Source organism: Molothrus aeneus, chromosome 2, assembly GCF_037042795.1.
Source record: "Molothrus aeneus isolate 106 chromosome 2, BPBGC_Maene_1.0, whole genome shotgun sequence".
Classification (NCBI taxonomy): Eukaryota; Metazoa; Chordata; class Aves; order Passeriformes; family Icteridae; genus Molothrus; species Molothrus aeneus.
This window is the reverse complement of record NC_089647.1, coordinates 58,932,860-59,077,038: the sequence shown is the minus strand read 5'-3', so window position 1 is coordinate 59,077,038 and position 144,179 is coordinate 58,932,860. Positions and strand designations below refer to the sequence as shown.

The 144,179-nt window shown below is 36.3% G+C and overlaps 1 protein-coding gene across 6 annotated transcripts; it reads right to left on the bottom strand.

Moving 5' to 3' along the window:
• Positions 1-51,221: 51,221 nt before the first annotated feature.
• Positions 51,222-141,010, bottom strand: PCDH17 (protocadherin 17). 6 transcript variants are annotated; one of them, XM_066545045.1, is made up of 6 exons: positions 140,423-141,010; positions 135,648-139,153; positions 111,620-111,678; positions 111,293-111,465; positions 63,712-63,786; positions 51,222-55,809 (listed from the first exon to the last, which is right to left on the bottom strand). In XM_066545045.1, the coding sequence occupies exons 2-6, from the start codon at positions 138,273-138,275 to the stop codon at positions 55,127-55,129; spliced, it is 3,618 nt and encodes a 1,205-aa protein (XP_066401142.1). In that variant the 5' UTR covers positions 138,276-139,153; positions 140,423-141,010; the 3' UTR covers positions 51,222-55,126. The 6 variants fall into 6 exon arrangements, with proteins under 6 accessions (XP_066401142.1, XP_066401143.1, XP_066401145.1 ...); XM_066545046.1 differs by having other exon boundaries at positions 135,648-139,146; XM_066545048.1 differs by having other exon boundaries at positions 135,648-138,708.
• Between the last annotated feature and the right edge of the window lie 3,169 nt (positions 141,011-144,179).

Below are 144,179 nucleotides of genomic sequence, written 5' to 3'. Positions count from 1 at the left end.
ATAAATAAAAAATTCTCCAGAGAATCAGCAATGATAAAACTGAAGTCTTAATACATGATGGAAACCCCTGAAGCTATTCCCAAACTTTCAGAAAATTCTAGCATACTACTCGTTCCATCCTGTAATAAAATACAAGCATGACATGCAGGTATAAAAACCACAATTTATAACTTAATTTCCATTTTCCCAAGTATTCTTGCAGGTCATCTAGCAAATGGTTGAAAGCTAAGTTAACAATTCCTGCAGTTTAGCAAGGAGAGGATAAGACAGAAGTCAAACAAGTAAAACTTTTGTAATCACTGATTTCTCACCTTAAGGGAAGGATGCTAGTGGCCAGAAGCACTGCTCAGAGAAAAAGTGATCTGCTACACAATATTCTGTGCACTCTTTCTTTGCAGCGAGTGGGAAAAATTAGGAATTGTTCCTATAAATCAACAACTGTGAATCAGAAGTTGAAGCAACCTTGCAGACTGATGCCTTCTAGGATTTTAGCTCAGTCCTCCAAGAGTAGGCATTGGCATTTCAATGAAATGCTAGATAAAGTCTTGCTCTCTGTAGAAAGATCACCACAAGCCAAAGACAGATAGAATGTGAACAAGCACTGTGCAAGTTCCCAGTGCAGCTTGTCAATGTGATTTATTCCTGATTAGCAAAATTTTGCATTTCAGTTCTTCTCATCAATGCAAAATGCTAGATATCCTCTGTTACTCCAAAGAAAAGCAATATTTAATGCATTAACTCTGTATCTGCTTTCTTTCTGGTCATCTCCCAAAGTTCCATCAAAGTCTTAGTACTGACGTTGAACAAATCTTCACATGGAAGCACATGGATATCAAATATAGCAAATATGTTCTAAGTTGGGTTGTATTTGAAAGATTAATAAAGGTACAACTTTTTCTTTTGAAGGCTTCTGTTGTCTCTGAACAAAACAACACATAGCAAAAAGACTGTTTTTCACTTGATAAAATAAATATTTAAATATCTAATGTATTTAAGATAATACTAGCCATCTAAACTGCCTGAACAAGAGTTTTAACAATACAAGAAGATAATGTTGTGGCTTTTTTCTTTCCCTGGTGCAAAACCTAGCGAGGTTATTGGCCATTTCTGGCATGACCTGTCATACCAATTGCAGATTAACTTAATGGGTTTATCTGCTTTCATGTGAAAGCAAACTTTAATAGAATTTAGGTATTTCAATCTTCCAACACCAAAGTTACTGTGATTGTTTTAGTGTCTTGCCAATTAGTCAGAATTTTATCTGCTTTTGTAAAACAAAGATGCCTCTTACACATTTTTTCACTGGCTCATACCTGCTGAATTCTTTACTTTTATCCTTACTTACCTGTGTGCAGTTACTAATTGTTTCTTATGACTTCATTGGTGTACTTCAGCTGAGAAGGAAATTCAATACTTTTTGTGATTGAAATATTCTATAGATTTATTTGCCCCATATTTTCTGTTCTTTTCCTAATAACTGATTTTAGAACAGTCACTGCTGACCTAAATGCTTATAGCTTTTTTTCTGCCCCATTTCTTTTATCAATGCCCACTCCATCAATTTATAGTGCTTCATAAGGGTGTTTTTATAAAAGTTTTTTACAATTTATTACATTTATTTTAATCTTTATTTTAAATAATTAATTACAATAATTTTTCATTATTATTACATTTTTTCAAATATATATATTGCAGTTCCTTTAAGCAGATGTACCAGGAAAGGTCACATTTTATGAAAACTACTTGTACTGCCAATGATTGTTTACGTTATTCCCACTATTATGTACATAACTTGCTAGAGATGTTAAAAAGGCACTGATACTTTCTGCCATACATGGGAAGATTTTATATATATATATATATATATATACACATACACACATATACACATAAAATATGTGAAAAAAATATTCTACCTCATGTGAAGTAGAAAGCATCCGTGCTTGGTATTTCTCAACCAGTTTGCACAGTTTTCCTGTATGTAAAAATATGTATGTTGCATGATATCTGGCTCACCACCTCCAAGAAAAATACATTGCACATCAAATAGTCTGCAACAAAAATACAGTAGTTTACAACCCGTGTCAACAAATAATGCCTTCCTTGGGGCATGAATGTCTGAGCTAGAGCATAGGCAGTTCTTTTATTCTGTAAAGCAAATGCTTTTAAGCATGTCTCACATCCATTTCTATATAATTACGAGAAACAAAGCAACACAAAATTGTGAACATTATGAAATGCTAATTAAAAGTAATAGACACAAGATAACAAATCAGCAATTCAACACCATTTTTGCTTTGAACTAGTTGGTGTTGTCCCTCTAATTAATACCATGTCATGTTTTCATGCTTCATGTATCCAATTGCTGTGCCAAGTCTTCATCCATTCAACCACTTCCCTCAGGGGTTAACAATTTTAGTCTCTGTGTATTTTGAACGATAATGTTTGTATTCTAAATTCAAAGGGCATTTTCATCATTATTTTGAGTTCTATATGAGCTAGCTCTCTTTTTGTTTTTAACAAGATAAAAGTATACCTGTGGTTTTACTGAAACTATATAAATTCCTGATATCTTATTTTGCTAAATCCTTGAGCTAATTTTATTCACATACTAGCAAGTGCTTTGGTCAGAGACACAAATATTTGCAGACATACATGCAAAGCTGTTCCAACACTGTTTCAACAGCTAGTAAAATATTTCATTTCTTACATGGAAAACATAAACATTCTAGTCTTACATAAAGTGGTGGAATCTTTGTCCATGAACCTGCATAAGAAGGTAAGTGTTTGAAGGTTTATGCACTCTATGAGATAAAAATGTAACAATATAAAACACCACAAGATGATAAAAAGAGACATTTAAGCAGACAAATTACAGAGGGCAATGAGGACATAAGATTATATAATTCTAGTACCAAATTGGATGTAATCTTAATAAGGGCATATGAATATAATGCCCACCATAAGAGAAAATTCTGATCCTCATACTCAAAGCAAAAGCATGTTCAGTGTGATGTTTCCCCATGGGCAGGCAGGTGTTCAGCCATCCCCAGGAAAGCAGGGCTTCATCTTGTGTAAAGGTAACTTGGAAAAAAAAATGCCATCACTTTGGAAGGACTCTCCTTCTTCCTCCACCTTTATATGCTGAGCATGGTGCCATATGGCCTGGAATATACATCCTTTTTGTCAGTGGGGGTCAGCTGCCTCAAATAAGTCCCCTTCCAACTTTTTGCACACCCCTAATCTACTCACTTGGTCAGGTGGGGTAAGATGCAGAAAAGACCTTGACTCCAGCACAAATTCAAAATATAGTCCCATGCTGGCTACTATGAAAATAATTATCTCAGCCAAAATCATCATATGATTCAAAAGCAGAAGGGAGTGCATGATTTAGTGAGCAGTATCCAGCTGAGTAGCAACGTATTTTGTCTTGTTGTGCTTTAGAAAGTTCAAAATAAAAGAAAAAGGCACCTAGAGGAAAGGGACAGGTAGATGTAAAAGAGGAGGAAAGACAGTTGAGGGGAAAGAATCAGTAGAACTAGGACACCCAGAGGGAGAGTCTGGTCCACACAATTCTAGGTATCACCCCAATGAGAAATATCAGAGTAGACTTCCTTTTATACCCTGCTACAGCAAGTCACCCAGTATTGCTGGCTTTTAAGGTAGTTCTGTCAGATTGGGAAAAATGTTAGGATGTATATGTCACTGTATACTCTACATCATGAATTCATGTGAACGTGTAGAAAAATCTCTGTCTTTTTCTAAAGGCATACATGTATTTATACCTGTATATATACATTTATATGCATGGACGTATAAAAAAACTGCATAATCAGTTTTCTCTCAGCTTCTGTAGAGAACAATTCCATTTATGAAAGACATCTAAGATTAGAAAGGCACCTCTCTCTTCCATTAACTGTGGTGAAGAAAAATTACTAGTTTTACTAGATACCTAAAAATTTCATAGTTCAACTTAATTGTAAGCATATAAACTGAGTTCTGACTCTTAATTAGGCAAATTTGTACATCTGTATTTTTACTTAAATAGTTATGAAATAACAGCTTTAATTTCTGCTCAGTAGCTAGGAATAATTGTACAGGATTAATGAATTTGCACTGGTGTAAAAGAAGAACCAGAATTCAGAAGCATAAGTTATCATTTCTGTTCTTATGCTGTTGTTCACAAATAGATTTCTTCTGTTTCATTAAAGTTGTTCTTGTATTAAAAGTGCAAAAAATCAGCTATAGTGTTTTGTGGAATGTTTTAGTGGAAATCCGATTAATTACTTGTATAGCTATTTTTTCCACTTATATGTCTTTGCAATAAAAATTTGCTGTTTTTCTTTCTTTTCTATTTCTGAATATAATCCAGAAGTCTAAGTGCATATCAGCTATCATACACATTAAGAAACAAACCTACAAAGAAGTCATCATAGCATAGGAGGAAGCACAGGCTAAATACAGTTGAAACTGGACCATGATAATACTGAGATAAACTCTTCTGTACAATTCATCAAATTTTGTGATGATAGCTATATTAGAAATCAGTTGTCAACCACTATAGGTTTTCCAATGAGTACATGTTTAAATCAGAGTTAAAATGAAAAGCTAAATGGAAAGTGAGCAGAAATAACAAGACAAAACTTACTGCTTGAACTGATCATTGCTACTACACTTCAAAAAATAAATGGCTTATAGCAAGGATTCTGCCTCCTGTTCTTACACCTTTATTTGGGAGCCCTACAGAGAGATGTACTGTTTTCTGAGCACTGAGAGGGATAAGGAAAGGATAATTTTATAGTGCCTTGACACAGAAAACCTCAAAGAAAAAAGGAAACAAAAAAACCCCAACAAATAATGCACATGCAGAACCTAAAGAGCTCTCCTGAAGGCACTGGAAAGACCAAATCTCACAGACACATTACCTCGATGCTGAGCAGACAACACTGTCCAACTGTTGATGGCATAATGCAATGGGAAAACAGTGCATTTCTATTTAGGATTCACACATCTGCCTCAGAGGGAAACCTTGTGCTACTGTACTACTTTTGTATCAATATCTGGCATTTGCAACTGGGTGCAATGCAGATAATTCCTAAACAGCTTTCAGAGTGTCCCATAGTCCACAGAGTGCAGAGTTGCAGCTGACAGTAATGCCAAATTGGGTCCCTAAAGCAGAAGAGTGACTGTATCTGCAGTAACCAGCCTGGCCTCTTATAACTCAGATGTAACACCAGAAATGTGCTAAATTAAATATGGAGCTGAAAACATTTCTTTTTATAATAAAACAATACAAATATTTTACCTGTAAAGAAAATAAAGTGTTTCACAGATTGAAGTACTTCATTTCAAAGATGTTTTAAACTGAGCCAGAGTTTTGAGCCAATGATATAAATCCATTTTGTCTTGCCTATACTGTCCTATTGTATTGCCATCACCACTTTATCACATATAGATGCAGTAGCAAAAGCTGAAGACCAGATGAAGCTAAACTGAAGATGCAATAAAAATAGGAACTAATGATTGGTTGAGATCCCTGCATTTCAACTGGTGGTAGCTTGTCAGAAAAGTGAATGCTACACCCTGACAGAAACAAAGTTTTTCTTTAGATTTGATTGTACTGCTTTTATCTTAGTTTATTTTTTAATAGCTTGCCATAAAAACCCAAGCTAAAATAAATGTGTTATGCAAAGCCACAGAGACATCAAAACAAAATGGAAGTTGTTTATATAACAACTGCAGCAAAATTGAGAATGCATGTTGAGTCAAATGTACCAGAGCAGGAGACAATTCTTTTTTGTGTTCAGAGAGGCTTGAAAAATTTTTTGAGTTAAATGTTCAAGCATTTGCACAACAACAAATCATTCTAGATTTTAGAAATGTCTGAAGCTATTATTCTCAGTTCTGCCCCTCAAATTACCCCAAATTCTCTGTTTCATATATTGCACATCAGTGCTCTGCAAACTAAAAGGGACAAAACCAGCTTCATTTCCTACTATTTTTTTAGTCTTTATTCTTTTCAGCCCCATTGCAACCAGATGGCCTAAACTTAAATACAGTGGAAACCAAGAATAGAAGTTTCTGTAGAAACTCTTAACTCTAACCATTCATGCTGTTGACTTGGTTTTCTCTTACCTGGTTACCAACTCTTAGACAACCATAAATTAATTTCGAGGATTTGGGTGTATGCTTATCTTTACAGACTGTCATAATCACCACTAACTTCTGAAATTTTTTTCTCATTATCTTAGCTTTTTGTAGGTGGAGAAACAGTTTAACAGGGTCAATACTATATTCACAGTCACAATGGCTTAGGTAGAGGATCACTGCTAGAACTTGCAAATACTTATTTTACAAATGGGAATTCACAATATAACAGCTGAAAAATGTAATCTGTTGCAAATTTCTTATATATACTTCCCTTCAATAGGCAAATTGTCATGAGCACTTCCCAAAAAGCTACGAAGATACAGAACTGAAAATGCTTTTCTTAACACTTACACCCTCTTCTCATTTAAAGCTGCTTTTGCCTAGAGTTTGATTTATATTCTACATTTAAAAATTTCTGGGAAGAGATTTCATCCCATCAGCACCACTTACATGCTGGTAATTTGACTAGCAAAAAAAAAAGGAAATCAGTCATCAAGCCATACCAGTAAATATTTTGAAAATAAAGGATAGATGATTCTGACAAAGATAAAAATAATAGGTTTTCATAGCAGTAAAATAAAAATCCTGAAATATCATCATGTGGAATGAGGTGTTAAATTCAGTTGGGTAATTTGACCTTTGTTTTTGATGGTAGACTTGGCAGTCCATGGTCCCACTGTGAACTCCTTCTCAATGTTATGGTTTAGAAAGAATAACCAGGAGCTTACTTCTGATGTCAAAGGGTTCCCTTACTCAAAGAGAGATTCACCAATTATCCCCCATCAGATTCTGATTTTTTTTCCTTCATATAAGAGCTGCAGGTCACAGAGAATCTGCATTTCTAATAAGAATTTAATCATTGTAAACCGTACTGTTTTCTTCAATCTAATTTGGTTTTTAAATACTTTGGAAAATTTTTATATTTTAGTTAATGCAATTGGCCTTAAGCTTAGCCTTGCAGACATCTTCCATATACACATGCTTCCCTTCTTATCTCTCCAAGGAAAGATCCTCTAACTGCAACAAATTATTTGCCATTGAAATATGGGTATTCACAATGAACCAGCTAAGTTCAAAAAGGTTATGACTTCTGACACATAAACTAAACCTGTCGATTGGGAAAGGATGGAGGTGTTGAGAAAACTGTGATAGAGAAAAAATGCAACTTGCTCATCCTTGTGACAGACTCATTTTGTGGGCATCCCCATCTGCAGCACAGCTATCTGTGCTTTTTATTTACAGGTATTTCCTTTTTGGTCATTGTAGTGTAGTTTCCAAGTGCATTATTTTATCACCAACAAGGGTCTTCAACTTTTTCCAACATGTGAACCATATTTTCAGAAAGTGATTTTCTAATGGATGCTTTTCTTATCTGTGATCAATTGCAGACTTAGGACAACAAGTTTTTTACAGGGATAAAGAGGTTAACCAAGCTCATATGCAATTGAGGTATACATGTTTAATCCTTATAAAACCAGTGGGCCATACTGTCTGATTCTGTTCATTATTTAATCTCTCACTCCTGTCTGCTCTACTTCCTCCTCTTTCCTTGCTCCCTATATCCTGAATTTGCACCATCTAATCTCTGTCTCCCTTTCATTCTTAGTGTCTTTTGGTTTTTTTCTCTCCAGTTGCAGAAATGGAATAAAAACACCTTTTTTTTCTCCCTTCTGTTATTTCATCTGTGTGCCAGAGCTTTTGATAAATAAAATACCTGAATACATGGAGGAAAAAAGGTTTAAAGGAGGCCTTCTCGCTGTGCAGTTCTCTGGATAAATATGCTTTAGAAAGCTTTTTTCTCTGAGTGTTTATTCAAAGATAATTTATTATGTTATTAAGGAAACAAAGCCATCAAACCTGCATTTTCATTACTCTCAGTGATTTTATCTGAGTCTTCAGACTATCGGTAAGTACTATGGTAACTCCAAGTATATAACTAAGTAATTCAAGGTAAATAAAGTAATGATTCTCTCACAGTTCAAAATGAGATTCCCCTGAGTTCAAATCAGAGCAGGAGTCTATCTCAGCAGCTTTGGAGGAAATAATCTCTCCTCACTGGTACTCTGGGGAGCCACGTCAGAGTAGCTCTCTAAGCTAGGCACTAGGTTCACAGAACAGGTTCTGCCCAAGGCATGAACAAGCTCATGGGTCAGGCCCTGGAGCTATGAGTTGTGCACAGTATGAAAGAAGGACGTACCACATGTTAGTTTTTCTATCCTAAGGAAAGGGTTATTATATAGACTGACAGACTACTAAAATGAGGTGAGCACAAAGGATTTCATAACACAGTACAGAGTTCTGCTTCAGAAGAAATCCCCAATGGTTTTGCTATGGATTTGTCAGAGGGTGATCATGGCTAAAAAAGGTCTAAATCAAGCAGAAAAGGTATCTGGCAAAGGCATGGCAGAGGAATAGTAAGCAACAGGCAGAGCACTGAAACAATTGCAGTGGGAATGATGTAGAATTTCTTGATGCACGCCCAACCCAGGTGTGTGATAGCTGTAGCGCCTGATGTGTTTTCATCACTGCACCCTCTTCACACTGGCTCTGCAAACTCTAGCCTCAGGGCCTGCCCCTGTGAGCTCAAGCACTGAGCTGCACCCTTTCTGTGAACAAAAAGACTTGAAAAACTGTAAAGGAAGTATCAAGTATATCTCATGGTCAATAAAAGATCAAAAATTAAAGTATGTTAAACTAGTTACTATGTATAGATTGATATTTACAGAATCATTTTAATTAATAATTAGGCTGCATTTGTGACTATTAAAACCTCTATTAAATTATTATATTTTTATATAAAATCATGCTTTTTCATCTAATTTAATTTTATGTGAGTAAACAAGGAAAAATAAATTGTTGGCAATTTTAATTCAAAGAAAACTACCTTTCCATAGCCACTGCATGCCAGCTCATTTGTAACTCTTCCCACTCATTCATAAGACAGTGTGATACCATGTTCTGGGAATTAGTTGTATGCAACATGATACAGCAAATATATTCAATAACAGTATTGGACAAAATTTTGTTGTCATCACTTCAGTCATGGGTAAATAAGAGAATAATTTCATCTGGTGTATTTGTCATTGTGATCAATGCCATTATTAATCACATCTAGAGCATTATACTTAATTTGGCTTCTACCCTAAAGGGCTTTCCTTTCCCTTTTCCTTTTGTTAGTTGGGTGGTTGCTGGTCAGAGAGTATTCCTACTTCTTGCTGTCTTTGATTTGTGTGGAAGAAAAGGCTCTGATGCGGGTCTGAAATCTGCCATATGCATTGTGATTGCATCCAACAGAGCTGTGACTCCACGGACTTGTCCATCAAGCACGGGCTGCAGTACCTACAAAGGGATGCTAATTAAAGACCCATTATAGGTACACCCCTTGATGTACAGGGAGCCAAGACAAGAAAATTCACATCTGTAGTCTCCCACTGAAACAATACTTTATATAATACTGGCAACAAAAAAATTACTATATAAAGTGGAGAGAATGTGTAGAAAGTGTGATTTAAAACTAGATAAGCAGAGAAATATTTTGGTTGAAAAAGACCCTTAAGGTCTTCAAGTCCAGCCACTAACAACACTTTCAAGCCCTAAGCACCATGTCTACACATCTTTTTAATACTTGCGGGGTTGGTGATTCAACCACTTCCCTGGGAAGCCTGTTCTGATGCTTGACAACCCTTTCAGTGAAGAAATTTTTCCTAGAATCAAATCTAAAACCCTCCTGGCACAAGTTGAGGATGTTTTTTCTTGTCCCATCACTTCTTACTTGTGAGAAACAGAGACATTCACCTCACTCTAACCTCCTTTCAGGTAGTTGTAGAGAGAGATAAGGTCTCCTGTCAGCCTCCTTTTCTCCAGACTAATTTACAGACTGTCATGAATGAAAAGAATTTTGTCCAGAATATTTAGCTTCTCATCCTTATAAAACACAGAGAATTTAATATATTAACTATTGTACACATAACAAAAATTACATTTGTCTACTCTTTTTCAGAAAGGAATTGGGTTTTTTGATCCAGAACTAAAGGAGTAGGAGAACTCCCTTTTGAGTTTATTCTGTGCGAGCCTCTTCAAAAGCAGTCTCTTAACAGGCCTTGGGAGAATTCTCTACAGGGATAAGAGCAATTCAAAACTCTCTGAGAACTCCAGGAAGACAGACGTGTTCCTAAGGAAAGTCTATTAGCATCTTTTGACAAGTGAGGGAAACTAAGCTGTCCTAGGCCATATCTACCTAAATGTTGTACAGTGCTTTCTAATTTGGGACATTTTGGTCAAAATATTCATCCTGAAATATTGGAGTGATGTTCTTTCTCAGAATATGGTGACCAATGTCATTACAACGTCCATAGATGAGGAAAAGCAAAGATAAGATGTATCTCCATTCAGGAATAAAGGCATAAAGCTTTAGTGATGTGGACTCATTTCTGCCCCCGTATATATGGTTCCTCTCTTGAGTGTACTTTGGAAACTTCTTTCAGATAAACACAGGAATGAAAGGGCTATGTGTTGAAGTGCAGTAATGACAAGAAATAGTGTTGAAAAATATGTTTGTTACCCGATAAAGAATGAATGCAGCATGAAGGCAGTTAGGACAATGAATATTTGAGAGAAAACAAAAAACAGGAGCCTAGACCAGGCCCTATATCAACAGCATCTACATAAAACATCAGATCTCTTCATACATCCACAGACACTTCCCTTCCTAGGAGAGGGAGCCAAACCTCTGGGTGGTGCTCTCATAGAGAGAATAGATGAGCACACACAGTAGTTGAACAATATCCTCATAACCTGAATACTCAAGAAAGCAAGATCTCACCAGCAAGAAAGATCAGCAATGGAGTACCTTTTTCTTGCCATTAAATTGGCAAGATAGATCACAAGTGATACTTTTTACTACTATTAATTTCTATTAATATTTTATAAATTTACTTTTGCTTTACTATATGACCCTCTCTTCCTATAAAAGATTGGGGTTTTTTGAATGGCTAAAGAAATATTTTCCCTCTTGAAAAAACAAATAAAACAAAACAATACAAAAAACAACCAACCAACCAACCAAAAAACTCTAAAAAAAACAACAACTAAAAACAACAACAAAAACCAAAACCAAACCAAACTAAAAAAAACCAAAACCAAAAACAAAAAAAACAAACAAACCAAAAAACCCCAAAAAACAAGCCATCAAACCAAACCAAAGAGCCACACACTCAGACCAAAAAGCAAGAGCTACTCTATCTTCTTACTTCTCCTGATGAGAAGAGAGGCTTCTATTACTGAAGTTTTTCTCTTTTTTCTTATATAAAACTTTTCTCTAAGTTTTTCTCTTATAGACTCCCTGAAAGAGGCATTTTAGAATTTAAAAACCTCTGTTGTAATTGTCAAAAAGATTAGATTTTAAATTTTTTCCCATTATTTTGTGTAGCATTACCTTCAGGCTTTGGATCTGGTTAAGAATTTATCTTCTACTCTAAAGAACCCCTTGACATTTCATGTTGTCTATTTGTGTAACAATTTATAAAGAAGGATGCCACTGCTTTTAAGCAAGAAGGCATCTATTTCACACACAAGATTAACTTCCAGGTTGGCGGGCTGAGGAGAGATTTTATGTTCATTTTAAACTTAAACTACACAGAAATCAGTTACAGAGTCCACCTGCAATAATTAGATGAGGGAGCTTGAAGCTGCCACACAGATCTCTGTCCTGTTGCACATTAATTTGCTGTTGTCATAAAGGTAGACTTGAGATTTCCCCACTTCCAGCAGCTTGTTCCTGTTTTCTCACTGCTATTTGCCATTCTTTCAGTAATATCAGTACCACTTGTTATGGTACTGAAATATAATTGGAACCATTTTAGTACTCTTTGTTTAAAAAACAGAAGAAAACAAAAACAAACAAACAAACAAACATACAAAACCTCAGAGATTAGCACAAATATAAAATGAGCACTTGGGAACAGGCATAAATCTCATGAACTAAGTCAAATTCCAAAAGCAGTATTATATTTGGTGACATCCTAGAATGTATATTCATGTTCCAGCAGCTCTGAAGATTCCAGTATCACATTGTCACCTCAACCCTTCAAATTTTCTGGTCATACATATTTAGCATTGAAGGTGCAAAAAGAAAAAGAAAAGTACATTATTGCAGGTTGCATGTTGTCCTTTTGTGGTGGGTTGACATGGGCCGCCCTTTCTTCAATGTGCTCCCCCCCAAAGTGCCACCTTCTTGGCTGAAGGGCTTAGACATGCCCTGTGATAGCTCTGCTGGTCTTGGCTGGACTTGCCCATGTCTGGCACCAGAGAGCTCCAGCCTGTCTTCACAAAGGCCACCCCTGCAGCCCATTTTCTGCCAAAATTTTGTCACCAACAGAAAATACAGTTACCCATAAGCTAGCAGGAGAAAAAATAAACAAAAAAGGAATAAAAGAAAATACAAATATATGGAAAAATTGGTTGGGGGAATTTTCTTTGTTGTTGCAAATTGATACTTAGCACTATATTGTCAAAAATATTTAAAATAGTGAATTGAGTGCAAAGATTTGACAGGTCCGGAGGTTTGGCGTTGTTTCACGTATTTTTTCACTCCATTTTGTTAGTAGTGCCATTTCTTTTGTCCCTTGTGCAGTGCAAATACACCATTGATTCCTCATAAAAAGGAGTCCTTTCCTTATTACAAGCTTTACTGGGCTTTAGGCAGAATTGTACTCCCTGTCCCTTGTAATTCTGGCTTGTGTTAACTGATGGGTATGGGTCCCTGAGAGCCACTGCATGGTCCGTGCTCTAACAGTCATCAGCAACTCATCAGCAAGAAGAGTAAATTTGGCTTTTGCAAGTAAATTCTGCCTCCTGATTGTAATAGGCACTGTTACTTTAATGCAATCACAAGACCAGAGTAATAAGGATTAGGACAATTTCTCTGGATTTTGTAAAGGAAGTTGCATATTAATTATTTGCACTAGAATATAATTACTTCTTTCACTTACTAAACTCCAGATATTATAACTCTTCAAATCACTTGAGGTAGGTTGAAGACTTTACCTAAGGTAAAAGGCCTTATGAAGGCCAGCCTGGATGGGCCTTTGAGTAGCCTGATCCAGTGGTCATATCATGGCCCATGGCAATGGGCATGGGGTGTTGGAGCTAAATGATCTTTAGGGTCCCTTCCACCTCAAATCATTCTCTGATTATATGATTCAATGACATCAGGAAAGTGTCTGTCACCTATAATTTGGAATTTTTTTCCTCATTTTCTAGACTTCAAATATAAGCCTTAGCTTTGCAAAAACATCTTTCTCCTACTTTTAAGTGTTTTGCATTTCCAATTCCTTTTACCATAAAAATATATTTTGCGTTACACAGCTCTTCTTTTCACCTTTATGGATCAATTAGGTTATGCCTCTTCTGTGTTCCCAGACAAGTGCCAGTGAAGCAATTTCCAAGCAAACACAGTAGTTAAGAGCTCTTGGCATTTTCCCCAAGTATTGCTAAAAAGATAGATACAGAGGACCTTAAGAAAGATGAAGCTGGGTTAAATATGATCTGCCTACAATTAAATATTTTTAAGATAATGAGGGGAGACAACTGGTGTTAGAAATTTGCTATTCATTATTTTAGTGATGAGTTAAGTAAAAAATAATAAAAATACAAAGACTTCCTGTACTGTAGAACAAATCAAGTAATCAGAAAAATCCCAGAGGTGATAAAAAGATAATAATTGATTCCAATCTACTCCAGTATTTTCTAGGACCAACCAAAAACAGGCTTCAGCCTGGCCAATATTGAACTACAAGAGTTTGCCAATTTAATACACTTAAGACTATTTATTAAAGCCGTATGGAATTTTTCAGTGAAATTTCTGAAATATCTGTATTGCCCAAACTGTAGTTCCATTCCAATGGTTATTTAATTATCCATACAGAAAGGAACAAGCTAGTATAAATGAAGAGAGGATACTTACCCCCACAGCAAATAAAATTCTGCTATGGTGTTCACTAGGCTATGGAAAAAATTCCAAAAAAGTGTCTTTAACTTTTATTTCTCACATTGTAGAAAAATAATCAGATCCTTTGATTACTGGAAATGTCAAGGTGAGTTTCTCTTTCACCATAAAATCCAGCCTGCATTGGAAGAGTTTCATGAATTTGCATTTCCTAATGGAAGCCTTTTTCACTGTGAAACTGGTAGTGTATTTTAGTTCAGAGCATTAAGCAAGAACATGTGACTTGCAGCATCAAGGACTATTCATAAAGAATACATCAGTTGTTTGTAGAATACGTCAGCATTTACAGAACTAGCTTGGGTTTTGGATTCCTACTACATATATCACCGGCACTGAGTTTCTCAGAAAAGCTCTTAAGAAGTATTTATGTGCCTGACTCCTAAATACAACCTTTCTGGATCCATTTACTATACGATTCAGAGCTTTTCAGGGCAACTTCAAGAGCAAAATAACATCATGTTTTAACTTGTCAGTGGCAGAGTGCCCTCCAGCCTAGTGTGAGTTAATTCCCTCTGGAAGGTCTCGCTTAGCTGGTACCCCTGGGAGCAAGTTCCTTACAACCCAATCCCTCTGGATTTATTGGAGATTGACAATACTCTCTAAACCTCCAGAAATTATGTAGTAACAGATCTTTTCAACTCATGCACTTCTTAGTGGGCACTAGTGATCTATACCTCCCTTTCTCAGTGGGTGGATTTATGTTCAATATTGAAAAGAAAAGAACCAGTGTAAAAGGGCTTCTTTCAGAGCAGCTTCAGAGCATCAAGTGGGTAGAAACAGCCTGAACACAATCACAGGGAGACCACAGGCTGGGTTTGATGAAAGTTGTAGCAGCTGTTGCCAGTCAGGAGTTTGGAAGGATTGCATCAGGTGGATTGTCCTCAGTTTTGGGGGTATTGTAAGACTGCTTGGGGGAAAGCGTGGCCTGGAACGATTATGCTTAATGCTAAGCCAGAGAAATCCTCTCTTCACGCCACTGCACTGGAGTGTCCTTAGGGGCTGCATTAAGAACTGACTGTGCCTGGGTAATTTATAGATGTAGTTTGGTGTGACCTTAATACCAACAGAGAACTAGAATATGCAATCTAATTTAATTTTGAGTCTTGTAAGACTTTGCAGTAGACAAAGAAGTGTAGTATTTAGCTGGCAAATGAGGCCTAAACCTGTGGAAAATCAAGTCAGTGAATTTCTTAATGACATTTTCCACTTCCCCAGCGACCTTTATCTGATGGCCTAAAAGCACTTTACAAAAACATAACATTTCTTACAACCAAAATTAGTCAGAAGATTATGTTATTTTGTTTCTTTCCCCATGGAAAATGTTGGCTTCTTGCTGAAAAATTAAAACTCAGAAACCTCCTGACTAAAAACTTTTGACTTGAAACAAAAACTCTAGGTTCAAAGACTTTGTTGAAGATTTTTTGTGAAGTCATATCTGCAACCCCTAATTCTCCACTTCTGTTGTGTGGACTGTGCTTGGTGTTAAAACTGTACCTTCTGTTTTGTTCCATGTTCTCCACTTCCTCAGAATAAAGCTCTAGCAGGCTCTTGGCCATCTCTGACTATGCTGCATAAGAACAGAAGTGATAAATCATGAGAAGGTGCTATTTCATACTCAGAATCACTTTGCACTTTCACATGAGCACAGCTTCAAGATAGTTATTTAAGATATTAGAAAAATTCCTTATATAGTTGGATGCCAGTGGTAGTAGTCAACAGGATTATAGTGACTCACCCTAAATACCTCCAGAGCATCCTTGAGAAAACTGAGGCAGTCTTATAAAACATGCTATGTAGGTTTCTTGGCTGATTATTATAGCACTTAATCCTTTGGCTCTGAGGGAATGAGGTGCAATGACTGCCATGAACTATCTTTTTATGTGACAAAGGTCTGCCAGCCCAATCTCTCACTTTTACCACTTTGCCACTTATGGATGTATAGTCTGGCTTATGTCTGGCCCGTGGGATTTTTGTCCAAGATCACTGCAGCTCAGTGGTGAAGAAAGAAATAGCCTCACTGCACTTATCAGATACCCACATTCCACCATGCACATTTTAAGATTGCTTATGTATTTTGTGTAGTCAAATGAAATAAAACAATAAAAAACCAATGCAGAATTGGAAAATGCTGATGAATAAATTAAAGAATAGAACTGAATGGGATGCTTCAGTCAGAAGGAATATACATTATCTAGTCTAGTCATCATGGTCAGTCTGACTGACCAATTCAGGGCTGAGCAAAAATTAAAGTATTTTGTTAAAGGTGTTGTTCAAATGTCACTTAAAGGCTTGACTGTCTTGGGGCATTGACCACCTCTCTAGGAACCATGTTACCGTGTTACCGTGTGTGACGACTCTCTTGGTAAAGAAATGCTTCCTAATGTTCCATCTGAACCTCTCTTAGTGCAGCTTCAAACCAGTCCCATGTATTTTATCACTGGATAGCAGGGAGAAAGGATCAGCTCTGCCTCTCCACTTCCCCTCCTCAGAAAGCTGTAAGAGGAGATAACCCTCAGCCTAGCCTCCTTTTCCCAAATGAGACAAGCCCAAAGTTTTCAGCTGCTCCTCATAGAACACTCCTTCCAGTCATTTCACTTGCCTTGTTGCACTTCTCTGGACATATTCAAGGACCTTTACAGCCTTCTGAAGTTATGGGACCCAGAATTGCACAGAGTATTCAAACTGTGGGCTCTGACATTGCCAGAATTAGCTAGTATCTGGAAAAAAAAAACCCCAACAACAAAATTGAAGGAATCTGTACAAAAGTTATTCAAAGACCACAAAGAGGCTGATGAAAGGTATTAAGAGAATGAGCATAACTGAAGAGATGATGTAACACAGTAGAAAACACAGTGATCTGCTAGGAGTAGCAAAGATGTGAAATGAAAGGAAAATTGCAGAAGAGGTTAAGATAAGTAACAATGGGTTTTTTTTCTCTTCAAGAACATATTGAACGAGAGGTCATTGGAAGAATTCTAAGAGCCAGCCTGGATAATTCACTGACTGAAGAGACAGACATAACTAAAGCACAATCAAATGAATTCTTTGTCTCTGTGTTCACACATAAGGTTTTGGGATGGCTGTCAGAAACAGACATAAATTTCCCAGGAGAGGAAGAAAAAATATCGAAGGAGGTACCATTCAACCAGAACAGGTGATCAAGGAATTAGAACATCTGAAGCATAACAGATCTCCAAGACCTGGAAATATTCCCTAGACATTTCTAAAGAGAGTTGCAAAATAATGGGAGAAACATTTCCAGACGGAGATGAAACCTTTTTGAAAACAAGGACAACATGACTAGACTATATGAACAAATACAATTTGGACTAAATAAGGACAAAACCTGCTTCATTCTGCTCCAGTGGGTGTGGAAAGTGCAATCACAGCTAAATCAGCACGGTATTCCCACAGCATAAGCTCAGTGAAACCACTGTAGAAAGGAATTTACTCACTCAGAATATAAAAATCATTTGAATTTTTTTAGAGTTTTTTATTTCTTTGTGTTTAGGAGGAGTTATACATTCCAAATCAGTAAGACTTACTGAGCATAGAATTCAACTGACCAAAGGGAGATTTTTTCACTTGCACTAGTTTCTTGCTTGTCAGTAAATCTTTTGTTCAAACATGAAGGCAGAGGGTGTTAATCAGAATGTGCTTTTGCTATATCTGTCTCTTCAATCAGTAAATTGCATCTTAGCTGGCTGCTGTGTCTGAAATAGTCTACAGACAGTGAAAAAAAAGCAGGTACTTCTAGGGCTTGTGTCCAGTCAGCCTGGAGCAGACCGCTAAAATTGACCAGTTGGAGCACACCTGATGAGTGTGTCTAGTTCTCTCATTTGTCACCGAATACATTTGCAAATAGTAGCTCACATGTACATATCTACATTATAGATGTCAGAAGGTGGGTAAGATAATTCCTGCTGCAAAAATTTTGAAGCTATAAAGAGTTTCATGGGCAAATGTTAATTCAGCCAAAAGCTATTCCTCTATTCTTAGATCTTGCTGATGTGGTTCCTCATCCTATACTATCTAGGCTGTGAAAAATCATAAATTTCATACTTAAAATGATACTAGCATGTAAGAAAATATTATTCTAGTGAAGCAACTTCTCATCACAGATCAGAACTGTTAGCAGGGGAATCAGTCACAATGTCTATTTCAGCCATTTTGTGCCTGTCTGGTAACATGTTTGGGTGCTGGTCATTATCATCTATGGTACTAAATTTTAGAATATCCTCTGGCATGAGTTTGGTCTTCTCCCTCTAGCAGCTTTTGGGAAGAATTCACAATTTATTTACCTACAATGTCTACAAATGCCCCTGAATTCCTGTGTACAGATAGCCAGAAATATCAGACTACAGGATACATTATGGAAAATTACACTTTAAAACAAACAGTGACAATATTATTTCATTTGGAAGAGGCATTGGTGAAGACTATGTTTGGTTCTCATTTTATTTGAACCAGCTTGAGCAGTGTCTTTGGAACGCAACAATGAGAACATCCCCTTTTATTATGCAGCACAAGCTGGCATCTGCTGTGCTTGTGAACTCCAGAAGGGTCACTGTTATTGGGTCACTCCAAAGGGCATATTCAATGACAAGAACAAAGGCAAAATCCAGATTATAGTGGACAAAGTTGGGAGAGTGAAGACAAAGCAGTGGGAGTCAGCAGCCAGTGTCTCTTTTTTTTGCCCCCTCCTGCAGTTTCCTTTATTATGTTTTCTGAGTTGTGTATTCACCCTGATGGCTTTTCACTTCAGCCACTCTATTAAAATGTTCTCCATTGTTCATCTTCTGTATGGAAGTGAGTGGAAAAGGATTTCCATGCTCTGTAGCTCCAACTGCATCACTTCTGTGTGTGCCCCAAACAAAGATCAATGTACCACGGAATCTGCATAATTATATCCTCTCTGACAGTGGATTAGGGAGACAAGGCAGGCTCTCCTTGTCTCAGAGGAGCAGCTTGAGTGCAGCACACCACAAAGGAGACAACTGCAGGTTGTGTATGTATTTTTCATGTACACAAAATAAAATATGCAAATTAGATTTTACCTGAAGTGTCACCAAAGGAAAGAGGAAAAACTTCAGAGACAAAAAAATCACAGTCATGTTTTTTTGCAAAATCATATACTTCCCTCCTGTGTTGTTTCAGAAATTTAAGAAAACACAACTGTAGTTTTTACTTTTGTGAAAGCTGTCGTCTTTCTTTTCTGTATTTAAAACTTTCTCTAACAGATTCACAATTAGAAGGGAAATGGAACAGATATATAGAGAAACTATTGTTTTTCTTCAATACCTCTTTTCAAAAATACAGATAAAGGAAGGATTTCACTCTAAACTGTCACAATAAAATGCTACAAAAAGCTCAGAAACAGGATATCCATATTGATAGGAAGGCTAGTACAGCCAAGAAGTACATCTCCATAGAATCCTGCAAGTACAGCTTCCATGTTGTTGCTAGCATTTTCTTCCAAAATAAATTTTCAAAAAAAGTATGTTTGTTGGATTACCTTCAAATAGAAGCTGAAAGGTAAATGCTTACCCTAAGCATAGTCAATCTTGTAAGGCAGAAAAATGATGCAATAAATGAGAGTTTAAAATACTCAGATTCCTTCAAGATAATTGTTCAAGTACTTGCAGGGTCAATTCATCCATTATCCCTCTCAAGTATAGCTGAGTTTCGTGTAGCATAGGGTTATAGAACTCTGATATGGAACCCCAACAGCTCATGGCTTCTGTTCATGTACACTGGGGAAACAAGGGGGTTTATTTCATAAGCAAAATATTTTCACTTTGCTGAAATTTGCTATCTTACCCATCTTCTCTCATAGACTGTATGTAATTTCCTCTTTAGTCAGGAATCAGTCTTCACCTTTTGCATGTGAAGAAAAAAAGTTTTGTGGATTCTACAACTGCAGAGAGTTCAAATAAAATGCAACTGAAAGTCTGCATCTTCATCCTTTTTCCTACATCTCTCCTTATGAAGCAAAAGTATCCTATCCTCACCTAAGTCAATAACAAAAGTCCTTCTTGACATCACAGTGGTATGGTTTTGCCCACTGAAAATACAAAAGTGCATGAAACTCACTTTACATTTCTACTATTTATCTGTCATTGTATAAAAATAGATACTAATAAATATTTCTTAGCATTGACTTAGAGAATAATTTCATGTTAGCTTTTGCAGGCTTTAGTTGGTAGCACTAGAGTGTTGATCTTTTTCCAGCTGTTGCAGCTATTCACGATTTTGGGTACTGGAAATCAAAGAGGAAATGTTTCTGGTAAATGTAATAAATAAAGGTAATGGTGCAAAGCTGTGAGAGGGCACTAACATAAGTCTTGAGGAATGCACACCAGCAAAAAAACACTTGAAAAATCAATAGAAAGGTCTCACCTTTCTTCAGACATCTAAGTGAGCAATACTTTGAAGGGAAAGAACATAATTTGAAAAAGTCACTATGATGGTCCTGTGGCTTTTTCAAGTGGGGATATAAAATAATATACCTTATTCTGAGCAAAGTTTTCAAAATGCAAAAGCCTTCTCCTATTTTCTGCTGCTTGCAGAGTCATGTTGAAGCACTTACAGCAAATTTCCGATGGATTTTGCAGTCAGAGTCTGCCATCAGTTCATGTATTTTTAGCAAAATACACTGGTGATAGCAGACTGCGCATAAACTATTACAAAGGAATTTGCTGCTCTCTGAGAGTGACTCTTCTCTCTATGCCTCACAATACTTTTCTTCTGGCTTAGTTGCAACAACAATAATGAGACAAGTATGCACATCAATTTAGCCTATATAGTAAAGAATTTTATTTTAGTTTTTTATCATTTTGGTTGTAATTGATTTTTCCTTGTCCCTGAAATTTACACATTTGTTGAAACATATTGGTGAGACTAGGACTGATGCTACACCACTGAGCACTGAAGAGAAATGAGACAACTCACAGTAAATCTTATCTTCAATGGTAAAGTGTTATGCAAAATGTTTTACAAATGCAAGTTCAGAACATCTAAATTTTGAATTTTAGCCACTTATGGAAGAAAAAAAATTAAAAGGGTTTAGGCATCTGATTTCCTAAGAAATCAAGTGGAATGGAAATATTGGTGTTGAAATACCTTTAAATCTTTGTGCAGAAGATTTTAAGAAAAATCAGTGAACAAGAGGACCATAAAGCACTGTGAAAATATTTTTACTGGCTTTTTATCTCCCAGTTAATATGTCCTGGTTTTTCCATCTTCTAGATTTTTTCCCTTTTTCTTTCATAATGTAACTTATAATCCTCAAATTCTTATATCAAACTGAAAGTATTCAATAGGGATGCTATCAAATAGACTCCTGTAGGATTTGAGATTTCAATAATCTTTAAATTATTTTCTCTCACAGCATTCTGTTGTGGGAGAAAGATGTATTTTGCACTTCACACATGGAATACTACAGCATTGAGAATCTAATGATATCGTGGGAGGAGTGGGAGCTTCGGACAAGCCCTGCCTTAGCCTCGGATTTTGGCAACAGCTTAAATTTTAAAAAATCACTCTGGCCTGCAGGTTCCTATGATGGCAAATCAGGAATATTTATAAAAATGAATTTGTAATAAACTATGAAGAAATAACAGATGAAAGACCTTAATCAGAATTTCTCACTACACAGTATAAAACTTAAGGAACTACTATTTGATTACAGCCCAACATAAAACAGTGCACGACACTGAGGTACCAATATTAAAGCCAGCGAAAGAAATTTTATTGATTAGGAGTCAAATGTAACTTACCACCAAAACCACAATAACATACACAGAGCCCTTTCACTTCAACCCTGGGCAGTAACCACAAAGCAGGTATCCCTACCCACAGGAGAAACTCCACATATTTCCAGGGAAGGTGTAGAAGATTTCTGCTCTCTGGAAGTTTGGTGTTGTTTCTACAGTCTTAAAGTGAGGTGTCTGTTGGTCAGAAATCCAGCTTATCTTTCCAGATCTCACTTCAGCTGTGAGATATTTATTGGCAGTTGGGAGATGCCAGACCTGTGTTAACCCCATGGCACCAAAATCACTCACTGTAAGACAGCTTGTCCTGTTTGAGTTATCTCACCGGTCAGCAAGCAATCAATAAGCTCTTGGTGGGGCCTGAGATGCCCTGCTACAAATTAATGGAGCAAAAACATAATTCAGGCATCTAACATCAAATACACATGCAGTTTAGAAATCATCATCCCCATGTCTTTATCCTTAAGACTCCCCCTCAGAATATCTTAGAAATTCCCAAATTTCAATGATTCTTTACTTTGTGACCTTTAACAAAATCTTTGTAGGCAACTGAAGCTGAATTGTAACACATGTACTTTAGACACTCAAATTATAACATTTTTGAGCAACACAGCACCTAGACATTAAATAAAGCCATTCAGAGGCACCAGCCATTCTTTCCCTTAAATTCCATGGGGAATTTGATCTTACAGATGCTCTAGGAGCAAGACAAATGTGCATATTAAGCGTCTTGTACAGAGGACAGAACTTGAAATCAAACCTAACTGGAAGAACAAAGATTAATTTTTAACACTGGCATGGTCAGTTTTGTGATTGGGTTTGTTCAGGTTTTTTTCAGAGCTGGCTCTCAGATCTTGCTTTCTGACTTTATTAGTTCATCTAGTTAGGGAATAAATAAATGCAAATTATGAAGTGTATAGTTAGGCTCATGAAGTTTAAGCACTTATATTAGCCAGGCCTTTTGTCAGTTAGAACGAAATGTACCTCAGTATATTTCCAGTTATTTTTTAACTGCAATTTTAATTAACTCACAATAACTTTTATTATTTTAAAGGAATATGTCATGAGGTATAAATGAATGATGGAGGTAGATGGAAAATATTATAGTGGAAGATCAGTGGGATTTCAGAGGCCTTTTTCCCCAGTGAGGTGGCATCTATGCATTAGTTTCACAATTTTATTCCTCTCTCTCTCTCTCTCCCTTTCTCAGATGATCCTAAAGTCCCACATGCTATTACACATTAATTCCCACTTTGCCAATTATGCCTTCAGAATGTGAACATACTGTTCTGAGAAGTTCATTGTTTTTTTTCCTAGTAATAATAATTTACAATTACATAGGCAATAATAATGTTTCTTAAATTCCTCCACGCTTTACATATTTTAACAGCCTTTCTGAGTTAGAAAGCCTGCATACTTATACCTCATAAAATCTGAATCAGAGCTAGAGCATGTGCCTGCTTTTGCTTTACTGAAATTTGGAGTTTTTCTGCTGGTTTCCACAAGAAAACAGTTTGAGGCCCAACTGTGGATAAAAGAAATCTTTCTTTAGCCAGTACATCTCAACCAGTCCATAATAACCTGTTGGGGTGAGAAAAGTTCAAGCCAAAAGCTGTTGATTTCCCTGGAGCCAATCAAAATGATAGATGCAGTGGTGGAAGATCACAGCTGACTGGGTTTAGTCCTCTCATCACTAGCTGCAGATGGCATGCAATTTAGGGATGCCCATTTGGTAAAATTTACCAGTTTCTCTGGAGATCACACATATGGGTTTGCATTTAAAAAAACAATTGTATCAGGAATAGCATTTTAAACAGCAGATGTAAGTATTAACAGTGAAAGAATGCCCAAAAAGCCAAATATATCCACACCAGAGAATGAAAAGAACATGTGTTATGTTTTACAGAACTCCATTTGACATTTTAACTTTTTTAAAAAAAAGGACAGAAAATGACCATAAAAATGGTCAACTTGCCAAATTTCATAAATTAGATACAAGCCTTTTTCTTTACAGTTTATGGCCTTTGGGCATTTGACATAATCTTTTTTTCCAACTTTGTATTTCAAAAGCACAATCTCAAATCTTCACAGAGCAAAGAGGAATTCAAGAGAATCTTGAAGAGAATTATGAGTTGGGCTGATATTTTTGTTTGCTTTGAATTCTGGATTTAGCTAAAAGGAAACACACAAACAGATTATTTACTGTAATCTTTCCTTAATTCAGAGCAGATCTTTTTTAGCGTTTAGACTTTGACCAAATGACTGGTGCAGAATTTCAGACACTTGCATGAATAAAATAAAGTCAAATATTAATCATTAATCCTACAAAGTTATCTTATCAGTAAAACAGCTGTCAAGGTAAATCATAATACTGAACAAAGATAGTTAAAGAAACAGTTATGTTCATTATAAAAATCCACCAAAAAAAAATCTCAATTTATATAACAGCATCAAAATCACTTTTGAACGTAATCTGTTTTCCTTTTTTCTGTTTAAGTGTAGATATGGATATTTCCTAATGAGAAGCAGCTGTGTCTTCAACAACGTAGGCTATTAAGTCTCTCTAAGCTAACACTACAAATGAGAAGATAACATAACTGAGAGGCTGGGTTTGAACATGTACACTTCGCTGCAAGTAGTCCTTCACTGGACACTACTGTATGTATTCTTTTTCTCAGTCTCCTGATTTAAATAACCTGGGCTACAAGAAGACGTGGTAATTATGACATCAGAAAGCAATATTCATAAGTTACATAACTTTTGAAAATGATAGGATTTGGTTTGGTTTTATTTGTGAGGTAGAAAGATGGGAAATTAATGTACTACAGATTCAGTGAATGTGAAATTGGTTTTTACAAAGGAGAAAAAAATTATCACAGTAATGAAATATTTATAGCACCATTATGAAAGGAAAACCACGAACAAGCAGCAATAGGACCTTTAGTATTCCATAATATGTAGGCAAATCAGTTGCTGTCATCCATTTCTGCTATGTTGATATGTATATTTCTACCTAAAGCATTTTCACCTTAACCTATTGCATTGAAAAACTGCTAACAACTTTTGAGCATGCTAAATCCTGTAAGTAGTCATCATGTGCCTAGGCAGAGATAAAAGCATTTCTGTGGCAAGAAAAAAAAAAAGAAAAAAAAGTGTAAAAGTCTAAAGACATTAAAAAAAGCTATTTACAACTTTTACTGTTTTTGTTGAACCAAAGAAAAAAATAAGTGTTAGAAAAGATTATTTTTAAAGAGGATAACTCAAGTGGCAAAAACATACAGGCTTCTCAATTTAATACAAACCAGATTCTGAGGACCATTACAGATACTACAATATAATCTGTACAATCAAGTTAAAAAAAGATAATGTTTTGAGAGAACAACTAAATTAATTTAATATCTGATTTCAGTTAGCTTCTTCTGTTGACAATAAATAAATAAGATTAGAACATACTGTGTTGTTCTTTTTTCTCTTTTTTTTTATTTTTCAGGTTTGGCTTTTTTTTCCCTTCTTAAATACTTTTGGCCAGATATGCAGCTGGCAAGGACTGGAGGAGACAATGCAGCCTGAGCCTGGGGCTGGGTCACTTAATGTTAAGTCACTCTCAGACTGAGATAAAACCAAATGTGTAAGGCTATGAATAAGTCAGGGATAAGAAAGACAAATAGTGACACACATTACAGTTAGTCAAAACTGTTAATAAATAAAGATTGCACATTTGAATTTACACAAAAATAATAGCTTTTTATTAATTCAGAACTTTGTAATATAGACAGCCTCATAATGATTAATCTATAATATTATTACTTTTTTAATAAGCTGTTTAGGATCTTTTGCAAAATATGAAAAGAACTGATGTGACAGTGAACTTCAGAGCCTTTTGTTAATGAAGAATGATATAATCAAGGGAAACAAACTCATTGTCTTGAAGGCACCAAGCAGTCTGGGAGTACCTCATAGGTCACAACAAACAGAGCATACGACAGACAAGGAAGTAGGATTCCTAGGCTTTAGAATCTTGCTAAAAATGCTTTTAAGATTTGTTAGAATGTATTCAGTTATGTCCTCAAATGCATAATTTCCATGTCAGAAAGGGAGGTAATTCGCAAATCAATATTGGAGGGAGACCTTGTGGGATAATTGAAGGAGCTGAAGGGAAAGGAAGCAGAGCAACAGTGAGAGCCTCTGTAAGCATCCCTCACTACACCAAGGACAACATGAACTGTGCCTGTCAATACCTAGGATGTTTTTGGTGTGCAGCTGTTTGTGAAGGGGATATCTTGAGCTTTTATTTGCTGAAAGAACTGGGACTACCAGTGGGATTATCCATTACAGTTGTACCATTGACTTCAGCTGAAGTTTTGTTCTACACTCTCAACTGGCCATATACAAATGAGAATCTAAGTGCTTAAAATGGAATGTCAACAAAATTTAGATACTAAAAATGCAATCACAGTTTAGCTTGCATCTGATCTCATAGGTGACCCAACATCCACAGATATCTCCCTGTTAGATTATCAACTCTCCTATTTGTCTAGGCACAGGTTCATCCTCCCTACATCAACATGAAAATTAGGCACTTAACCACCTTAGTTATCCTCTTTAAAAAACTGGTGACATATAGATATGTACAGAAAACAAGTCAGAATCCTAAGCTTTAGATTTTCTGTGTTCTAGAACAGCTCAGTTTTAAAGTGGCTGGAAAATTTATCACACCTCAGAGCTGGTATTCAGATGTTAATCTTTCCTGCTATAGTCTTTCCTACTATAGTCTTTCCTACTATGTTCATATTAATGGTTCAATTCAGAAGCTTTCTACAGAGCATGTGTAACACATCCCATTAGGATTTGTTTCATCCCAAAAGATAGAGCCGGAGCTTCATCCTTAGTTTATAATGGGCTAAACCCTCTTTTCCCTATAAAGCAGGACACATGAGCTGAAATTCTATCAAGTCTGGTAACTTTCTATCACAATTCAGTCATGACCCAACCCGAGGTCCCTAACTAATGGGATATAGTCTTTCTGAAATATTGGTACAGACATTCTTACTGTCGACACTGATCGGGAAGAAATTCAAGGTTCATTGGCACTGACAGTATTTATTATATGTCACTTACACTTACACCACCTCTTTTCATACAATTTTTTCCAACATGAGGCACCAGTAATATGAGGCTGCTTAGCATCTTTTCATCGATTAGATCAATATCAACATCCAGACTATTGTAGACTGTTAAACCAGATGAGAGATGTTTTAAAGAGAAAAAAAGGAGCAGATTTGAAAATTGTTGGTGATAGGTACAGCACAAATTTTTTTTACTATTAAATATAGACTGAGGGAGATAAAACTGAGAGAACTGGTTAATAAATAGAAAACATGAGGATTAAAAAAATGCCAACACATTAACAGAGAGGGGCTCCAAGGTTTCACATTAAACTCCATGTTTTTTAATAAATTTTATTAATGATCTGAAAGAGAAGATTGTGCAGTGAGGTAAAAAAAATGACACAAAGTTGGCAGTCAAGACTAGAAGGTATTGCAAAAATCATTAGCAAAGGAAATGCACCTGATATTCAGTTTTAGGCTTCCTAGCTTCACAGATGATAATTGCTTCAAAACTACCTAAATCAATTGCCTATACTGGATGAAGTAGGAAGAATGTGCTGCAGTGCATTTCCATGACTTCGGATTTGTTTTTGTCCCAGCTGGAACACGGGAACTTTGCAGACCCAGGAAAGTCTGTAAATAAGTCAATGAAACACTTGCATCAAAAATGTCACCAAGTTATTTGGATGAATAGCATGATACTAATTCATGTGGTAAAAGCTAAGAAATCTTTCCATAAATCAGTAGTGTGGTCTTCCAGCAAGTGTTGTACAAATTATCATCCATCAGAAAGATTATTTGGGAATTAAAGTGTGTAGAAGAAAGGCAGCAATAACCAGAATTCAGAAAAAAAACCAAACCAAAACAAAACAAAAAAACCCAAAAAGGTAAGTTTGGCAGAGGAAGGGCAATACCAAAAACGAGCAGAGAATTAGCTTGCATATTAAATTTGTGTCATCGGTGCATTAATAGGTTTTAATATCCTGGAGCAGTCTCACCTGGCTGCTCCACTGCCACTTTGACCACATGCCCAGAAGCCAAATTTGACCTCTGTCTTGGACCTCCAAACACTGTCTGGGCTATGTTATAGGGGTTCCTGTCTCTAGCCTGGCCACCAGGATTGATCCCATTCTCATGAATGTCTCATGGATGAATCCCGTAGATGTACTCTCTGTCTTAACTCAGAGGCTGTCTCTGTCCCATGTCTTGCTGCCTCTGGTGGGAGCCTGTGGATGTATGCTGGAGCTGATGGATTGATTGCCATATTGGGAGCTAATGATGGACATTACAGAGCCTGTAACTCTGCCCACTGTGCTCCAGCCCTGTAGGACTGCATCCCATAGAGAGAGCTCTACTTGCTCTAGGGTCTCCATGGCTGCCTTCTGGGCTCCCGTTACTTCAGGAAGCAGCCATTCCTTATTCATCTGGGAAGTGAATTTTTAGATGTCTATCTTTAAAACAGCAAAATTAGTCTGAAACCCCTTGTTTAGTCTACAAAATAACCTTGTTCACAGTAGTCCTGTAATGGAAAACATCTGGAACTGACACTGTCTTGGCTGACCTGAGCATCTAGATACTGCTCACCTAAACCCATTTGTTCTGCTGGACTTCACTTGTAAACCAGCACCACAGTAACACAGTCTGGCAGGGGTGAAGACTTGGTTGGCTAGCATTTGAGATGCTAGAGAAGAAAGAGTCTCTGGTAAAATGAATAACTCGGTCTCCAGAGCAGGGTCTGAAAAGTGTGTGCTAAACTAGGCTTTATATCAGTCATTTTGAATAATGATAATAGTCAATGAACATCATCCCCAGCTTTGCATTAAATGAGTGAGAGGGTTGATTATGTCAATGAAGACAGTGCCACAGGAGGAGTTCCGGTTGCTGTAAATGATAGATATAGATTGTGCCTTAGCTTTGGGTGTTTAGTGATTCTGTTCTCTTGAAATGAGTGTTTTTTAAATGGATAAATTGAGTGTCCTTGAGAACAGTCAGGGAAAGATTGGTTCCACCTATGTGTGGACATCTAAACATAAAACTGATTTAAAGCAACCTTATTACTGTCATTTTGCAACTTTGTATTGTTTGATTTTTGCATCCTTTACGATTATCTTTCAGATACAATTTTTTCCTACAACATATTCAATATGCAGACGAACCATTATCTGTTAACATCCTGAATTGTATTCTAAAATGTGAAACAGATTTCCTCTTCCTATTATTGTACAGTAAGGAAGAATCCCAGCCATTGCTAATATCCATCACATAATGCATTATATACTCTTTTCTTTTCTGTCTTCATATGCTTATCTCTTGATGAAATGTAACACTTCTTGTAAATATGATCCTCCATGGTCTCTTTTTCTGAATCGCTCACATTTATAGCAAAACATTAAGGTCATATGAGGAGTTACAGTGCAGAAAACAATTCATATCTTGTTTACTCCTAGCTTTTTCTTTTACTTTCAGGCAACTTTATGTATCTGACACTCTTCAACTTGTTTATTTTGCAACACCATTGCATCTTTCACAGCTGTCTCTGTGGAAATCTTAATTGCAGGTTTTAAGGTTAAGTTTTTGCTTTTAAAAGCTGCCTCTTTGAGTGCTCATTACCATGCAGAGTGGGCAACAAATCTCTTTGGGTATCACTCCAGTTATCAACAGACTGGCAGGATTCAACCACTCACCTCAGCTTTACTATGCTGACTACAGTACACTCACTTTTTGACTGAAATTAGTTGGGAAAAACAAGGCATTACAAACAACAAGGTGTATGCTTTAACTCATAAAGAAAGACAAATTATTTTCTTACTTTTTCTGTCAAAAATCTTTCATTTATTTTAAACTCTTTCTGAGTGCCTGAATCAGTTTACCTTATCCAAAAAATCAAATTGGGGTTGGGCACAACCCTCTCTCATAATGTGGTGCAGATAATACTGAACTAGTCAGAGTTCCCATCCCAATCCTTCAAAATCTCACCAATCCCAACATCTGAAAATGAAGCTACTCACCAGACTTGTATCCTTAGTTTCACCCGCACACTGGAGGCAATGCTCCACACTCACCCGTGGAGCCCCAACCCAACCCCAAAGTGGCCACCAGAGAGGAAGTCCCACCTGGGGGAAGGTCCCAGGAGGGCCAAAGGCTACTTGAACTGAAGCATGAGACAAGTGTAAGTCTTCACACTGCCTCCTCTTGGAAGTTATGTCAGCTGAACACCACTGGAACCAGCAGTGATAGCTATGTTTGTTCTTTCCATATCTTTTCTGTCTTATTCTCTTTCTCTTTCTATTAATTCCCTCTTTGCAGAGTTTTGAGTAACTGAAAATTGGGCAGGCTTGGAGTTTGCTAAGTTGAATGGGCTGAGTGAATGGTTTCAGATGTGTTCTATGTTGATTGAATGCTTTATGTTGATTTAAGCTTTTGTCAAAGTTGTCTGATTTTCTGAAGTTACCAATAAAATTTCTGGTTGTTTTGACCCCTTGAGAATATCTTGTTGGTATTTCTTCCATGAAGCTAATTCAGAATACATAAAAACCACACAAGCCCTTTTAAGAGGCTCTTTAAGTGACTTTTATGAGGGTCTTACACAAGGATAAGGAAAATAATATGTAGAAATGACTAACTCTGAACAGTCTGGACACAAATCACTGTACTTGGCCCTGGAGAACAAGGATGACTCCCTTGCAGTGTGTAACTACTGCTGTCTTAATATCATCTAAGCTAGGCTGATAGAAATCAACAAAGTCAAATTTAAGTCATTATGTTCAGTGAAAAAAATACAGAAACGTTCATTGTAATTTACTTAAGATAGAACAATGGTTGAGTTTTACGCAGAAAGAAATATGCAACATAAACATAAATCTGTATATATTTATTTGTACAAAACCAGTTTCTCACACCATCAGTAGAGGTAGTTTTCATTCAAGCAACTTGCATGGGCACTCTGGGAGCATATATAGTTTATTGGTTTATATTTCTTCAATGAATGAATCCATCTCAAGTGGGAGATAAATAGGTTTAGTATTGAATACAGTCTGCAAGGTGGCATATGTGAAAATCCTACAGGTCTTCCAAGAACATTAGTGTTCTCATAGCAGAAAAAAAGAGATGACTCATTTAGACCAATATCCCGTAGACTGCAGTGAATGATTAGAGGAAGATGTCGAAGATGACAAGGATAAGTGACATTTTTTCTGGTCTTGCTTTCCTGCTAAGGCATCAACTGTCTAGGGCTTCTAGAATTTTATCCAGACCTTTGTCTTTAGCAAGTACAGAAAGAACTTCAATTTCTCAACATTTTTGGCACTTTATGAAATTTCTCAAGTTTCTATGAAAATAAAAATAATTTTTGAGTACACACTATATGAAAAAATACTTCTTTTTGACCTTTATAGCACTACTCTTTATCTGCTGAGGTGCTTGTTAGATCTTGAGTTATGAACAATTACAAATAAAGTTCCCTATTCATTTACTATATATTTTTTATTATTTTAGCATATTCTTTATGTATGTGTGTTTGACTGTTTGCCTTCTTTTCCTAAATCAGTTTTTCTGGATACCCATTAATTTACAATTGTTGTAGATTACATTTTCCCCATTCTTTTTTAGAGGGGCAATTACGAACCTTAAATTTCAAAATCTGAGGGATATATCCTACAACAGGTATCTACAGGAGCTGAACTTTGATCTGATCTGAACTACCTCTCTCAAGACAGCTGCTTGCTGTCTTGAGACAGCATAGCATAACAACCACAGGAACTCAGGGGATCAGTTTCCCATCACTTCTCTGACCCTGAAGAATTTGGGCACTGGTTCTCTTTTCAGATCACTGCACACACTTGAGGCTGCAGTTCTCATTTCCAGGCTTTCTTCTGAGACTCAGTAAATGCAGCTGCGCTGGAGCTTGCAGCTTCCATAGGTTTTCTGGTTTCAGAGTTTTTCCCAGTCTTCTGGGTATCCTGAAATACAGGTCTTTAAGAACTTTCTGGCTTAAAGGAAAAGATAAATATTTTACAGAAATGAACTTTATAAAATAAAAATAGTTATCTATAACTTCTTCCATTATGACAGGAAAGAGATGATGGTCAGGTTTCTTGTAAACCCATGTCCATCATCACTAATGATCACTTTTAACAGACAGGTCAAAGACTTCCATGAAGTAGGGATGAAGAATATCTTCTCTCAAATCTCCAGAAAAGAACCCCTTTGATAAGTTTTGTCATGACTGGTCAAGACAAGGAGAAACATTTTCTGTCAGTATTGCTTAAGAAGAGTAACCTGACTGGCAGGAAGACCGCTGCAGGTAGCATTAGGCATAAGACTATTCACAAGGTGAAATGTAGCATAGTAGCTTGAAATGATTTAGTATAATCCTTAACAAATACACCTTTGAAATACTAAAGGTTTTTGTTCTATAAATCGTGTTCCTTCTGGTTTCTGTGAAGTATCTTTTCCTCATGATCCTCTTACTCCTTATCAGCCTGGATTCAAAAATACTGTTCTTGAACTTCCAGCATGGGGTATCTGCTGAAGATATTACTTCAAGTATTTTGCACTAAGACATTCTTCTCCCATCTACCCCACACACCCCTCTTTCACAGGCAAAGACTTGTTAGCAGCATTGTGGGATCCAAAGGGCATCACAGAGATTGTAGAAGACACCTGAGGCTGAGGGATTTGTGTCCCATGAGACCAGTAAATTCTTGAAGGACATATCTAGCTGTGAAAAAAGCAAATGTGAGCCAACCTGTCCCTTAGGGTGCTGGACTGGCCTCAATCCTATCTTATCTAGCAATATTGACATAGGGTACATTATGTGGGTTAGAGAAATATAGACAAGTGAACTTAGAGAAGAATGAGTTTTCTGTAATACTGGATGGCAGTAGCCTCAAATGGAATCCTTTAGTCCCCATATGATACTATGCCCTACCACATAATGAAAGATTATTTCTTTTTAAGATAATTTTGAAATGGAATGAATGGGAAAAAATGAAACACCCACAAAATGCCTAAACATTTTCTTTGACATCTGTGTGTTTATGTACTCTTTGTACAGGCTTAAACTGCTGGTGATAACAGACGTTCAAAACCTAAATTATACAAAGAGCAGGGTACTATAAAAAGCACAACTAAAAAAGAATCCCTAAGGATTAGTATAAATAATGATGTACTTGTGTTGCATAAGCAAATATACTGGTCAAATATTTATGAACAGAGTAAATAAGCCCATCCAGAATCTTTGTTTAAAAGAAAAAAAGTGTCAAGAAGCTTTCCATGTAGCACTCCGATTATCTGAATCTGTGAACCTCCTGATTTTCTGGATCAGAGCAGAAATCTGTTTAACATGGTGTTTTATTCTGACATGTCCAGTGCCAAATGTTTCAGTGGAAGTAGCAGTAGTTCCCTAGAGTGAAAAGTTACTGAATAAGCCGCTCATTAAAGAGTTTTCCTCCTGCCTTTTATAATTTGGAAATAGCAGCATGTTCCAAGGTATGAGTGTACCATAGATTCATCAGAGCTGAGGCTGGAAAATATTCGTGTATGCGATCTAGTCTGACCTTTTGCATATTGCAAAGACTTCTTCTTTAATCTTTCTATCAAGTCAATAAATAGCATAACAAAATCACCAGATTTTTGTACTTTTGATCCTATTTTGTAGAAAGGAAAATGTTCTTTATCTAAGTAAATGAGTTAAACTCTTCTGTTGGAGTAGACTGTAGTTTCTTTTTATTATGATTATTTTGTTTTTAAGGAACATTGGTTGGTATGGTTGAGTAATCATGTCATTATTATTTTAAATTATAATTTCAATGTTGTCTGCTTAATGTTCACTGATTGTTCCCACTGAATGCACATGATGAACAAAATTTTTCAAAAGTGACTGATTATTTTGCAAGACTAGAAGCTATTTATTTAGGGAAATCTCTGTCATTTACATTTCTGCACAGAAAATTTCCAGAAGCTAATTCATCTTCCCAAAATTGTTTTAAAAGACCTTATTCCAGAAGTCTACAATGCCATCTGCCAGAAATAAAGATTGTTTCCTGAAATAAGGTGAAAAAATCCTATATGGCTCTAAGAGTTGTGTCAGAAGTCTGAAAAGAAAGGCCAAAAGGCAGTCTGTTTCTGATAAAGCCAACGGTGAAAAATCGTTCTTCATTTGCAGACAGAATATGCTCTGAAAGCTTTATACAAAATGAAAATGCACCTTGTGTTGTTGAGTAATAAATTTATTTTGTTCACAGTCCATTTCTTTCTGTAGTACAATGTTAAAGGAAATAAGTGCACGGTTCATCCCATGTGGCATGCTAGGGCCCATATTGTTCCAGACAAAGGATGTATTTGCATCAGGATCAAATATTACCAGCAAAAACCTCTGACATGCATTTTTATCCACATTCTAGATCTAATGCTAGCCTGGAAATAATTTGATATACAGGAAAGGTACTAAGGAAAGGAAGAAGCTGCCTGCTTTTATGACCAAAAAACAAACCACAGGTGGATGGAAGAAGAGTAAGGAAAAAATTGATAAACATCTGAAAGTTTGATAAAAAGTTCCTGAAGGTTTTTCAGTTTTTGTCTACAGAAGAAAGAAATTTGATGTAGTATGTAAGGCAGAGAGCAGCTGTAAAATTTCTAAGCACTTGAACCCCTTCTTTGGGTGCTAGATGGAAATGTAATTGCATGACTAAAGAGGGCCTTTTACATAATTAATACAAATAACACATATGCACTTATGTTAATTTATCCTTTTCTGTCTTGCAGTCTTTTGTTGTTATTGTTGTTTTTTGGGTTTTTTTTTTGTTTAAGAAATTGTTTATTCTCAGGGTGAAAAAATGTTGTATTTCTGAAGTATTTTTTCACCATAATATTAACACATCTTTTGGACAGTTCATTAAAGTTTCAAGAAGTAGTCATGCAAATTAGCCTAAATATCTTATTTTGCCTTGCCACCATATTCCTGTTAAAATAGATCACATCATTACATTAATTCATCACTCTGTGGCTGTAAGGTTCCATGATTCCGGAAATAGTAAACACTTGTGGAATCTACAATAATTGAGAGCAACAATAAATTACATTTTAAGTGCTCACAAGGTGAGAACAAGGCACTTCATGACTCTTCATACACCCTTGTTAGGAATGTTGCCAAACTGGAAGAATGCACAGGTTGATATAGAAGGTGCTATGAGTGCTTTTGTGCTGGAGGAACCCAGTGATTTTTTTAGAGACACCTCTCCTATATTTTTTAAACAAACAAACAAACAAAAGAAGAAAGTGAAAATAGATTTCCTTGGGTAGAGATTTGGGCTAAAACCTCTAATATACGATGCATTTGTATTCCAATTTGATAATTTAAAAGGTGGCCTGGATAGATGCTTCATTTCTTTTGGGGTCCAGGCAGGACGAAATCCTGCATTTAGCTGCAGCTTCCTACAGAAAAATGTCTCGCAGCAAGGCACAGCATCAATAACTTAACATTGAATATTGCAAATAAAGCAGCTGTTGCCTAATTTATCAACATACACCTATTATATAGAGCTGGTAGAAAAAACATTATAGAACAACTGTCTGCTTTTAACAATTTTTTTTCACAGTTCCACCCTTATGCGATGCAATTCAAGGAGTTGAAAAAGTTTGCCTTTGGCTTTAACAGAACATATTAGCAACACACAATTTTTGGAGTATACTCTAGCTGGAAATTCCATGACTTGGTCTTGAAAAATTCAATTTGCAAAACCTACTCGATCTTCTCTTGCCATAATAAAGATATCAACTTAATCACATGCTAAATGAATTTTGTGTTGCTCCTTTGGGTTAGCTTTGCTAGTGTTCCACTATGCCTGGAACCAGATAATTTTGACCGGCAAAGTCCCAGGGGATCATAGGTACCTCTTACCTGTGTAGTAACCAAGATGGGAAGAACTTGATCACTCATTCTAGGAGATGATGACAGGAGGCCCAGGACTGGCAGGGCCTCATCTTTGCTTTCCCACCCTTGCTCCTTCATCTACTTTCCATGGGTTTGTCCAAATCCAGTGCCTCAGGCAGCACTGACCACAGCAGCTTGTCTTCCTCAAGGATACTCTTGGCATGTTGGGGTTCAGGTCACTTTGGGAACGAGAGGGACAAAAGACTGCCACCACCTTTCATCCTCCTTCCAGACCATGGAGGCCACGAAGAGCCCCCATTTCCTTCTTTATCACCCGTGGAGCATTAAGAATGAAAAAGATATATCCTGTATCTAAAAAGTCTTGTTCTTATAGAAAGATTTGGGGTGGATTTTTGCCTTCTGATGGTTCTTCTCTCTAACTGTACTGCTGTAGGTGGCTCTAGCTGAGTGGGCTAAGAAGCAGATAGCAATAATTATTGAAGACATTATACAGGAAGCATTACAATAAAATTATATTTTAAAAATGTGAATGCTAGACTGAATGCAAATTACATTTCTAAGGTGCACAGGTCCATCTAGAGTATGGTCATATATTATCAGGTGACTAAGCTACACCTTGAGAAAACATAATAGACACAGAGATCCACTTTGAGATATTCTGAGTGGAAATTGCTTCCCCTTTTATTCTCTCAGCAAAGAAGACAAACGGCTTTGGAAGAAATTTTGAAAGGTTTTGTCCTATAAAGATAAAGGCCTCCCACAATCCAAGGCCTCCCACATATCTTGTTTCTTCTCTTTGCAGCTGACATGATTTGGTAAATTATTAAGTTCGCTAAATTCTGAAGCTATTGAAACAAACTATCAGGCAGAAATATTACCACAACATGGTTTTCGGTAAGGAAGTCTGTTATTGTCTCTCCCTGGATCTTCCTATCACTCTTCCTCTTGTCTTAAAAAACTAATTCATGTTGTGCGGTGAGAAAAAAAAGACAGAGAAAAAGTTAACCATGAGGTGATGGTACAGGAAATCTGAGATTCTGGATACCCAGAAAATGCATGGTTCTGGATATCCATTTGTATTTAATTAAATTCAGTTTTCCAGATGTTAACTGCATTCAGTGAGACCTATTAGCAGAAACTGGACTGTATGCTCAGAGTTCTGACTTAACAAAAGTACCTTTGATTTCCTGAAAAATACAGTTTAGTGAGAAAAAAAATTAAATTTAGACATGCTGAGCTTATACTTGGTCTAATGAAGAAATCCTTGAAAGCGATGACTGAATATAAAGCAGAAATAGCTTGTTTAGTCATTTCAGGTTTAGAATAAAGCTTTGTCTAATTTTTGTCTGAGTTTGATTTTGGTGAGGAATTGGAAAGTTCAGGAAGTTTCTGCTATCAGTTATTCTCTCTCTTTCCTTGTTGACAATGAGACTTAAATGCTGTTGTGCCCAGTTGTGGTGGTTTGATCTGGCTAAATGCTGGGTGCCCAAGAAAGCTGCTCTACCACTTCTCAACTGGACAGGGGAGAGAAAAAAATAAAAGGCTCCTGTTAGAAGATAAGGACAGGGAGAGATCATTCACAATTACCATCAGGGTCAAAACAGAGCCAAATTTGAGAAATTAATTGAATTTAATACCAATCAAAATCAGTGTACGACAATGAGAAGTAAAACAGGACTTAAAAGCACCTTCTCAGACTCAACTTTATTCCTGAATCTCTATTTCCTTCCCCTCAGCTCCCTTCATCGCCCCTGAGATGGGCAATGGGGGTTGCAATCAATTCATCACATGCTGCTTTTGCTGCTGCTTTGCCCTCTAGGAGAAGAGTCCTTCCCCCTTCTCAAGCATGTCATTCCTCTCATGAGAGACAGTCCTCCACAAACTTCTCCGACGGGAATTCTTCCTATGGGCTATAGCTCACCCCTCCATTAGATCCTCCTGAATTCCATTTTTATCTCTCTTAAACTGAGTAGTCCTAAACTGGATGTAGTATTTTATATGCAGCTCACTGGTGCTAAGTAGAAGGGAAGAATAACTTCTGTGGATCTTGTGGCCAGTTTGTTATCAGTACATATTGTATATAACAGTTGCATACTCAGTATGTAGTTTGTCTTATTCAGAAAGAAAGAGAGTTGTGGAATTGCTTCCAACCTTGTGTACACCATAATCCTCAAGCTCTCTTTAGAAGGGCTTGAACTCACCTAGTCCCTTCCTAACCTCTGTTAATGTGTGGTATCCTTTCTCCCTTGGTTCAGATAATTTTGCTTGTTCTTATGGAACCTCAAGAGTTTTCTTTTCTCTGTTACTGAAGTTTATTGCAATCTCTTTGGGAGAGTTACAACATTTTTCATGGCCACAGTTACTCTTTCCAATTTATTTCAGCTGCAGATGTTCTAAGTGCAGTTTGTGTTACTACCAAGGTCACTGAAAATGTTGAACTCTACATGTCCTACCATGGACTTCTATGGTTCTGAACATCTCTCTGATCTCCAGAAAGACATTTAACCATTGGTCATTGCTGTGGCTGAGTCCAGTTAATATTCAAACCTCGAAACAAACCCACCTAACTATTTTCTCAACACATACTTCTTCATCTGTGGAGAATGACAAAAAACTCACTAAAGTCAAGAAATTTCATATACCATATTGTCTTGTCCTATACCCATCATTAAAGTGCATAGTGATAAAAGATTTTTTATGCACACTTTACTCTTGAAAAATCCGTGTTGAGTATTCCTGATTACTGTTCTTGTTTTTCCCTTACTTGGATGTGGATATGAATTCCAAGAGCATGTGTTTCTTGATATTCCCAGGGACTGAGACCAGCCAAAGTTTCTTTGATTCTATGATTAACTCCTGAGCTGTCTTTAGGCTCTCCTTAAAAATCACCTAGCTTTCCTTGACATCCTTGTTCTTCATGGAAGCTACCCAAAGAATTCCCAAGCAACATCCTGAATTAGAAGAAATATACAATTGTAAAGTTCAGAGTCCAAAATGTGCTGCTTGCCTTCCCATTTCACCTCCAGGTCCTTAACTTAATCATTTTGGAGATGCTGCAATTCAAGCCAGATCTAAGACTGCCAGCAGATCTTTTCTATTTGGGAGTAGAACACTATCCCATGTCATCCCAGCCAACACTTGCATTAGAAGATATGCTAGAAGTATAAATACACCATTCCTGGAGAGCTTTAACTTTTCCCCAAGGATATGAAATCCTTTCCTGGCTAGTATAATTACATTGCCTGTAATAAGGATGCGTGGTTAATAAGAGACAGAATTTTACATGGTTATAAACTACTGTTATTCTCTCTCACCAGTGTTCCAAGAGATACATTTCATGGCTAAATGCAAAGAAGTTTTTTACCTATTAATTACATCCACACAGGGCAGCGTGGTCACACAGGGCAGTGTGTGCAGTACAGCTATTTGTGTGTTTGCTTTCTAATATTCTGTAAATAATTTTCATTCACATAGTAACTGTACAAACATTTATTATAATGAATATACCTGAATGAACAGAAAAAGTAATTTTCTCAAAGAGCTTCAACTTATTCCTGAAGATAGGAAATATTTTTTTGGCTAATATAATAATTCAAATTGAAATCTGGTCCAAAAATCCACAGAAGTAAATATAGTTTGTCTACAAAAACTGCCTTTGAGCCATTAATAATCAGTGACATATTGTTTTACTTGCAATCCAAAAAGAAGCAGCTCAAGGCAAGACAAGCTCTCCATTCTTTCCCAAACCAGGATGGCAGTAGAAATGTGGCTTTGGATGAACCCACTTGGAGCAGCAGTAACAGTTTCTTCCACTTCTGGTAGCAATGTAATAGATGCTCAAGGCTGCAGAAAACCACAGTTGACATAACATTTGGAAGGAGTCCATATAAACTTAGAACATAATGTTTAATTTTTCTTAGTACAAGAAGAAGGAGAATGAGGGGTTCCACTACAAGCTCTGAAAAGGCAAGGAACTTATTGAGTGGAATAGTTTTTACTAATATTGATTAATTTAATGTTGACATGGAAGAAAAGGACAGTATCCCTGGTAAACTATCTAGTTTAGTTAGCAGGGTTTTACTTAGTACTGTTTTCCTTGGAGATGTCCCAAGAATTGGTTGGGGTGAGCTCCACTTAGTTGATTGGATCTGGCACAACTATATCATGTAGTAAAATATTTTTTATGTACACTGAAAATTCAGACTGTAGCTAAAATGTAAATCTCTCACAATCATATATACTCTAAAAAATCTCAGTGTCTGTCATCATAGAAATTATAGTGCCTTAAAGAAGCTATAAAAATATAATGTGTGAGAAAAATTTGCAAAATAATTCGGATTAGTAATGTGGACAGAAGCAAATAGATCTCTTATACCGAAATGCTAAATATAATCCAGACTTTTTATTGTGGTAAAACAAGGGCATTTTAAATATTTATCTATATTTCAAAAATATTTCTTCATTATGGAAATACAAGCAAAAACCATTCACAGGGAAATAGATGATGTCTAGATGCCATTTCAATATTTGTAATTTAATGGATGCTCCAAAATGTGAATAAAGATGCCCAGATAAGAATGATGAACTTTTGATTAGCTAACCATGTAGTAATATAAAATTTTTCCCTTGTTATACATGAATACATCTATGAAAAAGGTTTGACTCAGAATGTAGTTTAGCTGAATCTGTGCAACTCGGTTTTAAATCTTTTACCTTCCTGTGGTTCTTCTCCTTGAGTGCATGTGTGTTGCTAGATTTTAAATTTTAATTTTCACATTCCATTAAAGGATAGGCACCTTTTTCATGATGCCAGTTTCCTTAGTTACTTAGAAAGTCAGAAGAGAACATATTTCCTAATATTATTTAAAACAAAAACCTTGGTTCATAATAGGGACTTTACTGTCACACTCATTCATGTTCTACTGTGAGTGTCAGATGCTAGTTTTTATATGTATCCTGAGATAGAAATCAAGCATAATCAAATGGTTTTATACAGATTTTTGTGTGCAACAAAATTATGAATGATCTTGAATATTGTACACAGAAGTCAATTAATTATCTTAAATAAAAACAAGTAGTTACAGTGATATACTACCTATTTATCTAAAATTCTATTAAAACAATCTTCTTCCTGCCAGAAAATTTGACTTTGAAAAATCCATAGTTTAAGCAACTATCTGAATCATATAACAAGACTCAATTACACCAGTTGGTATTGACTGATATATTTGGTAATGTAATAGAGATGCCAACCCTGACAAAATTTGTTAGTTTGAAAATAGGGCAAAATGCCATTTTATTGCAAAGCTAATGAAAAATATTGCTTACAGAATGATGAGACCCATCAAGTAGATTTATAGCATACGAAATTTGTAAGATCTCAAATATTTCAGAGAGATTGGAAGGGCAATATGACTATTGTCTACTCAGTATAATGAACCAAAGAAAATGGAGCTTTGACATTCAGACTTGTATGATAGAGGACTAGAAACTTTCTGAATAGTAGAACTCTTAAAGAGAGCAGGTTGTTTCTTGAGCTTACACAGATGCTGCCGTAGTTGGGCCACCACCTGGATGTTTTGCAAGCTCCACAATTCAAAAAGATACTGCTTGGGGGGATTAAAGACTGTGAGTTGGATTCAGTGAACCCAAATCCCAGCAGAAGTTTGGCAGAGGAATGAGTCAGTTCCTGGGATGCCAGCATTAATGGCTGAGGTCCAGACACTAATCTCAGATGCACGGCACGTGTCGCCTCCTATCTCGATTAAGCCACGTCTGTGGCTTGCACACACAGTGCATAACAGCAGATTTTCTAGGGCATATGCTGCTTCCAGTGCCATACGTTTTAGTTTAAAATCTGGTCCATAAGGTATGAGTATTTTGTTGGTTTTTTTTTTCCTTCAGTTGTTTGATGAAGAAATAAAAACAAAAGAAAAAGAAAGCAAAAATTTATTAACAGCACTCACCCTTGATTTACCCCTCTGATTTCTTCATCTTCTAATCCCCTCCTTCAAAAGGATTCAATCAGAACCACACCAAAGATGCAAAGAAATTAAAGTAATAATAGAAGCAGCACAGAAAGATTATTTTCCTTCATTTGTTCTTCTGTATATGTGAGACATGACAGGATTCGATAAACTCACAAGTATTTACTCTTTAAGCTAATTCTGCAGTGTTGTAAAACATGCAAACTGCAGGCTAGAGAGAAATAAGAGAGTCAGCATAGCAAAACTCGATTAGAAAGTTTGATTTGATTATCTGTTCCTTATTTGCATCACACTGCTGTTTCATTCCGAGCTACCTGACTGGAATATTTTCACTGCAATCTGAGTGTGGAAACCAAAGCTATCAGCAGAATAACAGGCTGCAGGAAGCACAGTGTTTTATGCTGGAACATTCCAGCACACTAATTGCTGCTTTGACAATTATACTCCAAACATTTTCTTGCTTCATTTAATCTCTTGGTTTCCAGTTGAAAATGTCCAGAAACAATGCAGTTGAGCTTGAAGATGAGAAATGGGAGACTGAGTGGCTGAAAGGTACCGTATGAGTGGATTGATGCAGTGCCTTATTGTACTGGCCTTGAACTGTACAAACTTCATGGTGAATTCAGCCCGATTAAGGAGAGTGAGAATCAATCAGTTTCAGATGGCTCTAAAAATTGCAGTAAAAGGGAAGATGGTGGTCTATTCATTGTCTAAGACCTACATGGAAGACCCTCTTGTGTAATAATAATTAAAAAGACTCAACTAGAAGGGTTAGTTTGAAAAACAAGGAAGAAAACCACCTGACCCTTCAGTTCTTAGAAGAAAGCACATTAACTAAATGATTGATTTTTGCTTAAATTTTTTCTTCTTTTTTTTCTTTTCCTTATTTCTCAGCAAGTATTGATCTCATTCTCTGTATTGCATTAAACACCCCAAAGTATTATCAATTGCATACTTAGCCCAGATTGGGAGAGCTAAGTGTGAGACACATTTTAAAAAGTCCAATCATATCAATTTTCACTTTTTGATAAGCTATTTTTAAGCTTTCACATTAAATCAGGACAGGCACGAGAAAACAAGCTACTTTTGGCTACTTTTAAATGAAAGTTTGTACAGGTTACATGCCAATTTTTAAAAACATGTGCATGTTTTGCTTGTGTATAACCACCATAAAAGAAATAAAAAGTTAAAAGGAAAAGGACACAACTCTGCTTCTGAGATGACGTAACAAAGAATGATCTTTACTGTCACTGTCCCTGATTTACAGAAATTTCTCTTTTGCACACTGGAATCGTATATAATCTAGATGAGATTGGTAGGGCCAGAAATCTTAATTTATTTATTGTATATGCATAATGCCAGCCACCTCCTGTTTTCATTACACCAATCTAATGCCAGCCATTTCCTGTTTTCATTAGACCATTGTAATACTAGACTCCTACTGTTCTCATTAGTGCAGGACTGTGTAATGGCAACCACCTCATGTTTTCATTATAACAGAACTGTATGGTGCCAGCTGCCACATATTTTACTTTACAGAAGAGCATTTGAATAGTCCATATCTTTTTCAAGAGAATATATACAGAGATGTCAAGGACCCTAGGGGTCTAAGGCCCCTGAGAAAATGATGGGAAACACCCTTCCTGACAATTTTGTTGCTGGAAGAATAGCAGTGTTAACACAGTATGGAGAGAGAAGAGGTTAAAGGCTGGGGTTAAACTGTTGTGGAACAGGTTTAAATTCTAGGAACTGCCTTTCTGATCCATAACGTATCTGATCTTCCTGAAGAAAATAAAAAGGTGGTTGCAATAGTTCAAGGTCTGGATTAGAATAATAGGGAAATGCAAGTCAAATTCCTGGCTCCAGTACACATTGCCTGTGCAGACCATAACCTATAAATTCTGTCATATTACTCCAGTTGTGACTGGTCTAGAGATAATAAGATTTTCATTATCTGAAATATTGTTTTGTTTAGTTTTGCTTTGCTTTGCTTCTGTAATACTTTTTCAGTATGAAACATTTCCCTGCTTATCAGTAGTGCTTAAAAAGAAGCTGTAACTCCTTCTCTAGGGTCATCCAATGCTATTGTGATGATATTAAATAGTACTAAGTTCTGCCTGATGACACAAAATTTTTCAATTGAGACTTCTTAAAAATACAGTCTGAAAGCTGAAAGGGTTCTGTTACTAAGGTACAGTTAAGTTGTTCTTACACTGCAGAACATTAGGGCTATACTTATTTTTGTAATAGGTATCAGCATAAAATTTCCTCTAAATAAAAAAAAATATATATAAGACACTGTCAAAGTTTTTTTCTGAAAGAGTTTTCTGTATTATTATAAAAGGTTTATACCTAGATGCTCAGGTTTCTGTTCATATTGAATGTAATATAGATGTCAAAAAAACCCTTCAAAATATCCCAGAGTCATTGCTCTGTAAAAGCTATGTAACTTCTGTGTGGATACCTTGTAACATCACTGCAAAAACACACCTGGTTTACATAAGGGGACTGCAGCCTCAGTCCTATAACGAATGAATGAACTGCATATTAGTCATGAGGTAGAGCTACCACATCTACTGGTACACACACATCTGCTGCCTCTACTCTGAAGCCTTGGGAGCTTCAAATGCTTGGTATCACAACCAGAAAAAGCACTACAGTGAAGGCTATTACTCTGTACCTGACCAAAATTATCACTTCTGCACAGTGACTTTGATTTTAATTATTTGTGTGATGTCAGCTTGTCATGTTTTATCGGTTGTATGTTTTAATGATTTATAGCTTCCCTGCAGCTCAGGAGAGGAAAAGAAAAGCTCTTTGGACATGTATTATGAAAATAAAATTTTCCTGTTACTCTAAATGCTGGTTGTGGTGGGTTGACCTTGGCTGCAGTCCAGGTGCCCCACCAAACTGCCCTAACAGTCCCCTCTCCAGGAGAGCAGGAGAAGGAGAAAATAAAATGCAAAAAATCCTCATGGGAAAAGATAAGAGCAGTTTAAAATAGCAAAAGAAAGACTGTGTGCATTAGCAAAGGAAAACAAAAGGTTTTTTTTTACTTCCCATCAGCAGCTGATGTCCAGTCCCTTTCTGGGAAGTAGGACTTCAGTACATGCAGCAGTTGCTCCAGAAGACAAATGTCATAAATAATGAATCCCTCCCTACTGCCTCCTCCTTTCTCCCAGCTTTCATGTCTAAGATATCATAGAGACTACCCCTTTGGTCATCTGTCCTGGCTATGTCCAGTGCCAAGGTCTTTCCCATCCCCAGAGTATTGTTGGGGGTGGGAGTGTGCATGGAATGCTGGGGAGGCAGCACTGATGCTGTGCCAGCCCTGCTCAGCAGCAGCCAAAACAGTGGTGTGTTACCAACACCTTTCCAGCTACCAGTGCAGAGCACAGCACTGCGAGGGCTGCTGTGAGGAAAATGAACTCCATCTCAGCCAGACAAATACCCTGGAACTTACACTCATTTGTCTGGGAGAAAAGAGTCCTTCAAAAGTGTTTTTGTTAGGTGTTTCCAGTCTTGATGGAAAAGCTGTGTTTTCAAGAAAAGGAGAGTGTTCTTTGTCATTCTCAGATTGCTGTATTATTAACATCACTGAATAGAGTAATTGACAGATGTGTATAAGTGTTGCTAAAATGATTAAAAGCTCTGGAAATCATAACCTGTCAGTGTTCCCTGGGAAACAAAGACCTTTCCATCTGTTAGGGGACTCTGTAAAGGATTGTTATGAGTCACCTTTAAAATGACAGCTGTCACCCTTAGGATTTGAGCCTCAAAGGAAGTGGAAAAACATAATGAAATACATATAAAATGTCAATCAAAATATCCTTAATTTGTTATTATTTTGATCACCTCACTCTGGGTGGGGTGTGATAACTTGTAATTTTTCTGTGATCTCTAGTGTCTGGATTAGGTCCAAGTCAATAGGAAAAGAGTTATGTTTAGCAATGTTATAGTTTGATAAAGCACCATATCCCTGCATATGTCTTTGCAGATTTTCTGTCACAGTCTTCACAATGAATAAAATTTTACAAGGATAATGGCATGTGATAGCAGCACATTTGAAAATTACTTCTGAGTTGTGGAAACCCAATAGAATGGAAACTGAGTGATGGAACTGAAGGATGTGAGGGGGTTGGTACACTTTTAGTTCACTTGAAAAGATGGTATACTCTACATGTACCACTACCACCTTCCCCTTTTATATTTGTTTTAGTAAAATGTAAGTGATTTGTCATTTCTCTGCTTGTGCCATTTTTCCTGTTTCTGATATGTTTTCTGAACCAAGGCAGGTGGAGTCATAACATTTTCTGTGAAATAAAATGAATTCTGTTATGCTAATGGACCACTAAGAACTGAATTAGATTAAGCAGTGGTGGTAAATCACCAATTATACTGCTTTTTTTTTTTCGTAGCAAGATTTCAGCAGAAATAAAATTCAGTGGTAGTCACCACTAGAGGAGAAAGCCTGGGGCTGTTGATGTGCTTTACTGAATTTAGTATACATTTTACCACTACTCAGATGCAGTCTTTAAAACCAAGGATGCTGAGCAAAGTGCTTTGAGTCAGCTGGTAACACAGTATATTAATTACAGCTCATAATAACTTCCATTTTTACATAATTGTTGCATGGTTGTACATGTTATGCCAAATAAAATCCTCAATCTTGACTGGTGATTGTGATTAATATTTATGTTGCTGTTAAAAATGAACATGCTTTTAGCTTCACTGATGCTGAAGATTTTCTGGATTATTTATAAAATGCAACAAAAGTAATAACTAAAGAAATTCCCAAACTTAGGAAACAGGTGGTTCTTCAAATAGAGCTCTGATTTTTTATCTGTCTGCAAGAAAGCATTCTCTGCTAACACACACAGGCATTGAACCAGGATTGGTCTTTCTCCAGACCACCCTTCAAGGCTTGGAAGTGTCAACTAGCATTTACTAGTATGCCTTATAAACACTCGGGATGAAGGAAATAAAGTGAATGAGGGGAGCTGGCATGCACTTACAAGAAGCTATGGGATTCAAGATTTGGCAGCTGCACCTGGTGGCTCTTTGCAGTTATGTGTTGTCATTGCCCATGGAAGCTTGAAATTTTTCCAGGCAGGAGGTGATGTGAACATCACCTTAGACTACAGGAATTACTGGTTATCAGCAGAGCTGTCTCAAGTTTACATTCTTGATCCCACAGTAAGCTTGGCAAATCTCCATGAAAGCTTTTTGTACAAGAGTGTTTGAATCAGACGTCCTCCAATTGTTTGTACTTCTCCTCCTGTTGCCATAATATGATGGGCCCCTGACATTTCACCTCTGCTAAAGGGATAAGTTGTAATAGGAACTGGATGTCTGCCTAAAGCATAGTATTCGTTTTCCTTCTCTATCTTGATTTCTACTGCCAGACACTTTAATACTGCAGCTGCAATGGTTTTACAATTTAGGAGTGCACAGAAGGTTATTAATAAGTGCAGAAGTAGGAATCTTTTAAAAGAGATGATTCATTTGGAAATTAAAGGACTGACTGTGCTTGCTGTCATTATACACACTTTTTTTTTTTCTTTTTCAAAAAGTGGGTGTTCTTTTCCTTTAGGAGGATTGCTATGTCTTACTTTGGCATATCCAAAAAGATGTAGTAACAAAATTGACCTTCTGTCCATATTGGATCCCTAAACAGACTCTGCTAAGGTAACATTGGAGCACTGAGTGGCAGTGTGGCAGTGGACTGGTATATACTAGGGAGCTTGGTTCACTTACACTGGTTGATGGAGGTGCAGAAAATTATTATGGAAGCATAATTACCAGCCTCTGGAGTATCTTCCAGAAGAAGACAGTACAAAAGAAACCTAGAGTCTGAACAGAACCCGTATTGTGGTACTCTCCACTAGCACTACAACCCTTAAACTGAGGCAGAGCCACAGCGCTTTTAAGAAGCTTATCTTGTGGTCAAAGATAAAGGCTTATTAACAGTTGCTAATCTCTGTTCTAAATCTCTTATAATGTAGCAGTACTATAATGGTGCTAAAATAGTTTCACATGCATTCTTCTCTGCTGAATTTACTATATTCACATGGTATTCTACAAATCTTTATTAAATTATATAGGAGTGCTTATACTACTTTTGTTCTCAATTTAAAATGAGGCACAAGGGAATACAGAATCATTCATATAGCCAATGCATCTTCAAGCATAGAGACTCAAAGTGTAATCAGAGTAAATACAATTTCTCATCTGGTCTAAGATGAGGTAAGTCCCTAAGCATATACTCATAATGAAATACCACTACTTTGAACTGCATTATAGTTAGAGGATGTTAAATGTATTAGTTATCCAGAATACACATATCAGATTTTTTTTCTCATAATTTCAGTATAAAAAATCCCCAAATAAATGATTTTTCACTGAAGATGAAAAGGCTATATGTTTAGTTATCAAGAAAATATTCTTATTTAGAGCTGACTAGTTTATTGCAATACTCCTAATGAGATTCCCCATGGAACTCACAATAGTGAATGAAGAATTTGTTCATAAAAATATAAGTATTTTAATCGGAAAATAAAAACATTGTTTTAATATAGTTCAGCAACTTTAATTAATTTTTAAATCAAAGAATTTAAAGAAACAAATTGAGGTCTTATCTACAAATATTATGATGAATATCTTTTATTACATGATAAGTAGTGTGAAAACAAGAATTCTACTCTAAATTCCCTACATTAGATAAATTTTCAGTGTAAAGAATTTCAAATTGACATATAAAAAGAAAGCAGTGGTGATGAAGAGGGTCAGTTGTAGAAATCATTACTGCATGTAGCACCATAATTGATGCCTGTTGTAAAATGCTTAAAAAATATATGCATGGAACATTATCCTGTAGACAGTAATAACATAAATAGATGTCATTTCCTGATGGTCAGACACCTATGGTGTTTTTATTTCAAAGCTGATGCCAGTCTAGTGATCCATTTTTATAGCTCTCAAATCAAACCATTGAAAAGACTGTGTGACTGTGACTGCCCTCACAAAGATGGAAAATGTACATGTATTGCAAAATGTAATCACAAATTTGTTAAGGAGTATTTCTTGTTGCTGACATTTCTATACTGCTACAGCAATCAATTGATTTCCAGATAAAACTTCGGTGTTGCTTTTAATTTGGAAAACACTGAGGATTACTGGCCAACTGTTCTCCTAGTTCTTTGGTAGCAGTTCAGTTGGTGCGCTATAAAAAAGTTTCCATAGAGTTAGTATTCAAAGTATCAAATAAAATGTTTACAGAAATGGAATTTTCATTTTTCCTTTCCTCCATAGATCAACATCTGAATCTGCTGTCCAATCATCTATGTTTCAAGCTAGTCCTAAACTATTACCTCTTACCAAGATAAATTTCAGAATGTTTCCAGACATTTTGGAGTCTTGCCCAAATCAAAGGTATTATCTCTAATGTAAAGAACCTAAAGCGGGAAACCATGTCAAAACACCATTTTCACAAAGTAACAAAGGGCCCAACATATGACTAGTCTGTATTTAGGAAAAAAAATATTAAAAAAATATTAAAAATAATTTGTGTCCCAGACAGAGAAAAATGTTTCCCCAAAATTTGAACTAAATATTTTCATAAGCCAGGCATTATCGGGAACCATCAACAATAAATAAACCAAAACGCTGAGCTATTTTCCCTGAATCATAACATATGCATTATGGAGTATGCATCTTGGAAAATTCTTAGATGGCTCATTAATTCCCTGATCCATTTCTTCATGCACTACTGAAACTAAGGTGACCTTTCACAAATCAAACTATGCGTACAGCAGACAGTTGTCCTTTCTACTGGAGAAATTTCATTTTTAGGGAAACATGACTAACTGAAGAAACAAGCTTTCAGCTGCCTTCATGTCTTAGACTCAATAAAGGATAAGGATAGGGTATTTATCCCATGAGTGAGCACCCTGAAGCAGTAATACGTGGTTGGCTTAAAGGAGATCTAAGAATCTCTGTTTGACGGACTGGCCACTTTCCAAATGAGAAATCAATGACTGTGTTCTGGGTAAAGAAAAGCCAGGATGGTTTATGACTTGTTCTACATATACTGTGGATCCAGCCAAGCTCTGAATCACACACACTTGAAGACAGTAAAAGTAACATCCCCTGTCCAGTGAGGTCATTAGCAGCATAAGGTACATTCTGTCAGGACTCTGCACAACAATGACTTGCTAGATTTTAGAAATTAGCCTGCAGAAAGACAGATATATGTATCCAGAAAAAGGGGAGATAACCTTGTTGGGTTTCAGTGCCTGAGATGGGCAGCTAACTAGATGCAGGCTGGTTTTTGTTTCTGGAGAGGAGACTTGTAAAAAAAATGAAATGTCTAAAAAGTAATTCTGTCTGCAGGAATAGCACACACCTTTATAATACCTGTAGTGTTCTGAACAAACTGAAATTCTATTTAGCTGTCAAAAGCAATGTCTATATACTTAATTACTTTTAAAAACACCAAAACAAACAAACAAAACTCAAAAAACTCCCCACTGAAAAAAAGAAAACCAAAAACACCTAAAAATTCTGGTTTACAGGATTTACACTATTGGGTATGTCATTGCTACAGTCACACAGGAGCAGACGGAGAGGGCCACACATTCTGAGGGATTGACCATAATCCTCAAATACATCAAAACCCAACCGAACAAAAGAGGTTTAAGAAAGTGTTAAATTATAACAAACTCATAATACCAGACATAGGACTGAGTAATACTTTTCCGAGCAATTTGTCATTGTTTACAGCAACATGAATAAAATTACTCACACTCCTAAGAAAGACACAATTAAAAAAGTTAAAAAGCAAAAACCAATTCCTTGCATTCTTCAGGTTGTCCTCCACTTCTATAATCAAGCAGTGTTTTGATCTCTCCTGCTAGGCTGACAATCTTTAAGAACTTACAGCCTCACTCCATTTATAATGTTTCTGGTGAACTCACACCAGTTTACTAAACCAAAATATCCTTTATTCAGCTCCATGTTTCTATGAGCAAATAACAGCCTGTAGGGATTCAGTGCATCAGCTGCTTAAAAGATAAACCTACCCAGCTTGATGAAAACTCTTCTCCACTTTCCTGTTGAGAGAAAACGGTTACACATTTCTAATAAATGAAGCAGGAACTGTCATTTTTTTGGCAAACTGATAACTAGCTGTAACAGCCGCATTGCCACAAGTTGCTTTTCCAAAGTAATTACCATCAGGCTCCCTGTGGTATGCAGTGTTTAACACATTTCTTCTGTGTTAATGAATGCAAAAGCAGGCAACACCACTATTAGTAATCGCTTTTTATTCGTAGTCCTCATTTTCCAGATAGGTCACATTAAACACAGCCATTAAACAATAGCGGTTGAGAAAAATCCATACAATGTATGCTGCTTTTGTTTGGTTTTTTTGTGTCATTCACCAGTCATTGGTGCAACTTTGAGCCATATGGGGAGACAGGGGCTGATAAATGAGAATGCCAACCTGTATCACAATTGGGCCAGAGAAGTCAAAACCTTAATCAGATTTCATTCAATTACACTTCAAGTCAACAAATCTTGATAGCCAAAACTCCCATTTAAATTAATGCAATAATAACTGCTGCCTGATGTCAAAAGAAAGCAATTAAACAATAATGAGTGGGTGTATGTTATGCTAGGCTTCAGACTCCTCCTTGACCTCAGCAATTTCCCTTCCATTTGACAGCAAGCAACATGAAAGCTTGTTTGAATGGTGTATCTTGCTCCACTATGAACAAAGTTTGACTTCTAGGGGTAACTTGGATTGGAAAACCTCTATCTTTAAGTGGTAAATCATGGTTCAAGAGAATCCTGATAAATATGCCAATTAAAGGAAAAAAAGTGAAAAAAGAAAGGTCTGATTTTGAGATCTGATTTGATTGGCCAATCGTATAAGGAACTCCCAGTTGCTGGCTTGTTTTAATTAAAAAAAGATACAGAATGCCTTATTTGCTATTCACAGTGTACAGTACAAATTTATTAGTTGCTTTACTTGCCACTCTTAGCTTCAACTTTCCTTTTATACTCTTGTGACAGATATTTCCTTTCAGTCTTATAAAGCATGTGTGTAAAAAATGAGAGAAATAACTCATAAACTTTATCTTTCATTCCTGCCTCTTTCTCCAATGGTGATAGTAGAGATATCACGAAGAAAAAAAACACTTTAAAATCTTTTGTGTGCAGTATGTCCTTCACACACAATCATGTTAATTTTGACTGAACCAGCAAAACTCACATTGTATAAGCTCTGCTGGTTTAGTGGTTCATTATGTATCCATTCTAAATTGTGAAATAATTTTTTTAACCTGGGATAATCTTATACTGGGAAGCAGTATGCCAGAGTTCTACAAAACAAGGCAGTTGAAAGACAAATTAAATAAAAGCAAGATTTCCTAAACTCTTCTATAAAGCTGTGAGTCATGAATTCTGAATACCTCAGAGTGGTAAATAAATAATCACTACTAAATACAGATAATGTGTTAAACAGCTAAAGCTAGTAAATCACTAGTGACAGAGAGCCTTAAGGTAAATTCCTCTTACATTGGCACAGCCCTTTCTCAGAATGTTGTGGTTTTTATGTCTTCGGAAACATACAATGAATTGTACAATTGGTTACTCAGTGTTAAAATCATTTATAAAATACACAAATCTCCATCACTTGACTGCATTTACATACTGGCGTAGATTTTGCTGAATAATGGATTTCACTGGCAGAGCTAAAGACTTGGTGCACAGACACTGAAGTGATGGGCACCACAGAAATACGTAGAAGAGACTGATCAAACAATAAGAATCCTCTCCACTATGGAATTTCAAGCTATCAAGCTATCAAGCAAAACCAATCTCGGGTCTCCTGGCCAAAAAGAAAAAAAAAAGGAAACAAAATTATATAACACAGACAACACCACGTTTTAGATACATAAATTGTCCAAAACATGGAGAGTAGCTTGATAAGACATGTACAAGATCCTTCCTTTTGCATGTACTTGTAGACATTTTTTAACAGGAGCTAAAAGCAAACTAAACTGTCAGAATTGGTGTTTCCCAAAGACAATTCATTGTAGGACTGACTAGCTAAAATCACCATTTAAATGCAATCCTTAGGCCAAAATAGGCTGTTGGGTAAACTTTTGTTTTTGCACTGATAAAAAAAATATGGCTTGTGGTATTTCAGATTGCCAACCCTTTTTATAAATGTTTTTATAGTACAGATTAAATTTAAGATAACAAATTAATAGTTTTTAAACAATGTGCCCTAGTGGTATTTCCAGCAGAGTATCTAAAGTATATAAGGGACAAATCCTGAGCTAAACATTTTATTCTTCTGTTTCTTCTTGTACTGTTTAAATTCATTTGTTCTTTTCCAAGTTTCATTCAATTTTGAATTGTTCAAATGCAATAAAAACATTCTTAAGAAACAATAATAAAAAGTAGAAGCTACATCCCAAGTTATTTTAAGTTATTCTGCAAATATTATTCAGATCAAAGGAAAACCTGACTAAAAACACCCCCCAGAATAAGCAGTATTTATCTAGAACTGCAGTAAGCTACTGCACATTCTAAATAATCAGATAAAATACTGCTCATGCCACATTGGCACTGACATGATTTTCAGCTCTATAAACTTAACATCAAAACTTTTTAAATGGTGGCATCTCTGAAGAATTCAATCAAATATCCTACATTGAACAGGCTGGCTGCATGTGTTGGGGAAAAAAAAAACCAAACCCAAGGAGGTTCCAGATGTTGGTTTGAGTATAATTTTCGTTATTAAACATGGGCTTGCAATAGAAGCTTCTACAAGGACTTGCACATAACCATGACTGATGGATGTATTTGTAGGCTGTTCAGTTAGCTCCATCAGCTCACTCAAACATATTTTGAACAGATTATGTACTGCAGTACTTCGTAGACCATACATTAAACAAGAGACTTTGCTCTGAGGCGCTGCTTCCCATATTCCATGGGGAAAAGGAAGCAGGAAAAAACAAAACTCATAGAGTTCGACAGCTACTGAGGCAACACTTGCCATTTACAATATAAGCCCAAATATTTTTGCAACACAACTATATATTAATTTAATAAAATACACAATATAGCTCTTATACACTCAACAATTTGGCTCATATGCACTGAATCTGCAATAAATCAATAAAAATATGTCATTTGATGTAAACACACTGAATCTTCTTACATTTGCACATTTAAATGACCATGTGATTTTTGTGGATGTCTGACATTTTCACTTTCCTGAGCTATTTTAGTGTCCACAAATGAATAAAAAAGTGTTAATAATGTTAATTTCTTTTCTGTATTACCGTTACGGTAACTCTTTTTTTCCAAAACTTTATTTCATTTCCTTTTCTTTTTTTTTAACTTATCACTAACTATTTATAGCTTTGTTGGACACTAAAATGCTAAATAGATATTAAAATCTTTTTTTTTTCATTTTATCAAGTGAATTAGCTTATGTGTGTGCAGGACAAGATGGACTATATAATTTTACATTTAACCTTAATATGATATGTAGTGTTTCATTAATGATGAGGATATGTTTTCTTGAATAATGATCTGGAATGGTTCTTTTTGTGTTACTGTTCTTTTTTTTCTTTTTTTTTTCGTATTTCATATTTGTGGCAGATAATTTCGTACATAAATGTTTACCACAAATGAATGTTAATGTTTGGTGTCGCTTGGACTACTACAAGAACTCTTTATAGGACTTTCAGTAGAAGCCTGTGGTGGCTGCTGGAAATTCACCACAGATCAGCATTATTCAACCCTGTTTTTCTTGGGGTTTATACGTAAACAGTAAAGTCAGCATCAGCTATTGAGGACAGTCTTAAAGTATCAGACGTATTTCCATTCCATCTTTCTCACACCTTCCTATCAGATTGTCAAAATGGCACTGTCTTTCCTTCTTTCATTTTGTTCTTGGTGTACTTGACTCTGTCCTAATGAAAGTTTGGTCACAATGAAACCAGTGTTATCTGTCAAAAAGAAAGAGCAGTGAAAAGAACATACTTGTGGGCACTTCAGATGTTCACTAAAAGCCTTAAAGCAGCATTGGTCTTCCTTCATTCCTGTAATTCTGTTACAACCAGGGAATTTATTTATTTACTTTCAATCAGCAGAAGAGGAATGCAACTGCCAGCCTGTCCTTATTCTCCCCCTTACTTTCTGATGGCCACAGGGTCACTTCCCCGACAGTCCTGCAAGAGCTTGTCTATTTCTCTCACAACTTCCTCGGCATCCACCGACTCCCTGCCTAGATCCCGGGCTGAACGGTCTAACTGCTCCAGAACAGAGTCCATCTCACTGGAGTCTCGGCTCACTCGGGAGTGCACGTCTGCAAAGGCCCTAGCCATCTGATCTGATGCAATGAAGGAAGAGTCCTTTGACTGTTTACTGGGCGATAGATACTGACTGTCAGTTGACAAGTACTGGCTGCTTGGTTCAGCCAAGGCTCCTGATTTCACTTCACAACCATCCAGTGGTCCTTTTGTTGAGGTGCAAGGCTCAATGCATGTCTTGGTTGGGCTGCTCGATGCTGAGGGAACCTCCTGAAGCAGAGGACTCAGGGCACGTTTGGCTTTTAAGTAAGGTTTAACATTGGCAATGAGAATAGTGTGCTCTCTCTTGTCTTTCCCAAATGTACAAAAAGTCTTTTTCCCAGTGGGATTCACAGTTTCATATGTCTCAGTCTCAACGTTAGCTTCAACTGTGGGTACAAAGAGATTTGTGCGATAATCTGCATTCTCAGCCTGACTGGCTGCAGGGAACTGTGGCATCCAACACCTGTCAGAATGACCAAGCACTCTGCATTCATCTGTGCAGTTAACACATTCTTCTTGTTCTGCAAAACAAAGCAGAAAGAGAAAAAACTCTAATTATAAGTGGATTTATTTAGTCTAATGAATAGGCGATGATCATCACGTGATGGGCTTACTTGACATCTGGTTTCTTAATTATGGAGAAAAAGAAGAAGCTGTAATTAAAATATTTCAGAAGGTTTGCATAAACCTGTTAGTTGAGACAATAGATTTATTTAACTCTGTTCTCCACATATTAAAGCATTCACACAGCCCAATGGAAGTATAAAGGGGTCATTAGAGACTCATTCTCAATGGAATTGAGCTTCATCTGTAAATTAATCTGCTGTAGGAATCTTTTAGGCTTTATTCTGTAAAACTCATGCTAGAAAAGAGTGAACAGTACTTAGGGAACTCAAAAGGAATTATAAGGATTAATTTTTCAAATCAAATGACTGAGCAATGACTGCCTTTCTGGAAATACAAACACTTCATAAAAATCAGCAAGCTGTTTTTTCCCTTTTGTCACCTCCATTTCATTTGTAATTGTTATGTTGTGTGACAGTCACAAAATAAAAAAAGGTTTCTTGAAAAGCCTACTTTTCCTGCTGAGAACAGAGAACTAGAATCTTCCATCAGTATGCATTAAATATAAGCTTGTCAAAAAGCGCATATTGCAATTTTATTAGACATGAGTATGGATCATATAATCAGTTTTCTCCTTTTTTGTTTTGGTGCAACTAAGTGAAAATGGATTTGCTCAATACATACAATTTGGAAGAATGACAAATGGTGACACACTATTTGAACTGATGATGTCTTCAGATAGGATTTCTATATTCCTATTTCTTTCAAAGAATATAGTTAAATGAGATTCCCTTGCTGCGCTTTTCTCAGAACAGAAGTTTTGGCATTTCTTATTCTACAATTCAATGAAAACTTTCTGTTTTAAAAACCTTGGCTTAAGTGTCATTTGCATTAAATATGTTACATTAGGGCCAATATTTACTGTCTTATAATTGTACTCACAACTCTAAACAACTATCAGGAATAAGAAAAATAATAAATAGTATAAATCCTTTTATTATCTCTAGGTTTCAGTTAACTATATATTGATCTTAATAATTTTTCTTTCATAAAATAGGCATATGGGTTCAATACTCTTTTTTTGAGGAATTTAGTATTTAAAAAGTGCATGGAATTCCATTTAGACCAAAAACTGTTAGCATACCTTTAAATATAAGGATGAAACACACATACAGACATGCAGAACAAGTCTTCAGAAAAGCAGAACAAACATGTTTAGCCAAAGGTAGGGAGAATTTAAGCAATCATCATCTTTCTAAATTAAAAAATAAATTCCTAGTAATCTTATATCATCACCTGATTATTGAATGATTGCACTGCAGAAACATGACAAAAGAAACACCAAAGATGATCTAAGGGAATCCAAGAGTATAAACCATTTTTCACATTTCTAAAAAGATATGAATAAATAGGACTTTAATTAAACTAAAATTGTATTATGTGACAGTGATGTTAACCTGCGATAATTTGCTCAGAACTGATATTTTTAGTGGTACAGTAGTATGAAAAAGTGTCATTCTGTATATGAGCTCCCTTCCTTGAAGGCTTTAAAATCTAAGTCTGGTGTAAACCCTGAAAAAATACCAAAAGCAAGCGAGAATTAGGTACAGGGACAACGGAACAAAGTGATTGTTGAGTAAAAGGATGTAATATAGGGGCCTTGTACATGAAATTCATAGAGGTGAGCCAGCCTCAGCCGTGTATCTGGAAAAACCATGGAATATGTCTTCCTGGAAGATATATCAAAACATATGGAAGATGGGGAGGTGATTAGATACAGACAACAACGCTTCATTGAGGACAGATTGTGTCTGACTAATCTGGTGGCTTTCTAGGATGGATTGAATGCATCAGTGGACACGGCAAAGTCTTTTGTAAGGCCTTTGATATGGTCAAATATTGATATGGCCACAATATTCTTGGTGCTAAATTGGAGATTGATGGATTTGATCATGGATTGTCAGATCAATAAGGTAGTGGCTGGATGGTCACATGCAAACAGCTGCAGTCAATGCCTCAAAGTCCAAGTGGAAACCATAATGAGAGGTGTCCCTCCAGGGTCCACACTCAGGCAAACATTATTTATTATCTGCATTAATGAGATGGACAATGGAACTGAGTGCACCCTAGAATCACAACAAGCTGAGTGGTGCATCTGGTTTCCTGGAGGGAAAAAATTCCATCAGAGGGACTGACAGGCTTGATAGGTGGGGGCACATGAACATCATGAAGTTCAACAAGGCCAAGTGCAAGGTCCTGTACCTGAGTTGGAGAAGTCAGTATCAATACAGAATGGGGGATGAACAGATTGAGAGCAGACCAGTTGAGAAGGATTGGGGCTACTGGTAGATGAAAAGTTGGACAGCCCAGACTGATGTGAGCACAGGCTGCCAATTGTTGACTGATGTTATGCACAGGCTGCAAAAACTAAAAGAAAGCATTAATCTGCTTTCTTTTAGTTTGTACATGAGGTGGAAGCTCTTTGATGTGAGAGTAGGGAGACAATGGAACAGATGTCCTAGAGAAATTGTTGATGTCCCATCACTTGGAGATTTCAAAGTCAGGTTGGACAGGACCTTGAGCAACCTGATCCAGTGAGGGACATTCCTGCCCATGGCATATATTTCAAGGTTCATTCTGACACAAACCATTCAATGATTCTATGATCTCCGAAGAAAACTAATCCACATGCTGATTTTAGTATCCAATAAAAACTAAAATTATGATGAAAAGCAGGAATAAAATAACACCAACCTTAGGACTGTAACAAAGTGGCAGAACTGAAAAGATTTTGAGGAAGAAATTTAAGTTTGTTGCGTTTGATTTTACTTCACTTGAATGAGATGGCATTGGTATGCATAACCACAGGGACAACATATGTGTGGCAATTGCTTAATGAAATGGGAGCCATACAAATGAAGGACATAGCTATACACCTCATTCCACCCATTAGTTCACCTCCACTAAAGTTCTCTTTATCTAGTTTTCTGGAGTTTCTACAGCATCAAACAGCTGCTGCTTTAAAACAGCCAAGGGAAACTGCTACTCTCTATCTCTAAAAAAAAAATCCCCAAACAACCAAACTACCTCCTCCTGCTCCAAAAAAAAAAAAATCACTCAGAAACATCAAACTCCACAAAACAAACCAAATCAATGTATTTTTAAAAACACCTTCATCTTCCTGATCCTTCAGAGTAGACTTGTGGCAAGTTCAGCCTCTAACTTTTAAAGTGGACTTACAGAAATAGGAGAAATAGGTGCTTTCTTCAGGATTTTCCCTAGCAGTACCTGAAGTTATTTTTTCTCTCATATAGAATTCATGACAATTCTGAGTCAAGGCTTTCTGGCACTGTTAAAAGTTTACCTAAACAACTAATCAGCTTCCCAACTAACTTTTATGTTGTAAGCTTAACTATCCTTTGTATGGATATTTGTAAACAATTTTGTTGCTTTATAACAAAAGACAAAAATAAAACTCTGCTGCACATTAGCTACCATAAAATGCTCAGAATTGCACAATCAATGGAGCAGTACTTTTCTCTGCTCCTCTCTTTTCAATTACTCTATCAAAGCAAAGCAAGATCCCTCTTTACTCTTTCCTTTCTCACAAAAAATAACCCAAACATTACAGTCTATTTCATTATACCACAAAAAAGCCATCTGTAGCAGGAAAATTCTTTCTGTCTTTCAAGTAGTAGTTCTATGTCATATTATCTTAAAATAAATTAAATAAATATTCATATATATATATATATGTAATCCTCTGCTCTGTACATTGACAACACACATATATATCTATATGAAATATAGGACTAGGAAATTCTATTTTCACACTGACTCTTTCTAAAACTCAACTGAACTGTATTTCTTTAAAAAAATAAATATTCCCTGAACTAAGATTGAAACAAACAAGCTGGGATTAAAGGTAAAGTTCAGAGAAGTACTCAGTCACTGGAAATAAGTACTGCAAACTTATTCAGTAGGTATTCTGTTCTTGCCAAAAGCTATGCTTTGAGATTTTCAACACTCATTAGGTTAATTTATTACAACCAAGTTATGTTTGAAGATTTATATTTTTAGCTCTCACACACATGCATACACATACACTGGTATGAGGAGGGGTCCGTCACAGGGTTTAAATTATTCATTACTGCCAACAAAAATACAAAGTTTGTTGGCAATCTCTAATTAAAAAAGATATATATCTATAGCATATATATGTTATGTATATATTGCATGCTCTATTTTCTTTCCCCTTCCCATTTCCTGTATTTTTTAAAGCAATTTTTATACTTGCATTTCTACTCATTGTATTGAATAACTTTCCATTTCTGCACCCTGGACATGGTAGCAGTGACTGAATTAAATATTAATCCAAAAAACCAGCAAAAAATACACTGAATGACCTTGACTGGAAACCCACCTGCTTTGCATGAGCTTTGTTTCTCTAGCCCTCAAAATCTCTGGCTTTGCATTTCATTCTTTAATATCACATCATAGGGAATGGATTTTGAGTATTGATTATCATACATTATAAGCTGCTTGTCTCACCATTAGCCTGTAATTTTGACTGCTACAGCTACCACACAACGAAGAAAGTCAAACAGGGATTTTTGTACTAGTAGAAGAAACTACAAACACGAAGTGAACTATCACCACCAAGGGCCAAATTAGTACATATAGAGAAAATAGAATCAATTTAAAGGTAAATATATAAATATATATATGTAAAATAGGTTATATGCTGTGCTGTTCAGCAAGATGTGCTGGTAGAGTGATATGCACCATCAGTCTTTATCTCTGTGCTTGTCTCCCTCTCATTGAAAATAAACCCTTAACAGTGCATGTGTGTACAATAAACAGAAGCAGTCTAGAGGTTTTCCCAACTCTCTGGAGCTTTAAGGGTAAACAGTCAGAAGTGCTTTATGCACTTAGGGGAGAACATACACTAAAATAGAACTGCTAAATTATCAGCTGTAGAAAGAAAAGGAAACAAGATATCTGTAAACAACAGTCGCCTAGATAGGAAACATATTCTGGATGGAAATTCAGAGATGGTGTAGGATGAGAGTTATACTGGCAACATATAAAATGTAATGCAAGGTATGTATTTTGGCAAAGCAGTATCTTATATATTTTATTCTATTAGCAGATGAGTTATATTTAATATCTGCCTTCTGTAGCAATCTAAGAGAAAAAGATTCTTTTATTGTGGTATCTGCAATTTCCTGCACTTTCTTTATAAATACTGAACAAAATTAATTGTGAGTACTGATTTCACCCTAAATATATTGCATTATGAAGTTAATTAATTAATGCTTTAGATAACTGGCTCTTTTCAATGGCTAAAACAGATATGTTATTTTGACTCACTAATTATATGAAATTTGCATAATGATAAAAAACAGGAAGCTCAAGAATTATTTTTTTAAGCAGTAACTCAATGGAAAAATCAAGTCAATAAATATAATGTTTTTTGCAATTTAACTAGTCCCTAATTATTTAAATTATACATACATAGAAAGCAAAAAAGCAAATTTAAAGTAAACATCAGCAGCCAAACAATTCTAAGAAATATTTTATGTACTACACTTATAGGATAATGAACATTATAGTCTATATTGAAGTACTCCATACAATATAATACTAAATGTCAACATTCCCATATATGGGAAATCAGAGTATAAATATATGTATACACACATATACATATATGCTTTTATATATATTTATGTAAATAAATGAATCTATGTGTATTTAAAGTCTGATTACCCCTATAAAAAGGTCTGGATATATAAATAGGCATAGACTTAGACCAACAGCTAGATCTATGCCATCCTATTCCTCACAAAACCTGTAAATTATTTTATCAAATTTTATTTGGAGTTAAACAAAGCAGACAGAGTAAGATCATTATGATTTATAAGATTTGAACTGATTGTCATTCAAGTGCATTCCTTCCTAAGAACTTCTCACTCACAAAAAACTCAAAAATGTATCTTTTTATTGCCATTTGTTCATCTACTAAAGACTAAATAAGAATATGTCTAGCTAAGTGCATGACTAAGTGCATGTTATTTTTAATTGTCCTAGGAAAGTCTATCATTCAGACATCCTTTTTTCTTTTTCAATGGGGGATGTCTTGTTTTTTGCTATTGCATAAACACCTTCTTCTAACTGACTATTTTTTAAAATTCCTTTCTATGAATGTGGAAGCTAAAAATAAGCCTTAATTGTCAGGGATGCTTCATAGGTTGATTCCATTGACTGAAATGACTATCAACAAACAGGTCCAAATAAAAAATAAACCAGAGGACCTATTTCAAAATATATGCTGCCTTTTTTTTGAAAGCATGCAGTTTCTCAATACCTCCACTCTTTAAATGCTCTATTCTTCATTGTGTTACAGTGAATAGTAAAAGCACATCTTTGATGACCCTTTTTTTTCATGACAAAGATCTGTCTGTGAATGAATACATATACACTGACTTGTGTAGATCAGCCTTGATGTTGTGAATTTTTGTTCATTATTTGAAAGTATTTCCATTTAGAATTTACTCAGTTACAAAACAAAGTGTAAAATTCTCTGCAGCTTATATTTCCCTGGTCTAACTAAAAACACAGTATTCTTGACTCTGAGGGTGGTGAGGTACTGGAACAGGTTGTCTCATTCCTGGAAGTGTCCAAGGCCAGGCTGGATGGGGTTTTGAGCAACCTGGTTTAGTGGATGGTGTCCCTGCCCATGACAGGGCAGTTGGAACTAGATGATCTTTAAGATCCTTTACAACTCAAACCATTCCATGATTTTATTTAAAAAACCTCCACCAACACCAGTACTTGTTTTAGACTAATAAAATAATTCTATGCTTCATATTTTCAATACCTTAAATAGATATGAAAGATCTGTATTTTCTGTACATATGTGTAAGCAGATGGACAATAAATGCCACATAATATCTAACAGAGGATGTAATTAACTCCGCTTTTCAGAACTTCAGTAATTCCTAAAATATGTCCAGAAAACCTTACAGAACTTACATTAAACGGTGACTTACTTTTTTTTTCTTTTTTTTTCTTTTTTTTTTTTAATTGAGACAGGCAATAGCCTTTACTAAAGAACTGGAAAGGCTATAAGTGGATATTTATTACAGGAGACAAATAATGTGTGCTTTGGCATGTCCTAAACACTGGGTCTATATGACATTTCTATTGAGAACAATCAGCTAAAGCACTACCTCTGTGGTTGGATTTCTGTTTAATTACAATTGATTTTGACATAAATGAGCAGAGATAAACAAATACTTCTATACTTCTCTTGCTGTTATTAAACAGAGCTGTCTCCTATCTGAGTATTTATATTGGCTTGTCTGTTTAAAGGCTCCTTTCAGTCAGGAAAAGCAATTATGTAGCTCAGATTAGCAAAATAACTGGCAGTAGAACAAGAGTGGACTGCCACATTTGTAAACCTCTTGGATCTATGTTTTTCTCCTCATATTATAAATACAAGTTTCTGAGGTTTATAATCCTTACACATTTTCCCACAGGTGATGCTGGGTTTTTGTTTAGTTGGCTTTGTTTGCTTGTTTTCTAGATACAGGATAAAGACAATATATGTTTTTTATTGTTATGACATAAAACACTTCAAAAGCCATAAAAGCATGATGACCTATGGATTTAATTCTAGTTCACATTTGTCCTAGACAATAAATATTGGAGGAATATTTCAGGATTACAGGGAGCACCATGAAAAATTTAAAACATTTCTTACAGAAGTATGCTTTAATTAAATGATTACAATTTAATGACAATCACATATTTTTATTAAAAACAATATAAGAGAAAGAAAATATTTGTGTTACCTGAAAATTTTCCATCCTCACAGCGGGCTGGTCCACAGATCCCAACAATGGGTCTTTGGCCTCTGCCTTGCTGTTCTGGAGGCAAATCAGACCTGTGAGTCACAGACAGGGATAGGCTCTGCTTCCAAAATTCACAACACTGTCAAAACTTCTGCAACAGAAAAACAGCTTCTACCTGTGACCCAGACACTGCTCATGGCCCTTGAAACTTTTCGCTAATTTTCTCAGTGGTACAAACACACAATTCTATATTTGGCAGTAAACTGAAAACATCTAACTAGTAAAAAGTATGTCCCATTTCTTCCTAATAGAGGAGAAAGAAGAAAATGGACACCCAGTCTTGATTTCCGCTATTTGCCTATAAGTTGGCTGGCCCTGACTCTAATTTGCAGTGAAAAGACCATACAACAGTCATGAAACAGTCATTTTGACCTCTTCCCCATCCCACATAAGAAAGTCTTCCTGGCCCAGGGCTGCAGGTAGAAAATGCACAAAGGCTAGATGAGCCAGCCCTGCACTTAGCTGAGAAGCTACTGGGAAACTTTAGCAATATGACACATTGATAGTTTTAAACTCTAAATCTTTGTTGTAGAGCCCCAAGCTGTTTCCTGAGAAAGAAGGAAAACTAAACTGCGATAATTAACAGAAGAGGACAGCCTCATGGATCTTTCAGAAAGCACATTTTTAACATTTTTAACATTTTCACTCTTGATCAAGGCAGTGCAAAAGATATTACAGTGGCATTGTTTCAGCACTAGCATCTACAAAAGCAATGATTCTTAAATCTGAAACTTAATTGAATCTGTGTAATCATTTGCACAATTTGCATGATATTCACATTCTTTTTACTAACTTTATTGTGAGCTAGTCATAATTATAGTATCAATGATTTCCATATCTAATTTGCAGCACTTAGTAAATGCTGCATATTGTAGTGCGGCAATGCTTATAATCCAGTCATTAACCAGGACCATTGTGAGCCCGCCTATACAAATATTAACAGATTGTAGAGTTAGAGACAAAAGGTAACAAGTGATTATGACAAACAAAAGCAATGAATGGGAAGAAAAGACAACATTAATGAAAATATAATCATGCTGTTGACATTTCCTAAAAATACCAATATAAAAGCTCCATAATTTCAAGGAGCTATCTCCATCTGTCAGACCATCAAGCCACCAGTGATGAGCTATATGTTACACCACTGAACTTTCCTTAAGAGTTGCCAATTATCTCAGTGTAGAAATCTTTAATTAGAAGGTACCAAGCTTTTCGCTTTGCAAGCTTGCCTCAAATTTGGATATAATAACTTGTTTACAGATATTGACTGAGGAGGGTGCCACTGAGGAGAGAGACATGAAAGGTTTCTGAAGAAATCTCAATGTTCTTTTGATGGCTCTGTTTACATCCTGACTGTAGGTAGACTCTGTTTAATGGAAGTCTGTCAGCCCCTGTGTAGGAGCCTGGTTTTGTCCGAAACAAAATCAATGCAGTAACGCTCTTCAAATGGTACCTGTTTTCCTTTGCAAAATCTCATAAAAACAATTACAAAGGCTGCATGGATGCTGAACCATTCAAAATCTGAATGGCCACTTTGGTGAAAGAGAGTATTTTTCCTCCCCATTCCTGCTAGTATGCCTGGATTTACATTCAAAACCTCTTTTAACAGCCATAATGAGACCATGTGGGTTTTATACTGACAGATGGAAAATCCTACTGGGCATCATAGTCTGCTTCAAGGGTTGATGTCGTAAGCAGGTCATATACTTTGGACTTCACGGAAGGTTTACAATGCACCTGACAGAATAGGAGGAAGAACACTTTTCATGTTGCTGCTCTCAGAAAAAACTTTAGGTTGTCTAGACATCTTAAGGAGCTCTCACTTGGACATAGAGATGCAGAAATATCTTCTTACAAAAGAAAGACACTTTTAAGAGTTTTGTGTAGAGTCCTCCCCATGCTAAGTAATGTATTCATTATCATACAGTTAGAGGGTCCCTTAGACTATTATTTAGAAGATTTCTGGTGTGTTGTTAGCACTTTCCAAAGAGATTTGCAGAATGGGCTTACCCTATTAATTAAGTTTCATAATGCTATCCTACTTAACTTTCTGCCTGGATAGTGCTCCAATTAGATCAATCAGAAAGGATAATTAAGGATGTCTTTTTCAATTCTGACTCTCTAAATATAACCAGTTTGGCAAAGAGAATTATACATGTAAACAGATTCAGTACCACATTTTCAGATTCTCCATGAACAGTGAATTAATTTCTGAAAGACACTTACTGAAGATATCTAAAGAATATACACATCTTCCTTTTCCCAGATCCTTCATCAGAACTCTTAAGTTACAGATAACCTTCTTATATTTCAAGGATTGAGGAGATTATAGATATTAACACCACTAATACAGAAGAATCTCTTCTACTAGTTACTTTTATGTGCAGCAGTTCAGCTGCTCAACTGAGACTCACCTTTTTACTTGTCAACTTTTCATTTGTTATAGCTTCAATTTCTGAACTGATGTCAGACTACTTTGATGCAACAAAAGACAGCTTTAAGAAAAATTGTCAATTTGGGGAATTATTTCCAAAGATGTTGTCATTATGTGTTCCTTGTTTTCACTAATATCTTCACTTTTTAAGCCTGGTAAGTATTGGAAGCTATTTTTCTGGTGTCTAGCAACCGCTAATCTGAGCCATGTTCTTACAAAAAGTGTATTCTAGTCTTGGAGATAGACTTAAAAGCTAATTACAGATATCACCACCAAGTAAGATGCAGTCAGGGTAATTTCTGTTAGCTGTGCCCTCATCTTACTTATCTGAACACCCTACAAAGGAAATCAGCAGTGAGGCATTAGATAAGTTAAACACTGTTCTGGTAAAGCAAGTAAAAGATGCAGCTGCTAAATTTAAAGCTGCAGGAGGATTCAGAATAAGCCAGTTAACATCAATCTATTGACATTCCTTAAGAAAATCTTTACTCTGTAGAGATGATGAAGATACTACATCCCTAGAAATGGGGAAAACCTGCTATAAAATGCAGTAAAACCTACTCTAGGTATGGATCATTGTCAATTTTCTCAGGGTATTTAAAGGAATCTTTTAATTTACTGGAACTCATCACTATAATATTTACTTCATTTAGGGTTTAATGTATGTTTTACAACATTATTTTAATGGGTTCCCCTACTCCCAGGCTTATTGTTTTAATGCAGAAAAAAGGCAAGAGGCCTGCACAGTTATTATTAGCTTGAATTCTAATTATCACAGATAATGGAAGCAGAGAAATCTGAGCCCCAATACCTAATGCATGATTCTTCAAAAATAGCTTCTGGGTTTCCTAATAAAAATCGTAACTTTGCTTTGTTTTTCTTTAAGAAGAAGAATTTCTTTAATTCCCAAGGAGATAAAAATAAAGCACCATATCTAAAAGTAAGGCTCAGCCTGACCTTGAACAAATTCTGTAAGGAATTAAGGTGAGAAAAATTTTTCTTATGGGAAAGAAAATCAAACATTTTTGTTGTTGTTTTGTTTCCACCTGTTACACAGGTGCCTGTGCTAAGGTGTGGTATGTATACCACTTCTCAGGTACCTAAGAAACAGTCTAGCAGAGCTCTAAACTTATTTGTAAGCTCTCAAGTGACTCTGCAGTTCCAGCTGAAGATGGATACAAGGCAGCTAATTTGCTACCACCAAGGGAAAATGTTATAACACAAAAACATTCCCTCCCTTAGCTTCAAAACTGTCGAGTGCCTAGGGAGCCTGACTATTTGTAGAGCTGATACTATGCATATGCTTCCCCTGTAACTGTTACATGCATACATCTGGCATCTGTCTCTGTGTTAAACATACTTAATTGTCCCCACTATTGCTGTGTAGAAATCCTCTAACCTAGATGGGTAATGTGAAAGAAATAAATTAAAGGGTTGAGATGAATTTTTTTTTTGTAGCATTATTTTTGCATTATTGGCAAGATTTCCAATGAACTCTGTACTATGGCTATAATAAAAATATTTTAGCTGTGCCTTCTTATAACTTTGGGTAGAGATTATGTTTTTGTCTTCGCATGACATTTGCACTTTGAATAAATCTTTTAATCAAATAGTGTTGTTTTAACTGGAACTCTTTTTTTTCTATTTATTCTTCCTTTATTTTTTTCCTGTCTTGGTTGTTTATGACCCCTCTTTTATCCACATCAGACTTCAGAGCTTTTAATCACTTGCTAGACATAGCTGAACAGATTTTGAAGATATGCCATTTTTTTAGGTGTTATTGGGGTACTCTACGTGGTATTACATTATTCAGATCGCTGTTGCCAGCAGAGTCAAGACTCAGGCAAAGAACTTGATTTCAGATTTCAATATATTTTTAAAAGATCAAAGAGCATGGAAAATCTTGTTCTTTGGTTAGACAGACCATGCAGAACAGTAATATTCTGAAAGATGGAGGTAGCTGCATAGAACTAATACTAAATTGAAGGCCTTTTGAAGTTACTTTTACCTTTGTGTCAATGTTCATCTCAAAATCCTCCAGCAAAGTAAAAAAATGCTTTTAATTGAGAAAACACACAGAAATGAGTTCTTCCAGTAAAATAAGAAGAGAAAATAAAACAAAAATAAAGTTACTGGTTTGACATCTGAAATTAGTCATGATAGCAAAGATGAAATGTCCTCAAGGTCCTTCTTCTACTAGGATTTATTTCTTTGAGCAAGACTGTAAAGCATAGACTTTCCTAATGCAACTGTACCTGCCCAAGTCTATTTAGAACTCAAAGTAAAGCTATTCCTACAGCTGAGATCTTCTGAAGAGCTTGACTTCCTCCTAGCATGTGCATTAAACCCTAGGAAATAGGAAGACAGGCCACAGGTTTTTCACCTCTCCTGTTAAAACTTTTACTATCATGCAACAAGCAAACTAGAGAGTGCTTCCATTTAAACTCCTGTGTAAGGGAGAGTTCTTGTCAGTCAAGGAACTGAATAAAAGCTCACAGGATGTAGATTCTGACGCTGTGTATTAGTTTCATCAGTGACATAGCACATAGCAGCAGCTATAAACAGAATAATTTCATTCAACAAACAGAGAAAGTCATAATCTAATTTTTGACAACTCAAATTAGTCTAAAATTCTTATGTCATCTCTGGAGATAATGGAGAGGAATGGTTTCAGAGAGCCATTTAGAATGCCACTGAAAAGATCCAGACCTAGGACTCTCCATACACAGGTCTATCTATCTTCACATGCACAGAGTTGATGTCCTGAAGTTGTCTTTGTCTGTGTTAGGGATATATATCAGCTGGTCTGCCTTTTCCTATAAGCTAAGATTTTCAGCACTCAGAAAATTGTCTGCTTTGTGTCTAAGAGCCCAATATTTCCTAAAGTAATGTAGGTGGGATTGACATATGTAACTCAGCAACATGAGTCCCCCTTACAACAATGTGCTCCTAATGAACATTGTCCTACCATTGGTAAGAAAATAGTCCCTTTGCAAACTAATAGCTAAGTGATTCCATGCACACATAAATCCTGGGAAATCCACAGAATATTTGTCAGATCAAGTTTCATGGTATTTTTCCACTGAGCTATTTTCAGGAAAAAGCAAACAAATTTCCTTCTTCCCTTGTACTGTGATAAGCATGCTTATAACAAGCTACTGCTTTTTTTTTTACAGAATTAAGACTTGTGACAAATTGCTGCACTTTGAATGCCTGAAGGAACACATTGGGATCTGATGTTCTTCATTGAGGAAAATTGTAGCTGATCCAGACCCCTCTCGCAGTTACAGCCCTGACTCCAAGTTCATACCAGGAGCATAGCAGGGAGTGACTGTGCTGATGTATAGATTCTTCCACAATTACAAAGGATATTTGACATGGAGTGAAGTGGCATTTTATTTTAATTCCAGAAATTTAGCAAGAGAAATCCAGATGTGATGGTCAACTCTGTCTCCAGAGCAAGCCAGCCTAATGTTGCCAACTTAACCAGAACAGCATCCTTTCTCCTGAAGGAATCTGGGGGCAGAGCCAAATCTTCTGTCCAGCCATACCTTGCTTTTTGCAGCACAGGCTCTGCTGGCTCACAGACCTAGCTGAATCCTAAACACAGCAGAGTACTGGACAACTTGTAAATCTATTGATATAGAGCAGCATATTTGGAATTCCCACAAGATGCTGATTCCATTCTCAGAAATCTCATCTCAAATTTTTTTTTAAAGGCTGAGTGGGACTGAGCTCTTTCATTCATTAAATCTGTTGCTTTCAAAATCAGCTCAAGTATTCCTTCTTTAAATAAATTCTCAGCTAGCATTTGGCATGTACTTTTTCATTCAACATCATTAAGTTGGTATCTCAGAGAGCCAAACTATGGTGATAAACAACTGTCAACACCTTTGTTCATAAAATACCAGTCACAGTCCTCTGAAAAACTAATACACTTACTTAGCAGTTATTTTTTTCTTTAAACATAATCAAGAGGAAAACCAATGATGGTAATCCTGTAAGTGTATCTGCATTATCAAATGATCTTATGAAATTTTACCACAGCTAGACTTAGGTACTACAGCTTATTGGTCTTCATGATATACAAATAAATTCAATTCCAGCTTGATGTTACAAATGATCCTCAATTCGTTCATTTGCAGTTCATTGCACCTGCACTTCAAGAGGTTTTTCAGAGCCTCTACTCAACAGAGAAGTAAGGCTAATACTCACAAGATACACTGAGATAGAATCTGTCAGGGTAGATATTTTCATGTTTAGACATGGGTTTTTTGGTAGCTAAGGGCTATTAAAAAGTAAATAATTATATTAAGAAAAAGTGGAACTAGTATGGGAAAATAAAGGGCAATTCTTAGGCTAAACACTGAATAAAAATCAGACTTATGTAAGTCTGATTTTAAAGACAAAAAACAAAAGAGAAGAAATAATATATTAAATTTAAATGTTTATGTAAACCATCTTCCCTAAAGTTTCCTATGACTAATTCATTAGAAATTAATTTGTTTGAAATCTTTATTTGAAAAAATCATATCTAAAGTAATATATTTATTTTGCTTACTGTGAAAATCTGTTTTCTAAAACAATCAGCAAATGTTGTTCTGGAATGTAATTGTCTATTAGATTTCAAAGAGGTAATCAAAGAGGGGTAAAAACACAGGATAAATCTTTTTACACAAAGAGGGATATTTATATTTCAGTCACTTTTTATTTTCTGACTTTGGAGAAGAAAATGCAGCATTTTCTATATGCTTTCAGTGTCCCAGTTAGCCTGCTCCAACTATGATGACAACATGCATCTTTGATGACATGGATGAATACATCTAAAATTCAAGGCTTCCTCCTAGCAAAACTGTAATCCAGTACAGAAGGTCAATGACAGCCTGCCTTTTAAGGCCAACTCTTTGTGAGTAGTAAAGCAGCATTTTTTTGTTAGGATTTTTCCCTCTGCTTTGCTATCTGATTTCTGCAGGGACATGCATCTATTTACCACACTAAATCCTGTTGTTCATCATCTTTTGCATGTAACATATTCTTTATTCATTTACTACAAGTAGACAAACAGAACTGGCTTTTTTGTCAGCAGTCTCCAAAGACATAGTCAATGCAGATCTAGCTAATCCCTCCTACTTATTGTTCAGCAATCAGTGTCTGCCAATAGGATTTGGGAATCCCAAAAGACAATGTTTAAAGGGAAGGGTTAAATTCAGCTTGTGTAATGCTATTCTCTGTTCGTGGGATAATTCATTATATTCAAGGAATCTGTTCCATGGAGGGACCAAAGGCTGCCAATTAAAATAAATTAAACTGGATGGACAGCCATTTGAGTGAGTGAGATTTCTGCCATGATCTGAAGCAACTTTATTAATGGTGAGAAGCTATGTTGGTAGAGACAGTTCTTTTAATCTGCTCCAAAGGCCCTCATATTTCTTGCAGAAAGTTGCATTTGGGAGGTCTAGAGTTAAGCTCCCTGAGAAGCAAGGATATTAAGAGAAACCTGCTGGGGTACTTTATTTAACATTAAAGTGAATTTATCAGCTGCTCCCAACTTTTTGAGAGACTAATTGAATTATCAAAGGCTGCAATGGGAAATGTAAAGCCTTCTGAGAACAGATTTGTAATATAGATAAAATCCTTAACTCATGTCATGTGATTATCTTAAAATGTAGAAACAGCCCGGGTGCTAAAACACACCTGAATTTTAGATTTCTTTTGCCTGTGTAAAGCCTCCCTCGACCCACCAAAATTATGGGAAAAGTCAAATGTTTGGAACAGGAAAAAAGACAAAATTATTTTAAAACATCTATTCTGTGTCCCCTATCAATGTCTTCAGGTATGCTAGGTGGTCACTAGGGTAAGGTCTGTCAAATTTGCTGCTCAGCTGTTTACAGCATAAATTTTAATATTTCAGTTTCAAAGGCTTTCAGAAAGAGTATGCAATATTCCTCATTTTCAGTGAGACCACACATGACTAAAATCAAAGATGAATTCATCATCTTAATGAACTTGGGCATATAATAGGGATGAAAAATCTGTTATTAGCCTAGACAATTATTTAATCTGTGAAGGCTCAACCTTGCTTAATATTTGCAAGATAATTATCTGAAAATGTATTTTTATTTTTTAATATGTCACTTCCATATACATATTGGTGTGGAATTGTGGAACAGATCCTGGCAAAAGAGACCAGTGCTTGGGAGTGTGTGAGTTTGAAAACGTTAAGGAACAAAGGCCACTTATTGCATCCCACAGGCATTTTGCAAGTGATTGCTTTCATATACATAAATAGTAATGTTCACAGGGATGTTGTTGGATTTATATCATAAAGCCAAAGCTTTTTCTACAATACCTAAATTATCTCAAGTACTTAATTACCCTACTAACAATTATAAATAATTATAAAAATACCTATAAATGGAGAAAAAACGCCATGTTAAAATTGAAACTATGAGTAAAGCTTTCAATACTTGCACGGCAGAACAAAAGATATGCAACTAATTTTGCACCTGTTAGCCTCCTATGCTTCAATCAACTGCAGTTACAACAACCTGGAGGAAAACACTGCATGAAGAGGTGAAAAGAGATGATTCTAAGAAGTGTGAATACAATTGTATATACACACTAAATTCATTTCAGAGTTCAAGGACATTTGTTAAAATGCTTTCTCTTACCAAGCAGCTTTAAAAGTATTTGAGAAAAAGCAGATAAAGAATCACAAATAGTGGATAATTTAATAAGATGCTATAAGACATCAGAAAGAACATACACTGCAATCTTATTCAATGATAAAAGAGCATCCTCTCCCATGAATACAACTGGTGATAATTGCAAGTAATTAGTAACTATACCAGGAACCAACAGCTTATTTCTTATGCACAAAGCAAAGCAGTCCGAACACATGCTGAATTGTTTGCATTGTCCCTTTTATGGGGACCTTTATTCATTTTTTATTTATCTCCCTTTTTATTTATCTCCCTTTTATGGAAACCCTTTTATTTATCATCCTCTTATGGAGACCTCTTAGAGAAGTGCAGAATACATCATTCAGTAAAGTGGACCTGGGAACAGATCAGGAGGATATCCCTACTTTTTTCTTATAAATAGAAATATTCTGGTTTTATGAGAAGGGAAAGAGAGGTACAACAGCCCCCTGAATTCAATTAATGTGTATTCTTTCAATATATGCAAATCAAGTGTCTTTCCAGAGTTCCAAGAGCCTCAGAAGTAAGTGTGCTTGTCCCTGATTTTTGGAGAGTCATTTCACTGACAATTACAGATTTCATAGAATATTCTGGGTTGAAAGGGACCCACAAGGATCTTTGAGTTCAATTCTTAAGTGAATGGCCCGTACATGGATCGAACCCAAAACATTTGCATTATTAGCACCATGTTCTGAACAACTTCACAAATCTTAGCGGCCCACATCTTTTAACTTTCCACCTGTAACCAAAGAGAAATTGAACTTTTTCGAAATTTTGAATATTTTTTGCAAGGTTGGGTGGGGCTTTGAGCAACCTGGTCTAGTGCAAGGTTACTCTGTCCCTGGCAGGGGGGTTGAAAGTCAATGGATCTTATCTTCAAGGTCCCTTCCAGTACAAGGTATTCGATGATTCCCTGATTCTATGCTGTTTGTCCCACTAAAATGTGTATTTGTGACAGGTGTGTCGTCCTTGAGCTGCTCCAAGGGGCTGTTAATGTTCCTGTGCTTGTTTCTGTCCCTTAGACTGGTTTCTGTTGCACTGCCTACAAAGATAATATGGTTATAATATCACATAGTGCCATGAGCAGTGGAACTAATTAAAGCTTCTCTTCTGAAAATTTTTATATTGACTAACATGTCTTGGAAGACACAGTCTGCTTGAAGCTTTCTAAGTAACTGAGGCTTTGTTAATGACTCTCTTCAGTCAAGAGGCTTCAGCATCTAATAATCTGTGACATTAGTTTTCCACTGATATTGAACTCTTAAATAGTCCATTACAGCTGTCTATATCCACAAAATTCGTGGAAACTTACTTTTCAGTCCTGCGTCCTTGGATAGATACTGGTTCAGAAGTTATGGGTAATCAGGGAAATGTGCAGATGCAGAATGTAATTTCATGGGTTTATTACTAAAAACCCTGAAAAAATATCTAAAAAAAATCAGGTCATTCTTTCCATAACTGTTCTTGAAAGACTGATTTCCCTACATAGGATTTCTTTTTTTTTCCTTGAATATCTGGAACAGACTTAGGAGATCATTAATGGTACCATAAACTGTTTACTGTCAAAGTTTTTCAAATATGGCTAAGAAAATCAATGTAAAATATGTTTAAATGACTGCTCATGGAGAAGCAGATTATCCTGATTATCCTGAAGAAACCCAATAATTATTAGATTAACCTGAAACAAATCACCAAAATATCCAGATTGACTCTGAACTAACTCAGCCACTTCCACTCGATGTGCAGTAGTGTTCTGTTTACAGGTACACACATTTACACCTTGGCAAGGAATGTCAGAGTTACATAGCACCAGATTCTGATCCTTGTATGCCTCTGAGGAAGGTGTCCATGAGTGAGATAGCATATGGATTTCTACTTAAGAGAATCAAGATCGTGTGCAGGCCAATGTAGCTATTTACAGTTGATCTAAATCCCTAATTAGGTGTATGAATATGGATCAAACTGGCACTCCAAATATCTAAATATAGATTTAGGTTACTATATTTTGGCAAAAATACTTGGTTCCCTACCCTAAATACAGTCTTCTGTAACAAGACACTTCACAAAGAATTTTGTCAGTGATTATGAGCAGAGCTACAGAAGTGGCTTCCAATTGGTTTCTTTTTGTTTCTGTGTTAGGCAAAGTCCTATTTTGATTAATCACTCCTGCTATAAAAATGTGCTATTTTTTTCATAGCAGTTTTCAAGAAAGCTGTCTTGAAATTTCTTGGAAGACATGCTCCAGCTTGTTGTGCCCATCTGTGTTACATCACGTAACAACACACTCACACATGATCAATGAAAACCATACCATCCTACACAAGTCAAGAAGGAACTAATTTAATTCACTTAAAAATTCCTATCCCTTCCATAAAAAAAAGGTCTCCTAGTGCTACTTTAAAAAATGAAAAGATTACAGATTAGCTTCTGTACTCACGCTTGGAGCAAAGGACAAGAAAGAAATTTCAAGAGATAACAGGACAAAACTTAACCCCAAGAGGCCAACATATTTCTATCAGAGCAAAACATAAGTATTAGTGGGAAGAAAAAAACAAAATCTGAAGAAATACTTCTGCTAAGAAGCAATTCCATCCTCCAGCGTGAATTATATTATAGACCTCCAGCCAACAATAAATATCACTTTTTGGATACACTTTTAATTAAGTACCATCCAAGATCAGTTCACCCAAAGAAGGAAAATTTATTAATAAAAATGTTCAGGCCAACAATCTTTAAACCTAGCAAGCTTAAGCATGCCATTTTCTACATGAGAAAAAAAAACTTTTAAAATGGAGATTTTGTAATTGTCAATATAAAGAATTCAAAGCACAAGCAAAAATTTACATGTACATAATATGTGATAACAAGCATGAAATAAAGGGAATGTAGGGTATATACCTGCTTTGTCTAAAGGCAACATCCTATTAAAACCAAAATAAAATCAAAAAGGAACCTATGATCATAAAAAACATATAGCCTGCCTCATAAAACATTTTAAGCTAAACTTTTAGTTTCTCTAAATTGTGCTGGTTAAATTCAGCTGTGTTAGGTATGGCTTTGTTTGATTGTTTTGGATTTTTTCCCCAGCTGATATTAAATAAAACTAGAAAATAAAATGTTATTTGTCTAATAAGCTCTACACAAGATTGCATTTCAGCACATTTTAACTTGAAGACTGTTTTACCAACATTGGTTCTGTCATAAATATATAGCCAAATTACATGGCTCTAATCACTTCCATAATGTCTAGTAAAGAAGTAATTCTTTTTGGTGGGAAGAAAAAATAATGTAGCAAATTTTAATGGATATCCAAAAGTGGGCTCTGGCTAAGGTCTAACTGAAGTTGTTCCACACATCCAGAGTTTTAGTCAAAAGGAGGTGGGCTGAAATAAAAATAGCAGGATGTTTTATCCTATGCACGTCTAGAGGATCTCCTTTTAGGAATAAATTTTGATATCTGTGGTGATGAACAGCAGAAATACCTTCTGAAAAGTATGTTTGCTTTAATGAAATATAAGCTATTGCCAAATATGTAAATGAAATATGTTATTAATAAATTTTTTTTTAATATTTTATTAATCAGTCTTTTGTTTCTCAACTTGATCTTCTGTTTTTTTCAGCCCATGTTTCTCTTATTCTATTCCTTCTGCAAAATGTGTAATGTTCTATCAATGCTATTTAGAGAGCTGGCATATGGTTTTCTGAAGTCACCACAATTTTATTTTTCCATTGAGAAAAAAATATCCAAAACTAAAAATAAAAAATAGAATTAATCTCCAAATCTCAACAAAAACCTGAATGGTTACCATCTTTAGTTATTTTAGTTTGAATATTTTAATGAATTCTGGGGGTTTCCTTCGCAAAGTAAAGATTAAATAAATTCATAATTGTATACTGACTGCAGCTACATGACAACAAATGAGAGTCAATCATATTCACTCACATAAGCAAAAAGCAGTAGTGTTTCAAGCTTTATGGTTTTGGTCAGGTATAGAATTTCTCTCAGCATGAACAGGCAGGTTGTAAATGAAAAACTTTCTCATTGTCAGCTGAAATTTGTGTCTTTCAGTAAAGTAGGTAATAATAAGACAAAATATTTCATGCTTTAGCAAAAACTGCCTTTTCAATACATTTAGACTAGGTAGTAATGAGCTATATTGTTCAGGGTTTCATCTGTTAAAAAAACTGGGAAGTCATTCTTCTGCCCTGCTCTCAGGTATTAAGTCCGTACATTTTTTATGTTGACAGTTCAGCTTCAGGCTATAAAATAGAAGAACCTGTTCTACATCTACTATTTAAAACAGGAGCAGAAAAACTAAGCCTCCATCAATCTGCTGTCTTTGTCTTATGGCTTATCTGTGGCAAAAAATGAATCATAAGAAAGGTTTGTTCTGGTTCTACAGACAGATCCATCACCCTACCAGTACCGTGAACCATGCATTCCTGAAGAGATTAGTACTAATGGTGTAGCTGGGAATTTAAACCTAATATAACATCAAACTACTGCCATTCACTTGCAATATGTAATAAGAATGTATTTAGAGAAAGCACACACACACAGCACACCCAAAGTAATATGGGTTCACATGGTCATTTTTATACATTTTTACTTCTTTCAAGTAGCATGCTTTCCTTTAGACCTCTATCAGGGCCAAAACGAAAGACAGTGATATCATTTTGAACATGTTTTTTATGTCGAAGTCTCCTAAATGCAAAATTAATACAAATATGCAGTTTCTTCACCAAATTATTTGTAAGGTCTTCAAAAAATAACTGTCTATCAAGCTCCGATATGTGATTTTTTAAGCTGCAGCTTTTCAAAAAACAAACCCTACACATCTTTATAATCTCACATGTAAATTTTGGATCACGTGAGAAGACGGCTAACAGATGAAGTATTTGCTCACCTGAAAGAAGCAGATCAACAGACTAAAGTCTACTTGTGATGGTATGTAGGGTGAGGATAGCAATGGAAAGCAAAGTCGGGAATAATAATAATAATAATAATGCTTGAAAAATAAAATATTTTTAGTTAACATGAAGAAAATTAAACTTCGGAGAAAGGATTCATTTCACATCTGAATCCCTCTTCCAAAATGGTCTCTGATTTAATCTTAATCCTGTGAATAGTCATGTCTGAAAAAGTGTGGTAGCAGTTGCAATAAAGCACAAGATTCTTTCAGTCAAAGGCCACTGCAGAATGTATTCAGGAATAATTCTCACAGGTAACTCTGACTCTCACAGGTAATAATCAGGGTAAAATGGAGCATACAGTGTAGCAGTGATGCAAATGATTTAGTGTAGTGCCTACATGTGGTTTCAGCCCCTTTTTTTAGATAGCTCTATCCAGAAATTTCTTAATGCAGTTGGACCCAGTACCAGAAAATATCAACTAAGTGGAGAAAAAAAAATCGAGACATTATTAAAAAATTATAGTTCTGTTGGCTTTAAGACATGACACTAGTGTGAGAAACAGAAAACATACAAGTATAGTTTGATGGCATTTATTCTGTAAAGATTGTGAAAAATATATCTTGTATGGATTATCTGGATACTTGCAGAGAATGAAAAATACAGCTAATTACATAAGCTATCAACAACTTCCCATGAAAAGAGCTTATAGGGTTTCTGACCTGATATGATATTCATTTAATCTAATTTATGAAACTGCTTGAGGAAACATTCAGCTGCTTTCTTGAAAGACTGACTTGGGGATTATTGGAGCTGTATAATTGTTCAACTGATCAGACTTAAAAAGAAACATTTTGTTTTACATTAATCTTGCAGAAATGGGCAATGAATTTGAGAAATAGATTGCTGTCTAAAAGTCTTGCCAAAAAATGTCTAGCTGTGAGCAACCACAACTATTTTTTTCTAACAGTCTCATTTTCTTACTTTCAATCTTTATTCAACATCTGTTGTCTCCCCTCCTCTGTAACATAATTATGCAGAAATCCAGCATAAAACAGGTTGAGCACTTAATAACAGGCAGCTTAAACATTTTTTCCCATTGATGTACTGCAGATGTTTCCTTCTTCTTCTTCTTTTCCTTTGGCTTCTCATCTAATTTATATACATTTCTATCCTGATCTGGAATATGGTCTCATAACATGTGGAAGCACCTGAAAGTAAGTCTGGAAAATGCACGTGTTTATAAGGCTTTTATTGGATATGTAGCACATTTAGCAGGAAAGCAGAGTTTGTCCAGATATTGTTGAAGGAATTTGACTGAGATCAGTAGTCTGCCACAACAAGAAAGACTTCAGACCTTTTAAAGATATTCTGTAAAAAGGCTTGTAGTCTTTCAGCACATATTTATGAATATGTATTATTTTTCCAAGATAAATTCACTTTGCTTTTTTATTTGACATAAACTTATCTCAAAAGTAGCCATGGCTCCATGATAATTATACCTCATTTTACAAACACTAAATTTCAGTAATTAGAACTCGACATCTAGCTTAAACAAGATGGCAAAATCTTATACTGTCAGATATTCAAAACTTCCACTAAAATATAAGGGTTCCTCCATACAGAGGAACAGATAAAAGATGCTGTTTTCCCCTTAATTTCCAAAGGATATTCTTATTAGGATAAATAAAGGATTCTAATTTATCTGGAATTAAAAAAATGTTTAAACCTGTTGAGACTAACTTTGGAAAAAGTACAACAATTCTAGGAAATCTTCAGTTCACACAAAGGAAAACAAGATGATGCAAATTACAAAAGACAATACTATGCAGAATTAGAATTGATTTCATTTTATGTGGTACATGTAAATAAAACACAGTGAGTGTAATTGAATGTACAACCTATTGTAATTAGAAGATTCTATATTCAGGTTCACATAAACACTGTAATTGGAATTATTCCTTCAATGTTGATTGAGTTTATATGAGATGAATCCTAGCAAGCCTGGTAAGGAAAAACTCTTTCCCTATGGGCTTAATAATGTCTAACTGCTCCTGTTTGAAAACTGAGGACTGGACAACTTGGAGTTTTTATTCATACTGTCACTGATTTAGTTCTATATTCTTGGTATGGCAGAAAACTATTGAATATTTTCCATTTATTCTGGATGCCTGTGCAAAAATGTTGATTTTAACATTTTTCAGCCTGTCTGCTGCATGAATTTTTTACATTTATTTGCACTCCATATTTAATGTATTATATACAATATGGATGAGATACTACCCTTTGTTACTGAGACACCACATAATCTGATGGCTGCTGCTGAAGGAAAAATATTATTTGCTTTCATTTTTCTCACAAGACATGATGAATAGTTAAAAATTAGCCCAGAAGACACATGTAAATTCCTAGTTTATCTATGAAACATTTATTCTTTAAGAGGTCAAAAACCTGCAGCTTCTAAACTGTTGTTTTAAAGTTAAAGAGAAATTCTGCCATTGCATAATGGCATACCTTGTAAAGTAAGTTTGACAAAGATGAATAAAAGGATGTTTCTTAACTAAATATGAGTTTTAAAGAAATCTGAAGCATTAGTATCTTTTTGAGGGGCAAAATTACATTTAGGAAAGTTACAGATTATGAAATTATTTAATTTTCCTTTGTTTCTCTGAATGATGGCTAGTTTGTCTCCAAGGTAGAAATTTAGCAATCATTTTCAACTTAAAAAGAAATCACAAAGAACAAAAGACTAAAACCAGAAAAAAAAAAACCAACAAAAACCAAAGTCTAATTTCAAATGTCGCTTTTTCAAAAGGTAGGAAAAACCATTTGATATTTTTTAACAGCTATCTAATGCTAGAAACTGCTTTAATAATGAAAGATTACATGGATAGCTTTTGTAATGTGCCCAGTCAAGTTAGCCATAAATATGTGCATACAAAACAGAAAAATTCTTTTGTAATGCAAAATATTACTTTGTGAAAAAATATTATTTTCATGAAGGAGTTATTCAGTATACTTGAAAGGCCTAGCTTGATAGTTGCACTTTTAAATTATCGAAGTTGCAGAAAACTCTTGTTGTTCCACATCGTCCTCGCCTGCCCCCAGCAAAGGAATCAAAGCAGAAGAGGAAGACTGGAAGCAGAAGTATGTGGGAAGAAACTGAAAGACATCCTGCATCCAGCATATCCCAAAATTGCCCTGGAAATCTGCTTAGAACTACCTGCCATGGATTGTGTTGAAACTTACAGTGCCCTTACGCATGCCTAGAAAATTTGGATTCTTGGAATTAATCCGTCCAGACTGCAATTAAATGAAGTTTATTAGATTAATTGGGGGGTGGGGAGGGAAGAAAAGTGAGAAAGAGAAAATAAAAACCATGTACCAGTATTTTCAATACAAACACAGAGAGCTCTTTCATATTGGATTGACAAGACTGTCCTATGTTTATGGTAGAGATTTTCTGTACACCACCATCATACCTGAAGGAAGCCTACAAGATGGAGAGACAATTTGCAAAAGCATGTAATGACAGGACAAGGAGGAATTTCTTCAAACTGAAAGAGAGTAGCTGAATTTAGATATTAGGAAGAAAATCTTCACTGTGAGGGTGGTGAGGCACTGGCACAGGTTACCCAGAGAAGTTGTGGATGTCCCAACCCTGGAAGTGCTCAAGGACAGGTTGGATACGGCTCTGAGAAACCTGGTTCAGTGGCAGTGTCCCTGCCCATGGCAGGGTGGTTAGAAGTTTTATAATTTTTAAGAGCCATCCTAAACCATTTTATGATATTGTGTAAAGCATATTTTACATGGGTTTAATTTGTCTGTTCTTTTATTTCCCTTCTCTTTCAATACATGACATTCAAGATTTTTTCCTAGCATTCACCAACAGCAGGGCTGTTGTAATGGCTGTTAAGTAATGTTTCTTGTACAACAGTAAAAATATAATTACTACATATACACAAGATCACTGCAAGGTTCTACCAAGACAAGATATTTCTCAGAATAATGTCTTCCTGTCTTTGTGGAGGGAATTTTTCCTGACTTTAAAATATGCTTTTTACAAAGTTGACAAGCCTTAGTTAAGGTTTGCTGATATTTAATTTAAATTCTTTTCAAATTTCAATATTTGTGCTGTTCTATGTATTCTGATAATTGCCTTCCTCCTCATGAGACCTGATTTGTTTTCTTACCTCCAGATTTCACCACTTTAGAGTTTTCTCACAATGTTGTCAAAGTTCCCAGGAAAAAAGTTTTATCTGGTGTCTGCTGCTTGAATCTTTAGTCTTGTAAATACAACATTCTGCGCAACACTGTTTTTACAATTTTAATATTATAAAATATGTATTTATATACAGAAAAAGCTGTTCTGGTATGGTAATTTAAAATAACACTGCCCATTAATCTTTTAATAAATAACAGAAAAATAAGTAAATTGATATGCTGTTTATAATTGAATCATGCAAGGTAGGTGTCTACCAAAAGTCTCAAATTTCAATATAGCTATTCACAAAAAAAATAAAAGAAATTCATCCCTAAGTAAATGTTAATCCAAAAAGTCTGAATTATGCCCTTTGCAGCTCAGGAAGACAAATAATGTTGATGGAAGGTGGCTGGTTCCAATCCTAGCTGGAACAGACATTCAAATAAGTCATCTCTCTTTTTTTTGCAAAATGAGTATTCTAAAAAATACTGAGATTCACCAACTCTATCCAGTCATCTAAATCTTGAGTAAGTTCAAGAAGATGTTAATTATATAAAAAAAAATCTTAGCAAACTTAATATTCTTGGAATCTCAGTCTGGACTTGGGTCAAGGATTAGACTTGGCAGTACACTGGGTGTTATTCTAAAGAGAAAGATAAGACATTAATTATTCTTATACTTCTCCACTTCAATGTTGTTGAATATTGTCAACAATGAGATCTGTCTATCTTCCTCAATCTAGGGAGAATGTGCTATACCTTTATGTCAGAAATGAGTAATAGTACCTAAGACCCACACTTGTGGTGAACAGTATAATTATCAGTGTACCTTCAGGTCTTACCTAAATATGATCATTTGATCATATATCATGTATATTACCTGATATAATTCACATGATATGGACTAAAAAGTGAACAGCTTGCATTAGATGACAGCTTTTTCTGTCTTTATCTCAGGAAAATGATGCTACCTTCACTGGGGAGATACGTGGAAAACATCAGCTTATGAAGGCATATTTACTAGTTCAGCAGAGCAAATGGTCTTAAAAGACTCACAAAGGTATTGTGAAACTCTCACAACTATATTCTAGTCTCCTGGGCTGAAATTCTACCAGTATAAAGAATAAAATAATCTGTGTTCTGGGAGGGCTACATTGCTTAGATATGTAAATTGAGAAGTTGCCCTTTTTATGCTCCCTACCTAGTCTGTGGAAAAAGAGAGGCTCTGTCAAAGAGAATTTCAGTATAAATCCTTAATATAGAAATTCAAACACTCTTTAAGTAAGCTCCCTCTGTCTTCTTTTTTTTTTTTTTCCCCTTTGTCTACCAAAACTTAGGAACAAGAATCTTTAACCTCATGAACTTTATCAATAAAGCAAAATGCATTGCATCAATACTGGGAGATGCATGTATTGAGAGCAGCCCTGCTGAGAGGGACTTGGAGTTTCTGATGGATGAAAAAGTGGGCATGACCTAGCCATGTGCACTCACAGCCCAGAAAGCCAATGGTATCCTGGGCTGCATCCTGGTAGCCTGTGGCCAGCAGGACAAAGGAGGACATTCTGTCCCTCTACCCCACTCTCATGACACCCCACCTGGAGTGCTGTGTCCAGCTCTGGTATTCTCAGCACAAGAAAGACATGGACCTGTTAGAGAGGGTTTAGAGGTGACCCCCAAAAAAGTCACAGAGCACCTCTCCTGTGAGGACAGGCTGAAAGAGTTGGGTCCGTTCAGCCTGCAAGAATAGAAGGCTCTGATGACGCCTTACAGCAACCTGTCAGAAGGGGGTTTATAGGAGACATGGAGAAAGACTTTTTATCAGGGCCTGTGGTGACAGAACCATGGTCCAATGGTTTAAAACAGAAAGAAGATATGTTCAGATTAGATGTAAGGATTTTTTCACAACGAGGGTGTTGAGTCCTGCTTTTGTTAGAGAGGTTAGGTTAGATGATCTATACATGTCCTTTCCTACCCACATCATTCTAAGATTCTTTGATTACATATGACATGTTTCTTAACTTTTATGTTCTTCAGTTTTCTGTATGACATGCCATAGTTCAACCAGAACTACAAATTTTAATTAGAATTTGAGTCCTTTAGGACATAGACTACCAAAACTGCATTAATTTAATGATGCACTCATCTGTTTTCTCCTTCTAGAGAGAAAATGAGAGAACTTAAGTCAAGAGCTTAATATACTGCTGGGAGGTACTCAGAGACTGCTGTGATGAGTATCAACAGAATGAACAGAAATATCTAATAGATAATAAAAGCAGTGAAGAAAAAGGTTGACTTTCAGAGCTACCTGCTCTTTTCATGATAACTTGGCAGTATGTGTGCACATATATATATTTATAGCATGATTTCTTCAGAAATAGATACATGACTTCTAGTTCCAAATTGAAAATATGGCCAAAAGGCCTGGATGCTTTTAAGTTACTGCATTTTGCAAGAACAAACAGGAATGCAAATTGTGAGCATGAAATAGCTAACATGAACAAAACCAGCAACCAACCATCCTGCTGGATGGCAGCACACATGAATGAAGACAGCATGAAGATTATTATATAAAAGATAAAGAATGAGGTGGATCACAGGGTGCAGTCACTGTTACTGTTCTTCTTGTTGGACTCTTTTTTTGAAGAGTAAATTTAAGAACTAATCTGAAAAAAAACAAACCCAAAACCAAATCCAACCAAAACATTAAAAGATGGTTAGGGCAGAAAATATTTGGGGCCATTAACCTTGAGACAGAGCTGTCTTTGCCTTAAGCAGTCTTTGTGCTTTTATAACGTGAGCCATCAGTGTTCATTTCGAGACTGAGATGAAAATACAAACACATTTCACTCATGGACTAGTACTCATGTTTTGTTAAAGGACTAAGTTAGTCACTGACATAGACTTGCTTTCCTGACGAACTTTAAGAGAGAGTGCAATTATTCAAATGTGAAAACACTATAGAATTTTTTTTCTCGTGTATTCCAGAAATTTAGGCTGTTTCCAGGGTGATTATGGAGTCACCTTCAAGTGTATTGCCCTAATCTATACAGAACTGCCAAGAAGTTGCAAACTTAGACTTCTACAATAAGAAAATCACATTGCTGTAAACAAGGACAATAGAGTATGTACAATACTTACTGGAAATTAAAAAAAAAAAAAAGATTAGAAGTAATGTTTCTGATCAGAGGGCAGTGTTGTGGTTTAACCCCACACGACAACTAAGCACCACTCAACTTTGTTCAGTCACTCCCCACTGCAGCAGGATGATGGAGAGAATTGGAGAAAAAAAAGTGAGAAAATATGTGGGTTGAGATAAAAGCAGTTTAATGGGTCAGAAAATGAAAATAAATTGATATGTAATGCAGCTCCTCACCACTCAATGACTGGTGCCCAGCCAGTTCCCGAGCAGCGGCCCCTGGCCAGCTTTCCCCACAGACTATATGCTAAGCATTCTGCCATACAGTATGGAATATCCTCATGCCAGTTTGGGTCACCTGTCCTGGCTATGCTCCTGCCCAGCTTCTTGTATGCTTCCAGCCTTCTCCTTTGTGAGAAGATGGAAAGTCCTTGATTTTGTGTAAGCACGACTTAGCAAAACTAAAAACATCAGTGTGTTATCAACATTATTCTCGTACTAAAAACAAAACACAGCATCACACCAGCTACTAGGAAGATAATGAACTCTTTCCATGCCAAAAGCAGGATAGGGAGTCAAACTAATGGAATGAGGTTAGCCAGAAAAAATAAAAATAAGAAAGGTAAAACTGTGTAGGGAAAAGTGGTGAAAAGATTAAAAATACATATCTTATGCAAAATGAGACAAAAGGTGATCAAAAGGAAAAATGCTAATTATAAGATCAGAGGTAGAAACAACATACCCTAATTAAAACGTAATTAGAGGAAAAGTCAAATAACAAGGTGAAAAACAGTATGTGACTATAAGGAATGATTTAAAGTAATAAATAAGAAAGATTGAAAAGGTGATACTGTAAGAAAAAGCTATGCAACTCCAAAACACACAAAATAGAGGGAATGTTAAAATGCTGTGGGGGAAATGTCATGACTGGATCAAAGGATTCTGGTAAAAGTCACACAAGTGTGAATAAGAATAATGATGAAGATAACTGTACAGATTTTTTAAAAAAATAAAAGTCAGGAACTAAGAACTGCTATGATGGAAACAAAATAAAAAAATCACAGAAAGAACAATTTGATCCACTTGAAAATACCACTAATATCTCTGCAATCTGACTAAATGTATATTTCCTAATACATATTTTAGTGCCCATCAATAGCAGATAAAGTATTATGCAGAAATGCATGCATAATACTAACACAAGCCTAAACCATTCAGCTGTATCACAAATAATAATTATCTGGGACACTAAAAGATCATGGCAAAAGCTAATCTAATAAGTCTTCCATTATCCTTTAATACTTTAAAACTGTGCCGTGAGCTAAACAGTTGTCAAAATTGAGTTCTGTTTACACCGAGCTGAGTATCAGTGAAACAGAGATCACTGCTGAGCTCTAATTACAAAAACAAATTGTTCTCTCTGTAATCGAGCTGCAAAGGTTAGTCTGCTTCTCCTTCTGCCTGTCCTCCACTCCCCCAACAGATTTTATTGGAGACACAAAGATGGATGAAAGATCATATGTCATTTGTTGATCAGATAGAAATTGTATGAGAAGGGACAAAATACAACTCCACCAGATAACACTGATTAGCTACAGCCTTGCAGGGATGAGGTCACAGAGAGCCCAGGTGACTACTTTAACCCAGATATTGTATTTCATTTTAACTCAGCTAATGTCATACTCCCTTTTCTCCAAAGTGCAGTGGCTACCAGATAAGTGCAGTTCTTGGCTATCCTCCTTCTGAAGGGAAGTACAGACGGCAGAATTTAACCAAAGAGGCACAGGGAGTGTCCACTACTCAGGTTCACATGGACTTCCCTCCTCCATGATGTACGTGTAAGAACTGCAGTTGTACACACTCCACCTTATGCAGACGTGAGCTAGCTAAACATTTGTGGAAAGCTGACTGGTGTGCAAGTCTGCATCAGGACTGAGGTCAGATTTTGTACAGTGAAGTTCTGCCCATATGAATGTCCAACACGAATGGAAGTAAGAGAGCTCACTGATTATCATGTCTTCTAAGTTTTTATTCATTCCTGATGGGAAGAGTTAGGGTTCTATTTGTTTTGCTGCAACAAAGTCTTACATTCACGGGCAGTTTGATATCCAGCTCCCCACTTCCCTCTCGCCAATAATTTCCTCTATCACAATCTCAGGTTAGATAGTGTCTGGCACCAATACAGATTTTTCATGTCTGAATATAAAATGCTGATGGTGTACTAATAGCCATGGTTTCCTGTGCCACCACATCTCGATATGCAATTCACTTGTTGAAAGAAATGCTGTTACAATGCAACTAGATATAACACTGCTCCACAGCAGGCATCATTGTGGTGAGAATAGCCCATCGCAGTCAGATGGTAAAAATTTGTTTTACACAAGCCAGTCTCAGCTTGTTCACTGTCAGAGAAAATACATTTTGCATCATCACTTACGTTGTTTTCCTTATCTGGCATGATAGCTACAATCTATATTTCTCAGCTCTGTGCCCCAAGGACTGAAAGTATCAAAGTAGAAGGAAAGAAAATATGCTAATAAAAATGCAGTACCAACCCATCTCATGAACAGAGCCAGAGTCATCTTTGATTTCCAACATGCTTACAGCTCTTTCCAAGAGAGCTGCTAAATTACTTCTTTAAAAAACTGAAAGTAGGTATGAGAAAAACTTATTTTATGAATAACTGCTACCTAATACACACAGCCTAGCTCAGAGAAGAATACTGTTTCATTATGGCTAGTACTCACTTTTGCATCTAGAAGTCAAATCAAAAGAAAGGTTCCTGAGAAACTTTATTATGATGGCAAATCATACTATTCCTTTGAATGATGAATTACTAAAATGAAAACAAAAACCAAAAAAGGCAATTAAATCTACTTAATTCAACATTCTACAAAACTCACCAGATCTAAAAATCTAAGGCTCATTTAAAGCAAATGGAGTGGGTCATTAACAGCTTATTGAAGATGTCAATCAACTGGAGATGTGGTAAGAATTTAAACACATGTATGTACTGGCAGTCTTCATGCCTGATTTTTTTTTCTTTTTGCTCTACTACAGAGAAAATTTCTTTCTTGCACCCTGTTGGAACTAGAAACTCCTCCTAATGCAGATTTGTAATTCATTTATAATGTATCTCCTTTAATACTACAGATGTTTAAAAACTTCATGCCTTAGAGTGGAATGTCTACTTACTTTATCTAGGCTAATTAAATAAAATTTTTTTCTGCTATTATGAACTTCAGATTTTTAAGACATATGACCAGGTGTATTGCAATGGCATGTGTATTTTATTTGTAAAAAATGAATTTTATAGATTTAGAATCTTTAAAATTCTTTTAATTTGTTTGTGTGTAGTATAAGTTGGAATTTTCTGTGGGAAAATAATTATTTCACAGTAGTTATTTACAGCTTGCAAGAAAAATGCATTATTGTTTGATATACCTCTAAAAATTTTAAATGGTAGAATAGAAAGTCATCAATTTGAAAAAAATAAAAATTGACCAGAAATATGCACTACTTTCTCAGCCTGGAATGATGAAGTTTGGGGTATTTACAAACTAAATGGGACTTGTAATCTGGGTAGATCTGTAAAACAAACATAAATCACTACATAATGAATAATAGTGGAATTTCTAATATCTTATCTGTAAGTAAATTTTATAAATAAAATATGTACTTTTAAATGCAAAGTAATACATACACATTCATATTAAGAGTTTTATGTCTCATCATTTACACAATGATAGTTTCCATCTTGCTGTATATCTGGCTTGGTAACTGGAAAATCTAACCTACTGCTTAAACTTTAGGGCTATGCTTTTTTGCATATGCAGAATGAACATTCACTCATTCTGTGTGCCAAACAAGAAGCTTACATAAGAAAGATAAAAAAACCCAAAATTGCAGATAATGTAACTAGTTTGTAACTAGTTGGAGATTATCTTGCAACATGCCTATATGTAGCACAAATTATTCAAAGGGTTTGATTATTTTATAAGATATAGGGAAATATTTTTCTTTTTTTTCTCGCATGTTGCAGCATCTGTGGAAAAACACATAAAAATCTCTGTGTCAAGACGTGCCTAGTTTCAGAAAGCTGTTTAACCTGCAACAGGCTAAAGTGACTGCCCACTTCTTCATTTGCTCAGATGTTTTGATGATGATTTGCTCAATATTTTTACTCAAGTGTGGGAAAAATCCATGGCATTTGTCATCTTTTTGTGTTGCTTTAAGCAGTTTTGCAGTGTGGATTCATAATTTTTTGGGTTAGGAAATATCCCTAGTGAGATCTACCTTCTGACTGAAGCAAGCTTCTCCTTTCTTTAGGCTGTGGTTTTACAATATGTAAAACGAACCCAGATAATTCCTGCCTGGAATCTACTCATTGTTTCTACCTGGTTTCAATTTTACAGTGAGTAGGTTCAAGTGCCTAAAAGAACATTAAAAAAAAAAAAATTAGTTCACCTTCCTGAACCAACTTGCTGAGGGAACATAAGTCCTCAGTTTTTTAAAATTCTCATCTACAGAATGGAGAATGCACTGTATGGAACAAGGATGGTTAATTGATTTAAACCAGATAAAATTGTGAAAATAAGTTTCTAATTTTGAAGGGACTATAAGAGATCCCATCCTTGCTATCAGGATCTAATACTTACGAACAGTTACTTGTATTTTTATTGCTCCTTTTAATGTTAAAAGTTTCCTTCTTTTGAACACATTCATGCCCTTCTAGCATTGATCCTTCCTGGGAGCTTTAGTTGCAAGCCTGCCCACATGCATTACAAAGACAGTGTAAGTGGAGCTGCTATGGGCCACAAACTCACGGACCCCAGTCTTATATATTCTGGAGTAGTGTCACAAAATCTGAAGGGTAAAGAACAGCTTATTCAAGGTCAGAGAGATGAAGAAGAATGTGATGCTGAAAGAAAAATCAACATTCTGAATATCTGTATGTTAGGAATATTTTCTGTTTCCTTAAATTATATACCCTAACCTTACTCAAGTAGTTCAAAGTCTCAAGATCTCATCAGACATCCTTCTCATCAGAGAAAGGAACTGAAATTCCTTGGTTTTACTTCAATAAGCATTGTCCTTTTTTTTAATGCCAGATTGGATAGCAATCATTGATGTGATAAACTTGTCTTGCTCATATGGTTTTACTTAGAATTATACAGAAAACAGGCAAGGACACAAGCACAGAACAAAAAAAGTTAATTGTTTAAGAGGACAAGCTATCTCAACCTGTCATATCAAGAACTCATATTTTCCATTGGTTCTCCATTTATTTTCAATGCCAGTTCAAGAACCTGGCCATAATATTTACGGCTTTGCTGAGCAGGATGTATCTGAGGATAATTCTCTGTTCACTGCACAATGAGACAACTGTGTCCATCTAGGTCACTCTCATGAGCATGAAGCTCTCAAGACTAGAAGAAAAATGTTCTCAGTTGATGTCTGTCATTTGATGGAAAAGACACATCACAAGAAATAAACAGGAGCTCCAGTCAGATTCTCCTGCACTGAGGAAACAATCAAAGAAAAATAAGTGAAGTAAACAAACACAGAAGTTTAAATGCAGTAAATAAAGCAGCCACATCTGTTAGCTACAGGTTGGAAAGTCAAGCCTCTCATTAACACCTCCATGGCTACATCAAACTTGCATTGTGTGGATCTGCTGGGATACACCATGCCTACTGCTCCCCATCCACATATCAAATTCCCACTCTTCTAATGAAAATCAGGGTCCAGTGAGATAAAATTATTTCAACAGAGTTATGGGGTCACATCCAGGACACTTTCCCAGTAAACAGTTGAGCACAGGCAACTCTCACATCGATATCTAAATGTCTGAGGTAGATGGCTCTCGCAAGCTGCAAGAAGAGGCACCTGGCACCTGGAATTGTGATTAAAGGTTAGGTAAGATCTGAATCCTATGGACTTCAGCATACTGTTCTTAACAAAATAATGCCCTGTACCTTTTTTTGTCTTTTCACAAGAAATATGACTTTTTTTTTTTTTTTACATTCTAAAGCTTTTCACAAGGAAACAGGATGGATTTTGTTTCCTTTTATATAAAACTACTGTCTTTTTCTTTTCTTTTTTTTTTTTTCCTGAACTCACCCTCCTTGCGCACTATTCCTTGAAGTATTTGGAAGAGCTCCTTTGGAATGAAACCCATTTCTGCTGGATAGAACAAATGGCAGGATATACTTGAAGAGTTACACGGCTGGCAGTCACCGCTGAGAGTAAAGCATATAATGCTTACTCTCAGCATGCATCAGGGTGGAATTCAAGCTCAGCTGAACAGAGTTGCAGGTATCTTTGTCTACCTTTGAGCTGTTCAACCTGACAGAGCAGTGTACCATAACTTTACATTCAGACCTGTTTTGTTCTTTTCAGTAAGGAAATCCTGAATACAGCATTGATGGCATCGCTCGTTTGAATCAGCAAGCAAGCTATTAACAGGACATGTCTGGGTCAAATATTCCACAAGTTTCAGTTGTTACATTAACCTCTTTGTAAAACTGAAATGGAAAGAAGTTATCTTTTCCTAAGGTTCCAGATGATGGAATTTTAAATAAATATATATTGTAATTGAATGAGAATTGGAGGAAAAAAAATGTTAAGCCCCTTAGATAAACTGCGAGACTCCTATTCTTGTCTGAGAACATGAGTGACACTCTGTGGAGCTCAAAATGTTGATTCCTTTTCTATGGATTCTTTAGCCGAATCTGGCTTAATAAGTGTAAAACTGCCAGAGCAGAAAACTGTCTAGAGTAAAAGCTGTACCTGTAATTTCCATGCAGCTGGAGTTGTGCTGAGCCCACCTTTGGCCTGATCCAGCTCTCATGTTGCAGACATAATTCAGAAGTCAGCATAGCCAGGATTCATGGCTGTGTGTTCCTTCTTCTTAGCATAATGTTCTTTTTGGATTTTACCTTGAACCTTTACAGAAATTCTGTGAAATGGACTCTTGGTGGTTACACAAGGAGGTGACTTTTCTGTACTGCAGGGTAAAAGAGACTACAAGCTATGCCTGTGGCCAGGCTATTGAGCTCAGTTTCAGGGTCAGAGAATCCCTGACATCGGAGTGCCATGGTTTATTTGCAAAAAGTAAGAGTATGAAGGTGTTACTGATAGGATCTGAGCAATAGGTGAATGAGGATGCATTACCAACATGCTTCTCTCAGGTATAATGACCTTGTGTTAACCAGATTCAACCAAGAAGCTGCAGCAATCCCTACAAAGCTATGGCAGCCTAGTCAGGAGCTACAGCAACCCAAACAGATTCCACTGCAGCCCATAAAAGAGGTTTGAACATCAGGTGGAAAAGCATCTCAAGGCATTTCTTTGATGAAAAACCTCCATAGTGAATACCAGAGCACATAAAAGCACACCTACTTCTGTCTGAGGCTACACAGAAACAGTCTGAAAAATTAAAGAAGACAGATAAAGAAGATTTGCTCAATTGCATCAAACCACTAAGTAGATATTCTTATACTCTTCTTGTTTTACTCTTTTCATTACTTGTTTTTCTAATTCTTATTCAGATCTAAAATGTCCTGATTCTCTTTACTCTTACTCACTTTGACACTTTGGATTAACTTGGATTTAAGCTCAGGGGAAGTGACTGACTGTACTTTAAGACTAAATAAAGATTAAAAAAATAGCTCTGCAAGGTTAATTTAGACAAGTTTTCACATGTGCCTCACTGTGTAAAAATAGAAAAAAATCAAAAATTTGTGCTAAATTGAGGGAAAAATGGTAATAATAATGTTTGCATTCCTAAGCAGAATTTTGCCACAATACAGTGTGAAAGATCTCTAAAAGTGTTTTTCCAAGGGTGAGGAGAGTCGAAATGACAAGAGGATAATGTACAAGGAATTTGGAAAATTGTGTAACAAGGGAACAATAAAAATATCATTGTTGCCTTTGATATGTGATATTACCAAGGAAAAAATGGACATTGTCTGTATATGTACGTAAAAAGGTTATCCTTAGTTGCCAAAACTCCCAGGAAGAGTGAGAATAAAAACCAGAAGGAGCTGAAAATAGGAAATTGGTGGCAGTCATCAAAGACAACCAATATATGGTGTGGGTATTTTTTCCATTAAAAAAGGAAGTACAACATTGAATTTTACTTGAACATTAGTTACAGGTATAACTATCAAGTCTCTCTCATAAAAATTCATTATGAAGAGGCAGACTTGAGTCAATTGAATCACAAGCAAGACATAAAATTCAAGATGAAAAAGAGACAGCTAAGGATCTCTCTATATTGATTTGGAATAAATGTGTCTCCTTTTTTTCTTTTCTCTCTTACTGAGAAAGAGAGAAAAGAAAGGCCTTAGAAAGAACTGAAAATGACATCACATTTCTGCAGCATTTCCACATTTCTGTAGAGATTCTGCTTCTACTTTCTGAATTTTAGATGCCAAAGCTCATATACTCTTTTGGATTGAAAATTGGTAAGGGGAAGGTATATTAAATACCAACCAAGGAAATGTTTGTTATGAATGGTGCATATTCAAGAAGACTAGGCATTATGCAAACCAAAGGCTGGTGACATTTGAATTGTCTATGATAATGTTTTTTAGATTGAAGTCAAGTGACAGGTATAGAAAAGCTAGTAATCTCAGATAAGTTATCAAGTAGAGTGAAGTCACAAACTGTAAAGTGAAAAAGGTAAAAAAATAGGGCAGAGTAAATGTTGGTCATATTCGGAGAGGGAATTGCAAAGAAAAATTTCAGCAAATAAAATCCTAATTGAACAGGGAATGTAAAAATTGGTAACCAGACTAAAATCAAGTATTTACTTGATTCTAAGCTTTTTTTTTAAAGCCTAAAGGATTAGAACTACAGCAGCTGGTTGTAAGAGAGGAATGTGATGCAAAAGATGCCTCAAAAAGGTAATAGGAAGAAAACAGCCAGTGTAACACAGCATAATTATAATTCCAAGATACAAATTACATAGGAATGATGAAGTACAATGCACTTATAACAACTAGTCAAAGAGTTCAGGAGAGGATAAACAGTGCTTACTTGATTTATTTTTTAGCATTCAACAGCCAGGTGGAAAAAGTAACTATAAGTTACACTGTAATGCTGGCCACTAAGCTCTCAAATTTAACATCTACAGAAAAGAGAAAAAGGAAAGGAAAAAAAAAAAGCTACAGTATCATTTAACTAAAAAAAATGGGAGCTACCTGAACATGACAAAGCTTTTTGAAAAGAAATTGAAGAGGGCAACTAAAAGACTAAATCCTTGCAGACAGCATGACAGACTGCCTAAAGATACTATATTAGGAGTCCAGAGAAACTGTATACCACTTATCAAAAACGCTTTTGAAGGACAAAAAAACAGCCAGCATGGCGAAATAGCAGACTGAAGAAAGCCATGTAAAAAGCCAGAGTAAAAAGATACTTTGAAAAAAGTCAAAATTGTGAGAAAATTAGGATGAGAAAAAGGAATTAAGTACAACACATGAAATGTTACAATATTGTAAGGAAGTATGAAAAAGCTTTTGAGGATTATTTGTTCATGACACAGAAATTAATGAGGACTTTCATCAAAAAAATCAGAAAAAATGAAAATCTGCCAGAGGATCAGTGAGGCTAACAGAGAATCTGCACATACAGAGTGCTGAAAGAAAATAAGGTCATAAGTACCCACTCCTAAAAAAAATAATAATTAAAAAAAAAAGTAAAAAAAAAACTTTTGGAAAGAAGAAACCCAGGGTGATTCCTACAATGCAGATATTTTGGGGATAGAAATGAGTCATTAAAACTGACTAGAACTAAAAGATTAATAGAGTAAAATTACTCCTAACAAATCAGCAGACCATATGGAATCCAAATATGAAATTTGAGCATTGTAACAGCATCACTTAAATTAGCTTTGGTATCAAACAAAAGTGAATAGCAAAATCTGAGACTGTGAAGAGTTGCAGATAGATGTCATGCAATTGAAAAAGTAGTAATTGGCACATGAGATTCAGTGTCAATAAATGCAGGTAATATACATGATGGAAAATAGTAACAACTCTCAATACCCAAGCAAGGGACTCTAAAACTAATCTCTGTATTAGTCTGGACAGCTAAATGAAGATGTCAGCTCATAATTCATCAGCAGAGCAGTTAGAAAAAGAAGGTATTTTGGAAAAGAATAAAGATTAAACCACAGAACATTACTCTTTTAATCCATAGCTACTGTGTCTAGACTTCTGTATTCAGATCTGCTCATGCCATGTTCAAAAGAATATAATAGTACTGAAAAGACAAAAAAGATGATCAAAGTTATGAAAAGGCTTTCATAAGAGAAGAGATTTAATAGACTAACATTTTTCAGCTTGAAGAAGACACAACAAAGGGAAAATATGAAAAGATTTTTGAATCGTGATTGTCACTGAGAAGACTAATAGGAAACAATTATTTACTGTTCCTCCTAAAGCAAGAACTAGGCACTGCCAGTGAAATTATCAGGTGGCAGGTTTCAATCAAAAGCAGTGTGTTTGTACACACACCAAAGTTGTAGAGATTGTCGTACAGGACAAGTTAAGTGTCTGTAACACAAAATCACAAAACAAAAATCCTCACAGGGCTGACAAAAAATGTCCTTTTTTTTTTTTATTTTCTTGCATTCTTTCGTTTAGTCTCTTAATTGTAATTGTCCTGAAGTCTCTGTGCAAACGCTGGAGTAACAGGAAATTCCACAAGGTGACTCAGATGTGGCATTTGGGTGGATGATTGAATTACCTTCAGCTGCTGTAAGTGAAGGACAAACACATACTACTGTTGTCCTAGACTGCACAATGAGTCAGTCTGTTACTCCATGTGTAACTTCCACACCTCAACCCTTTTTAGGTGGGGTTGTTTTCAAACGCTTTTAAAGCCCTACAGATTAATATCTTATGTACCAAAGAAAATGTTTAAATCAGTGTGGTAGTTGCTGAATCAGTGCTTGCACTGCACCTTCCCAGCAATTTTTATTACTCTTGCTTTCATATCCATTATTCTGAATGTCAGGGAGCTATTTTTAAGTACTAGCTTAGTTCAGTTTAATAAAAGATATTAAATTATCTGTACCAAAAAATTAAAATAATTCCTTATTAAGAATTTAGTATCATAAAATCAAATGCATATGTAGCTACCAGCATGACTGCCCCAGACAAGCTACATTTTACAATCTACACTGGAATGGTGACATAGAAAAAGAAAGATGAGACCCAAATTATGAGAAGTCACAGAAGGAATACAGTTAAAAATTTCATATGTCCAATAGAAAATTTACCTGCCTTTTCATTAATTCTTTTATATGTCCAATATTATTACTAAGTTACTGCTTTAAGCTTAAAGTCCCTCCTTTTGAAAATTGCTAGTATTTTTTCCAGGAATATAATAATCATAATATTGAATTCTTATCTTTCTCAGAGTGAAATTTTCTGATGGTAGTAAATAAAAAACTTAGGTAATTTTCAAAAAGCTGAGCGATCTAAACCCCAAATCAGAAATAATATTAAGGGTTAAATTGGCCTGTATTAGCTCTATTGATACAAGGCAAGGTAGAGAGATATTAAAAGCTGTGCAAGGATGTAAACTGAAGAAATTGTTACACTATTTATAGTAATAAACACTTTGGATTTTCTGTTCTGTAAAATATATAAACTTAGAATATTTTGTGAACTACAAATTTAGCTGTAAATAGCAAAGCATAAAGTATTATATGGGACCTTAATCTAAATTATATTTCCCTTAATTTCTGAAATACCAATATGTAGTCATTTAAAACTTTCTAATTAATATTTTCACAAGAAATCATTATTTTTTATCTTAAAATGGGGAGGATTTGTTTGTTTTATAAATTACTTCTCTATTTTCTCATTCTTTGCAGAAGTAGTTAAATACTGGAGAAACCAAAAAAAATTTTTTTTTTTTTTGTGGGTAAAAAACTGAACCATCAGAAGAAAATACTCAAATTTCCCAAAGAAAAGGGACTGCCTTGAGAGAGAGTGAAAAATAATCCAGATAGGATGGTTACTCTGTTACTTGTTTTTACGTTAACAAAGCTGAAAGAGCAAACACAAAAGCAGAATACAGTCGTAAGTATTTGAGTGATGTACAGTATAGAGGATTTATTTTCTAAGATAGTTCTGAGAGGCACTTACAGAGTTAAATAGTCATTATTAGGGTTAATCTGTACATGAGAAGGTGTGTAACATATTCCTGACAACAGTGTTCAGTTTGCCAAAAATGCAGTTCAATCTTTCTCTGTGTGAGCCTTGCAAGACAGCAGACTATGTTCTCTATCAATAACGCTGATGCTGAATAGCAACTTGTGAGACCAGATCTATATTGTGAAGCATTGCTGGCAAAGATATGTCATCTAGAAGTGTGAAAAATATATATGACAACCCCGTTTCTCACAGCTATTTGGCAGAAAACTGACATTCATGTAGTTATATGAATATATATTTATTTTAGTTTATCTCTTTCAGGGGCACAGTGCAGAAAGGTTAGAAGCACACTTCTTTGTGCCAGCATGTGCAGCACCGCCAGCAGCTGGCTCTGCTGATGGAGCTGAGAGGAGAGTGGCAGGTGTACTCATGCAGATAAAGCTCACCTTGCCATCATAGCGGCACACCCTACAGTGGGTGTGATAAAATGGGATAGAATTAAAGTTTCTTAAACAAATATTTACTTAGATTTAATAGGATTGCTCCTGTATGTTTATGAAATGCCAGTTGATTCTTAAATGTATTTGCTGGGGATTAACAGCTATTCCAGAATCCATTGTTATTTAATGAACATACAAGAACTGTCTTAGATGTTATAAGGAGCTAGGCTTAAAAAGTTCATGAATTACTTCCATTCACCAAATGATAAAAATTTACTGAAGATTAACATTATGTAAGGAACAGATATGTTACACAGAGATCAATCCTTAAATTAATATATTTCTTCATCCCTTGGTATTTAATTAAATTAAAATAGTTCCAGCAGTCACATAAATAGGTTAATTTATTTTGATTTTAAGAAGTCCATATAATCCAAGACCACGACTTCTTTTCTTGTGAGTCTTTTCAGTAAGGCATTTCAGCACATAGGGCTTTTTAGAAGGTTGATCTCAGATTCTAATTTTAAACCTCCAACACACCATACTCCATTGCTTCTGGCACTACCAATTTGGCCATATAAATCCAAACCAAAAGCCAAGTAGATAAATATTTAAGTGAAGCATAAAAAATAATGCACCTTACACAGTTGCCTGGTTTTGTGAGAGAAAAAACAGTTCCCATCTGCAAATATGTGGAAGAGAGAATAACAGGCATGCAAACAGAAATCATATTTCTGCCATGGAAGAGAGATTCAACACCTCTACAGCATGACTGATGAAATGGGAAAGATTTGCTAAATAAATTTGTGATGATGTCTCCAGAATAAATTTGGGCTGGAACAATTAACACCTCTAACACAAATAAGAAACACAGAAGCCCAAAACTTGTAATAAACAATAGTCAGTCTGCAAAAAGCTCATTCCCTCAAAACCTGCAAAGAAATTCTTCTTTCATAGGTTTAGGTATATACAGTTATTTATATCAGTTAGTCATCTTTTACTGACAGTAAAGAGGATGTGATTCATCTTAAACAGATCAAAAGAATCATACTCTGGAAGTACCTCACACTCCTCAGCAGTTCTAGAGAGCTCATCAGCTAATTAACTATAAAGAATTAGGGCAACTAGCTCAGGTGGAGGTGAGATAGTAGGTGAAATGATAGGGACAATGTTCCTGAGAACATGTGGCTGTTCTTTTCTTCAACAGGGTTAGAAAATGTAGAGGTTTGGGAAGCATTCTGTTCCTTTTTTTTGTAACTAACAAAACCCTCAGGTCTGTCCATATTGTTGTATTTATAGAAGGCTAAAAATCTAGAAGAAAACCAGTGCCTTAGTTTCAAATCTATTTTGGAAATGTAAAATTCAGTCTAAATGAAGATGCCATTAACTAGAATATCCTGTATTTCATTAAGATTTTGAAGCGTACTTTTAGCTGTCTTAAACATTTTTCTTAATTTTTTTTCTATTTTCCAGAGTATTATGTTCACACATCTAAAGGAAAAATATCATCCAAGTTTTGTGAAAACTTATTTTTTTAATACAAAGGCTTATGCAAAAAAATTATATTACCTGACACTGAATCAAAAAAGCAAAGATATATTTTGTAAATTTATAACAAAAAAAAATAGCATACTGTGTTGATTAAATATGGGCAAGGTAGTACAGTTCTGCTGACCATGATAAATTTCTGCAAAAAAGCAAGCACTTTTCTGATATGAAATATTTCCAGTTTAGAAATATCTAAATACAGCTCGATTCTAGAAAAAAATACAAATTTTTATCACTTTTCGGCAGAGAATTAAATTTAACAAAAAACCACTAACTCAAACAGTTTCTTTCTTCCTATGAAATCTGAATGTTATGTTTGCTTGTTTGGTTTTCTTTTCTCCTCTGTGTTACACATTATGTTCCCACCCCCTTAACATCTAAGTTAATATTTTTTTTCTTTTTCTTCCTTTAACTCTCACTCTGTGAGAAGTTTCCATACTTATGCATATCAGAAAAAGACATTTAATAAGTTCACAATAAATCTGAGCCTCTACTGACATCTGAATCTACGTCTTTAAAGAATTTAACGTAATCTTTAGGTTCTAAGTAGCAATGAAGTTCTCAGGCTTTAAATACTGGTGTATTTTGAGGCTTTAAATACTGGTTTATTTTGCCATACCTATGAGGGTTACACATCTCCTGAAATCACTGTAAAATAATGGTGAATTAGTAATTGAGGTAAAATTTCTCAATAACAAAAGGAAGGTGAGTTCACACTAATCAGTAACAGTCCAGACGGTGTTTGGGAGGCTCTTTTCTTGTGCCAAAATTTTAGCAACATATTTCTGCTATTCTCCATAAACTAAGAAAAAAAGTGAATGCACAGAAAAAAACCATATAAAAATATAAAGGAATGAAAATATTCATTAATAATAAAGAATGAATAAACAGACTATAAATGTAACAAAAATAAAAATATTGTCAATACTTTTGTATAAAAAAAAGGTATCCATAAGAAAAATTCACAATTTTATATGCCATAGGTTTAAACACCTTCTGGGATTTTATTTTCACTGTCAATATAATGAAGAAAACAAATTTTGAGAGAAGTTTTATTTTGGAGGTCCAAATTACTTGACTTATTTTTTTATTGCAAACATGAATGCCAAAATAATTTTGTTTTGTTTTGTTTTGTCTGGGTGTTTTGTTGTTGTTGGGTCTTTTTGGGTTGTTCTATTTTTTGGTTGGTTGGGGTTTTTTTGGTTTTTGGGTTTTTTGGGTTAGTTTGTTTGTTTTTTGTTTTTGTTTGGTTGTATTTTTTAAAATAATTTTAATGGTCCAGTTCAGCAATGGCTCTGGTTATTCATGTACTCTGGTAATCCTGAGAAGCAAAAAAGCAGAAGACCAGCAAGTAAAGCTGAGTTTAAAGCTTTCCTTACAGCAGTAGCTTCAATGTTCACTGTAGCTTTGTGTCTCCATCCTTGTCTACTCATGTACTTCCCCTCAAAAAGAAGCAATTTATGTGAACTTTTCTAACAAAAACAAAATACCATAAGGATAAGGGACAGAATCCTTGCTTCAAATCAAATTAGCAATGCTGAAAAGAAATATGACTAGTTAAAACTAATCAGACATGAAATGCAGGAATATTCCATAAAGTGCAGGAATATCCCACAGAGTGCAGGGATATTCATATTCAGCAGCACACACAGATCCAGTATACACTTCCCAGGGCCATGAAGGTTACAGATGTGCTGCAAAAGTCTCTCCACAGGGTCAGAGCAGACACAGTTCTGTTTCTGTTTTCTTTTTTATGTTTGATTTGCACCTTTTGAAAGGTTGTTTGGGCTCTGTAGCTGTCTAGAGATCTTGTCTCTAAACTGCATTTTTTATGTAAGAACTGTATTCATTTGTTCAAATAAAAATTGGGTCAGATAGTGCTATACATTATTAAATAGATATTTTAAAACTTTATTTGTAAAGTACCACTTTACAATTATATACTCTATTTTATTCTGACAGCTTTTGCCTCGGAATTATTATTCTTTCTAAAACAACCTTTATGAAAATATTGAGTGTTTTTTGCAAATAGATTTGTGAATTTTTCTCATAGTGGCATTTTTAAAACAAGCAAGCATAAAATTAAATTTTCTATAATGTTAGGATTTATATAGATTACAAAATTTGGTTTTCAGCGATATCATTAATGATGTCTTATTTTTGTATTTATAAGTATGTATGTGGACATATATAGACATGTATACTACATATGTACAATACAATATTAATAAAACTGCATTAATAATAATACATAATAAAAGACTGTTCATTTTTTATATGTAATTACATTAACATCCCCACTAATTTGTATAAACAATTTATGAATTAAAAAAACCTGGAAGAATAGGGTCCTAAATTTAAAAAAAATACTGATACTTTTCTTAAATAAAGGGGTATTATCTGTGCCACAGTGTGACTTGGTTATACTGGGCATATGCTCTTCTCCATTTCACTCTGCAGAGGGGAGCAGATGGAATTAAATATAGCTTGGCATGCGGCACAGGGGCAGCCATGGAGCACTATTTTTTAGTACCATGCAGGCATTACCAGCTCTATATACATTCGAGATGAAACACAAAAAAGGGCATGTCACCTTCAGGAAAGGGTAGTAGTCAGGAACATCTGTTATACATGCAGTGCTCCCTGTAGAAAGAACTGAAACATGATGAAATATGCATCAAAAGTTCCCTGTGCACTGAGGTACATTAAGTCCCTTTCAAACCATATGAAACCCACTTGGGGGAGGGAGGTTATTTGAGTGCAGCAGCTGGAATAGGAGAAAGCAGCAGCAGGGAATGGAAACCAGCTGTTCTGCCATTCTGGAGATCCAGTTGGGCAGTAGGTGCACAGAGGCTGATCCATGGCACTGTGTATCACTGGAGTACAGAGACTTTGTCTACAGAGACACAGACTCACTAAGTTCCATTGGTTAATTGTTCTGCAGCTCTGTCTCTCAGCCAAGACCATGCTAAGTGCTGCATATTATTGTTGGGAAGCACTAATAATCCACACTCCCTGCAATTCTCTAACATGGTGAGTTCTTCAAGATGAAGATGTTCACAGAGAAGACAATGAGGAACAGATCAGAGCAAATATTTTCTTTCAGTATGTTTTACTCAGGATTGGACAGTGCAATACATCCCCATATTTCATTCTGGCACCATAAAAAGCAGGACTAGAGTGGATCCTCTGGCCCTGGACAGTTTAAAATAAATGTAGATTATCACTGACAAATGTGTATTTAATCTGTTTTAAAAATCTCCAGGAAAGGGTATTCTTTAACTTACAGGGATAGTCTACTACAGTGCCTACACCTCTTTATTATAAAGTTCTGTCTCAAATGTAACTTAAATACTTCTCCCAGAAAATTAAACAAAAATAAAAGAAAATGCAAGCACTATCCTGTTTATAACAACTTTATATACACAAAGACCTTTATTATGCTTCACTCCAGTCCTTGTTCATTTAAACACACACAGATTCTAAACAAACACTTCTTTCAAACTTCACCTACAGGCAATGTTTCACAAACCTTTATTTTCTGCTGTTATTATACCTCTTTTTTGATTTTTAATCCTTCCAGATCTATCTCTAACATATGCCCACAAACTGCATGCTGTAGATGTATCCCTAATTAGAGCATGCTGCAACTCAGGCCCAAATTAAAATAAACCACATTTCCCCCTCTGGAAGCCATGGCATAGAAGAAAAGTAGTATGTAAACAGAAAAAAGGCCATGAAAAGGACAGTCTCTATTAGCGTGCACAGATATTAGGAGATACTCTTTGTTCCAGAAGAACAAAATACAATTAGTAGTATTCCAGCTAAAGCATTGCTGAATGGAATAATTAACTCCTGTCTCTTATTTAAGACACTTCTCTTTTGTCTTCCCCAGCTGGACATAGAACTATTGATAAATACAATAATTCAGATTTCCAACTAATATGTGTCATCTAATAATATGTGTCATCTTCATGGGAACTCCATCTGCAGAACATTGCTTCTTTTTGATGAAAAGAATGTGGCTGCAATATGCAATGGGATTTTGTTAAATCTTGTCCACTATTGTGGTTTATCATATCAGTATTTTCTGTTGACTTAATAAGAGGAGATACATAAATCATAAAATGATGATTTCAAATGATGAGAGAATATGGATTTATTTTCCTTCTCTATATTATTGAATAAACACACATACCTTCATATGTATGGGGTTTTTTTTAATACTCTAATTCTATGTAAGCTTAATTAAAAGAAACCTGTAAGTACACCATTCAAGGACATTTTCAGACACAGAGCAAGAGGAAGGAATAGACTCTCTAGTTCTGTTACAATAGTTTCCTTGATATTAAGTATTCATCCAATATATGAATATATGCCCTAAAATATTCATTAACAAAAGTAAGCACAAGTAGTGAACATCCATTTATCACCCAGGGAAATGCATAAAACCTGATACTATGAAAACTATTTATTTTCTGATTTCCTTGTTTCAAAAGTTGTTGATCTTTCTATGCCCCCACTTTTCTTTCAATTTATAAAAAGAATCTGAAAAGAAGAAATGTTAGCTGAAGATAATGATTTTGACATAGAAGGACCTCATCTTACTGAGAACTGCAAATCCTTCCCTTGCTCTTCTGGTGGGAATAAAGTGAAAAGATAACTTATGGATTCTAAGCCTTTCAAGAACAAACTGCAGTACAATAACTGTGCTCAGCCCCAGGAAAGGCAGTGTCAAAACAGAAAGTACAGCAAGGATGTAATGAGATTTCCACTAGTGACAGGGGAGGGATATTCTGCTTTGTTGCCTCTGAAGTAAAGCGGAAAGATGAGCACCAACAGCTACAGCACCAAATATTAGAATCTCAGATACGAGACTTATGGTAATAGACTTGTGATCTTGAAGTGCATGGTATGAATTAATTTGCAAATAAGCTCATCAAAGAAAACTCTTCTGAAATTTATGAATACTTTTATTGGTGTAGTCATGAACTTTTCAGATGTTAGTAAGGGCATTATCTAAATTGATTCGATAGTGAAGCATCCAATGAAAACAAAACAGGTCCAAAATACACATAATTTTCAACTACTGAAGTATTTTTAAATTATAAAATAGTAGAAATAATATGGAGGAGAAATGAAATTACCTAAAAATGTAGCATGACACACCAAATGGTGCATAGATGAAGTTGTGCTGAATGGCTGTAATCCCTCTCTGCCACAGTGACATATTTGTGTCTACTGATGGAGAAAGCTCTTTCTGTATGTTTTGAAAGTCAGTTATAAAAATTTTCCCCCTTATCTTTGGCTAAATGCATTAATTGTGGGATATGCTGCTCACAAAATTTCACAGCTACCAGATATGTGATGGCAATAATCTGCCAGGTGATGAAATATGTACCTGATTAAAACCCCAGTTTGGCAGAACACAGCACCGGTTGAAATGCAGCATAATGGGCAATTACAGGCAGCAATAATAGGCTAAAGCAATCTGATGCAAACTGTATTCACTGTCACTTCAGCTGCTAGAATGTTTGCACCACTCTTCTATTTTGTGTCAACAAAATAGAGGCAGAGAAGTCATGAAGCATTAAGTGAATATAGCCCTTCTCCTGTAGGATGCCACTTCACTTCTTTTTCTGACTTTCCTGTTCATTTAGGACAAAAATTTTCTTCCTCACACATCTCCTTCATTATCTGTATAGCATTGCTTGAAAACCAAAGCTGCTTGTGTACTTCTGAGAAGAGCACACTGGTGAAGCTGTGCCTGGGAGCCCTCCCACCTATAACGAGGAAGCACCAAACAAAGTGGATTCTGCTTTGAAACTGTCACACAGCTTCAATCATAAATCTCAACTTGGTATAAAAATACCTGAAATCTAAAAGATGAACTTAAATTGACTGGTAGACTAGGAGATTGTCTAAGAATAGAAGCTAAACCATGAGAGATATTCAACATAATACTCTGAGTGAAAAAAAGTTGGCAGATATGAGAGTTTTCGTTTTATTTTGTCTAAATCCATAATATAATTTGCTGTAGACATTATACAGCAAAAGATATGTCATAGATTACTAGGTATTAACATGAGAAAAGCTGACAATCATCTGTACAGCAAAGGCAACTGACCTGCATTTTTCTCTGTAGTTCATTAACTTTGGTTACAAGGGAGAATATAATTCTGATCTCTCAAAAAAAGGGAACTATTGAATAGTTGCACAGTCTAGCTCAGCCCAGGTAACAAAATCTTGCAAAAGTATTAGATCATCTTAAAATGCTTGAGATCAAGACACTTAGAACATTTGAAACTTTTTATAAGTTTCTTCTGACTAAAAGTGAAATATAAATTTAAGAGTTTAATCCCAATCGAAGATTCAATATCACTATTCACAAAGACTTATAAGTAGTATGAAACCAATAATAATGCTGGTAATTCTCATATATTTAGAAGTAATGTTTCACTGAACCAAGTAATCACAGCAGAAAAAAGGAAAGAAGTAATGTCAGTGGCTGCAGTGTCATATTGAACTTGCTATGCACACCAGAGTAGATGTCAAAGAATTATTTTTCATAAAGCTCTGCACTTCTACCTACATTTAAATCTTAAAATCTCATCAGTAGAATAAGGCTAAAATCAAATATCTCTTATTGATAACTAATTTGGTCAATCAGAAACAGTTACATTACAGATAAGTTTTCTTTGACCTATGCTAGTCCTCATCTAGGATCATACATGTGCTTCCACAAAACACAAAACCAAAAGAAAAGATGAGAAAAATATATAGAAAAGAACAAAAAAGAAGCAGAAAATGCAAGACTCAATACCTCATTTTGTGTGGGCTTCACCTAAAAATTTCCAGAATTTACAGTTCTAGAAACAGATTCTACGACTGAGACATACCAAAAAAAAGGAAAGAGACCCTCAATACAATTAAGTTGCTCTTAGAGCTTTCCTGGAAATCAATTCATCAGGTGAAATTGGAAAATGGATACTGTGTGCAAGTAAACAGCAAGTTAGCATCATACCTGACCATATTAGAAGTTAGCAAGTAAGAAAGGATGGTAGTGCTGGACATAAAGACTATTAAGTGGTGTCAGAGCAAGAAGAGCAGTCTGACAGATATTCGGAGCACAGAGAGAATGTGATAGATGTTCTGTCCAGATGAGAAAACCTATGTGAGGAAGCATTGTTGAACAAAAGATTTCACATGTTTTGCCAGCTCCTGGAGACTCCCAGCCTCCATCAGTTTCTTAGAAAAGGCCATCACCAGTTTTGCAAACTTTGAAAAGAAATATTTCTCCACAATCTTCCTATTATCTCATTAAGCTGGTGTATTCATAAAAGAACTCATCATTCCCAATGGCATGGAAAGCATTGGTGGTGATGTCAGACAGCAGAAATGTGCTTGATTAACTTTCTGCACTTATCAGTCTAGACTGATTCTAACTCAGTTAAACAGAATGGATTTTAATTATCCAAAAGACTCTAGCAAGATTATGCCAAGAAAATTAATGGATAGCCCAGAAAAATTGTGGTAAAAAATTTTTGCAATTTCTGCTCTGCTGCAGATTGATAATGCAGGATACTTGATTTCTAGGATGAGTCTTGTTTAGAAACGGAGACTGCAAATGAACAAGTTACTACAGACTTGTTATGTGAACACATTCAGTGGGCAAACACAAAGGGTAACAAACTGTTCATAGAGAGTCTCTAGAACTGATATAATTTTTATCTCTAAGACTTACATGCAGAACTGCATAAGTTGTGATGCAAATGTATTTTTGTTGTGATGAAGACCTATTATATTTTCAAATTACACTTAGTATCACTTTTTTCATGTAGATACATTACATTTCTTCATACTAGTAACAACACCCTACACAAAAATGATGCTCTTTTACAGAAAAGCCTGATGGGCAGCCTTAGTCCTAGAGGAGACCCTGACAACTATGCTATGAAGAGTTTAATTTCACCCTTCCTCCAAGCAGTTGCTTCTGGTTATTTTCTTTATTCTCAGGATCCACACTATTGTTAATGAGGCAACAGCAAATGTAGAAATGGCTCTTCTATGGGATGCAGCTGTGAATGGCAAGAAACTGTGTTGAAAGAAAGATGTAACGCACAGTGATATAGCAAAAATTCAACAAAGCTACTGAATTTGGAGATATTTAATCCCTTGAAGTTTTTTTGACAAACACATGAAAGTGTAGATTTACAATGGAACAAGAAAACACAGACAGAAAAAAAAAAAAACAGAACAAAAGAAAAAGAAACTAAAAATTCCTGGGGAAATCTAACAAAGACAATAATTTATGAGTAACTACAGAAAAGTCCATAACTTGGTATTCTTTACTGATTATAAGGTAAGCATATGCAGGATTCACTAAGTATAAAATTAACATCTTGCTGTTTTACTGCTCCCTTGTAGATATTATTGTTTATGTTTTATGGGTTATGATATAATTTCCAGCTTTGGATAACTTTAAAGAAATATAGATTATTGATGTTATTCTTAAACCATACCATACAAAACAATTGTTATTTAAATGCAAAAAGTGAATATTACATGCTACAATAGACGTGTTCAAAACTAATAATTCTTGTAAGACTTCTGTGTAGGGTGATCTCAAACTGTCCAAACTAGTGATAGGGTTTAAAGTATCAGCAATAGAAGTGGAAAAAAAGACAGGTAAACAAGTCTAATTTATCCAAAACCATTATATTAAAAGAGTAGCAGGCATATGGAAAAAGCTGTTTAGTAAGACAGCTGATTAAGATAGCACAAGTAGGCTTAAGAGACTATAAGAGATATTCTTATGCAGAAGGTGGCTTGGATATAACAGCAAGTGAGTATAAGGCTGAGATAACTAAAGTGGGACGTGCTTATTGTAACATAAGACTTACTGTCATGATAATTTTTACAGTTTGGGGGGGTTTTCTGCTTTCATCAAGGCCATTCTATAAGCATTTCATTAATTATCAAATTAATTATATCTAATTTACATTGTCTTTCTCATTTGTGAAAATGTTTAAAATCACTACCAGACAAAACTTGCTATCAGGATATATTTTCCTTGAAATCAAATATTTCAATAGTAAACTGACAGGCTCTATCATTCACTGTTTTCATTAATTAAATGAAAATCATAAAGTAAGTTTGACTGCTTTCCATCTCATGCTGAAATCAGAAGAGATCTTGTCTACAAAAAATTATTTTTGTAAAATTTCCTACTTTGTTACTGAGAGAAGCACAATTGCTGTAGTGCTGCCAACACACTTTTTATCACAGTATGGCCTTTTAATTTGGGCTAGAGTGGCTCAAAACTGTAGTCAAAACACTGGTGCAATCAGAATTCTTATTACTGCCATGGGCAGAATTGGATGCCTGACAATAGTGTTTGGAATTACATGAAGAATATGTCAAACTTAAGTCATTTTTTAATTAGGATTCTCACATCGAGATCCTAACTTCATAGTTAATCCAGATGATTTTTCAATAATTTCCTAAGATTTAATTATTAGTGTTGTTCTAATAGTAGAAGCTAAAGTATTTTAAATATCTTTAAAAGACAATAATCAAGCCTAGAACATGGCTACAAAATAGCGAATTCCCATCCCTGTATATAATCCAGAATGATGACAGAAACACAACTTCTGATATTGCTTCAGGCATTGCTGGAGACAATTGTTTCTAGCAAGCTTTCCATCTCCTTTTCCCAGAAAACAATTTTTCTCTAAAGAAAAATTAAATTATTTTTCTACCCTAATCACATATATCATATTTCTTACCCTCCTTCAACTTGGCTTATGACTAGAGAAAACAATTTTATTTATCTTCTTTCAAAAGAGAAATATTACATTGGGCTAAGAACCCTAATCATACTAAGCTCAATGACAAGTAATCATTGATTTCATTGGGAACATCACATAGCACCACATTTGTTACTGCGATGACCTGAAATCTCATAAGGTGCTTGATGCAGGTTCAGTTTTCATACTACAACAATGATTTTATTACAGCACACTAGAGACAGAAGAGTTCATTCAAGCAAACAAATTTATATCATTACTATTCGTAATTATATTTGGAGGAAAGAAAAATATTTTAAAAAATGGAAAAAATAGTTTGTCTCTCTATCCCCATTATTTATTTTCTTCAGCAAAGAAATTCACATAAACAGCCACTGCTGTAGATCAGTGGCTGACAGTACTTAACGTCCACAATTCAATATATATTTCAGATGAACATGAAGAATTCATCTGAGTGATTGGAATAAATTTTCCTTGATGAATAGGGCAGCTCAACTAGGTATAATGACAAATGTAAACCTTCATCTAACTCTTTGCATTTTAATGAAATTAAGCAATGGGAATGGTTGGCATAATGTGCTTACTAGATTGCATATATTTTGACCAGAATTGAGTTTGATGCTGCTGGACAAACTGCAGTATTATGAACACTGGCCATACGGTCCTTTTCTTAAAAAACAGTAAGTTCTAATCTGAATACTAGATAGTTTCCTAGTGAAACTTTAAAAATTTGAAAGCTCTTTCATTGCTATACTTGATAGATGGAAATCCAGAATTTTTTTCTTCATGTCACACAAAACTGAGAGAATAAGACATATGTTCCAATAGCTTCTTTAAAAAAAAAATCCTGCACTGCATCTTTATACAGATCAATGTCCAATTATAAGCAGGGAGTTGCTGTGGCAAAAGGTCAGGAAAAAATAATCTTTCCAGCATTTATTACTTGGAAAATAAGGTCACATATAAGGTCAACCTCCAAATGTATAAAGAATAAATTATACTTCAGCATTCTAAATATTCTGCACTGCAAAAATTATATTGCAATCTCAACATAATCAGAAAAATGAAGTTGAATATGTATTTCCTTATGACTGTACTACACATCAGACTAAGCTAAGAGGTGAAAAACCGAGGTCCAATTAATCAACAATTAATAAAAAGCTTATCGGATATTTCTGCTTAATTAGAAATATAACTTCTTATTAAGGCTGACTGATTTACTAATTTCCTAACTATCTTTAACACTGAGACACCCTCCCCACAACAAAGTAAAATAATGGAAAACATACAAAACATTTAAAAATCATTCAGTGATGCACTTCTTTATTGCTTACAGCATGGAAGCAAAACATAAAGGCAGAGAATGCTCAAGTGCTTTGTCTGTCTGATTCTCTAAAAAAAAGAAGTGCATCCTTGGAAATAAAAAACCTCCTAATTAGATAAAACACATCTGAAAAAAAAAGAATTGGACACAGTTTGAGGAAATAATTATGCTTGTTTGTCAGAATGAATGTTGGCAGAGAACTTTGTCATTGTCCTGATCTAAGTCATTTTGCTGTTTCACAGACAGTCTCAATCTTTGCTACCTTCACAGGATGTGAATGAAAGTACACTGAAAATAAGATTTTATTAGTATTAGTATATAAGACACTTCTTACGGTAGTCTTAATTGTGGAATCAACCTTATAAATAGGAAAATGCATCCATGAAATGAAAACCTCTTCTGATTCATTTTTACTCTTGTCTTTTATGCAAAGCATTTTCTTTTCCTCTTCTCCAAACTACATGAGGAATATAAATGACTGGTGTTCTTTTATCTGTTGCAGTTGTGTCTAGTTTGAATTTCTAAATCAGGCTTTGACAGAAGGATTGTATATAATATATCACAGGCAATGCCAGTGGTGATAGAGTATATCCTAATCCTTTTCAAAAGTACTAATTTTTTTTTTTTTTTAATCTGCCTTGGACACTTGTGGTTTCATTTTATGTTCATTCTGAAAGATACTGTGTTCTTTTTTCTGGGCTAATGACAAGATTTACTGTTTTCTCTGATAATAATATCAGCGGTTTACTCCTTTCTGATAAACCACAACTGCAATACTAATAGGTTGATAATGAGGTTTTAGACTTTACGCTTTTGTAGGCATTGCAGACTTCACTCACCTTGTTCAAGTGGCTGGCTTTTAGTTGAAGTAGTTTTCATCTTGAGTGCCTCCCTAACAGACATGTCACAGCAGGAGCCTTTGTTAGTGTCTTGGTCACTGTCAGCCTGATCACTGTCCCCATGCCCGCTGTCCCTCAAGCTGGCTCTTTCTGGATCCTTGAACGTGGAGCTACTGAAAAACATATTGAAAAAAAAGAAAAAAAAAGAAAAAAAAGAGAGAGAGAGTGTTGTATTTACTTGTTCTAAGTTGAATTGTACTCTCTGGCAAAGCAATTTTGACAAGAATGCAAATGGGGAAGCCAAGAAAGTTATTTAATAGGCCTTACCTTTGAACAAACTGCTGCCTGCTGCCCATGTAATTGGGCTCTGCGGGAAAATTGTCTGTCTGTGAAAGAGAAGGAAAAAAATACGTATAGTTGTACACTGGACAAATCTCCTGCAGAGCAACAAGATTTCCTAGAGGAGAAATGATTAATAATTCAAAAATTCCCTTAATCTTCAGATTTGTACATTTTAATTAAATTGGAAAATGCTGGCATGTAATTATGTGCTCAGAACAATTAAATGATTCCGGTCCACAAATTACCTGCTAAAGTAAACAATGAAGCTCCAATAAGTGGCATTCTCTGTTAGTAACCTGACAGATGACTCTGTTTATGTTTTTTCATTAGATAGATATTAAGACTGATGGTTATTGAAAATGAGAGAAAAAAATAACTCTTGCATATTAAAAAAAGTGAATTATTCAATAATACTAATTTTTAATCATAATTACATCATCTACTGGGATTCTGAAGCTCTTGCTGCTGTAATACAGTTTTGTATGCTGCTATATTACACTTGAATTGAAAAAAATAAACAAAAAATCAAGAAAATTGATGGCTGATTAGCTGTGGGGTTTCTCAGATGCTACTGGAAAAATGCAAGTATGAAAATATTTGGATTTCCTCTCTTTAATTTTCATCAGTATTAATATCTATTTCAGAATAATGAGAACCACACATGCAAATGAGAATATTGAATGATCACTGCTGACAAGTAGTTTTTAAAAGAAGACACTTTCATTAAGTCTGTCATGTATATTTTTAGCAGCACGAGCCAAGTAACTGTAGAAGCAGAAGTATTAAAAGGATCCAGACCAACATGGAGTCCTGCCAAAGGGAACTGAATTCCCCTTGTATCATTAGCTGAAGTTCTTTGGGAGAAAGAGAGACTGCATCATTCAGAAAACTCCGCATACTGTACATTCACGCACGTCACTTCTCCTTGCAGCTGACCTAGCGACAGAGCTTCTACTGTTTTCTGCATCACTTCACATCACACCACTCTGCTCCGCAGCAGCTCCGGCTTTCGCAGCAGCATCCAGCGGATCAGTATCCGTAACACGGCCAGCACTCAATTAATGGAGCTGAGGGCCTGAGATTTAATGTCACGCAGCAAGTGTTTACACAGGTGACGGGGATCTTAGATATTTGGACTTCCCTGCCACTCCCCACTCCCCATTTTTTTATCTTTGTTTTGGTTTTATCAGTAGGAGGTAATTAGAAATACTTGCTACTTCTTGTATGGTTGGAGTATTTGAGCTTGGAAAAGAGGCAAAAAGTTTTATCCAGAATTTAAGTCACTGCTGTTTGCAACAGAAATTGGGCAGACACCTGTTACTCCCAAGGGACTTGTGAAATAGATGTGTTTGTATACCATGGATGTATTTGTGTTTTAGAGAAGGGGTGGAAAATATAGAACCATCTTCCGTTCAGCATGTATGTCAATGTACACTGCACTTTCTTCTAGTTTCTAAATCCTTTTGTTCAAAAAATAAGATTATAACACATACTATATTCACATCCATCCTAGCTTTAGTATATGCAATTAGAATAAAAGTTCATCTTCACATTTAGTATGTATCAAGTTAGAAAAAACAAATGTTGGAAACAACAAAAAAGGAGGTATATTTCAGCATTCTTATGTGTATTTCTCAAATGCAGCACATCATATTTTTGAAGCAGCTATAATTCTGCTGTTTCTTTTCTTCTTACAAGTTTCAAGCTAATATCTCTCTTTTGTGCAGCAAAAAGAGATATATATATACACTCATATACAACCACTATGGCACTTACCGAACCCAGCACTTATCAACCTGAATAAGCCTTTACAACTGCAGGACTCATGTCTCTTTTTTATGTCTAATATCTCAAATAGAGATATCCAGGAAAACTGACCTTATGCTTTTACTTACGTAAGACATCTGTCTCCTCTTAAACACAGCTGCTACCAGAATCAACATTTCCATTTTTCATTACATTGGCAGTCAAAATGCCTGCTATAAACTGCTTTTTCATTCATTCTCTACCATTAGAAGTCAGACTTTTGTCCTGAAAATAATTATAACTTCTCCTTTTTGATGGTTCTAAGAACTTAACTGTAAACTGGACCACTGTAAGAACTAGTCGTTCTTTTTGTCTCTGCTTTTTCATAGCAAAAGAGCATTTCATGCATCCTGATGAGCCAATACACAGATATTAAAATAGAAAATATGACCACATCTTAGCTGCTGAGAAATTCTGCATTTATGGTAATCATTAAAGACCTTTAATGATCTAGATAATAATTTTACCAATTATTTTCATATTGTATTTTGCTTCTATGAAGCAAATTTTGCAATACTATGAATTGGGTGCCATGTCACAGCAAGTTCATTATTACAAAAGAACAAATGTAAGTACTTGATGATCATATACAGACACAGAGCTCAGAGTTGAATACTGTTCTTTCTGCACTAAAAGCATTAGTCCTTCTTCTATGAATTATGAAGGTATGATGCTTGTGTTGAGCTGTAACAGTCCTCTGAGATACGGGCAGCAAAGGGAGAACTGTTTCATGTATGAAAATATCTATTAAATTTGTGATAAATAAAATAAAATCATTTTAAGGTTTGGCAGTTTGGAGGAATCTTAGAAATGTAAACATCTGCTTCACAATGGATGAGAGAGACGAATGTCTAACATGTCTAACTCCCTTAAAATCTTTTTTTTTTTTGTTTAATCCCAGTTGAAGTGAGAGGTCATATACTTAAATTTTTACACTTTAACATTTATGGAAGTGATATTACACATTCCAGCTCATGAATTAATCATACCTCTTTAAATTGCATAGCTGTAACTCAAAGAAACAAATACTACCTAAAAAGTCTAAAAACCCTCTTGTTCTTCTCTGGATATACAGCCCTTTCTAGGACAACAAAATTACCAAAACTTCAGACTTCCAGATTAAAGGTAGGTTACAGTTCACCTGCAGAAAACCACCTAAATTCTAGTCAGCTACTCTAGCTAATCAGCCAAAATCCCTCAATGTGCCTTCGAGAAATACAAACTATCCCATTTGGTCATCTAGTGTCAGGTACATCATACTCCTGGGGAACATTATTGGCATGGGTGAATCTTGACAACCAGCAAGATGTCCAGTGCAATAGTTAAAGCTAAATAAGATGCATCAGATCAGAAGTGAATTGCCTGGAATTGCAGTTTGTTGCTAAATAACCAAAAATTATTCAAATGCCAGCATCGTTAACTTTCTGAAGAACAAAATAAAACAGATTCCACCCTCGTTCTCACTCTCCCTCCAAAAAAATCTCCGGGAACAATCTGTCTCCAAAAGTCACCAGAGTTAAACAGTAAAGAAATGTGATTTTTTTTATCTCTGTGATTCAAGACTGAGGGCTGGAGTATCAACTAGATCACCAGCAGCTACCACAGCACAGGTTCTCCAGTAGCAGGACAAATGTTATCTAAAATTAAAAAAAAAAAAGCAGTAATGTCCACTGCCACCAGAAAACTAAAGTCTGTGATACCAACCTAACTGTCCAAAGCCACTTTAGAGAAGTGGCCCTGGTTTTATGGCTCATTTTCACAGATTAGTGGAACCAGCTAATTTCCAACAAGAGTATGCTGTTAAACCATTCAACAGGTATTCTTTTTTAACAGTTGCTGTAACAGACCTTTAGAAATATTTTCTTCTACCTATCTGTTCTAATATGTGACTCTGGATCAAATATGAAATTTTATGAACACCGTCATTAGTGTAATGTTGCAGAAAAATGTCTGAGGATTTCTGTACAAGCATTTGATACAGCTTTCTCAGAAGTTGAAGCTCATTAAAAAAAGCCATTTAAAAAGAGGTCAGAATGCATAGGAACCTTTCAAAAGCTGCAAAAATTTAAAAAGAAAGGGTTACATCCTTTCAGAAAATATACAGTTTTTGTTACCTTTTACTTCAGTGAATTGAAGAGAAGGAAAATAAAAGAAGAGGCAAATTAAACCTGTGAAAAATATACTTTTCATAGAATCATAGAACAGTCTGGGTTGGAAAAGACCTTAAATTTCATCTCTCCATAATGGATAGGGATACCCATTCTCTCCCCAAAAAGGGTAGGGATACCTTGCACCAGTTCAGCTTGCTCAAAGACCCATCCAACTTGGTGTTGAACACCCCCAGGGATGGAGCACCCAGAACTTCCCTAGGTAACTTGAGCTGGTTGGATTTTCTGGTATGGAATTTCAAAAGCAACAATATAATTGCTAAAGTTCAATAATGGGACTCGGAAAATCATTAACTGGACAGTGTTTTCATGAACAGCACATAGAATATCTTTCCAAGTGCATCAACTGTCAACAAAACTATTCAGTCGATTGTGCCTGTCAGGACTTGTATATTATGACCACACGAGGACCTAGATAAACTAAATTGTTGCCAAGTATAGGTCTCACATGGTATATTTGGAATACTAAATTTTATAGATTCAGAAATAAAACCATTCGAAAGTTTGAAAGTCAACTGTTAAGTTTCTACTAATTAATTCTGGAATGGCTATAGTTTCCAAAAGTTTAATTTAGAGAAAGGATAATGAAAAATTATAGCCAAGAACAGAGTATGAGAAACAAATTCTTCATAGGATCCATTAACCTTAAATAAACCCATAAGAAAAAAAACAGTAAAAACCTCATCACTGGAAACAGCTTGAACCAGCCTAGGCCAAGCATTACACAATGAATTATGAAGAATATTTTTAGCAATGGGCTATATTAATCTCTTTTCCTTTTTTTATCTTTTCATAAATTCATATTCACAAGGTATATGTGTTTACTTCTGTTGAAATATTATGCTATTTTTATAGATACAAAGGAGTCCTACTGTGGCTCTGCACTCACTATTTTTTTTTAAATTCAGGATTAGAATTACAGCACCGTAATAATCAATCAGGTTTCAAAAAATCTGCTATTGCTCATTAAGAGAACAGTACACAACTTCACAAGTCTTCTGCTTTCAAGAATTGCTGCAAAAAGCAGACTGTTTCTTAAAAATTAGAGGTTCGTCACTATTTTTCTCTTTCTCTTTACTTTTTAATAAAAACATTTTTATGCCACAGTTTTGAGGATTTCTAGCAATATTTGGTGTATTCCATACTGTTTGAATAAAATTAGAGATTTTTTTTTAAAAAAGAATTTGCAACTCAACAGGTCTGTCTATTAGAAAAAAAAAATCATCAATGCCTACAAAGAAAAAGAGGAGGTCAGAAAGAAAGAGACAGGGACAGAGAGAGAAATTCAATATATAAGTATTCTTGACAAATTATGCCTAGAAATAATTGTCATATAAGGGAAAGATGTACTCTAAAATATGAAAAAAAAGACTTAGACATTAATCAGATTTATGAATATTAGACGACTAGAATATTCATAATTTTTTCTGAGAATTACAAGAAGAAGTATCACATTTTCTGAAATTATTTAATGCAGCTCCATTTTATGTAGGTGCTCATACCTGGAACTATAATAAAGCAAAATGTCTTTGCTGACTCTAACTTCTTTTTAATTAAACATTAAATGCAAAAATGAAATGAAACATCTCTCACCTTTATCAGACTGCCACTTAATATCTAATTCAAGCATCTTCTGTGCCTTTTCTTTAAAAGCTGAATTCCAAGTATTCACCCTTCCCCCATGAAACAAAGATCTTATATAATGGCAATCTCTTCTGGAGGCAAAAGAATTGTATTCTGCCAAATTGAGTTTTGAAAGAGCAGACAATTGTCTTCATTTTGTTAGGAACAGTGTGGGTTCAACATAGTACAATTTTTCGCAAAGACTTCTCAGTATAAGACTACCAGTGAGTGTGTATAGCTAGCCTGAAAAAGTAGTTTTTGCTTCCACAAGATTTACTTCATTAAGAAAATTCGCTATCCCAATAGCAAAAACAAACAACAACAAAACCAAAAACTGGCCATAAACCTCTCCTAGGTTATTCTACTCCTTTCAAGGACAAAATTAAATAGGCTATTAAAAAAAAACATATTATCCCACTATGTGCTCTCCGCTCTCATTCCTTTGAAAATGCTTTTGATATATAATTTATATGACTTGTACATATTTGGGAAATTTCACACTTGCTGCAAGATGTGTATTTTGGTGTTAAAAGTCCTACAGTGTGTTTATGTGAATTTTTGACATATAGAGCATTCTTCAAAAGCACATTGAAAACACAGGGCAGTAAAAACAGTCAAATGCACAAGGCAAAATCATTCATGAAGCTGCTGTACTCTCTCTTAAAGTGTTGGCTTGTGGCTCATGTTTTCTCTTCCTCTTGAAAGAGAAAAGCAAAACTGTGAGAGGAACAGGTCTTGAGCTCTTCAGTCAATTGCACAGTGACTTCTGAAAAGTGAAACTCTGAGGACAGACACTACCATCCTCTCCCATAAGCAAAGGAATGCAGGTCTCCCTGTATAAATGCCTAATCCTGTTTTCACTTAGCAGGTACCATATTTGTTACCAAAATAAATTATTGTTGATTTATTGATTAGGGTGTCATACTAAGCCACTGTAGATTATTTCAGTTGTTTTCACTATTTGTTTAATGAAATTAACTATTTTTTTAATTTTTACAAGAGTTTATTCTGCAATGCATAAGACACTAAAGATGGCAGAAGCCTGGGCTGTGGGAATTTAACAAAGTGCAAGAATTAGAAATCACAAGGCCCAGACAAGGTTCCTCTCATCTCACTGATGACTGCACCAAGTCAGAAGACTGAAGAAGCTAAAAAGGTCACTACAGAATGACAGAATTTTAAGTGATCCTGGTAAAAAAAGTAGACCTGAGTGACATTCAAAAGATGAGGTGAGACCAGACCCACATCAGACTTTCTGATATGAAATAAAAGATTTAAGCATTTCAGGAACAAGCTTGTCTCTTTGTCGGCAGGGAAGTCAGCTCAACAGAAGCCTTCAGCTTCTCTACCAGTGCAGGATGTGTGTTTAAGGTCAGACATCTCTCTCTAAGAAAGATATGAAGAAGAAAAACTATGGAAACTAAACCCAAAACTTTCTCCCATGGAAAAGGGAATCAAGATTTTCCAGACCAAACTCAAATTGCTGGGTTTTTTACAATGAATTCAGGTTTCTGAGACTTATTTTATTTGGCACTGGAGAAACATGAAGTGCAATGAAATTAGCATGATCCCAGAAGAGAATGTGGAAAGTTGTCAAATGTGACTATGAAAAAGGAATTGTAATATGAGTTCTGAAGTTGTACTACATTTTGGAGAAGATGCAAGATAAGAATGTAGGAAGAAGTGCCAAACATCACACCACAGAAAGAGCTCAAGCTGAAAGTACAATAACATTATCACAGCGTCAATAAATAAACATAATGAAATTCATGACACATTATTGCATTGCTCTGCACTGCCGCTATTCATTTAAAAATGATGAACACATTTAAAATAATTCACAACTTGTCAAATGCCTGTGAGAGCTGCAGTTAGACTAGTGTTGTAACAAGCATTTGTGAAGGTCTTACAAGAGAGCTTTATACAACTTATAGCAAAGTAAAGATGGAAGTATGGGAAGACAAAACAATAACTGCACCTGAATCTGCTAGTACAGTTGCATTCAATAAATTTACACTGCTCACCAATGATATGTACTTACTGAAGCTACTCTGTCAATAAAAACCACATTAAGAACCTTTTGAAAGAGCTTCCCTGTCAATTAGGATGTAGATACATTCTATCGCTCCAGTTTTCCTGTCAATTTAATATACTGGATCATATTAACAGTACTGGCTTGTCAATAAGGCAAATCCGAATCCTATTAATAGAGTTACAGTGCCAATATAATCGGCTTCCCATTTATTGAGCTTCCCAGTATTTGGGAAAGCTGTGAAATGGGATTATAAGGTTAGGTTACATACATCTGTCTCTATATTACATAAATATTTCAGGAATTATGTCCTGTTGTGTAAAGAAATACATGTAACCACTTTTTTCCATTACAAAAACTTCAGATGACAGAATAGTATAATAGTTTGCCATTGCTGAGAAAACATTAAATTATCCTCATTTATCACATTGTTTCCTGCTTTCACTAAGTAAAACTGCTCTTTTATTACACAGTCTACTTGTGTGCCACACATATAGAACTGCTAAGAGATGTAGGCACTTCACCCACCCCGCTCTCCAAACACCCCCCCCCAATCCCAAAAGATCATATCTGCTTCAGAACACAAAAGGAAAGAGATAAAATATATTTTGGAAACAAAATACAAAGCACTCCACAGTTTCGATCTGTATTTAGCCCTTGTGCTGTGCTGTATAGTCTTTGTGGAAATGAAACATGTAAGTATAATTCTAGTGTAACAGAAATCCCCAGAAATAATTACTAAAAGGTATTAGTTCATGAATTAAAAAATAGCAGAAATTCAGCAAACCTTCTATTTAATAGAAATCTTAATGAAGTTGAACATTAGTTGCTTTTAACCACATTCAATATGAAATAACTACTTTCACTGGATTAGTACAACATACAAGAGACCGTTAAACCTGATTATATATTAAAAAAAAGCAAAGAAAAGAAAAAAGTAAGTGCATTAAAATATACTGGGTATTCTCTTACCAAATTACCTCTCTAAGTCTGACTTGAAAATATGGATTTAAGAAAACATGGTTCAAAAATGACAGTTAAGGGTCAATGAATCAAGCTGCCCATTATATTTTCTGGTAGCAGATGGGTGCAATGAAACCTAATGATTGAATTTGAAACGCTTTAATGCTCCTTTTATCTATGGCTCCCACCATGTTGAGTCTACCTTGGTATTCCTAACAGATACTATGTTTACTGCATAACAGACTCAATTACAATTAGCTAACTTGAATGAAATCTGCACTTATCACAATATCCAGCTTATTCTAAGAATATCATACCATGAACTCAAAATAACAATACACATAGGAGTGTGTCTTTGATAGCATTTGTTGGTTGGATTTCTTTTGATTTTTCATGTTAAATATGAAGTCTAGAATTTATAGGAAATTTAAAAATAAAGGGAAAACTTTTGAAATATTGCCTTGAAATGTAAGGATATGATCAAAGTATTTGTTTAGAATTTAAAAATGTTTAGAACCCATTTCTCTGCATAAGAACAACTGTATTCTTTCTTTCTTTCTTTCTTTCTTTCTTTCTTTCTTTCTTTCTTTCTTTCTTTCTTTCTTTCTTCTTTTCTCTCTCTTTCTCTCTCTCTTTCTGTCTTTCACATTCAATGTTGATCTCCTGGCTTTTTTTTTTTTAATTTTGAGACAAATCTGAAAGTTCTTACTTAGCAGAAATTCTCAGTGAAGCCAGTGAATTTTTTTCCTATTCTTACCACTGCTTATTTCCTGTTTCTAAGAGCAACATAACACAAATGTTTTCTGAACAGATAAAAGCTTATAAACACCACAGTACTAGATGGTGGAGAAGGAGAACAAATTATGGCCTTTAGAAACTGTTAATCTGTTTTGTACTTATCATATTTAGTAAGGAGAAAACAGAGACACTGGATATTTAAAATCTGTTAACTTTGTGTTAACATCTATCCAGTATGTTTACCTTTTTCTGTCCAACCCACACTCACACTAAAGGCAACAATAAAACTCCCACAAAGCCATGACCTGAGGTCCAGTGAAATCAATGGGTGTTTTCAAACTGATTTCAATAGCCCTTGGATCAGTCTGCTTACTTCAATTACCAGCTAAGTGAGCCTTTACATGGTGTGCTACATTCCCACAGATACATATGTTGTATGCTGAAGAAAGTTGCATTTGAACAGATTTGTAATGGCAGTGACGGGGAAAGGTGATTAGCTAGGCAGCAAATGCTGTATGCGGCACGAAATTCCAGTTCTGTGTTTCTTCCCTACTGAGTGAAAGAAATTAGCAACAAAGATGGAGCAGGATTTGGTTCTGAAGCCACCCTGCCTGCACAGAAAACACACACAAAGAGGAAACACTGAAGCTTTCTTCCTAGGTGGCGATCAGAAAAAAAGGGGTAAATCTAGATCACCTCCTTTTCTTTAAAGCTGCCGCCTTATCCCCTTTTTCTTTCTAAAATCCTACACCAGAAAAGCAATGATTCCCTTAAATTCCCTAGGAATTCAGAAAAATATCACAGATGTTAATACTTACATTTCAAGTTTTTGTTTAATTTCTTATTTAGGTCATGCAACTCTTTCTTTCAACTTTTTTCTTAAAAATACTCAACAAGTTATTTTCTAAACATTTTGTGACAAGATACAAAGCCCTACTTTCACACAAATACCTTTGCATAATTATTTCCTCTAAGCACTAGGAAAGCACTAAATATGCTGCCAAAATAATGGCTGAATTTATGACAGAATAGTAGATCATCAAGCTTTACAGACTCACACGGCCATGCAAGGAGATTTTCAACTGTAAAATGGTGATGAGTTGATTTATTATTTGTGACATAAGATAAATAATTTAGGCTTGCACAAATTTAGCAAGAGGTTCTGTCCCTAAATATATTTTAAAGTCATAACAGTCATGTGTCTATGATGAGGTACCTCATAAAATGGAAAGTTTGAATACACCATTACACCATGAGCATAGTAGTGGTGGTCAAGTAGACTTGGACAGAAAAAAAAAAATAAGGCTATTCTTATACAGGGCTCTGTGCATGCATCCACAACTCTGTCACTTCAGTGTTAACTTACAGTCTTCTGATACTACTGTATATTAAATTGATTCAAAACAAGTAAAATAAAAATTTGCTACCTTTCTTTATAGGATCACCTCATCTAGGACACAACACCCACTTAACACAGGTAATCTCTAACTTCATAGGCATTTAAAAGCTGACTTTGACCTGTAAGTTCTTAAAAGACTGGGAAAAAAATGTTCTGGATTGCCCTTCTCATTATGGCTTGCCATATCAAGACTCTGAAATCAGATCTTTCTGTAAAATTAAGAAGATCCACATAAGATATTTTCTTTGCAAAGATTCCAGGATTAGATAAAGTCATCGTTCTGTTCCAAAGCAGTGTTGGTTTGTCAATATCTAGGACACTGCTTCAGGTTTCACCGGGGATAGAGTGACTGAACATGAATGCTAATATTTGACTGAGGGGTTTGTTAGAACACAGGGATTTAATTATGGACTTCCTCTCTAATTAGCAGGATGCTCAGCACCAGTATGTGAGCACTTTTTTCCAAAGTGGAATGCATCAAACATCAACTCAATGATGCATATATATTTTACTTTTTAAAATTTTATTTATGACCTCTCAAAGAAATTAGTTAATGAAATCTTCTCTAAATAATGCCCACATCACAGATGTCCCCAAGTTGACATTCAGAAGTGGCATATGTGGAAACCTCTTTCAAATGGGGAAAAGAAAACAAAACACTCCTGGTGCAGTGCAAGAAAGTTCAAACAAAAGTTCATGCAAAATGTAAAATAAATAACTTGGGATTGTTCATACTGCTCTTCCTGGATACTCAAACCAGATCATATGTAACACAGACTAATGCTGCTCCCTGCAGGTGGATCATGAGCCCATGTGAAGCCACACCAACTTCCAACTTCACTGGAATTCAATATGGAGTTAGGTGCTTAGCTGCAGAGAGTGATCTCCAGGAGCACCGCCTTTGCATGCAATTCATGTACTCATATGCTCTCAAAACTTGTTTACAGGTAGAAAAACACACTGGAAGATGAATTATTTCCATGGGAATTTGTTAATTTATATAATTTCAGGGCCATCTTTGTTTACAGGTGTTTCATGCATTGTGTTATTTGGAATAAAACAAAAGCGATAAAATATTAAGGAACTACCTGCGGCTTTATTAATGTCTTGATAAATTCCTAAGAATTATTAAACTTGAATTTCTTTGGTGTTTTTATTTAACTCTTTTGAGGCATAAAGCAATAAAATACAAAATATCCTTCTAAGCAATGCTAAAATCAACAGCAAAATCATCCACTTTCCATGAAAACAGAAGTGGTATCTTGCTCCTAGGATGCTGTGGATCACACTTAGGCACAGAGACTTTGCAAGGCAGTGGTAAAGCATCCCAGCCCTAAGGGTTTATAGTAGCATTCCTTCTTTAACCTTAGCCACAGGATAATAACCATCACCAATATAATGATAGTCCAAGCTACCAGTAACCTTAAGAATGTGCAAGGAATAGACTGGCAGGAATTAATCTGCCATTTCATATATCTGCCCAAGGGAAGCATTGTAATTGCAAAAATTTACTTTTAGACTGCTGAGACTCATAGTAATTATGTTTCTTTTTTAATAGAAATAGCCACAGGTAGTAACAAATTGGGTTTTGAGATGGGGAACTGGGCATGCATTCTAACCCAAATTACTGTGTAATTGTCTTTATTATAAAACACTATAGAAAACCCAAAACTTAAATCAGAACAAAAACTTTTCCTTAAAAATGTTCTCCTCCCATGGCTATTCAGCATGTGTGCCTATTTCTTCATTCACAGGTATCAGCAAGATAAGTATTACTGCAAGTGATTTATCTAAATATTTTTGCAATTGCTAAGCAAAATTCCCAAAGCTTACATTTGTTTAATAGAAACAGCTTCTTCTTGCTTTACAAGTAGGTCAAAATCTGGAAATCCAGATATTCATTCCTAAGTTTCCTTTGCCAATATCAGGGGATGAAGGAAAGTCTATTTGTTGTCTATACATATATTAAATGAACTGAAATTGAAGTTCTCTTCAAAATTCTGGTAGGTTGTTTGAAATAAATGAGCCCAGGAAAATACTTAAAATTAGTTATTTCACGCTTGAAGGAATTATTATTTTGTTAAGTCACATTGTTGCAATAATGAGAGATATACTTTTGGGAAAGATCATGTATGTGATGGCAAATGAATACATAATAAAATAAATTGATACAGTTGCTTCTGCCCCTTGCAATACTATCACCTGTTACACCTGAAAAGAAGCTACATGTGGTTTAAATAGACAAAATACATGTTCAGATTTAGACAAAATTTAGACTGTATATTGAAAGACATAACAGACAACATCTTGTTTTCACCTCCTTTTCACCCAACAGCTACAAAGCTGACTGATATATTTCTCGCCTTGGAGTTATGAGATGCAAATTATCATGTGCTTTTTAATAACTAATGCAGGCTATGGAATCAGTTAAGTGCTGCTTCTTTTCACATGTTGCATGAATTATACTTCCTTTTAATCATCACTCTCAATCCTGAAGTTTGATAGCAGGATTCCATCACGAAGTGGAAAATTAGGTCCTTCCTTACCAATACTCTTGCCTCAGGAAAAAAAATGACAACATCATTTGTCTCTAAACTTGATGCTTTCTAGTTTGCAGCAAAAGGTGCATGTTGACAGCATCTTCCAAAACACTGCTACACAGCTCTGTACAGATCATACACAATATTAAAAAAAAAATAAAAATAGATGCACATTGCTCATTAATAATGCTTTTTATCCATCTAGATGGATCTTTTGATTCCATTCTGCTCTCTTTTCTGAATATATCCATGTATGCATGTGTACACACAGTTGCATATCTGGCCCATAGCCTAGAAATATAATAGTTTCTAAGCTGTCTGTCTGTCATTTTAAAAAGGCTTTTAATTTCATTATTTCCCAAGCACTCTGAATTCCACTGTATCCTTATTGTCATTTGATCCACTGAAATGTTGAAGAGATCACAGAAGAACACACTTGGTACTTTACAGCTGTGGCTGGATAATCTGGCTCATGATCATCAAAACTGGATTGTTTTTATGATCTTCAAATCTGCATATCAAATTACTCAAGTCTCTGCAAGAAAGCAAGACATCAGGACTATCTCAACAGAATACGAGAAAATGTAGTTGGAGGCTAAGTGAAACTAACAGCTTTTGCAGCTTTGCAGCATTCTTAAAGCAAAGGAGAGAAGCAACAGGGAGCAGTTCAGGTAACACAGAATAACAGATTCTGGGCTGAATTCGGCACATACTTATGCACATCAGCAACCCCACGCCTGTAAATGATCCATTTAATTTTATGTTTCTAATTTTATGTTGACTTAGATTAAAATGATCACTGATTACGTGTTTTAAGGATCCTACCCTGAAAGAAATATTATTAATTTAATTATACATATATATGTATATTTCCACAGGCCTCAAAATTACTCATGCACTGACAAAGGACATGCTTTTTTCTAGATTTGCACAAAAAGAGCATTTTTGACTCTGCTGGCAGCCACTCAAGTGCTGAATCTGAGGTACATCGTTAAGACAATGTTCTTTTCTTTGTTACTTTTAAAATTTTATAGAATTTAAATATTTTCATTAAGAATTAATGAACATTTGTTTAGCCCACCTCAGCTTACCTTTTTTTAAACTGATTCCTAGCTAAACAATCATAAGTGGTTGCTTAGCAATCAGCGAAGAGTGAGACAGAAATATAGTAAGTAAAGAAACTGACTGACATGTTCTGTGTTTGAATCATAGTATTCAGTAAAAACAACAGAATAACACCAAGAGAAGTCTTAAACAAAATTCTCTTAATAAAAGAATACACAAAACTGTCTTTGGGAACAAATTATGCATTTAAAAGCTACAAATTGTTATTCACATGTCTGTCGCTATAAAATATTCCTGTAGTTATTATTAAAAATACATTAAAATCCTTCAAATGTTCATGAAACCATTATTTACCTTTTGTTTTAATTCAATTGTCAACTGTGCTTCCAATGATTTTAAAAACAGTATATATCTACAAAGCAAGCAAGAGTTTACAGCTTTGAAGACTTGAAATTGATTTTTAATGCACCAGCTTTCAAACACTACAAAGGCTGCTCTCTGCTGATAAAGACAGTAAACAAGAAATTGTCCTTTAAATGTTCCCTTTAATGTTTTTCTTTAATTAAAAATCAATCAAAAAACATTGCCACATAAAAAAATTAAAATTAAGACATTAAAAATGCTTTATGTTTTTGACACACAACACAGTCAAACTAGAATGAAAACTTATGATGTTACTTTTGTTTACTTGTATTAGTTTAGACTTTTTTTGCATTGTAAACATTGTTAATCAAAACATAAAAGCATGTAAAAGTAGTTTATCACTTAACTCAGGTCTCTTTATAGAGTAGAAATGTTAAAAATATGATGAAATTAAACTAGAAATTATAAAAGTATTAAAGTAAAATACTTTTAAAACATTTAAAGATTATTTTAATACAGTTCTATCCTCTAATCGGATGGAAGCTTATTTATGTAGATTAGTTACATCTAGAGTCTCATTTATCTAACCTGTATTTATTCTTTGATCACAAAGCTTGTTAACTTAAATGGCCTTTTATTGTTATGATTCATTTTCCCATGATTATGTGGTTTAACTGTCTGATTTTTTTTTGTTTTAATAGATATATGCACATGCACCAATGATATTCAACAGTACTATGCTGGATGCTCAATGAAATGTAAGAGCCATTTCAACATAATAAAAGTGCCTGGAAGTGTTCCAGGAAAAGGCCTGGAAATATGAATAATCAGAGTGTCACTAGAACTAGTCCAGGCAATACACACATGTCATACCCAGATCAGTAGATGGTCTGAACCACCCTCTGAAAATAGCTCTGCATGACTATCACTGCAAGAACAAAGTGTCGAGTAGAGGTCTCACCCACACAGCTGAAATGATGCGTTTACATCCCATGACAAGACTTTTCCTTTCCCTTTGGAGTTCTCCTTTGGCAGGCCGCAGGGACTGCAGCACAAAGCCACCCAGCAGGGAACAGGATGAGATTAGGAACTTTTCTGTTACGGGTTAAAGTACTTTATGAATGTGAGAAACTCTGATCTGATACATATGCCACAAAGCCAGTAGAAAGGTCCATGGCTAAAATCAAATATCTTAATTTGAAGGACTTAACATGCCTAGATTGCTTATACTTTATTCTATTGAAAATAGACCAGTATGGGACTGAGACTGTCTTGAGGGTTGGAAAAGGAGATACACCCTCAGTAAACCAAAGTGAGATATAAATTGATCTTTATGCTGTTCCTCTGGACAAATAACACTAGAACCTGACTGAAACTATAGAGTTTTGTCTTTGTATGTAGAGGGACTCCTCAGTTTTCAGGACAAAAAAAAAGAGATTTCAAGCAAGTAAATGAATTGATCTGGTACCTTTCCCTACAGGTAATACCACTCCCGAGTGGAAGCAAGCCAGTAGGAGAAAGAGATGGTTCTTGTGTGACCTTATTAAGAAGGAAATGTATCAGTAGCCTGTGGGATTTAGCTAGAAAATATATGACTGCTCAAGAAGGTTATTTAAAGCACTGTCTAATATCCTAATTAACAGGGACATTCATAAGAATTTGCTTCTTCTTGAATGTAGTACTTAATACTGAGAATTTTATCAAAACTGCTTAATAATTTACTTTTTTTTCTTTCTCATAGGATTTACAGTAATTAATCCAGAATCTTCTTCTGTTTAAAAAAAAAAAAAAGTCAACAGCAGCAGACTGAAAAACAGAGGTTGCTCTATGACAAATAGATTAGTAGGGCTTAGAATGCACCCTGGCTAAGAATTATGGCAGCTGCACATTACTCTGTTTCATCTCATCAACAAAAGCAGTGACTTGTTAATATCCTTGATGCTCCATTAAAAACTTAACAAATAAAACACTTAAACTCAAGGAACTTTTTTCCTCAGTAATTTTACCACTCTCTTTCTAGTACTTTTTTTCTATTACTTTTCTTTTTCCTCTTTTTTCTATTAAGGCAAGAGCCTGCAGTCCCCTGAGAGTTTTACTTGTTTCCTGTATTTTTGAACACTTAAGCACTAATTTTACCACTTCTCTTACAGCTGAAGTAGCCATACAATTGAAAGCATAAAGCTTTCAGGCTGTCTGCTGCAAAAATTTGCCCCAACTGCTCCACACTGACCTTTTGGCATCAGAGGATTGCTTCTATATTTTAAAGATAAAAACAGAGCTGTGTTTCTGCTCTGGTCAACAAATCCCTGTTTAAGTTCTCATCACTGAATTTTTTTTACCTATTGGAAAACATTAATACTAGTGTCAAAATGCCTTTTCTTCATACATGCAGGTGCTCCTCAGGCTTGAAGAAGTATCTGAAGAATTCTGCCATGCAACATATATGTTTTCTTCAGATAAAACCAAAACCAAATAACAACCCATATACATGTAGAACGACTGCCTTGCCTGGCAAAACCTAAAACTAATTTGAGACTTTTAACTTTTGCAGAAACAACAAAAGAAAGAACAAATTAGCCATGATACTTGGAAACATATATGTAAATATTAGCTGATATGTTAATGCTTCCTGAGGAAGTGAAGAGAAAGAAAAAAAAATACTGGGGAAAAAAGACAAAAAAATACTGTTGTTTTTTTTTTAATTAAATCACAGCTGGTTCACATCCAGATGTTGTGACTTGGGAGGAATTTTTTAATGATACTTTTCTCTTACCAGAGAAACCAGATTGTATCTATGCTTTCTTAATGCCAAGTAATATTTGTGAATATTTCACACATACCTATTGCTAATTTTCCATGTAAAAATATTTAATAAGTTTTAATAATAATGCTGCATTATTCACAGTTTCAGAAATATATGAAAACATGTGGCAGCATATGTTCAGCAATACGTTCAATGGAGTATTTGATTTCTTTTCCACTGTACACACGATTGTTCTGGGTTAACCATCAGACTTGATGGTTTACCATTGGAATCCTGAAAGTATTGCGCAACCTAAGCCACTCTATGATGCTGATTTACACTTCACATCATAGTTGCAAAAACATCTAAATTCCAGTCCCATTAATTGTTTGTAAAGATGGCATAAGAAAAAAAAAAAAAAAAACCCAAAAAAAACCCCACCAAAACACTAAAACCTCAAAATGAAGGGCCCAATCATTCTATTCTTAGCTGCATTCCATAGAGGTCTCGTCAGGATTCACTCTTGAACCACCAAAATCATTTATGAAGTCAAAATTATGCTATTGACCGAATTATGAGTAAGAACTGCCTTTTATCAACATGGGGAAGGATAATAGAATCTTGAGAAAATATGTTGTTATAGATAACTCTTCAAAGGATTGATCAGTCATTGAAATTGCACTGATAATCAGAAAATTGTAGGGATCTTTCCAGCTAAGTTTAGGTAGTGACAGAGAACACAAAGATGTAGAAAGCTCAGACATCTTTAAGAGCAGTTGAGAGCTGTGACACTCAATCTTATATAACTTGTTTCATGTCTTTTATAAAACAGCAAGTTCTACAGAGATATTATTATACTTATTTTTTTGTTAACAAGAATTTCTGTTCTGGAAAGACTGTTTCTTTTTCATAATATGTATATTCCACTTTAGATTCTTAATTTGTTTTTTTCTCTATTTTTTTTTTAATTGTTCTTTATTACAGTTCTTCATCTTGGAAAGTTCTTTAGATTTCAAATAGACCTGTATATCAAGAATGACCCTTCTAAAATAATAGTGCTATAAATATCACCAGTAAAGAACTCAGATCAAGACCAGAACAGATGTAACACAAAAAAGCAGTTCAATTCTGCTTCCTCTGTCTATTTCAGGAGCCTGTGCACATGCCACAGTGAGTGGTGTGTTGCCAGATCTGGTCCTAAAATGTATGTGTTTTGTGCCTCTATACTATGCAGTGCACATTGACCAAAAAAAAATTAATCAAAGCTTCATGGACGCATAGGAAAGGTTTCGCTCTGAAATTTTTACGGAGTCAACTCTAGAATGGACTTCATCCAGTGAATGAAACTAAAGCTGCAGAACAATGCAACACCTTGTTCGCAAATGTGCAATGTACAAAACCAGACTGTACACAAAACTGCAGACTGTATTAACAAAAAGCAAGCATTCAAAGGAATTCTTTTTGCAAAACATCTAGCCTTGCAAAATACTATTAAAGCCACAATAATGATACCTAGGCAGGTAGTTCGAGAATTGCATGTCACAACTTAGTGTCTTTAGATACAGCCCTAGAATATGCAGCTGGGAATCTCTGGAATATATAGAGTACAAACCTGCAAACTTGCAAATGTTTAGTGCTCTAGTATCCTCTTGATGAAAAATGTTACCTTGTACTAGTTCTAGTGAGAACAGAGAATAATATTTCTCAGTTGAAGTAGGAGATATAAAAAAACATATATATCTCTGTTTTCAGATGGGAATTTAAATCGCTGAGGATGAGTGCAACTTCTCTGATCAAAGCTGCTTTCTCCTTATATGCAGCAGCTGCAGATTTCCTTTTGTAATCTTGAAATTTCTGAGCAGAAGTTTCTCAAAGTATGAAATAGCTTATTTAAGACAGAGCAGCACTAATATGGCTCATGGGTTTTTTATTTCCCTTGAAGACTCTGTCTTCTTAGGTATTACCAGACACCTGGAGATGAAGCTGCACTGGGACTTGACACTAATCTATTGTCACATCATAAACATAAGGTGCCTGAAGTATTAAGAATGATCTGTACTTTATCTTGAAATGCTGTGGGAGTGCCTGGTACAGCAGATAGAGCGATCCCCAGCTTGAGAGCTTCTTTCTGCACATTCATTTTTAGCTGTTGTTTAACAAAAGCTGTGACCACCTCTTTTTTTATTCACACCCACCTTATTCCTGATACATTTACAAAACTCCCCAATTACACCACAAGTATAGCAATAAATAATTTCTAGGATGATCAACGCTACTCTTGCATATTGCAGACAGTTTTCTACACTACAGATATTTCACGCTGAGGAATCTATTTCTGGAAGCTACTTGTGTATAGAAACTATTTGTTTTCCTTTATCCATCTACTCTTACCTATTGAAAATCAGCAAGAAGAAGTGATTTGTTCACACAGGGAAAGGCAAACTAACTAACTCAAAATTTTGGTAGGAGAGATACACCTATATGTATGTTTGTACTTTTTTTTTTTTTCTGATGTCTGCACTTCAAAATAAAGCAAAAAATTCTGTTTCTTTTAGTCAAATGAGTAGGTCACCAGAATGAGATAAGCCAAATTTTCTTTAAGGTCTAGAGTGACCAGAAATCTTCTTTCAGCCATGTTGAGTTTCCATTTTCTCCTGCTTTCCTTCTTCCCAATAAAAATTAATAGTTTGGCTCTTAAGTGATTCAAAAGTCACGTGGAATTTTGACCCTGGCAATGAGAATTGTACAGCACTGCCCAATATTTAAATATTTGTAACAGACTTTTGCTTGAAAGCACTGTTTCTAAAGTATCTTTAGAAAATGATTGCTGAAGATAAGAACAACAGAACATGGGTTGGTGAAGTGTAAATGTGTAACTTCCCAGTATGTTACCAAACACTTTTCTTAATGCACATCAATCTCAGATGCACATCAAATCACAAATTATCAGTTTTCAGAGGGCCTAAAAACTTGCAAGTCTCTTGTACCAATAAAAGTTGAATGTATACAGCATCCTCATCTGTCCAGCCAACATTTTATACTTATATGTACGCATGCATGTTTAAATTATTCCACTTTTATGGTACTGAAGAAGTTAATAGACTCATATATAAGTAGTACAGGCAACTGTGGTACATAGGTGGATGCTGCAAAGTAATGAGCAAACACACAAGCTGTCAAATTGTGTGATTAGTGTGTAACAGAAGTCACTTAAAGAGAGGCAAGATTGCACCACTCTTACCCATATCAGGAAGTATTTCATTCAACTGGTGGTCCTTTTGGGTCAGTCTGAAAGCCCTAGTCACTAAGTAACACTTTACTCCACAGGTATTTGTTGATTTAAATTGTGCTATCTGTATAGTAAAATACTTTCATGAGAAATTAGGGAACCATAAGGCTCATTGACTTCCCTAGATCTTATTGGGAAGTGAAAGGAAAAAAAATATGCACTCCTAATAAGAGTGAGAAAATTTGAATCTTACTGAGAAAGAAATTATTTATTTGCTATTAAATATTTATAGAATCAATTGGAGGTACTAAGTAATAATATAATATTTAGCGTGTATATACATTTCCGTATAGTACGTACATATATATATACACACACATATATGTATGTATATATAACGTTTTAAAGATTATTGTGCCATTAAACATTTGCCAAGAAAACGAGAATGAAGAAATGCAGTTCCATTGTATGAATTACATAGTATGGGATTATCATGTTTCAAAAATATATCTGTAAAAACTAATCAGAACATTTGTTAGAGAACCCTTACACAATTGTTAACCTTCCCTTTACTGAGGTACTGAAGAAAACTGCTTAACTGGATTGATTAACTAAAAGAGATGATAAAGCAGCTGGATTTTATTTTTTTTCCCACTGCCTACACCCTTGACTCCTAACTGTGCAAGTTGCATATGCAGACACAGGTTTCTTGGAGTGATTCAAGATATAGTACATCCAGAGAGAGGGCTGATCCTTTACTATTTCTTCTTAAGTCTGCAGTTTAAATTTTACATGAGGCAGAAGTACAGGACCAGACATAAAGTAGTGCCTACATTCTAAATGCAAATTTTATATAAAATTTACTCCAGGGATGTGGAGATGGAGAATACAAAATGTATTTTAGTAATGCAAAAGTACAGTGAAGAGGATCAATTTTCCCCTCTAGCTACTTTAAATCTGAGCCTTTTCTAAATAGAAACCAAGTACACTGTTTCTTACTGTGTCTGTTTTGCCAATACAACTACAAAATATAGTATCAGTAAGTATGTTTGAACAGGCTGTACACTAGGTAGAACCAAATGTTTTCTAATCTACTGACTGGACCATGAAAACCTCCAAAACACTCTGTGTAGACAATGAGGGAAAATAAGACCAACATTAGATATATATGTTATGAGGAGTTTCAGTTAGCATTTTCCATAGTTGTCATAATGAAAATTCTTATAGAAACCACAACACACTTTTTAAGGGAGGAAATTCCTCTTTTAGCTTTATATAGATTTCAGGGAAAAAAAATCATGATTGATGTTATACAGTGAACACTGTAAAAAAGAAGGAATCATATTTTCCATAGGGATTTACACTACAAGTGAAACTTTACTATTCAGTAGCATCAATACATTAATTAATTGCTTTATATAGACATTACATGGTTGTAGGAAAGTATAATTTTCTGTCTTTTAGTAACTATTACACTTGTCAGTAGGAAAAAAAAGTGGAGTGTTTATTTTTTAGCTTTCTGACAACTCCATTTTACAGTAAAAAAAAAAAGTTGACATTACTTAAACAAGTGTCATGGAAAGTTATTTGTTTTTTAAAGCATGAGTAATAAATCAAATTATCTCTGGTTGTGCCCTAACCTAAACTCTTTCCTAAAGTGTCACTTTTAGTTAAAATCAATTTCAGATTTTAAGTATTGCTCTGCTCACCTAATTGATAGCAACACAAATTCATGATAGGCATAAAATGAAATTGTTTCTGTGTCACAAGTCAATAGCTTCTTGAGGATTAGTTTACAGTGACCTTGTACAGGCAGGTTTTTTTTTTTCTTTTTTTTCCCCAGTTATACATGTTCAATTTCCAGGTCATCGATTACTTGAATTTTGGTTCTTCAATCTGTCAATTACCACTGGCCATTTCTATTCAGCTTAAAGTATTAGATACACCTGGCAAGTAGAACATTTGGTGTTCACAGATCACAGGGCATGGTAACTCCAAGGTATTATGAATCTTCTTTAGGTACATCAAGTGACTACAGTGCAACTTCTTTCCCACTAGCTGCATACACAAAATGAGTCTGTGTCAGTTCTGATACACTCAGCTCATTCCCCTATGACTCAGAACAGCATATCAGGAGAAGCACAGGATAAAACAGATATGACATTTCAAATATATTTAATAGTCATTATCCAGAGCCTGCTTTCAATCTGAACGTTAAAAATCACTTTGGAACATACCTGTAGTGTTTGAACATTAAGCTGCATTAATCATGAAGTAATACTTTAAATTAAATCAACTGGAGCCAATTTCTGCCCTCACCTTCACTCTGCAAGTTCACTGCTCTGAAATAAATCTTCTGAGTTTCAACTTTAAACTACCTGCTAAAAATTAAGTCATTCTTTGATTAGTATCCTATATCCAATGGTCCAAATTCTGCCATTTCTCACATTCACAAAAGTCAGTAGAGGACAGTGTGGATATGATTGGCAGCAGAATGCAGCCCGGCGACAATTTCTAAATGAGCTTTGGTAGAAGACAGAGTGTGTAAGTCTTTCACTATAAAACAATCATCAATGTTGACTCAGGCTACTGGAAATCTGACTAGTTGTTTTGTTGGTTTATGACAGGATGTGAGTTTTGTTAACATTTGGAGGTAGGAGGAAGTTACCACATACATTTTCTTTCTATTTGACTAAGCAGAATTTTCAGCACTGAAAAATTGGTTGTTTATGGGGAGAGGAGGAGGCAATGGGGCCCCAGTGATACTGTCAAAAAATATATTTATGGATATATATTCTGAAGAAGGAAATTTAAAAAAAATTAAAACATACATCTTGGAATGATAGCTCATATTTATATACAAGATTGGAGGGCTATAATACACTGTTGCAATAGATGTCCTCAGTGTGCAATTTCTTCCCTGTCCTAGTAGTTACTGCAGGTGGTAGGACCAGTTGCCCTCCCTCTTCTCCACCCCAAACCAAAGAGTAGTGAAACCTGTGGAAGTGCCTACCTCTGTCTGACAGTCTCCTGGGAAAATCCCCCAGCATGCCTCAAATGAGCTAAATGCCTGCCCACACACTCACATGCACCTCTTTGGCGCTGCCGTAACTCTGTCTGTGTTTCACTGGGCGTTTTCTTTTGAATCAAATGGGAAACATCAATGAGACAGCAGAACCAGACCCACCAGATGTTGTCTGGTTCCACTTCCATTAAGTCCACCTCTCTTTAGTGACTTGTGTTGGTTCCTACAGTGGTGCCTTACAGCAGATTGCACTGCAGACAAAAGGGAAAATTAAACCAGTGTCTAAAGTGAGGTCCAGGGTATTCTAAAAGTCTCCTACCTGAATTATGGACATCCGGCTCGGGGGAGCCTCGCTGGCGTTAGTCCCTTGCCCTGTGAAGCTGGTGTGGCAGCCCACATGTCCCTGGGGTACAGTCAGGTTGTTGGAGGCGGGCTTCAGGTACATCACCTCAGACCTGGGAGAGCTGAGGGGCAGGCGGGTCTGGTAGTCAAAGTACATGGGTGAGGTGGCCAGGGATGGGCTGCTCACCACGTTCATGACATTGAGGGGACCCCGGCTGTCCTCGCCCTCACTGGGCACCAGCATAATGTCATTCTTGCTGATCTTCTTCTTCTTGCCCTTGCCCCCTCCACTGCCACTGCCTCCTCCTCCCCCGCCACTGCCTCCCCCTCCTCCCAGCTGAGGGTGGCTATACTCGGCAATTCGACAATTATAGGTGCGGATCTCCTTGTTCTCTCGCTTGCACTTCACAGCAATAGTGATCATGGCAGCCAGCAAGATGATGGAGACAGTGCTCAGTGTCACAATCAGCGGCAGTGACAAGTCCCAGTGCGGCCGCCGATGCTGCTCGCCGTTCACCTGCGGCTCGCCAGCCTCGGGCAGGGGCCCCGCCAAGGCCCTGACTATGAGCTTGGCCACAGCGGAGAGGCTGGGCTTGCCATGGTCACTGACTTTTACCACCAGTTCAGCCACAGGGCTGAGCTCCTCCCAGTAGGGGTGCAAGGTGCGTATCTCACCACTGGTGGGGTCCATCTCAAAGAGGTGCTCCTCATTGCCTTCCACAATCTCATACGTGAGGCGCCCACTCTCCCCAAAGTCACTGTCCAGGGCGCGGACGGTGCCCACGGGGTAGCCCACCCCAGCATTGCGTGGCACCTGCAGCTCAGCAGTGTCATTGATGAGGGCAGGCAGGACTATGAGGGGTGCATTATCGTTGACATCGAGCACGGTGACGCGCACTGTGGCATTGCTTTCACGGTGGGGTGAACCTGAGTCTTTGGCCAGCACGCGGAACTCAAAGTGCTTTGTCTGCTCATAATTGAAGCTCCTCAGAGCGTAAATAGCACCATTTGTGGGGTTGACAGAGACATAGGTGTAGATGGAGACATCTCCCACATGCCCAGGCAGAATGGAGTAAGACACTGTCCCATTTTGGCCCAAGTCAGGATCCTGGGCCAAGACTGAGCCCAGGTACTCTCCAGGGATGTTGTTCTCAGGCACCTGCAACACATAAAGATTCTTGCTGAAGCGGGGTGGGTTGTCATTCTCATCAAGAATCCGGACAGAAAATGACTTGGTGGAGTTAAGTGGGGGATTGCCCCCATCACGTGCCACGATGGTCACATTGTACTCATCCTGCGTCTCACGGTCCAGGGGTCGGTCGGTGACCACAGTGTAGAAGTTGTCATAGTTCTCCTCCAGGGTGAAAGGAACGGCACCAGGCCCGCCGCCACCGCCCAGCACCCGGCACTGGAGCTGCCCGTTCTTGCCTGAGTCACGGTCGGTGACCCGCACCAGGGCAATGACAGTGCCTGGTGGGGCAGCCTCACTCAGAGCTCCCTGGCGAACGGAGACAAAGCCAATGGTGGGAGCATTGTCGTTGCGGTCGATGAGGCGGACAGTGACCTTGCAGTGAGCAGGGATAGGATTTGGCCCCAGGTCCCGAGCTTGGACATCAATCTCAATGAGGCCACTCTCTTCATAGTCCAGGTTACCCTTGACACGGATGAGGCCGCTCTGTGGGTCGATGCTAAACAGGTCACGGACGCGCTCAGGTGCATAGCCACTGAAGGAGTAGAGCACCTCTCCATTGGTACCCTCATCAGCATCAGTGGCGTTGAGGTCGATGACTGCCGTGCCTAGTGGCGCGTTCTCTGGCAGCTCTACCACGTAGGAGGCTGCCTCAAAGATGGGGCTGTTGTCATTGGAGTCAATGAGGCGCACATTGATCTGTACCGTGCCTGAGCGTGGTGGGTCACCACCATCCAATGCCGTCAGCACCAGGGTGTGGTGACTCTGCTCCTCACGGTCTAATGGCTTCTGGATCACCAGCTCCGGAAACTTTGTGCCATCACCACGGGACTTCACATCGAGGGAGAAGAGGCCGTAGTCATCACGAGTGAGAAGGTAGGTGCGCAGACCATTGTCCCCAGCATCTGGGTCGTGGGCGCTGGTGAGGGGGAAGCGGGTGCCTGGTGCAGCATTTTCGGAAATGTCCATGTCCACTTGGTCAGAGGGGAATGATGGTGCGTTGTCGTTCAGGTCCTGAATCTCCACTTTGATCATGCAGATCTCCTGGTCATTGGCGAACACCTCGAGGGACAGCTGGCACTTGGCACTGCGCCGGCACAGCGCCTCACGGTCAATGCGCTGCTTGGTGTAGAGCAGCCCGCTCTCCCCGTCCACGTCCAGGAGGTGCGGGGCTGAATTCTCCAGCACCCGGAAGGTGGACTTGGGGCCGCGGCCGCCCCCGGGGCCGCCGCCGGGAACGCCACGCTCCGCGGGCAGCATCCCGCCTCCCGGCGCGCCTGCCGCCAGCCGCGCATCGCGCCCGATGTTCCCGATGACCGTGCCCGCTCCCTGCTCCTCCGGCACCGAGTAATTCAGGTTCTTCAGCGATAGGGCGGGAGCCCAGCAGAAGAAGAAGCAACAAATGGAAAGGTACATCCCCGAGCAGGGGTGGGGGCAGCAGGAGCAGCAGCGATGACCAGGGTTATCCCCGTCTTCTTTGCCTCCTGCGCTGGGGTTGCTCTTCCTCCTCTGACGGCTCCTTCTTTCCTTCCTTTTTGGTTTTGATTTTTTTTCCCCCTTCTCTTTCCCCACCCCTATATTTCAAGTTCTTGAACCTGTTGCTCTAAAACATCTGCAGAGACACAGGATGAGAGGCAGCAAATAGACCATGTAGCTCAGAGGGAGGGAGCAATCGGGGGGGTCGGGGGGAGGGGAGGGAGCAGCTTCGGCAGCGTTTCAGCAAGAGCTTGCCGTGCTTACAGTCCTCTCGCAGTTACTTCGTCTGTCCAACTTCGGCAGTGGGAGGGTTTCAAAAATCAGAAAATTTGCAAAAGATCTTCTCCTCCGGGCAGGCGATGTGTTCCGGATCCTTGAATCCCCGCAGATGAACAAAGAATAATAAAAATAATAACAATAATAAAAAAGCCGGCGGCAGTGGTTGTTGTTCTAAAAACGATCAGAAATATTTCTTAAATATGTGTATTTATATATACATAGAAGAAGAGTATGGTCACAGGTCTGTAGCAGAGGTAAAAAAGCTTATTTGCTACTCATCGCTTGTGATGCGATTGATGGAGTGGAGGGGTAGGAGAGAGACAGAAGGGGAAAAAAAAGTCTCAGCTTGTTGTTGAAGCCCTCTTCGTGTGCAGTGAGCGGCAGTGAAATGTCTGACTGCACCGCGGGGTTGTTGGTTTTCAGGGAGTGTTTTGCTGCATTTAGAGATCTAATCTTGCATTGCTTGCGGCGGAGAGCTGCATCTCGCTGCCGTCGGTATTTCCCCCCTCTCTGTCTCGTACACCCTGGGTCACTGTTTCCTTCCCGAATCAGAGGGAGAGGGAATGAGGATTGCAGGGCAAGAGGGGAAAACAAAACACATTAAAAAAAAAGCCCAAAACCCAAACCACTCCGCCCCCTCCCGCAAAAACTAGTGTTCGGATTTACAGCTTCCTTTCTCCCCCTTTACTACCAGCCTCCCACCCGTCGTTTTGGGGTGAAAAATTTAAGAAACCCACCAGTTCACCTTCATCTCTAACAGTAAATATATATTTTGAGAGAAAGCTCAATCAGCAGCACGCTTGGGTTTCTTTAAGACAGGCCAGTAGCCGCCGCCACCACCACATCCTTTCTCTCCGTGTATCTATGCGTGTGTGCGTATGCGTGTCTGAGGAGCTGCACTTTTCTCGATGCAGTTTAATTCCAGTTTGCTTTTCTCTCCAGCCGAGAGGAAAGCAACAGGCAACCCATAGCTGGACGCATAGATTTATTAAAAAAAAAAAAAAAAAAAAAAAAAAAAAAAGAAGCAAGAGAGGGGGTGGGAGGGCGGGGGAAGAAAGAAAAGCCACCACACATACACACACACACACACACACTCTCTCTCTCTCTTTTTCTTAGTCTCGCTAAAAGGGAAACAGTCTCTGTATTCACAGGGCTGCGCTATCAAGTGCCTCTTCTTTCTATTCAGCGTCTCCTTCCAATGACACTGCCTCCTAGCCCTCTTCATTTAGGGGAGGTGAGAAGAGGAGGAAAAACAATCCTGGCGATGAATAAAGTGGGAGATCTTTTAATCGATTAACTCGCGTATATTAAAACCTATACAGTTCCGCGATCAGTGTGATGCATTTTTTGCAGTCCTTTCAAAGCTTTAACAGTCTCTCTGAGCATCTTGGTACAGGGGAGAAGAGCGGCAGCAATGCCAGATGCGTTGCCCCTCTCTGATATACACCTTTCCTAGTGATACAGTGTATAGGTAAATACTGGGGAAGGGTAACAAAATATTATTTCAGGTTCTTTTAACAACCTGAAATAAATGAATGGCAAATCCAGAAATGCAGGTGTTTCAATCTGCTTGGATGAGTCAGATCCAGCGGAACAAATCACATTCACTATCGCCTCATGTTCCTCCCTTCACAGATATTAGTTGCAGCTTCTTCCTAACGCTTCTCTGACTCACTCTATAGACAGGAAAGAAATTAATCAGATTTATATTTTGGAAAGGAAGGAGGGAAGAAAGAAGGGGAAAAAAAAGAAAAAAAAAAAAAAAGGAGAAGGTGGGGGTGTCGGATCCAGCTACACTTTTACTATACCTCTTTCTCCGGGAGACTGAGGATCAGGAAAACAAGGCTGTTATCCACTCACTGGCACAGAGGCGCGTCTGTCTCCTGCTTTGCTGAGTGTTTTTAACCACCTTTCCTCAGTGTTATGTGTGAAATATATCAGAGATCTTTCACATTAAAAGAAAAAATAAAACGCAATAAAAACATAGGTTTCCAATACATAGCTCACAGATCTAGTTCCGAGTCTCAGTTCTGCACTGTTTTTTCTCCTTTATTTGAGTCCGGACCCAAAGTACACAGTTAATTCTGCAAAGTGTGGCAAGGAGGCTTTCAAACGCAAAAGAAGAAAAAACAATTATTCTTCTCTGCCTCATTGATGGGTGGCCCCTTGCAAACAGACGGTCGCCAGTCTTAGCCAGGCAGCACGCGAAGCGAACGCCGATCCCCGATAAACCAGATCCATTTCACCAGCCGCCCGCAGGTAAGTGGAGAATTCAGTGAAAATTCAACAGTTGGAGCCGCGCTCTGCCTCGCTCGCTCGCTCTCTCTCTCCCCCCCTCCTCGCCTCCCTCACTGCAGCACTCGCGGGGCCGCCGCGCCGCGCCACGCTCACCCAGCGCCGCTCTCCGACTGCCGCTATTCACCTCACGCCGCGGCTTAAACATTGATACGGATTCCCCGCCAGCCAATGGGCGGCGGCGGCGCCGGCCGGCCCCGGCGCGGCCCGGCCAATGGGAGGAGGCGGGCGGGGGGCGGGGCCGCGGCGGGCGCTGGGTGCCATTGATTAGATCGGCTCCGAGGGGGACGCGGGGCGCACGGGCGGCTCGCGCGGGCTGCGGTGTCTGGCCGCTCGCGCACCGCAGCGCCGCGACCCCGGCCCCTCACCCCTGCCTCCCCCTCACCCCTGCCTCCCCGCCGCCCTTGTTTGTTTATTTATTTGTTTGTGAGACGCGTTAACAAGTCCTTCGCGTTGACGGGTGGGGAAGTAGGGGGGACGCGGCGCTGCCGAAGTCGCCCAGAGCACCGCGAGGGCGAGAGCTTGGCTCCGCCGCGCGGTCCCCGAGTGACCGCTGGCCCGGGATGCGCGGCGGGAGAAGGGACGTGTGGGTGGGGAGACACCCCCCGCCACCTCCGCCCCGGCCCTGCGGGAGCCGCCCCGAGCGGGTCTCGCCCTCCCCGAGGGGCAATTCCCGACGGCGGGAGCGCATCCCCTGCCGGCGGGGAGCGAGGCGCTGGCAGCCGCGCCGTGAGGGGCCGGGGGCCGCAGCGGCGCCCGCCCCCGCCCCCGGCGCGCAAGGGAGGCTCCCGGCCGGGGGCGGCGGTGGCGGGGGGCGGACTGAGACTGGAAAGGTGCGTGCTCGGATTGCCGGAGGGCCGGTCTCGACCCGTGCGTACGGAAATGAAGCTGCCATTTGTGACGAGCGTGTAAGTAGCAAGAATCACTTAGGGAAAAGGAGGAAAAAAAATATATTAAAAAAAAAAAAGGAAGAAAATCAACTCTGGAGCACTTACAAGACGCTCCTGAATTATTTTAGGAGCGTCTCTTAAAAGAGTCAGTTAAGGCAGCTGCTCGTTTGCCTTGCTCAATAGAATAACCTTCAGCCCTGAGTTATTATGTCCATAAATATAATATGACTTGGAAAAAGTCTTGCAGATTTATAAATTCAAATGAATGTTCTTTCCAGACCCATCTCGTCCTGAGGACCTCTTTGTAGCTGTGAAACAGATAGTTTGCCATCAAGAGCGAGTCTGCTAGTAACCGTTATAGAACTAATGCCGTGTTAAAATGCAGTGTATAAATAAACTATACATACATTAGTGGCAGCAGAAAACCACTACTCTCAGCCGAGCCAACTTTCTGTGTGAGAGCGACGGACAGATGAAATAAAGGATATGTTTACAAAATGGGCTTTGCTTTCTGCATGAGGGCTTCAGATTGGCTGAGGGAATTTGGCGTGCTCGGCTAAGTCACGTATTTGGAGAAGTTCCCTATAAAAGCAGCACAGTATTAAAAGTGGAACAAACACCAGCGTAAGCCCCTGAGCCATCAGGAGACCTCGGCTAACTGCAACTCGAGTCCTCTGCTTTCCTCTCCTTATTCTGCAGTTTATGCCAAACCTTTAGGATGTCTTAGGATGTCCAGAGATTTTTCCACGCCAGTTCTGCTAATTGAGGGGGGGGAAGAAAAGGGTCATTGCAATTATGTAATGGCTCCCTCTAGCGTGCCAGAGGTACTGCTGCATTTGGGGTATATCCCGTGTCCGTGCATCCTGCGGGGCGTGAGTGTGTGTGTACGTGTCTGTGTACATACATACCGTGGGCTGCACACTGTGCCTAAGTGTGTGCACATGTGGTAACAATAGTTTCCTTTCAGAGCATGAAAACACCAGCAGGAGTTAAAAAAAAATTAAAATAGTTTGTATTACGGTGGCATATAATACGTAATATATTTCTGACAATGTTTGTCATGTTTAGTTTAAAAAACAGCCTCAAAACCCAGGATGAATTTTCCTTTTTTTTTTTTTTTTTTTTTTTTTTGGAGGAGGCTAGTGTCTTCATCACTTTTTTTTTTTCTTCAGCCTGGTGAGTACTTTTTTTTTATATGACTCAGCATTACACAATAAATGCTCTTACTCCAGAGTGAATTCAATACATTTGAGGGCACTCTGCAGTTTGTAAAACAAGTACTTGGGACTCTGAATTAAGGGAAAAACTATATAACCCTTTATACAAGTAACTCGAGTCTTTGCTTGTAAAATTTGTCTTTTTTTATCAAACATCTTGCAGCTTACAACAATCCATTGATCCCAATGACGTGCATGGAATACTTAGAGGAAAAATAAAATCTGAAACACTAGCACTGGATCTTCAAACCTCTGACTGAGTGTCAGGTGATAATGATAAATGAAACTCCTTGCTCTACAAGTCACTTGGTTTTGTGGTGTTAAGTTGAGCAGAGCTGCATGTTAATACTTATTCTCAGGTATGGCTGATTATTAATTATTTCTAATGATTTCTTGGAAATCATGCCATCTTCACATCTTTACAAATTGTGGCTCTTAAACCCAATAAAGACTTAGATGCCTAACTGGAAAAATACACATTAAAAAATCACGCCTGCTCATGAATATAAGGCTGATGTTTGTTGCATCAGACAGTTTATAACAACAAAATGGCATTTATTGATTTTAATCCACCTGTGCAAGTAATGAATATTTTATTAGTTTGATGATTTTACAGTATATCTATAATACTTTTTCGTCAATTTTTTAGCACACATTACATATTTGGTAGCTTAGACTGGCATCATAATTTCATATTCATTCATCAGAAATTGTTGTATTTTTCACAAAGAAGAGTTGGAAATTAAATGTATGATGGTAATGCACATGAATGCAATTAATACCTATATGTTGTGCCATGTCACTATATGTGGAATATACAGTTTGTATTTGTTGCTGAAAAAACAAACAAAAAAGAAAACAAAATAAAAAAAGTGCTTATTAACAGCTTGGAGAGAAAGCTGGTCTGTGGAGAGGCTAATACATAGAAAAATCACAAATCCTTAATAATAGAAATACACCCATAGAAGACTTGTACTTTCTGCCAAATCAATAAAAGCACATTAAATACTCTGTGAAGGAGAAGCTCAACAGAGGAGCAAAGTCCAATATAACAGCCCTAACAATTAACTATGTATGGAGTTAAATTATGCTTTGGAATGCTACTTTTCAGTACTTTAAATGTTTGTTTATTGGAAGGCATAGTTTGATGTTAACCTAAATAA

Coding starts and splice junctions, on each gene's coding strand:
- PCDH17 (XM_066545045.1), bottom strand. CDS start 138,275: ATGTACCTTTCCATTTGTTGCTTCTTCTTCTGCTGGGCTCCCGCCCTA. Junction 111,466..111,619: donor AGGCAGCAGTTTGTTCAAAG/GTAAGGCCTATT, acceptor TATGTTTTTCAG/TAGCTCCACGTTCAAGGATC. Junction 55,810..63,711: donor TGAGGATGGAAAATTTTCAG/GTAACACAAATA, acceptor TTTGTTTTGCAG/AACAAGAAGAATGTGTTAAC.